Below are 144179 nucleotides of genomic sequence, written 5' to 3'. Positions count from 1 at the left end.
ATGTTTCTCTTCTCTCGGTATTGGTGAAAACTCTGACTTCAATCTGCCTTTTGCCCTTCGAGTCCTAGGAATCTTAATTGCAGTGTTTCTTTGGGTTCTGTTTTATGGGTCCCTTCCCAAACCCCTTCATCTCTTTTCCCAAGGGATCTTCTTTCCTTCAGATCCTCCCCCTGGCTTATTGCAACAGCCTTTTTTATTCCACTGTTATCTCTAGACCATTCTGTCTGTAACAGCTTAAGTGTTCTACCATTGTCTATGCAAATGGAGCCAGGCTAGTCCCTCCTGAAAATCGTCTTAAATAATGTCCCAATACACCTAAGGGAATGCATGTGCCCTTGCTAATGTTGGGGGGGCACATTTTCAGCAACAAGTATCAAGAACGGTGTGCCCACCTTTCCAAGACAGAGCAAATAGGGTTTGAGGAACTACATCTCATCTCAAAAATTTGCAGCGGGACCCAAGTTATTAATACCCATTAATACTCATTATCTTCTGTTCTTCCCTGTAGCCCCACCCCCTCACCAAGGGGTACATACACATTCAGTGTCTACAGGGACTTCCTGACGAAAAACAGGCCCTTCCGTACGTACCTCTGTGCTGCAGTTCTCGAAGGTCATTCTGTTCTGTGGGAACAGCCTGTGGGGCTCTGTGGTCGATGGCATGAGGTACAATCTGCCTACTGTCCCCAGACAGGTGCTTGTTGTCACAGCCTTCCTGTCCAGTTCTCTGTGGGATTTACTTAGCCACTGGGTTCTGACAGATTTCAGGTTCTAGGGACAGTGGGGGGAGGGAGGTGGTGGCTTGCCGCTAAATGGGGCTTTGCAGGAATAGCAACTCGGGTTTGTGGCTGGAAATCTTTCCTACAGAGACTTCTTTAAGGTCAACAGATGGAGTTGGAAGATTTATTCTGGGATCTGGCTAGGGTGTCGGTGAGCTAACTGAGGGCTGCCAGGGAAAGAAGGACATATAGGTTTTATTTGGAAATTGTGCTTTTTATACCAACTTGCCATTAAAATAAAGGATTTAAAAATAAGATAAAATACTAAAATGAAAAATGAAAGAAAAATAAATGTAGCAAAAGGATAAAGAAGATAAAATAGTTTATACATAAAATGAAATAATTTATATATAAGTCTACACATAAGAGATCATGTCAAGGGGCACCTGGGTGGCTCAGGTCATGATCTCAGGGTCCTGGGATCAAGGCCTGCATCAGGCTCTCTGCTCAGTGGGGAGCCTGCTTCCACCTCTCTCTCTGCCTGCCTCTCTGCCTACTTGTGATCTCTGACTGTCAAATAAATGAATAAAAATATTTTTAAAAAAGAGAGAGATCATGTCAAGCAATATCCTTGAGCTGATTTAAATAGATTAAAGTTACCAACAAGCAGGGATGTGTGGCAGGCTCAGTCAGTAGAGCCTGTGACTCTTGATCTCGGGGTTGTAAATTCAAGCCACACACTGGTTGTAGAAATTACTTAAAAATAAAATCTTTAAAAAAAAAGTTACGACCCATTGCTCTGAGGAACAGAGATTATGGAGTTGAGTAGGTATTCTCAAGAGAGAGGTGGTTTTAGTACGGAAAGTGTGTGCTCCTTATTTCTTTGGGTTCAATATTTGGTGTTGCTGTTTGGCTTCTGCATTTAAACAGTACAGGCAGCCAGACCTGGCTCCTTCTATGTTGGAAGGAAAACACATGACTGTGCTAGGGTCATTGTGGCCTCTTCTTTCCAGTTCACCCGGACACCACATTTAGAAAGGACAGAATCCCTTGAGAAGAATGGATACAGGATGGCAGCAGGTAGTGAAGAGCCATTAATTTATTGAATTAAATGAGAGTAACTGAATCCAAACATCAGCCTCAAACTCTGAGCTAATGGGGCACCTTGAAAGTTGATGTCAATCATCCCTATTCTTTGCATCTACAAACTGAGAGCCTTTACTTGTATATTGAAGCCCAAAGCACAAAACACAGAACCCCAAGTAGATACATGCTGTGATCCTAATGGCTGCAAAGCCACCTGACTATTAAAATCCAGACCACAGACTCAAAATGGACTCACTGATGCTCAGCCCTCTGTCGCCAAAACAAGACGTTAATACATATTCATCTCTCCCCCAAATGGAATCTTATACCAGTCACTCAGGAATCACCCAATCAGCATTAGTTAGGTAATCCGCTAGACAGATTTCTGCCATCCCCTAAAGGAAAGTAACCTTGCAATAACCAGCCCACTTTTTGGCCTAGTTCAACTTCCTTGTTCCTTCTCTCTTCTGCCTATAAAGTCTTTCATTTTGTACAGTTGCTCAGAGCTCCTTTCTATCTGCTAGACTGAATGCTGCCCAATTCATTAATTGTTGAATGGAGCCAAGAATATCTTTAAAATCTACCGAGTTGAATTTTGTTTTTTAACAGTAGGTTTTCTCATTCAGGAATAATGAACTCAATGAAAGTATTTTTCATCAATACAACCAGCATCAAACAAGCAGAGAAACATGGCAAGGGCATCCTGGCTTCCATCCCCAAATCAACATTAAGCAGTTCCACACTGTAAATCTGAGCACTCTTCAGTTGCTAGATACATTGTAGCATTACCCTGTTTGTGGAGCTTGTGACAATATGCCCCAATGACACATCTGCCAGAAGCAGATTTAACTTCTTAAGTCCAGAAATGATTCTATCCATTGAGACTTCCTTCCGTAAAGTCTTAAAAATCATAACTACATTTTTAAAAATAAATTCTTTCCCATAATGCTGAAAACATTCACCATTGAGACAGCAGAACCAAAAAAAAGGTGAATGAGGTCTTGTGAAAGATTCCCCTCTAGACAAGACCACCTCATTCCCATTATATTTGAAATACAAGTGCAGGTTGACCTTTAGCAGAACTTTTTTAAGGGATTGGTGGTTGTTCAGAATTTCATGACACTTGTTAAGTTCAGAAAGAAAGACTTTCTTTAAGAAAGGGCTACTGCAATGGAGTCTTGCACAAGGGAGAGATTGGGCAAGGTAGGGCTCAACTCTGAATACAACAGGGACTAGTGGGGATCAGCCAAGGGGCAGGGAGGGGGTGGTCAGTGGATGGAAAATTACTAAGAGGAAACATCAAGGATAGGGGAATTTTTTTTCCTTCTTTTCTTTCTTTCTTTCTTTCTTTCTTTCTTTCTTTCTTTCTTTCTTTCTTTCTCTCTAAGACTTATTTATTACTTTAGAGAGAGAACACATGAGCAGGAGGGGCAGAAGGAGAAGGAGAGAGCTCTAAAGCAGACTCTGAGCTGAGTGTGGAGCTCAATGCAGGGATTGATCTCATGACACTGAGATAACAACCTGAACTGAAACCAAGAGTCGGATGCTTAACTGCATCCGATACTTCTGGGAAGGCCAAGGTGGTAAGACATGGAAGTTGGGGGATTTTCACTAAACCAGCCCAGCAGGGTTCCTGCTAAGACTGGACTGAGCGACCCAAGGACAGAGCCTGAGGTCAGGGCTTAGTTGAGAAGGCTCAGGGGAACCTGACTCATGTTTGGTCAAGGAGAAGGTGTCTTGTTTACTAGTTACTTACGCATAAAACAGTTCCTGGTGGGTTTGCTCTCAGTGAGAACAGACACATGCATGGCAAGTCTCATAAAAGGGAAGGCTCTATGGCTGTCCTCTCTCTTCCTCCCTGGGGAAGCCTGAGGGAGCAGGATGTGCACAGGGCCACATTGGGGCTGCTTCTGGGAGCCCATGGAGGGAATGTGATTTAGACCAGATTCACAAAGACTCAACTTCTTGGATTCCACAGGCTTCTGGCAGGACCCCTATGTCACCTCTCTCAGTGTGTGCCCTGCTGGCCTGAGTGGTGAGAAATGAAGCCTCTGCTCCCCACCGCACCCACCCCAGGCCTAAGGAGGATGGAAGGCGGCCTCTGGCATCACTTGAGTTTTGCACATGCCCTGTGAGTCAACATTCTCATTGTAAAGGCTCATTGTTCATGATTTTAAAAAGGAAGAAGTCTGTGCTTAGTTCCACTTTTGGAAGTAGAAAGTGTATCTTTAATCAGGCTAAAAATAAATGTGTAGGTCTGATCTGCTTGCTAACAGTAGTCATGAGGAGGCCACATTTTCACACGGGCTTGAATGAAATAGACCAAAGGGTTAAAAAAAAAAATCAGAATCATCTGGAATCTGACAATATTCTTCAAGGCCTTTTTTAGGTCTTATTTATATTTGTTTGGCTTTTTTCTAGTTCCAGTTTCCCCCAACTAATAGCTTTAGAACACCACTTTTATTTTGTCCTTTTTAATTTCTTGAAGCTTCATAGGGCTCAGTTCTTTGATATGTAAAATGGGATCCTAAAGGCAGGAGGTGGGAAGTGAAACCTGGCCTTGATCAGTGTTCAAGGACCAAGAGTCTGCAGGAAAAGACTCCCTAAATACCTGGAGTTTTCCCTTTAGACCTTTCTGGGGAGGAGTCGGGCGGCAGTGGGGATGGGGAGTTTGGAAGGAAATGGAACACTTAACTTCTCTCTATGTAAATGTTCTGCTCCTCCTCAAACTTCCCCTTGCCACTTTATTTTATTTTTAAGATTTTGTTTATTTGAGAGAGAGAGAGAGTACAAGAAGGGGGATTAGCAGAAGGAGAGGGAGAAGCCGACTCCCCGCTGAGCAGGGAGTCCGAGGTGGGACTCCATCCCAAAACCCTGGGTTCATGACCTGAGCCAAAGGCAGATGCTTAACCAACTTAGCCACCCAGGCATCTAGGACACAAACTGAGGGTTGCTGGAGAAGTGAGTGAGGGGATGGGGTAACTGGGCAATGGGTATTAAGGAGAGAAAGTGATGGGATGAGCACTGGGTATTCTATGCAACTAATAAATTACTGAATACAACATCTGAAACTAAAAGTATACAAATAAATACAATAAAAAATAAAAAACTAAAAAAATACAACTTTCACATAGGGTTGGGTGCTCAGAAACTCTTTTTTTAATAAAGATGAGTGATAACAAGGATTAGAACTAAGAACTGGAAAGATGTTCAGATTAATAAGATGTGCTTGCAATTTCAAAAACCTGACCACATTTAATTTACTTATATATTCAACCTACTTATATCAGATTCCCACCCTTTGGGAGTTCCTGGGCTGTCTGTTTCCTTCCACATGAACTTTCAGCACCCCGCACCCCAGATGTACCCAGTGCCTGGGAGATGTGCCCCTGAGGAACAGACACCCGCTCTAGAGTACTGACACAGCCTCCTGGTTTCAGGATCATTAAGAAATCATTAGTGAGGAGGGATTGCCGGTTTAAATTAGAATGACACTGATAGACCTATAATTAGTAGAAATGAAAATTGTTAATTAAACGTGTATCTTATTTCCCCCTGGTGTGATCTCTATTTGCCACTTGGTTTCAACAAAAAATGAAACCATTTGATAGATTTTTCTCAACCCAAAACAAACATTTTAAAAAATAGAAAAAAAAGCGCCTAACTTTCTAAGGCTTAAACTTTGTCCCCTCAGAGCTCATTTTGAAATTAGACTATAATGTGTGGATTCTGAAAAAAATTTTTTTAAACATTTTGCTTCCAGTTGTTATGGGCTGAATTGCATCCACTCAAAATCCATAAAGGGCCAAAAACCAGGGGTGAAAAAAAACCAAAAACACAGTTGGGATAGGCTCAGCCAATTGCATTTATCACAGCAGACAGAGGAAACTCACAATTTCAACTTGATCTATCCGTAAAGTGACCCATAATTTTTTGCATAATTGCTTCTGATATTGAAAGGGGTTCCATTACTAATTACTCCAGGAAAGAGGTACAACAAGTGGGTATTCTATCCATTACCATGCCTGGCCCCAGCACACCCTTGTCTATACCCTCCTACGCCCCCACGATTGTTCTTGAATCCCTTGATCTTTTCACTGGATCTGAACCTTTGCATCCTCGGACTTCAGTATTGAGATCGGGCTCTGCAGCACCACAATGCTTACATGTAGTTTTTGTAGTTAATTCTACGCTGAATTGTCAAGAGTTGTCTGAATGAATCATAGACCAGAAGCTTTTCTCTCAATAATAAAAATGCTGGTCAGACACTATATTCAGTGATAGCTATAAAAAGCTTCATAAAATAAAGACATCCTGAGGTCAAATAGAAATTGTGTTTTTCAGAATAAGCACTCAGAGATCTCTGCGCTGAGATTCAGGCTTTCTGAGAAAGGTGACTAGGATGTAGGACTGTCCATTAAACTCATTAAATTAAACCCAACCTCTTTGGCACAGTGGGCTCTGAATGGGTAGCTTTGTTTGATTGCTTTCCAGAAACTCTTGGCACTCACTTAGTAATATAATAAGCGTGATTTTTTTTTTTTTGGATGACTTTCATATTGCTTCTAAGAGAAATTTTCAAATATTTTTCCCCAACAACAACAAAAGCCCATTTCTGGAAGATTCCCAGTTTATCTATTCCCTTGTTTGCTGTCTACAGTCTCACATGTACATGGAGCAAAACCAGTCTCCTCATAGGTTCCAGAACTTGGGATTTCTAAGTTTCATATAAGGATATATAATCTGATTATTTCATCTGGGGTCAATGGCAAATTACTTCATATAAATAATGGTTTCCTAATTTTGATAAGCTTTCAACTTCACAATGAGCTTTTGTATGTGTTATCTCACTTAAGTTTTACAACAAACGCACAATGTGAATTGCTTTAACACCATTTCAGGCTGAGGAAAATGGAACTCAGACAGGTTGGGGAATTGCTCCAGACTAGAGTCTGCAAATGTCCAAGTAGACCTACACCCACTGGATTTGTACCCATTTCATCGCCACGACATCACCATTGTCTCCTGACATTTCATCTCAAGAGAAATTACAGCTCCTGAATTTAGAATGAGCTGATCCGCTTCACCTCGCCCAATGGAAATCTCTCTGGTTTCTGGATTAGGCACAAACTATACCTACTATCTTCTTTCTAATTTCTCTGTTTTTTCTTTCCTTTGAATCATATTATTTTTCCCTGGAATTTTCATGCCTACTCCTGCTCTTCAGAAAGTCTCCACAACAACATAAACGAGTCACATCTGGATTTTATCAAACAGAGCAGTGGGCTGAGCCTAAGACACTCAACTTCTGGTTTGGGGACGCCCTTTTTGAAGATTAAAAGGGGAGAGGAGCCTGTATGGCGCAGTGGGTTTAGCTTCAGACTCTTGGTTTAGGCTCAGGTCCTGATCTCAGTGTTAATAGGATCATTAGGAGATGGAGACCCATGAGATTTTCCCTCTCCTTCTGCCCCTCCTGCTCACGCTCAATCTCTCTCTCAAATAAGTAAATAAACCTTTAGAAAGAGAAAAAAAAAAAAAAAAAAAAGGCAGGGGTGCCTGGGTGGCTCAGTGGGTTAAGCCTCTGCCTTCAGCTCAGGTCATGATCTCAGGATCCTGGGAGTGAGTCCCTCATTAGGCTCTCTGCTCAGTGGGGAGCCTGCTTCCCTCTCTCTCTCTCTCTGCCTGCTTGTGATCTCTCTCTCTCTGTCAAATAAATAAAATCTTAAAAAAAAAAAAAAAAAAGCAAGGTAAGGAAAATCTATTTAGAGAAAACAACTTTTCTTTATCTAAACTCTTCCCCTGAAACTCCTTTTCAAAAAAGAATTTAGATTTAAGTTCCTTGCATAGAAGTTTGCTTTGTTTCTTTTTCTCCAAAGGACACAGTGACATGGTCCAGTGACTCATCAGCACTATATTAATACAGTCTGTGTTTTTACTAACCTTGATAGTTTAGTGTATTCCAAACAGATCATCTGCATCAGAATGACCTGGAATGTTTGTTTTAAGTGCAATTCTTGGGCTCAGTTCAAGCCTTACAAAATCAAAATATCTGGCTGAGCAGCTGGGAAATCTGCGTTATAAATACAGACCTGGGGGATCCTCAGGTCTGAGAAGTGTTGTGGAAGGAACCCAGGCCCCCCATACAAGCTGCAGCCACCAGCATTCTCCTCGAACTGGGAAATCACGGCACTGAGATTCCCACCTTCTGAGAAAGGTGCCTGGGATGGTGCACCATCCATTAAACTCATTATAGTTGGGCAGACCTCAGTGGGATTATACAAACCCAAAAGGCAGGTAAGGAAACTGAAGCCCAGGGGGAACAAGTGATTAAGGAAAAGTCCTTCTCAATATTATTCATGGTTCCAAACAAAACAATGAATCAAGGATTTCTGTTGTTTTTAAATCTTTGTGGGCCTGAAGCACTCCTCCAAAGAGGTCTACCCCACCCCCCTCCCAAACTCATCTGCTTCAAAATATGAAGCCTCCCTCTTTTAAAAACAATCATAAATGTTTCGGTATTGAGAAAAGTCCATCAGCCCCAAATACAATGGATTAAAGAGCTCTGATATTCAAGGTGACCTTGGAGGCCAGTGGATTACTCCTTGTAGACTAGTTCTCAAATTTTGGGGACTTAATCTGTTAACCTAGAAGTGTTCAGGTAGCGGTACTGACAAGAAATGGAGCTGTAAAGTGGAAACGTGATGGGATAATTTACAAAATCTCAATAATCAAAAATTCCCAATGTTCTTGTCATCGTTGTAGCACAGAAGCATCTCTGGGAAGAAAATGACTCAATGAGAATGAGTTGCAAAGTCAGCCTGTGGGTTCTTCCTCCACAGTGAGACTGAAGCCTTCTTGGTTACCTGTCCTTATTCGGTAGCATCTGGTGGTTTGATTGCGCATTTGTGTAGGTCTTCTAGAAAGGTGCTTTCCAGCATTTCACTTGGCATTGCTGGGGTGTATAATAAGGGTACGCTGAATGTTTAAAAAAACTACCTACTTGTTTTCCAAAGTGGCTGTGATATTTGGCATTTTTCTCAGAAATGTGGAGAGAGTTCAGCTGGTCCCCATCTTCGTCAGCACTCAGAGCTGTCAGTCATCCGTAATTATAGCCATTCCAGTAGGTGTGTGATGCTACCTCCTTTTTACTTTAATTTGCATGTCCTTAATCACTAATGAGGTTGAATAAGTTTTTATGTGCCAAATTGCCATTTGTATCTCTTCTGTGATGAAGTCATGTTTACCCCATGTTTTGTGGTAATCAGCAAGCAGATTCTGTGTCGGTTTTGCTAGATCTATGGCTAAAGTTTTCTTTTTTGTTTTTTGGAGCTATTGTAAATGGCACTTTATTTACTTATTTTTAAAGATTTTGTTTACTTATTTGTCAGAGAGACAGAAAGAGAGAAAGAAGCACAAGGAGGGGAAGCAGGAGGCAGAGGGAGAAGCAGGCTCCCCGCTGAGCAAGGAGCCAGACATGGGACTGGATCTGAAGACCCTGAGATCATGACCTGAGCTGAAGGCAGATGCTTAACCGACTGAGCCATCCAGGCATGCTGTAAATGACACTCTAAAAAAGTTTTCGACACATTGGGCCCAACAGATTCAAGAGAAATATGATTCAGTTGTATGTGTTGACCTTGTATCCTATCCTGTGACTTGCTGATCTCCCATATTAGTATTAGAAGTGTTTTTGTAGATTCATTGGAATTTTTTTGTATGTAGGTAATCATGCTTTCTGCAGTTAGGGATGGTTTTATTTCTTCATTTCTAATGAGTATTCTGCATATCTATCTATCTATCTGTCTATCTATCTTCTGTCTATCTGTCCATATTTTGTCTCATTGTGCTGGTGGACTTCCAGTACCATGGTCAATATGAATGGCAAGAGTGTACATTTTTGCCTTGCTCTTGATCTTAGTTATGTTTTCATTTTAAAAAGTTCAGCTTGTTTCTTCTTTATATCTTCTGTTTCTTTGCCGAGGCTTTCTATGTTTCCAGAATGTTCATAATTGCTGGCTAGAATATTTGCTTAGTAGCTGCTCAAGTCCTTGTCACATCCTTCCAACATCTGTGTCATCCTAGCATTGGCATCTGTTGATTCTCCTTTCCTATGAAAGCTGAAATTGTCCTGGTTCTTCATATACTGAGCAACTTTAGGTTGTGCCCTGGACATTTTAATATTATCTTACAAGATTTGGGGTCTCATTTAAATCCTATGGAGAGTGTGGCCATTTTTGTGGTAGTAGGCGGTTGATTTGGTTAGGTTCAGGTGACAAGGTCCAATCTGCCTCTAATGGGTGAGATCCAAAGGCAGCTCTATCTTCAAAGCTCTTACAGTTCTATTCACATCCATCTTAGATGTATGCCACCTTACTGTCAGTTTGGGAAGTGAGCATGATTGAATGAAGCGAAGAAAAATAAATGAATATGGCTGCACTCCTTCTGCCCTCTGAGACAGAATTAAAAGGTTTCTCCTGGAGTTTTCCTTCTGAGGCTCAGTTCCCGATTATGGGTTTCATGCTGCATTGCATTCAGGCTGGAAGGTACCAGCAGAAAAAAAGTTATAAACTGTTATATGGTAATACCCTGAATCCTGTGTTTTTCTCCAATCCACCTGGCACCCTTTACTTTTTGGAGTCCTCAAATGGATTCTTTGTGTAGTTGTTTCAGTGGCATTTAGCACAGGACAGAGAGTGGCATGTGCTTCCTTCAGCCCGCCTGGAGCTGGATCTTCTTTGCCTTTCCACATCCACTGGATTTTTTTTTTTTAAAGATTTATTTATTTGATAGACAGAGATCACAAGCAGACAGAAAGGCAGGCAGACAGAGAGAGGAAGCTAAGCAGGCTCCCCGCAGAGCAGAGAGCCGGATGCGGGGCTCGATCCCAAGACCCTGGGATCATGACCTGAGCCAAAGGCAGAGGCTTAACCCACTGAGCCACCCAGGCGCCCCCACATCCACTGGATTTTTAAAACAACTTTATCGATAAATAAGTTGCATACTGTAAAATTCACCTAGTTAGAGTGTACAGTCCAATGGTTTATGTATATTTAGAGTTTGCAACCACCATTGATTTTATAACATTTTTATCATCCCCCCAATGAGCCCATACCCATTAGCAATCATTTCCTATTTCCTTCAATCTCTCCATCCCTAGTCCTATGCAATGACTGATCTACTTTCTGTATCTGTAAGTTTTCCTGTTCTAAATATTTCATAAGAATAGAATCATACAATATGGTCTTCTGTTATTGGCTTCCTTCATTAGAATCTTGTTTTTCAGAAGCCATCCATGTCATAGCACATATCAGTGCATCATCCTATGAGTGCTGTGTAATTTTCCATTGTATGGATATAACCCATTTTATTTATTCACTCATCAGTGATAGACATTTGGGTTTCCACTTATTGGCTTATTGGTTTCCAATTTCTGGACTCTTTAGTCCATTGATCTCTGTGCCCATCCTTATGGTAGTCCCACCATCTTTATTAATATAGCTTTGTAATAAGTTTGAAATCAGAAAATGAAATTTCTCCAATGCTGTTCTTTTTTTTTCCCTGGCCTATTCTAGGTTCCTTGAATTTACCTACCAAATTTAGGATCATCTTATTAATTCCTACGAAGAAGCCAGCCATAATGATAATTGTGTTGAGTCTGTAGATCAGTTTGGGGAATATTGCCATCTTAACAACTTTGTCTTCTGAACCATGTACATGGGACATCTTTCCACTTATTCAGGTCTTCTTTAACTTCTTTAGGCAATCTTTTATAGTTTTCAGAATAAAAATTTTATACTTCTTTCATTAAATTTATTACTAAGTATTTTTCTTTTGCTATTGCAAATATGACCTTTTTTCTTAATTTCATTTTTGCATTGTTTCTTTGAGTCCATTGAATTTTAACTTCAAGCACTATATTTCCATTTCTTAGAAGTCCTGTTTGTATATTTTTTCATATTGGCCTAGTTATTCATGATTTGATATATATACCTTTTAATTTTTTAACCTTAATTCCAGTTAGTTAACATTCAGTGTTATATTAGAGTCAGGTGTACAATATAGTGATTCCACACTTCCATACAGCACCTTGTGCTCATCACAAGTGTGCTCCTTCATCCCCACCACCTATTTCACCCACCCCCCCCCCCCATTTCCCCTCTGGTAACTACCAGTTTTTTCTCTATAGTTAAGAATCAGTTTCTTGATTTCTCTCTCTCTCTCTCTCTCTCTCTCTTTGCCCCTCCCTTTGCCCATTTGCTTTGTTTCTTAAATTCCACAATTGAGTGAAACCATATAATATTTGTCTTTCTATAACTTATTTCACTTAGCATTATACTCTCTAGCTCCACTCATGTTGCAAAAAGCAAGATTTCATTATTTTTTATGGCTGAATCATATTCCATTATATGAAAGCATATTCCATTATAGATATATACCACTTCTTTCTCCATTCATCAATCAGTGGACTCTTGGGCTGCTTCCAAATCTTGGCTATTGTAAATAATGCTGCAATAAACATAGGGGTACATGTATCCTTTGAATTAGGGTTCTTATATTCTTTGAGTAAATACCAAGTAGTGTGATTGCTGGATCATAAGGTAGTTCTATTTTTAACTTTTTGAGGAACTTCCATACTGTCTTCCACAGTGGCTACACCAGTTTGCATTCCCACCAACAGTACACAACTGTTCCTTTTTCTCTATATCTGCGCCAACACCTGTTGTTTCTTGTGCTGTTGTTTTTGCCATTCTGACAGGTGTGTAATATATTTTTTAACACAAAAAATAGTCAGATCCAGAATCATCAGGTACAGAACTTACTCTGTATCTAATAATTTCAATACCTGAAGTCTCCAGGTTGTGTTTTCTCCCCTTGTTCTCTTCTATGTATCTCTCATGAAGATTTCTTTCTTCCTTTGCTTACTTCTTTGATTTCATTTGCAGAAATGGTGTAAGGCTTAGATTGGAGGTGGTTGTGTGTTTGTGCCAGATCCCGTGATCACTTGGAACTGATTTTTCAGATGTACCTTTACCACACTTGAAGTATGCATTCCTGTTCACACCTGTCTGAATGTTAGGGATCTTCTGGGGGACACCTGTGTCACTCAGCCAAATTTGAGATAAATTTGAGATAAATTTGCTAGATATTTGAGATAAATTGCTAACTCTCTCCCTTCACATGGGGATAATTTTTTATTTTCTCTGATTACTGAGATCATCAACCTTTGTAAGCTGCCACTTTATATGTGGGTCAACTGTCCAACTCCCCACTCTACTCAAGATTCAGATTTTGTATTTGGATCTTTAAATCAAAAGTTCTTATGCCCCAGGGATGGCAAATACCATGCACAAACACCATTCCAGAATTTACATGCCTCTTTAAAATGTATACTTTCTTATCATTTTGCCCATACTATTAGTAGTTTTCTTCCCACTCGAACATGTGTTATAAAATATTCAAATAAAATTATTCAGCAATTTTCATTTCTTCCAAACATTTCATCAACAATATTGCTTGCAATGGAACTTAATTAACGTCTTTTTAATTTCACTCCAACTGAAGTTAGAAGGTGTGGAATTTGATCCTGCTTCTAGCAGCATGACCTTTGATAAGTCTTTCATTTTCTCTGTGCTTTAGTGACTCCATTTGTGAAAAATGAGGAGATTGGACTAAATTATTTTTATGGATGCTTTCAGCTATAAAAGTCCATGGCTCTTATGTGCAATAATTCCTAATTGTGCAGGAACTTCGATAGTTATTAATCATATTCAGGGAGTTCTTTCATATCAGTGAGGATGAGATAGTTCTACTCAAAAGTGTAGTTTTTCTCTGACCTGAGTGACTTATTCATTTTCTCTCAGATAGTGGGAGTACTTTTAGTGGGGCCTGTACACCTGATTGATTAGTATCATAATTCTACTTTAAAATTTAAGAGTTAGACAAAATGTACCAAAGTAAAATTTTTGTTATTTTTCTTCACGTGGGTTTTAATAGTAGCCAGAAAAGGTAAAATAACAATATCATACCCTTGGAAGCAAGGTATTTCAAAACTATACTAATTTTGTTGTTGTGTTTTTATTTTATCTTTAAGATATGGTTTGGATTTTCTTTAAAAAATTCTTCTAAAATTTCCGATAAAACTCAGCGATAACTGTATTTTTAGCAGATTCAATATTTTCAAAGTCTTTCAATAAAACAAGCCATAAATTGGGAGCAGGAATCAAAAAGGAAAAGTCCTCTGAAGCAAACATTCTGTTTACTGCTGAGAACCCATGAATCACAGAGAGCAACATAACCTAAAAGTGTGTTTTCTTTCTGCTATTTCAAGTTGCAGGAGCAAATTTGTGGCCTTAAAGTAATGAAATGCACTCAGATAGTACAAAAATACATTATTCAGTTCCTTGCTACATAATGTGATTTAAATTGTTTTTCATTCCATTATCCTCAGCTCTTGGGCACTTAAGTTGAGGCAGATTTATGAGTATTTCATAATTAACAAGTGTTCCTCTCTGACAAAGAAAGTAATTTGGTGGAGGGTGGGAGTCCTTGCTCTCTGTCCCTGCTAAGCTTCGCCTTCAACACCTTTGTTTCCTACCAGTCTAAGACTCCATTAACTTTAAAAGCAAATTAGAATCTAGATTCTTTAACTGTTCCCCCTTTGCTCAAATCAAAAGGCATTTAATTAGTTTGGTTCTAGGATATATTAGTACAATCACAGCATCTAATATAGTTTAACATGATGGTCTAATACTATGAAGCGTCAATGAAAGACTTTGAAGCTGAATTATGGCCAATGCCCAAAGGACATCCTGGACAAAGTCTATGACTCTATTCTAAATTTGTAAGGCTGTCATCCATATATAAAGCCTTAAAAGAGCCATTTCACCATGTTGGGAGGTAGTGAGTCCATTGACAGAAGTAAAAGTTTGAAAGTTCTTTTTTCCAAAATTATTTTGGCAGAGCCTGTCTGTTCTCAACAAGTATGAGGAGCTCTGGAAGGAAAGTAACGGATCTACTTTTCTGGCCCTGCCTCCAACACACCCACCACTGCAAGCCTTGTGGACTCCTTCCTGCTGTTGGCAGGGCCACCCCTATTTCACTGAGCTGCTTAAAAGTTGGCACAATCTTCAAAATTCGAGGATGAGAAATAGAAGGGCTTCTGGCCTTCCTGATGTTGATGTGCTCTGTTCCCACACCCCATGATCACTTGAGGGGAAGTGACATGGACATGTCCTAAATTATATCCCTCTTTGCCCAGATTTGGAAAGCGCAATGTACATTCTACTGTATATTTCCCAGGATGGTTTAGTGAAACCAGAAACCAAGAAAAGAAAGCATAGTTGACCCTTGAACAAAACAAGTTTGAACTCCTGCAGGTCCACTCATATGCAGATATTTTTCAATAAATACAGAACACTACATGTATTTTTTCTTCCTTATGATTTTCTTATTCCTTTGGATTTGACAGTGGAAGTCACTGGTGACCATTCAAAAATGTAAGGAGAAAGATATTTGACTGCAAGGAGCTGAGGAAAGATGAAGAAGTGGAGATCATGTGCAAAGATAATGGGTAAGTTTGCTGTATAGAATAATAGAAAATCGTGAGTTACCTACAGAGGGCCATGGGGTCAAGGAAGTGTTCTTAAGAAGGGAAATAGCAGAGAAGGATGCGTGCAGATGAGAACAATCCCGTGGAGATGAGGAGACTGATAGAGGAGGGAGAATGGACAAAGTGGAGGACAGGGATACCATTGCTCCCGTGGATAAGTGGGTGGAGTGCCAGACATGACTACTTCTCCCACTGAACTAGAGGGGCAGGTAGGTAGTTGGGTACATTTTGTTGTATGAGGAGGTTCTCAGCTAATTGTATTAATTCACAAAGAATTAATGTGAGCAAGGAACACACCTACACTACTCTAACTTTAGTACTTGAGGCTTATAAGAGAAAAAGCAGCCATCACTTAAGAAGGAGAAATTAATTTATAGTATAGATTAATATATATTATAGATTAATATATATTATAGATTAATATACTATTATAATTTAATATGTTATTATAGATTAATATATTATTATAGATTAATATTATATAATATTAACTAAATAATTGGTTACTATAATTAACAAGAGCTCTTTTTCTATATGCAAATGATTAGGGGCAAAGAAATGAATGAATCTGAGATAACATAGTAAAATAAATTAAGTAGTGTTTGAGGTTAATATTTTAGGGAGGTTACTTTTGCTGACCACAGAGAAAAATAGCAAGATGGTAAAATCAATTCAATCCAGAAATTTTAGGGAGCCATATGAAAAAATATATTCAAATGTTACTGAAAGTCACTAAAAGAAAAAGTGAGATAAACATATTCTTTTCCCGAATTACAGGGCTGATTTTAGACAATCATATTCAGAAATCTTACTTTTTAAAGGAATTTAACAAAATGATTATAACATAGATAGGCTTGATTAAAATTTTTATTCAAAAAAAGAGGCCAGATTTTAAGCATCTTGAAAAATTATGAAAATTAAGTTGGTGTTTTAATGGCATAGGAAGAGATAAACTGATGAATGGAACAAAAAAGAATGTAGAAACAGATCCCTAGATTTGAAAGTGTGGCATCACAAACTAGTGGAGAAATTGAATTTGAATTTGGAGAATTTGAAATTCATATTCCCACTTCATAACATACTATAAATAAATTAAAGATGAACTAAAGAATGAGATCTAAAAAAATCAAACCATATAAAAATTAGAAGAGATTCTTTCCCTGATTAACTTATCTTTGATTAGTAAACCACTTCCTAATCTTAAAGCAAAGAAGGAGAATGAAAGATCTGAGAATAAATGAAACAAGATGGGATTGGGAGGGAGACAAACCATAAGTGACTCTTAATCTCACAAAACAAACTGAGGGTTGCTGCGGGGAGGGGGTTTGGGAGAAGGGGGTGGGATTATGGACATTGGGGAGGGTATGTGCTTTGGTGAGTGCTGTGAAGTGTGTAAACCTTGTGATTCACAGACCTGTACCCCTGGGGATAAAAATATATGTTTATAAAAAATTTAAAAAAATAAAAAATAAAAAATAAAAAAAATAAAACCAAAAAAAAAAAAAAAAAAAGATCTGAGAACATAAAATGTTAAATTTTCTGTTTAAAAAAATTAGAAACATAATTAAAAGACAAATGGAGAAACACTATTATAAACAAAGTACTCATTAAAATCAGTAAGAAAATAGTAAGTCCCAATAAGTAAATGAACCAAGTATATGAAAAGAAAGTTTACCATGAAAAAGCACAAATTATTATGAAATAGCTGAAAAATATAACTTTAGTCAAGAAATGAAAATGAAAATAACACTGATAAGCTAATTTCAGTTGTCAAAACAGGGAAAAAAAGCTTTATATGACTGATAACTTGGTAAGACACATAGCTTTGGTGAAAGGGAATTTGGTAGAATCTTCATGGAAAGTAATTACAACAGTATATACCAACCACTTTTGCAATGGATTGCCTCTTCCTGGAACCTGACCTAAGAAAAGGTAAACAAAGAGGAACATATAAAAATGTTCATTGGATGCCTGTTTATACTAGTGAAAAAAATTTTTAGATGTACATATAAATGGGAAGGAAATGTGTCAAAGTGTTAATAGCTGTTATCCACAGTTGATGAGATTATGAATAAGTACTATTTTCTTCTTCATTATCTAATTTTCTAAATTTTCAACATGAATATATATTTCTCTTAAAATAAACTCAAGAAAAAATACTTTTTAGATAGTTGAATGTGTCAAAAGCCCCATCAAACATGTGAAGATATCATTTCTCATGATAATCTTCTAAATACATTTTGATTAAGGAAAAGGATATTCTTATATACGATCGAAAGCACACTATAGCCAAAAAAGACAACTGTCTGTAAGATTTTCTATTTTTTAGATTCACCATTTTAAGATAAGACTATTTATTCTCAGACCTAGTGTATGATTTTTAAAATTTAAAAATAAAATTTAAAGGCCATATTTATTTATTTTTTTTAAAGGAACGGTATACCTCTCTCCTAGACCTGCAAGCATTCCATATGGATCCACAATTCGCTCTGGTGAGTTTATGCACATTTACAAAAGTTGCATTAGATGTATGAACTATGATCAAATAAGATTCCTCATGATAAGTTAAGCGTATAAGCCAAATGTTTAAGAATACTTGTTTTTATATCCTAAGTGTAATAATTCTACCAGATGCAGGTTGTCCAGCTTTAAATTCATAATTAGAATCTAGTCAAGCCGATGACAGAATAGATGTGTAGAATACAAATGTCCAATTTATCCTTGTATATAAATAATTTATGATATTCTCTGCTTTGCAAATTTTGAAAGAAGCCTCTATATATCTCAAAAACTTATTTCTATTATAAACATTTTCACAAAAAACACAATGATTTTATATTTAATTTAATTTTCATTATTATCTCCTAGAACAACTGTTTTTTCCCTGAAATATTAAAGAAGAAAGATGTTATATTGGGAATATAACTTACTACAACAGCAGGACCTGCTACTTTATTTTTTATAAGATATTTATTTTCTTGTATTTTTAAAAATTCACATGACATCAATTCATAGGAGTGAAATATTTTCACATCCTCAAAGCACTGGGTGTAATTTTTAAAGATCTGGTTGTATCCCAATTCATAACATGCATCCATTATTTTTCTGAGCCTTGGTTTCAAGTATGATAACCCAAAACAAAGCAAAATCTTTCTAATGTTAAAAGGTACCTGAAATATTTAACCAGACTGTTATAAAGAAATAGCACAATAGATTTTGACATTATTAAGATTGCTTCACAATCAACCCTGAACTGTAAGCTCTTTCCTCTGCTCTTTGTAGTAACCACAGTCAATTTTTGGGTGATCGGGAAGTTCTTCAGCCCAGCAGCTCTCCTGTTCCCTGTGTCTCCCTGTAAATGCTCATAGTACATGGAAGGGTCATTTTAAGTAGTGCCTTCAGTTTTTACTTTATTTTGACCTTGCCTTGTTTGTTTGTTTGTTTTATTATTTATTTATTTATTTGAGAGAGAGAGAAAGGGACAGAGGGAGAGAGAGAATCTCCAAACAGGCTCCGTGCTAAACATGGGGCTTGATCTCGTGACCCTGATATCACAAGAGTCCAAGGCTGAACCACCTGAGCTACTAAGATGCCCCTTGACCTTTATTTGGATACATACTGACTGCTGGTTTACTTACTGCATCTCAACCTCTTTCTTTAATTAAAAAGGTTATGGAAGATGGACCCTAGGCAAAGTCTTATGCCTGTCTTTGGCATGCCTCAAGGATGTTTTTAAAAATCCATTTATTTTAGGTGCTCTGATAATTTTTGATCAAGGACCAATTAATATGTTCACCTGTTGTGGTGAAAAAAAAAAAAAAACCCATAGAATTTAGAGCTGTGAGACATGGGGTTGATAATCCTTTGTCTGTCACTTAATAGTTAAGTAACTATGAATGACCCACAGCCTCTCCAAGCCCTGGTTTCCACATCCTTAAAGCGATAAAAATAATCATTTCAAGGCTTGTAATGAATGAGGTGCATAAGAGATAAAGTTCTCAATGTGCTTTCTACAATGAAATACTAACGGTAGTACTATTTTAAGACTCTAATGTTTCTGACTTTGTCTTCCTTTTCCTCCCAGTGTCTCTGAGGCTTTCCACATCTATAATTGAATCTGCTATTTTTCTCTTTGTTAATATTCCAAGTTTATGCAAAAACCTAAATGCCACCATGCTCGGGAGCCCACACATTAGTACACCATTCTTTCTCAGTTTATCTATAGGGGACAGGCACTGTTCTAGACAGAGGAGCGTGCAATGTAGCACACGAGACTTCAAACAATGGGTGGACTGAGATAAATTAGCTAAGTGGTCAGAAGAACAAGTAAGGATGAGACCAATTTTCATTTTATTGCAAAGTTCTTTGAGGCATTTATAATCATTCTGCTATAAATCTGCAAACACAGTAGACAGTGAATGTTTCAAAATAAAATAACCCAGAGGAACAGCCCAAGGGAGCCAGGTAACTTAAATAGAGGTCTTTAAAAATCCTAATAAGTGTCTTAGAATTTCTCCACTGTGTATGCATTTCCAAATAACTAGAGTAATGTATGCATTTCTGTTCTGTAGGTTACCCATCACCTATCATTCCAGGGATGCACATAATGAAAAGATGTTCTTTACTAAAATTTGGCAGAAATGATGCTCTTGTAGACAAGCTTGCTAGGTCTAGAAGTGCCTTGTGGATTTTTCCACCTTTACTGTCTTTACTGATCTTTTTAAGAACATCTCCCACTGTGTGTCATTTGTTCATTCATTCCAAAAATACTCATTAAACCCCTCCCTGTGCCAAGCAGTCTAGGCAATGAGCAGTGCGTAAAACACCCCATGCCATCAACGCTCTCGTTGGATCAACATTGACTCTTATGTGTGATGATAGTAAGGAGCAAATACAGGGAGAAGGTTTATTTTCTTGATCAGCAATTAATTTTTTAATTTTCAATAAACCTTGTTACAAACAGTTGTTTAATGAATGAAGAAAAATAGGGGCACCTGGGTGGCTCGGTCATTAAGCTTCTGCCTTTGGCTCAGGTCAGGATCCCAGGACCCTGGGTTCAAACCCTGCTAGGGGCTCCCTGCTTGGTGGGAAGCCTGCTTCACCCTCTTCCACTCGCCCTGCTTGTGTTCCCTCTCTTGCTGTTGTTTTTTTTTTTAAGATTTTATTTACTTATTTGACAGATCGAGATCACAAGTAGGCAGAAAGTCAGGCAGAGAGAGAGGAAGGGAAGCAGGTTCCCTGCCAAGCAGAGAGCCCGATGTGGGGCTCGATCCCAGGACCCTGGGATCATGACCCGAGCGGAAGGCAGAGGCTTTAACCCACGAGCCACCCAGACACCCCACATTTAGGTTTTTTAATCCATTTTGCATTTATTAATGTGTAGAGTATAAGAAAGTGGTCCAGTTTCATTCTTTTGCATGTGGCTGTCTGGTTTTCCCAATACCATTTGTTAAAGAGACTGTCTTTTCCCCACTGGATATTCCTTCCTACTTTGTTGAAGACTAGCTGATCATATAATTGTGGGTTTATTTCTGGGTTTTTTATTCTGTTCCATTGATCTATGTGTCTTTTTTTTTTTTTTTTTTTGCCAGTATCATACTGTTTTGATTGCTACAGCATGTGTTATAACTTAAAGTCCAGAAATTATAAAACTTGCTTTTATTTTTCAAGATTGTTTTGGCTATTTGGGGTCTTTTTGTGGTTCCATACAAATTTCAGGATTGTTTGTTGTAGTTCTGTGAAAGATGCCATTGATATTTTGGTAGGGATCATGTTAAATGTGTAGATAGCTTTGGGGAGTATTGACTTTTTGTTTTGTTTTGTTTTGTTTGTTTTAAAGATTTTATTTTTATTTATTTGACAGACAGATCACAAGTAAGCAGAGAGGCAGGCACAGAGAGAGGAGGAAGCAGGCTCCCCACTGAGCAGAGAGCCTGATGTGGGGCTCAATCCCAGGACCCTGGGATCATGACCTGAGCCGAAGGCAGAGGCTTTAACCCACTGAGCCACCCAGGCGCCCCGGGAGTATTGACATTTTAACAATATTTGTTGTTCTAATCCATGAGCATGGAATGTCTTTCCATTTCTTTGTATCTTCCTCAATTTCTTTAATCAGTGTTTTACAGTTTTCAGAGTACAGGTCTTTCATCTCTTTGGTTGGGTTTATTTCTTGGTATCTTATTAATTTTGGTGCACTTGTAAATGGGATGGTTTTCTTAATTGCTCTTTCTGCTGCTTTTCCTTATTAGTGCATAGAAATGCAATAGATTTCTGTATATTGATTTTGTATCCTGTGACTTGACTGAATTCTTTTATCTGTTTTTTATCAGTTTCACTGTTTTTTTGGTGGCATTCTATATGTAGCATCATGTCATCTACGAGTAGTGAATGTTTTGCTTTTTCCTTACCAATTCATATGGCTTTTTTTTTTCTTTACTGTTATTACTGTCTGATTGCTGTGGCTAGGAATTCCAGTACAAGAGAGTAAACATCCTTGTCTTGTTTCTGACCTTAGGGGAAAAGCTCTCAGTTTGTTGTCATTGAATATGATGTTCGCTGTGGGTTTCTTATATGTGGCCTTTATTACGTTATCTCTAAATCTACTTTGTCAAGTGTTTATTTTTTTAATATTATTTATTTATTTATTTATTTGAGAGAAAGCTTGTGCATGCAAAAGCAAGGGGAGTAGCAGAGGGAGAGGGAGAAGCAGGATCCCTGCTGCTGACACTGATGCTGATGCAGGACTCGATCCCAGGACCCTGGTATCATGAACTGAGCTAAAGGCAGATGCTTAACCAACTGAGCCACCCATGCACCCCTTGAGGGTTTTTGTCATGAATGGATTTTGTACTTTGTCAAATGTTTTTCCTGAGGTTATTGAAATGACCATAGAGTTCTTATCCTTTCCCTTATTGATGTGATGCATCATGTTGATTGATTTGCCCTATTAAGCTACCCTTGCAACCCAGGAATAAATCCCACTTGATCATGGTGAATATTGGTTTGCTAGTATTTTGCTGAGGATTTTAGAATCTGTGTTCATCAGGGATATTGACCTGTAGCTCTCTCTCTCTCTCTCTCTCGTGTGTGTGTGTGTGTGTGTGTGTGTGTGCGTGTGTGTGTGTGTGTGTGTGATCTATACTGATTTTGGTATCAGGGTACTACTGGCCTGATAGAATGAATTTGCAGTTTTCCTTCCTTTTCTATTTCTGGAATAGTTTGAGAAAAATGAGTATTAATTCTTCTTTAAATGTTTAGTAGAATTCACCTATGAAGCCATCTGGTCCTGGATTTTGTTTGTTGGAAGTTTTTTGATTATTGATTCAGTTTCTTTTTTGGATATTGGTCTGCTCAAATTTTCTATTTATTTCTGCTTCTGTTTTGGTGGTTTGTATGTTTCTTGGAATTTATCCATTTCTTCTAGGTTGTCCACCTTGTTCACATATAGTTTTCATAATCTTCTCATATAATTGTTTGTATTTCTGTGGTATTGGTTGTTGTTTCCCTTCTCTCATTTGTGATTTTATTTATTTGAATCTTTTATCTTTTCTTCTTGATAATTCTGGCTAGAAGTTTACAATTTTTTGATTTTTTTCAAAGAAGCAGCCCCTGGTTTCATTGACCCATTTTTTTTTTGGTTTCTATATCTTTTTTTTTTCTCTCTAATCTTTATTCTTTCATTTCTCTTGCTGGTTTTAGGTTTTGTTTGTTTGTTTGTTTGTTTGTTTTCTACATCCTTTAGGTGTAAGATTAGATTGTTTTTGAGATATTTCTTACTTCTTGTATAGGCCTGTGTTGCTATAAACTTTGCCTTTAGAACCACTTTTACAGTATTCCAAAGGTTTTGGACTGTTTTGTGTTCCTTGTCATTTGTTTCCATGTACTTTTTAATTTCTTCTTTGATTTCCTGGTTGACTCATTCATTGTTCAGCAGTGTGTTATTTAACCTCTAGGCATCTATGATTTTTCTGGACTTTTTTTGTCATGGCCGGCATGACAAATCAACCAGGAACATGAGGGTAAGAGGATGGTGAAAAGAAATTAAGAGACAAAGAGATGGGGGCAGGAGGAGCACTGAGGAGGATGTCCAACAGTGCCGATTTTATTCCACATCTTACAAGCATTTATAAGGCAGACCACAATAGAAGGAGTAATACATCAGTATCTAGTCATATGACCGCAAGTTCCTATAACAAGTTTACATTAACTACAAATAAATCTCGTGATGCCAGGTAGTCATGGCTAATGCCATTAGCTACTATTGATGCAAGACAATCAACCAGGGAGTGGGTTATGGGCAATACAGGAACAACAAGGACCAACTAAGAATTCATGACCCTGACCACATTGTTCCCTTCTGTAGGGGGAGCATGTGGGAAGTCACGTAGGCGAGCGCACGACACGTGGCACAGACCCTTCCTCAGTGTTACTCAACTTTCCTGTCCTTAAATCCTTATCAAGGCGTCTGGACTTTAAAGGAGACACAAGGCAGGGCATGGTTTGATCCACGACTCCAACCATGCCGTGGCCTCCAACATTTTCTTGTGGTTGCTTTCTAGTTTCATAGCTTCATGGTCTGCAAAGATGTATAGTGTGACTTCATTTTTTTTTTTTTTAATTTGTTGAACCTTGCTTTGTGGCCTAACATGTGATCTATTCTCGAGAATATTGCACGTGCACTTGAGAAGAATGTCATTTTAGGATGGAATGTTCTGACTATATCTGTCAAGTCCATCGGGTTCAGTGTGGCATTCAAAGCCATCGTTTCCTTGTTGATTTTCTGTTTAGATGATCTGTCCATTGATATAAGTTGGATGTTATAGTCCCCTACTATTATTGTATTATTATTGGTTAGCTCCTTTATGTTTTTTATTAACTAATTTCGTATTTGGTTAATGACTTAAATTTTTTACCCAATCTAAGTTTCTGCTGTTAGTACTGCCATAATAGAGAGAAAAGTTAGGATCAATTTATTGCGATAAGTAGTATCATTTAGGCCAATGTTTGCTATTTTGCTTTATATATTGGAAAAATTTTCTTTCTGTTCAAATTTTTAAACTTAGCTTTATTCAGGTGTAATTTATAACGAATGACATTCACTCACCAGAATTGTCTAGTTCTACAGATTTCATTATACATGCACCATCCTTAAACCTGCACCATGATTGAGATATAGAACATTTCTCTCACCACAAAAGTGCCTCCTTCTTCCTTTGCAGTCAAGTTTTGCTCCTGTCTCAGGCCAAGCCCGCCACTGATATGCCCTGCATCATGATTTTTGCCTTTTGTACAATTTCATATAAATGGCTCAAAAGAGCAAGGGAAAGAGGCTGGATCTGGGCTTTTATTGTGGTTGTTGGGTGGGGGGCTGTTGTGAGAATTCTTGCTGGAGGACAGAGGTTTGTGTGGTTTAAATCTCATACTGGATCCAAAGGAGGGAGCATCTGCTGTTACTGACCAGCTTGCCAGGATGTGGCTCACCAAGGAAAGAAAGGTGAGGCCTAAAAGCTGTGGGCAAACATCAAAACTGGAGCCTGACTATTTTTAGAGTTACAAATTCAGTTTTAGAGGAGTAGGGCCTTCTAGAGGTTTGGAAGCTTTCCTATTGAAGGTAATATCAAAGATAATATGATTATTAAGAAAGGAGAATTTCTTTTTCATTTAGTATTTATTGTTTGTGTCTGCTCATAAATACACTGTAATTATAAAAATGGAAAAAATATAGGAAAGTATAAAACAGAAATTAAAGTTCACTTACAACCTCATCATCCTAAAATAGTCTCAGTTAATAGGTTAATGCCTTTGCTGTCCCTTCTTCTATGGATTACTTTGATAACTAGAAAAATAAATTATCAAACAAATGAAAACACAAATTTTTTTCTGGTGTACCTTTCAGTACACTTACCCTTCTCTCATCAAAGTCTTGGTATAGTCATTATTTTCAAACTTTTTAATAGAAAAGTTAACATTGTTTTTTTAAAGATATATTTATTTATTTTAGAGGGAGAGAGTGTGCATCTGCATGTGAGCAGGGGGGGGGCAGAAGGAGAGGAAGAGAGAGAGGGAGAGAAGCAGACTCCCCACTGAGCACAGAGCCTGGCACAGGACTCCATCTCATGACCCTGTGATCATGATCTGAGCTGAAGTCAAGAGTTGGTTGTTGAATGACCTGAGCCACTCAGGTGCCTCAAAAAGTTAGCATTTCTATTCAATTTTGCTTATTGTCTCTGATGAGGCTTTTATCCTATTTTCTTGTTTTTATAAACATGGCAAATCTGAACCTACTATATGTTTTATAAGTTTACAAATTCAGAAGTCTGTTTCTTTGTTAGAAAAGTGTTCATTTTACCACATCTCTTCATTTTGCTGTCAAGAAACTGCTGGGATTCCAATTTGACCTTTCCCATTTGGTGCTCAGAATCAGCAAAGGACCAAAAAGTTCTACACAGTGCCCCAAAGAATACACTGTGCATTTGGATATCCACAGTCTCTCACCACTTTCATCTTTCAGGTGCATCAAGAACTTGTCAGATTTGAAGGGAAACCACAAATTTTCACGCTTCAAAGATTTCAAACAGGCTTAGTGATGATGCTTCCAGCGGCTGACAGAGTAGCCTCTATTTATCCCTGTTAATTCTACCCTTTTCAAATTCCTTCCTGGTATCCCTCAAAGTATTTTCATTGCCATCACTCAGGGGCAAATAGGAAAAAAGAATTCTATCACATCTTGTCTGTCACCTATCCTTCCTTCATACTATTTTGCTGTATTCTACTTAGTGAATATCAAGCCACACAGTTCAACTGTAAAATGAATGAAGTTAATTCTATCATAAGATAAAAGCTGGCATGGTCTTGGGTATAGCAAAGAGAAATGTCAAATATGCAAGGACTCTGGTTCTCAGGGTGGTTCCCTTAAATCCCCATGTGGTTTTTCAGATGCAGACTGATGGTGGTCATGGAAACTCTGTGACATGTTGCCCCTTCATAAACATCAGACACATCTGTCCCAAGTACACAGTATAAATGTATGCAGACTGATGGGTTTTTTTAAAGGGGGAAATTATGGACTCTGTGGAATCATCAGGGTGAGAATTTTTGGATATTTATGTAGCACACAAAGCCTAAAACTTTTATTATTGGCCCTATACAGAAAAATTTGTTAATTCCTGACCTAGTCATCCATGTTCACATAGAGAGAACTGATGATGTCAATATTTTTTTCTAAATATTTTATTTATTCATTGGACAGAGATCACAAGTAGGCAGAGAGGCAGGCAGAGAGAGAGAGGGGAAATCAGGATCCCTGCTGAGCAGGGCTCGATCCCAGGACCCTGGGATCATGACTTGAGCCAAAGGCAGAGGATTTAACCTACTGAGCCACCCGGGTGCCCCATGTTGATGTCAATATTTGTTAAAAATTAATGGTTAATATGACATTACAAGTAAATTTTTGATTGTTATGGACTCATAAAATAGTAAGATCATACCCACTGCAAAAATGTCTAGGAACAGGGAATATCATTCCAGGGCAGGACATTGAAATTACATGATACAAAAAATGAAGCAGGTGACTTTGGAAGAAGGCACATAGGCTTGATGTTTAACTTATTCTTAAGGCCTCCTGTACCTAGACTGTATTGTGAGAAAAATAAGCATAAATTCTATATACCATTGGGGTAATATACAAACAGGTTTAAAGTCATCACTAGATGTTGATGCTTGACTTTGTGCTCTGTATACAAATATATACATAAAATAATATTCACCTGCATTTATGGAACTCTTACTATGTGCCAAATGCTATTCTAAGCACTTTGTCTGATTTATCTAATTTAATTCCAGAGCAACCCTATGAAATAGGTACTATAAGCATTATCTTATTTTACTTTTTAAAAGATTTTATTTATTTATTTGACACACAGAGAGAGATCACAAGTAGGCAGAGAGGCAGGTGTGGGGGTGGGAAAGCAGGCTTCCTGCTGAGCAGAGAGCCTCATGAGGGACTCAATCCCAGGACCCTGAGATCATGAACTGAGCCGAAGGCAGAGGCTTAACCCACCGAGCCACCCAGGCACCCCACATTATCTCATTTTAAAAATGAAATCAAGAATGAATGAATCAAGAGGTTCAATAACTTGCCTAAGGCCATGCAACCGTAGAGATACATGGAAACCAGGCAGTGTAACTAAAAGCTCAGAGCCTTAACCATTCTGTGTACCACTTCCTGGGAGATTCTAGTCCTGTGGGATAAGGGCTCTGATCTGGGCCCCATAGCAAAACACCGTGGTATGGTGATATCTCAATGTGGTTTTAATTTGAATCTCCCTGAGGGTTAGTGATGATGAACATTTTTTCATGTGTCTGATAGCCATTTGTATATCTTCATTGGAGAAGTCTCTGTTCATATCTTCTGCCAAATTAAAACCACATTGAGATATCACCTAACACCAGTTAGAATGGCTAAAATTAACAAGACAGGAAACAACATGTGTTGGAGGGGATGTGGAGAAAGGGGAACCCTCTTCCACTGTTGGTGGGAATGCAGGTTGGTGCAGCCTCTTTGGAGAACAGTGTGGAGATTCCTCAAGAAATTAAAAATAGAACTTCCCTATGACCCTGCAATTGCACTCCTGGGTATTTACCCCAAAGATACAGATGTAGTGGAAAGAAGGGCCATCTGTACCCCAATGTTTATAGCAGCAATGGCCACGGTCGCCAAACTATGGAAAGAACCAAGATGCCCTTCAATGGACGAATGGATAAGGAAGATGTGGTCCATATACACTATGGAGTATTATGCCTCCATCAGAAAGGATGAATACCTAAGTTTTGTAGCAACATGGATGGGACTGGAAGAGATTATGCTGAGTGAAATAAGTCAAGCAGAGAGAGTCAATTATCATATGGTTTCACTTATTTTTGGAGCATAACAATGGGGGACATTGGGAGTTAGAGAGGAGAAGGGAGTTGGGAGAAATTGGAAGGGGAGGTGAATCATGAGAGACAATGGACTCTGAAAAACAATATGAGGGGTTTGAAGTGGCAGGAGGGTGGGAGGTTGGGGGAACCAGGTGGTGGGTATTATAGAGGGCACGGATTGCATGGAGCACTGGGTGTGGTGAAAAAATAATGAATACTGTTATGCTGAAAAGAAATAAATTTAATAATAATAAAAAAACAAACCAAACCAAAACAAACAAACAAACAAAAAGCCACCGTGGTATGGGCAAGGGTTTGCTAGAGAGCTGAGTCTGGAAAGACAAGATTTGATGGTAACAGAAAGACGCATTTCAACCTTCTCAAGTAACCCCCAGCTTCAGCCCTGAAGATTTGGGGGCCACAGACTTATCTCTACCAAGCCTCTGAGCAAATCCTGTTCAAATTGGAAGGTACCTTGGGCTATAGTAGGCTCCCTCTCTCTACTCTCTCTGTGCTGAGCCTGTGTTAAAGATGCCTCTTCCTCCTCCCACTTCTCTGGTACACCTTCCATTCTGGAGAGCACTGCATCCCTACTTCCTTGCTTTGTGTCTCCATTATATGCTGTTGGACCCCGCAGCTTCTTAGCTTCCTCCCCTCCCAATATGAATAACAGGTTGCTCCCAAGGCCCTATCATCATAAATAACATGACAAGGGACATCCTTTCAGACCTCTGTGAGAGTTTTTTGGGGATACACACAATGGTGTAGAAATGCCGAATGTTTAAACCAGTCTGTGCCCTGCCTCCCAGCAAGGCATGAAGGCTTCTATATACCAATTAATAGCAATATATAGCATAGGTTTCATACTTGGCGTTTTATTTACTAGGCAAGGGAATACTTGGCATTTTTAGCTGATTCCTCGCTTTGTCTTCAATGTATCCAAGCCTCAAACCACGAATCAGAGAGCTCATCCTCACCTGTGGCTGCAGGCCCAGCTGCTCAGCTTAGAGCTGGCTACGCCCCTGTAGCTCTTCATTCTTATAATCAGATGAGCACTTATTTATTATATTAATGTCAGCATTTAAGCCTCTGTGCTCACCATAGTGCAACAAGGCCTCCACGGTAGTGAGTGAGTGTCTTTTATGCCCCTAGGGCTTTTCATCACCCCTGGCATAGGTATAATTAGTACAAGGTTGTTGACTCAAATAACAGAAGAGAGGACGAAGAACTAACTTGCAGGAGCACCTGGGTGGTTCAGTGGGTTAAGCCTCTGCCTTCCTCTTCAGTCATGATCTCAGGGTCCTGGGATCAAGCCCCCGCCCGCCTTTGCCTGCCTGTCTGCCTACTTGTGATCTCTCTCTGTGTCAAATAAATAAATAAAACCTTAAAAAAAAAAAAAAACTAACTTGCAAAGATGATTCTATTTATAGCAGATGGAATTAAAGATCAATTTAGCTGGTACTGAGAGGTAGGTACTCTTGTTCTTCAGGGGAATCTAGAACTTTGGATTTGAAGCAAAAGAGATAGGGACACCTGGGTGGCTCAGTTGGTTAAGTGTCTACCTTTGGCTCAGGTCATGATCTCAGGGTCCTGGGATTGAGCTCCGCATGGTCCTCCCTCTCACTTGTGCTCTCTCGCTCTCAAATAAAAAAATAAGATCTTAAGAAAAAAAAAATAAAACAAAAAAGATAGTTTGGGGATGGAGGTGAGGATCAGTGAATTGCATGGGATAGAAATATATTGAGTGGGCGATGGACCACAGGTTTATTTGGGAATCAGGGAAGGATGGTGGTTGCCAAATGGGGGCCAGAGGGGAGGCTCAGTGAGACAGTGGAAGGGAATCAGTACAGTGTTATCAAAACCAGAGGAGGGATGGACGAGAGGAGGGAGTGGTGTCCTATAGGGCAAGCAATGGGCTCAAAATGAGATTAAGCAGGGGCTGCTGGGTCTAAAAATTCATATTTCACCAATATCTTTGATAAAGCTCATTAATTTGTACTAATATTAAGAAACATATGACTTGTTCCCCTACTTATCTACAGAGAATATTCTGAACTTCCTTTTGTCTTAACTATTGTATGACACTTGAGATAGCTATATAAAGGGGAAATTTGGAATGCAATATTATTACAGGGAAAATGGAATTTTACTAAAAGCAGTCATGTTAAAATAATTGGCTTATGGAATACTCTGTATTTTGTGAGGCCCTTAAAAAAAAAAAACCATTAACTAGTTCCCTGTTTCATAATAGCACATAAGAGTTTCTTTGAAAATATAGGAGCTCTGTGTTTTTTTATTTAATTTACTTTTATTTTTTTCAATGTTCTAGAATTCATTGTTTATGCACCACACCCAGGGTTTTAAAGAAAGACACTGTGCCATCTTTCTAGCACAGGCTACTATTGACACCACTGGCCTCACAGAAATCTGCCCTTACCTGAAATTCTAGGAAGTAGAAGATAATTTATTGTTGTATACTTATCATCTAGTATTCTCCTCATAGACTTTCCAGGTTTTAAGGGACACGCTGAGATTTTTGTCAAAAAAATTTAAACACTTTCTCCGTTAATCTCATAGAACTTGTTGGAGAACATAGTTTTTTCAAAGATCCTAAATTTCAGTGTCTTTGGAAAAAGCCTACTTTATAGCTTTATATTTTATAAATCTTTCATGGTATTTTTTGTAAGTTATTCCCCTTCTACCTTTCAAAAGCATAATCTTTCAGACTTTTCTGGAAAGAAAAAAAATGCCTTAAGTCATTTTCACTATTTCTAGGTATAGAATTAAATTAATGCAGTAAAATTCAAAGAAGAAACTCTTCTTTTCATGCGGTTTGGTGCTCACTTCTTTTATTTCCTTTGTGTCTGAAATTTATGTCCCTTGTACTCACAGTGACTTATAAATCGTCTTTACTCATCTACCCCCACTAATCTCAGGCCTTGGAAAAAGGATTTTGAGTCCCGTGATTTCTTTTCCTGCAGTACTTTCAGGATGGGAGGTTATATTAAGGAATTCAGTGAGAATGTGAGTTGGGTTATCTGGAATTCTATCAAGTATATCATCTTTTCCTCGTCTCTCTAACATCAAGGCTAGTACTTCTTTAACTGATACAGTAACTGATGCTCATAGTTATAACCCCAAGGTACTACATTGGCTTCTGAATCTGGAAGATTGCCGGGATGGTTGTAGTAGGTATTTTATTTATAATAATCCACTAAAAATTTATAATCCTACACCACAAAGTTTTTTATTAGATCATTTGATTAATCTGTTATCTTTATACCAGATAACAGAAAGACGGTCAAACTTCTAAATTTGATTGCCCCAGTTTCTCTTTCTTATATGTAAAGCCCATCTTGCATTTTACTCTGTGTTTTTCTCTAAGTCTGGGTTTGGGCAAAGCAAACCCCCAGCAGCTCCACACCTGCACCTGAGCATCTCTATCCAGCTGAAGGAGAAGACACACTCCTGCTGACTGGTCTCGTTACATTTATGACTATCAGGCTCCAATAGGACCCCAGGATGGCTGGCCTCCCTGTGATATTTCTCTAGTCATTTCATGCTCCTGAGCTCTAGCCTGAGTCTATAGCATTTCTTAGCTCCCATACCTTCCTCCTCTTTTTCATCAGATGACCTTGCTTTCTGTCATCAGAGTAGAACTTTCACCTCCCCTCATCACCAATTCTACTCCCCTCCCTGCCTCTGTTCCTACAGATGCTGCTTTCACACCTGTAACAAATAAAGTGAACCAGCTGGGCTCCTGCCTGAGGTCAGACTCTTCGCTCATGGATCCCTTCCCCTCTCCCTCAGCCACCCAGGGCTCTGTTCCAGCATCACCTGCTTCCCCTCTTGCTAGACCATTTTCTCCATAGCCCCGCATGTAGCAATGTCTTCCGTCACGGAGCAAGACCGACCTTTACCAGGTATCCCGCTCTAGCCCTAGCCCCATTTGTCAGCTTCCTTACAGTTATACTCCTGAAGCCACTGTTCACCTTGCCACCTCCACTTTCTTCCCTCAGTCTCTCCAGAGCCCACTCTGGCTGACACTATTCCCAACAAGCCAGAAACCAGCCTCCCAGCCTGCAGTTGGTTTTGGTGCCCACCTCTCTGGATCCCTTAGCAGCAGAGGACACTGTCACTCAGACTCTTCTTTCAGTGGCTTTAGTCACAGCTCCCAGAGCCCCACCTAATGCTTCTCTCCTGTGGCCCCTCAGAGTCCCTTCCAGATTCTCCAGGTTGGGGTGCCCTCAATGTTCATCCTTGGCTTCCCTTAATCCAGTCTCATTTCTTCTTATGACTTTAAATAACTACTACATGCCGAAATATCCTGTTTGCTTTGCTTCCCTGCTGTTCTCCCCTAACTACAGACCCCCCTTGACAACTCCACTCAGATGTGTTAGGCCTCTGAAACTCCATGTGTCCAGATGAAGAGTCTTGCTTCCTCTCCACCACCATGCCCAGACTCACGGCTCTCTCTGTCTTCTCCATTTCAGAATGTGGCAACTCATTCTCTTAGTTGCTCATGTCAAAAATTTAGGAGTCAATCTTGGTTCCTCTCTTTTGTGTCCACATCCACCAGGTGCTACTAGTTTATCACAGAGTCTAAACACTTCTGACCATGTTTGCCCTGGTGGTGGCCAAACCCAAGATCTTCCTGGACCCCTTGAAGTAGCTTTCTGCATGGCCTCACCTCCTCTGCTCTTGGTCCCTGTGGTCTCTACTCCACGGAGCAGCCGGAGTAGTCTTATGAAACCACTAATCAACTCAAAGTCCCCTTGTCAGAACCCTCCAGTGGCTCTCCATCACATTTGGAACAAGCTCCGATATCCTTGTTGTGATTTGGTCTTATCCCCCTTTCTATTCCAATGGCCACCACTCTCTCCTACTTTCACTTTGCTCTAGTATGCAGACCTACTTAATTCTCCCTAAACGCAGTATGCTTGACTGCCTCAGTACCTTTGCATTTGTGGTGCCCTCAACCCTGAACACTCATGCTTCCAGGTATTTCAAGGTATTTTTTTCTTCCTTTCCATATTTTTCTTCTTATTATTTATCTTCATCTGAAATATAGAGCTACCGATTTAAGCTTCGCAAGGACAGACACTCTGTTTCTCTTGGGTACTGCTGTATCTCCAAGCTTAGAACAGTGCTTGATTAATAAATATTAAATGACAAAGCAGTGTCATAAGGTATTTTTCTAATTTTTAAACTCTAGTTCTTCCCTGCTGATACACCCAACATGGACTGTATATAAAACTCCTTTCAACAGTTCTGGTTGTGGGCCTCGACACTTCTAGCATCTACATAGTATCTCTGATCTCTGTCATTGTCAACCTTACCCTCTGAGAGGGTAAGTGTGTTTTAACTACAATAGCCATTTTTTGTCTGTTTTCAGGGTTGCAGTTCTTCCCATAGGACAGTATGGATTGCATCACCTATATGATTTTGTTTTTGTTTTTTGTTTAATTTGTTATTATGGACATTTGAAAAAATGTAAAATAGAAAATAGAATAATATAATGAGCAAAATTTACTATCAACCCAGCATCAACAATGAACTCACGGCTAGTCTTGTTTCATGTATTATCACCTCTTACCTCTCCAGATTATTCCGAAGCCAGTTCCAGGCTTAATATCATTTCATCTCTAAAATTTTCATCTCTATAGGATGTCTACATTTAAAAACAAAAGGGAAACACACGTAAGTACAATACTGTTTTCATACTTAAAATTATCAATAATTTCTTAATATCAACACATTCTTAGTCCGTGTTCATATTTTTCTCATTTTCATGTAACAATTCTTAACTGTGTTTATTTGAATCAGGTTCCAGAAAAAAGAAAATCCGTGTTTTAAAATTGGTTGGTCTGTTTCTTATTTCTCATGGCAAATCCTCTCTTTCTCGTTATGTCTTTCTCTCTCTCTCAATTCTTCTCCCTGCCTCAACTCTACCCCACCATTTTTGTTCAAGGAAACTTGTCATTTTTTTTCCTGTAGAGTCTCCCTCAGCCTGAATTTTGCTGATTGCATCTCCCACATTTTCGTCTGGTACATTTCTGATAAATTGGTAGATGTAGAGGCTCTGATCAGAATCAGGCTCCATATCACTTTTGGTAAGACTACTTTATAGATAGTGCCTATTTCCAATAAGAAGTGATAAAATAATGTCTGAATGTCACTCTTTCAGTGATGCTGTCAGCCTTGGGATTACAGATCTTCTGTTTATGTGGATTTTATCTACTGATACTTCACATTAGAAATTAAAACTAAGAAAACTTTGAAACAGTTATTTGTTTAAAGTAACAATAATTAACCTTTACATGCTAGCATAAATAACATAATTTCAAAGGAAATAACTATATTTTCCAAAATAAAAATTTCATAAGAATGAGTGTTGTTTTACATTTTTGCAGATCTCTTTAATGTCTAGTTTAATAAAATAGAAGACAATATTCTATCTGCTTCTGTATTCAATCTGTTACAATATGTTCCTTTAGTTGAAGCACATAAAAAACTAACATCACAAAGATGTGTTGTTGCAAGTCAACGGATTATTTCAATACCCTTTAACATCACAAAGATGTGTTGTTGCAAATCAAAGGATTATTTCAATACCCTTTTTAGATAATTGCAGATATTCTTCTTAGATACTATACCAAAACTTGACAAATGGCCAATTTCAAAGTGTTAGTTACAGTGTGAAATCCAAAACCATGTCAATGAGATTTTCATATTGTTATATTAAAATTCATTGGTTTATCTTGTTCTTGTCATAGATCTCTTATCATACATGATTTTGTGATAATATTTGGAAAATATTGAGTCACTGATATGTGTAGATCTTCTAAATGTGGACATATTTCATTATTCAATATAAAAATTTATTAATAATCATTGATGTTGGTTTTTAAAAGCCTTTTAAAAGTGTTGGGAAGCTGTCAAGCTTATGGTGGCCAACTAAAGTTTCTCAAATTTAAATTTTTATTGAAAAGCTTGAATCTTACCACTGGCAACAGAGTCATTGTCTTGACAACCACCTATCTTTCCTTAAAGTGAAAATTGTGTTCCATGAAGCAAGTGGCTAGTTCAGCTGGCAACTCAAACTATCACACAAGTGGTTTTTAAGGCAATGACTGTCAGAGATAGTATTGAGCCCAAGTGCTTTAAGTATATTTCCCATTTATTACATGGAATACTTCTTTTAAATACTCAAAGTCAAGATTTAACACAATTAATTTTTGTGCTTCATTAGGACATTCTGAAATGAAACTGGCTTATTTTCTTCTTGTAGTATGTGGTCATAGAGAATGCAATGACTATTAGTAGTAGAGTTGGTGCCACTTCCTTGATAGGTGGGTGCTGAGACACCAATAGTTTTGTCCACTGCTACATTTGGTACCAGCTGTGTAAATATGAAGTTAGTGAAAAAGGCCAATAATGTTTTTACATTACCATGAAAATAATTGTGAATTTTTGGTGCCCCTAAAAGAGTCTCAGGGAATCTTTGAGATTTACTGGTAAATATATTACTGTATTTATAGTTACATTAGTGATATTCTAAATTTTCAAGCAGGACACTAGATTCATTCCCTTTTTGTACCAGTTTTTAAAGTAATGACATGCTTTTCTAATATCCTCTAAAAGCTACCAATTGGGGTTTTATTAAAATATCATTGGAACTTGTGGATTTAAACATATTTGATCAGTTTCAATTCATTACATTTATGATCATGATTGATAATGCTGAAAGTATCTGGTACGAGCTTATTGAGTTAGTTGCTGAGTCCTTTTGGCATGTCTAGCATTCTTTGATAAATACTTTGCCTTCTGATATGACAAAACTCTCCAAAATAATTTTGATCATTTCCTTCCAAATCTGGAGTCAGGTTTTTGTTGTTGCTTTGTCTTATTTTGATTTTCAGGCATTTCTTTAAAGAACCATTGTTCTTTTTAGTGAGAAACAGTATTAGAAAATACAGCTTAGGTTCTAGAGGTCTCATTACTATAGGGTCAGGTTTTTTCTAAACCGTTTTGTATACAGAGCTAAGAAATTTTTTTTTTTAAGATAAAATACACCATGAGTTCATATTGACATTGTAGATTAAAATTTAGGACCACAGAGTTCTTTGATTTCTTTTTAATTTATTGATCTTATAACTTGTTCTTCTTTCAGTTGTGCCAAAAATATTGGATCTCAACACCAGAAATTACTCATTTGATTTATGCCACATTATATACATAATAATCTCTGCATAATAATTCATATACTACAAACAACAGTCTCCTAACGGAAAACAATTTTTATCTGTCTCTGTTCTTTTTTCCAAGGTAATCCCATCAGATGTGTATGGTCAAATTACTACTTTTAAAAGACTCCCAGATAGCTCCTGTCTATGTAGTTATGCCAATTTATATATAAAACAAACAATTTCATTTATTTTGTTTATTTCTAATTTGGGGAAGTTACCTTTCAAAATTTAATTTTATGATTATGTTTCATGGTTTCACAGTCAAATCTATGAAACAAAATTATTTACAGTCTAAGTCCTGTCCCCATCCCTTCCACATTTTCCATCCATCTATCTCTAACTGGGTAACCGTTTCTGAAATTATAGAGCATATATTCATACCACCTCTTCCTTAAATAAAGAGTAGCATGCTATACGAACTTTCCTCCAGCTTGCTTTTTTTTTTTTTTTTCTTTCTTCCCCAAATAGTGATATATCCTGGAGATCACTCCATGCTAATGCATGGAGATAAACTTCATTCCTTTCCACAGTTGCCAACTATTTCATTGTGTTAGCTTATTCCATAGCTTATTCTGTCAGTCCCTTATTGATGGACATTTGGGCTGGTTCTAACATTTAGCTAATAAAAGGAGTGCAGGAATGAATTGTCACTAATATTATTTTTGGGACAGATGCATAAATGTAGGATTGCTAAATTGAAGGGTAAAAAGAACATGAGATTTGCTGGATATTGCCAAATCCCCCTCTATCGTTTTTTGTTTTGTTCTGTTTTGTTTTCTCATCTCTCCGCCCAGCATTATATCCTCCACTTTGAGATGCTGACACTGGGACTCAGCTTGCCACATTTCTGCTGTCCCAGGAAGCACCCTGTTCAGTTTTGGTAACAGTGTGGTAGAAACAAACTACATGGCAGGAAAAAGGAGATCCTCTTCCTGTCAGGTCACCCCCAAACAGTTTTTCATCCAGTAAGGGTAGGATACACCTTCTAACTTTCTATATGCCTAGAAACCTCTCTGAGTTTTCCACTCCAACCAGTCTCCAACCAATCCTCGGCTCTGTGAGGCATCCTTTGAACTGCTGCGGTCCCTACACCAACCAAAAAGTGCTCTTTCCTCAAATGTCTGATCCTAGCTCACGGGGTCCTTTCTCCTAACAAATCAGGTAACACACTTTCACACCTTTTTCCTAAGCAATCAGGCAGCATAACTTTTTCAGGATTCTGGATCCCGGCTCAGCAAGGCTCCCCTTCCAAGTTTCTGCATTCCATCAATCCCAACCTGTTTCCTCGGTTCCTCAACTTTTAGGGATAATAGCTACTTCCCGGAATTACTACATTATGATATTTCAGGATATACTTTTTGTCTTTTAGATTCAATACTTGGTTAACCGTTCTCTTTTAATTAGATAATGTGAACTTTATTTTTCTGAATCTGACTAGCATAGAAGCCTTATCATCTTGCCTTTTTACTCTCAATCTGTGAGAATGTTTCTTTCTCTACAGCTTGGCAACAGAGTGTGCTGCTAAACGTTCAGATTTTTGCTCATCTGCTAGGTAAGCCATGGTTTCTCAGTATAGTTTGAATGTGCTTTTCTTTTATTTGGGGAAGGTGGAGAATAGGTCAAATGGATTTCCATCCCCATTATTACTCAGAACTGTCTGTCCCACTTTCTCATAGGTCTTTTGACTTTCCCTTTTCTATCTTTAGAGTTTTTTTTGATATTAACTCTATCAGTTCTTGATTGTCATACATGTTATAAATATTTTCCTACAGGGTGTCATTTTTTTTACTTTGTTAATTTGATTTTTACATTTTTATTTTATTTGTTTGCCATGCATTTTTTATAATTATATAATCAAAGCTATCAATTTTTTCCCTGTCACTTCTGAAAATTGAAGCAAAATTAAGAGTCTTTCCTATGCCTGGGTTATAGAGGAATATACTTATGTTTTCTTTTAATAAGTATATTGTTTCATTTTTAAGTTTCTGATCCATTTGGTATTTATCCTGGTGTACAATATAAAGAATGTTTCATTTATATTTTTTTCTGGGCAGATCCCTGAAGACCCCTTCTCTTTGCCCATGATTCTAGCAAGTTCTTCGAGGTCAGAAGATCCTAAAAGCATGCTGCCAAGACCATGACCCTCCAAGGGGTCTGGGCTCACTCAGACAAGATAGCTGAACAACCCCAAGGGAGAGTCTGAAATTTGACTTTGGTGAAACTGATACAATTTAAAGTTTTAAACTTGGAGTCAGAACATGTACTATTACCAGATTTGTCAACCATCCTTTTAGGAATGGGGCTTTGTTATTCCAAGGATCTGATCTGCCACTCAGCATTCATAAATAAAAGTCTAAGATTCCTACATATATCACAAATGATCTCAAAAGTCAGAATTTCAAAACTGCAATGCACACTACCTACCTCCAAATCTGGAAGTGACAAGAAGTTCTAACTGTATGCCAATGTCTTCTAAGTAAAGGATTGAGAGTTTTAGAGTATATATTCCAAAAGCAAAAATTTTAAAAAATATTTTATTTTTCAGTGATCTCTACACTCAAACTCACAACCCCCAGATCAAGAGTTACATGCTCTACCAACAGAGCCAGCTAGGTGTCCCCTCCCATGGCAAATTTAAACAAAATAAGAATTTTAAAAAACCACACGGAATTCTTTTGCCTCAGAAGAGATAAAATACAACCTCTCAGTCATCGGGAGCCAAGTAGATCTCCGGAAGTAGTCTCCATCAAATCGTTTGCCCCAGCTCCTGAATGGAAGACAACTGCTAGATGGGAACAGCTAATAGTTATTCAGTTTGTACACTGGATCATACATTCATTGTTGTGATTACATAAAGAAGTTGCATTTGTCTGAAATAGCTTTTATTAATATCATTTCACTTGTATGAGATTCTCCAACCTAACTTTAAGGTAATTTTGCTAAGTTGGATTTAAAAAAAAGAAGAAGAAGAAAGAAAGTCCTAAGAGCTGTATACTGCTACTTAACAAAATACTCCACCTATCATTTTTACCTTAGGAGACACTGGACTAATGCTTTCCCCCTCTTTGTGGGTATAAAAAAGAAAAAAAATAGACCATTTGGGGATTACCAGAGATTAGAGGATAAGAATTTTTAAAAATGAATCTTGTTTTATTGTCTATCGCTATTAGCTTCTTGCTTGGCTCTCTTTCAGTGAGTGACCTCCTGGTCTCTGACTTCTTGAACACTTTTTTCTTTTTTTATCCTTTGTTCCTTCCTTAGAGAAAGAAAGGCCAGTTATAATAGAAATGAGTCATCCAGTGGTATCCCGCCGCTACTCCCTACTGCTCCTTGTCTCTCCTTCTTGCATATACGTGTTGTCACACACAAGTATAATGTATACAGCTCAGACATTTTAACAGACGCCTCCACCCAGCCTGCCCCTAATGTAGTTGCCAACCCAACGCCTCACTTCCAGCCCCTGGAGAACAGATTGCCCGTTACATCACTCGAGCGTATTGTTCTCATTTCTCCCTATAGCATATGTTCCTTCTAGATGCTTTTTAGCTCATAGTTGGGGAGAGGCAAAACATATTCTGCATTTTAAGATTAGTATTATATATCCTTGACTTTTACAAGGATAGACACCCTAGGAACTGACGTTTAATAGATGTTAATGGAATTTATTTTTTACACACCCCACGTAAGAACATTTATCTTTTGAAATAAAATGCTATGAAACATTCCGTGGTACTAAGAAAATTTCAAAACACATTATTTTTCACTCTATATCCTTAAATCAAGCTACAGAGTTTGAGCAAAGTGGAAAAGCTGTTTCTTGATATTTAGAATTTAAAACATGAATATAATTATCATTAATTTATTACACTGAGAGTATCAATGGGCATTTTGCCAGTGTTATTACCAGCACAAAACAATTCTAAAGTGGTGCCTAAAAAGAAACTTTTTCCACAACCTACTTTTCCTTTGATTTTCATTAGGCAAGAAGTTCTTTCTGCAGTAAATAAATGAATAAATAAATAAATCTGGCTCCAAACATATTAAATAATAAACAGCATGATAAATGTTGCATAAATTTTTATGTAAGAAAAAAAAACCTCTAATAAAGCAATACCACTCAGAAGTACTTGTAAAATTATAGGTACTTGACAGTGCGTGTTGAGTAAATTAATTTGTTCTAAGGCTATGCCTAGGAGCATAATAGCCACTTGTTTTTATATGTACATTTTTGTCTGGATATGAAATATAGTTCAATTTTAGATTTTGGTTAATGTTATGATTCATAGAATTTAGATAATTAAAGATATTAGAAAATATCACCTTTGTAATCTTTCTAATTCATGAATGAATATATAAAAAACTATCTATTTATCCTTTACATATTTAAAATGCTGAAACCTCTCCAGTTCCAATTAATGAAGAAACCCCTTCTCTTTTTCCTTCAGTGACTGGCACTGGAATGCCAACCTAATAAACATTTGATGAGTAAATGGATGGTTTTGACAGAAGCCAGGCACTTACAGAAAAAAATGAGGTAATAGGGCAACCTTGCGGGGAACATATGAGGAAACAGATCCTGCTCTTGTCCTGGTTCTGTCATGGGCTAGCTGTGTGATCTTAGGTAAACAACTTGACCCTCTTGAGCCCTGATCTCTTCCGTGTAAATGTGTATGTCTGAGATAATCTTGAAGGGCCTCCTACTTTTCAAACCCTAGTTCAAAATCTTAAAATTAGCCAATCATTCTTGCCAGTTTGACCTTTGACTTTAGCCATAGGTAGAGACACATTTAGGCTATAAAACCTCAGCATTTGAAATCACATTAGTAGCCTCTAGAACTAACTCTGTTTAGGTTCACTGGGCTACGGCAAGCAGTAGAAAGACAGGAGCCTGGGTGGCTCTGTAGGTTAAGGGTTTGCCTTCAGCTCAGGTCATGATCTCGGGGTCTTGGGATCCAGTCCCACACTGGGCTTTCTACTCAGCAGGGAGTCTGCTTCTTTTTTTTTTCTGTGAGCTCCCTCTCTTTCTCAATAAACAAATAAAGTCTTGGGGAAAGAAAAAAGACAGAAGCCTGAGGGTTCACACATAAAAGATGTGAGCAAGTGTAGGAGACAATAGAAGTAGAAGGATATCTACAGAAAGCATCATAGTTCACAAGTCTCCAGATAGCAGGTTTTCTCTAGAGGTAACAGTAAGTTTTATTTATGTCTGATTAGCAACTGATTAATTTATAAAAGGTTTCCCTTCCGAAGAGAGCACTAGAATGCTTTATTTCCTAATTGGATGGTGACTTTACCTATAAATAAAAGAGAATCACTGCTGCTTATTGGGGAGATAGTTTGACATGGCAAGTTTGTTCTTGTCTCCGTCCTGATTTACTGTATGACCTTGGGCCAGTCATTTATCTTCCTCCAAACCAGTTTCACTAATTATAAAATGGAAATAAAAATACTTGCTGCCTTCACAGAGGATTAATGAGACAAGGTGAATGTCTAAGCTCCCTGGGGGAAAGGCTGTATATAAGTAAGCAGATAACGGCTAAGCAGAAGTGCAGGGCTTTCCACAAAACTTGGGAAAGGAAAAAGTCCACAATGATAAAACCCCGGAGCTTTAAGTTTCCTAGTCTACAAGAAAGGGGGCTCTCCTCTTAGAAATGGTCCAATTTTTCCTCCAGCATACCCTGGAGCCTGGGAAGGTCAGTTGCCAGGAGACAGGGGCTGAGTTTATTCCTCCAGAGTTCTAACCCTTTCTCCTTCGTGAACAGTGACCTCCTGGGAGGCAAATTAGTGTTATTCTTTCTCAATTTCTTCTTCTGTAAAATACCCGTTATAATACTTAGTCACAGACAAGGAGACGCAAGCATGGATGCCTGACATACAGTGAGTTCTAAATAATTATCTCCTAGGTCTTCAGCAGCATAAATTCAAACTGCTAAAATATTTTCCTCCTAAAAATCAAAGTCTCTGATGAAAGAGAGTTGGGGAATAAAGGTAGACGTGATGTAACATTTGTGATTTGAAAGGGGCTCAGGGAACTAATATAAAGCTTTGATTCAGTTCATTTATGCTGAATAAAACGTGTTTGGACAACGCCTTAAAATTCGCGTGTGCGACCGCAAGGGGGCACTGTGAGTCTGCTTTGGCGTTGGAGAGGCCACAGCAGCGCGGGGCCGAAAGGGCTGGACGCTTCTAGCATCCCAGCACCCTGGAGAAACACACCCCCTAGTTCGGGCTCCGGAAGGCGTGGCCTTGATGACCCAGCGCGGGGTGGGGGCTGACAGTTCTACGCTCGGGTCCCCCTCTGACTCCGCAACAGGTTTCTTCCTGGCAGGTTCTTCGTGGCGGTTAGCGTTCCTAATGTGGGATCCGCTAGTGCCTGAGCTTGGGAACCCAGACACCCTTCCTCTACCACCCCCAAACTGTGGGGAACATCTGGGGTGTGCCTCTGCGTCGGGTGTAGGCAAAAGAGTCAAAGCTGTCTTTTGGTTTTTTAAGAGATCTGTGTCCGTAAAGGGGTTAAGCTCTTCTGATTCAGGAAAAGAGGACCTCCTCTCCCTAAAACAAAACAAATCAAACAAACAAACAAAAAGCCAAAGCGCGGTTTTGGAAAGGACTCTGAAATCACCAGTTGTCCGTCTCCAAGGTCCGGGCCCCCGAATGGCACTCCCCACCGGGATTCCTTCAGGGACAGCGCCCAGTTTAGGTCCTGAAACACCTCAGGTGCGAAGTCGAATCGCCCTTCTGCGAAAAGAAGACAGTGAACTTGCCCCACCGAGTACCTGGACCAAAATGATCTTAGCCCCAGAGGTCAGATGATTAAGGAAATTAAGGCGATGCACTCTATCTGTTCCACCTGCCGCTCGGGTCCCCACGCCCAGGCGTTTGCCCAGGCAGCAGCAAGACAGGCGAATTGGGTTGATTCTGTTCCCTAGAGAGAAAGTGCCGCGGGCGGAGATGTCCGAGCGTCTCTAAAGCGAGGGGATGGTAGCGTGTCAATGTCCCCGCGATCCCGGGCAGGAGGAATGAGCTCTTCCCCCCAAGCTCCAGGACCGAGCGCCTGGAAGCGACCCTGGGGACAGCTGCCCGGGGAGCTCGGGCAGAATTCACTGTGGGCGGACCGGACTGGAAGCACAGTGGAAACTAGGGTCAAAGAACCTGGCAGATAGTACGGGGGTGGGGGAGCGGAATGCGCCTGCCTAGGGGAAAGTACGACCCATCCCAAACTTTCGCAGACTCGGGGGGCCGAGGAAGTGCGAGCCAGGTAGAAGCACCAGCTTCTTCCGCCGCCCCGCGCTCCCAGCTGCAGTGAGAAGGGGCGGCACGCAGCGCGGGCTGGACGCGGGCGGCCCCCTGGTCGCGCCCACCCGCCGGGCTAACGTGCCACCGCGCGGGGCTCTGGGCTGGCGTCCACGGAAGAAACCAGACCGCTCCCGCCTGCGCGCCGGCTCCGAGGAAGGGGCGTGTAGCTCGGCTTGGGCGAGGAGGAGGGAAACTTGGCCTCGCAGCCTCGCCCGACGAGGTCGGGCGGCGGGGACCTGCCCTTGGGCGGCGGGCTAGCCCGCCGGCTGAAGTCGGGGAGGCTCGAGAAGAAGTGAGCGCAGAGCCGTCCACGAGCTAGAGAAATCGGCTTAAAAAGAAATGTACAAAGCGATCCAAGGCCGCTGCGGGAGTCCGGCAGCTTAGAAGCCACCCCCCGCGCACCAGGAGGACTGCAGCGACTCGCCCTCCCGAAGACGAGGCGCTCCTGGGCGGCCGCGGGTCTGCGCGGAGGAGCCGCCTCCCCAGCGTGGGGCGCGCATTCAGACGCCGGCGGCGGCCAGAAGCCGAGATGCGGCGCGGGGCTCCCGGCCGGTCCCGGGCCAGCAAAGTCGGGGGCGGCCCCGCGCGCCGCTGACCCCGCGCGAGTCCGAGGGCTGTGCCGGCCCCGCCCGCCTCCGCCCCCTCCCGCGCCCGCCGCGCGCCCCTCCCCGCGGCGGCAGCGGCGGCGGCGGCGCATCCAGGGGCGGCGCGGAGCGGCTCGCCCAGCCGCCAGAGCCTGCGAGCTCCAGGCTGCTTGGGGAATTCACTTTGCCGCTTGGACGCTTCTCCATCCTAGGGCTTCTCCTGGTGGCTCTCCGGTTTCGACGCTCCCCTTTTCCTTTGGACGGAAAACTTCGCTGCTGTTTCTTTTTCCCCTTGGAGGACAGGATTAAAAGTTCCCAGAACTGGTGCCGCCCGTGCCGCTCGGGCGCTGGAACAGCTCTTGTCCGTGGGGTTCCAGGGCCACCATGTGCACCAACATAGTTTACGAGTGGCTGAAAGCACTGCAGCTCCCGCAGTACGCCGAGTCCTTCGTGGATAACGGCTACGATGATCTGGAGGTGTGCAAGCAGATCGGGGACCCGGACCTGGACGCCATCGGGGTGCTGGCGCCCGCGCACCGCCGCCGCATCCTGGAGGCCGTGCGCCGGCTGCGGGAGCAGGACGCCGCCGCCGCCGGCCTCTACTTCACGCTGGAGCCGCAGCCGCCGCCCGCTGTCGCCGTCCCCACCGGCCGCCGGGGGGAGCCGTGCGGCGGCCCGACCCCGGGCCCCCGCGGGGACCCCCGCGGCCAGACGGCCGCCCCCCGCAGCAGGGAGCTGGTGAGCTACCCCAAACTGAAGCTGAAGATCATGATCAGGGATAAGCTCGTCCGCGACGGCATCCACCTGAGCAAGCCCCCGTACTCCCGCAAGGTAAGGAGGCGCCGCCCGGACTGCGCGGGGCGCGCGGCGGGAGGGGACACGGCCCAGCCGCTGCAGCCCATTCCAGGTGACGACGGGGAGGCAAGGATGCTTGGGGTACTTGGGATCTTGTCTCTTTCTGTGTTCGCTCTTTATGCTTTCTTTCCTGGTGTCACCAGCGGCTGGTAAGGCAAGATCCCAGGAGTCAGTTCTAAACTAGGACCAAGACTCCGGTTCATGTCTGGTGCTCTACTGTGGAGAACTGGACGAGCGGCCCTACTCCAGGAGCAAAGGGCAACTCCGGATCCCGCCCCCCACCCCCCGCCTCCCCCGTAGTAGTGCTTAGGTCTGAAGAGTACTGGAACGGTTAGCACTACAGGCGTTCCCTTTTTGAGAAACTTCCAAAGGGAAATTGGCCAAGTCTTAAAAGTGGGAAATCAGACCCTGTCGTTATCAGTTCCATACAGTCGAATGCCTAAACTGCTGCAAATTTGAAAAGTGAACCACTGACATGGACATTCTGGGGGAAGAGTTAAGTGTCAGTCCACTTGGGGTAGTTTCTTCAACTTAAGTACAGGGAGGGAATCCGTGCTAAGGACATTGGACATAATGGGGCCAGTGAGGAGGTACTGCTGAGCTCTTTGCTGGGTCACCAGTTTAATTTACTATTAATCTAGATGAGCTGAAGAAGGCACAACTCTTAGTTCTAGAAAGTCTGAGTGGACTTCCCTTTGGGAGGAGAGAGCACAGCCCAAGGAAGTGAGATTTTTCTGTGGCCAGTGAGGAATCCCTGGGGAGGAATCACAGGGAAAGAACTGGGAGTTTATGGAAGCTACTGAAATATGGACTTAGGCGTAGAATAATTAAGTAACAGAAAGTCTTATTTTCATACAAGAGCTGTCCCTCCAGATAAGTGTGTAGGCTTCTGGAGTCATCCAAGTAGAGGGTCCTGCCTTGAAAGGGAGAACTAGGTAGCACAGGTAATCCCCAAGCCTGCTTGGGGTTTCCCAGGCAAAGCTGCCCCTCAGCTGGAAATCATATAGAGAAGCCCAGAGGGAAAAGGTGGGGAAGAAGCTACAGCTGGGGGCGGGGGAGGGGGAAGAACAGCTGTGAACACAGCACCTGAACAGGAAAATTCGGATTATCGAAATGTTTTGTGTTCATCTTAGTCCTCTGAGTTGCTTTATATTCTTAATTCATGGTCAGAACGTCTGGATTTAAGGAAGGGCAAGTGGAAACTTTCTAAAAAGTGGTTAAGGTAGATATGAATGAAGGGTTTAATATTGTCCATACGTTATCTTGCAAGAAAGGTAAGCACTTCAGATACCATGCTCGGGAGTATAAATTTGTTTTTATAAAAATAAATAGGGCAGGTCTGAAGGACAGTTTGCCTCAAGTTAAACACATATTTCAGTTACCCACTCTGTGTTACTGATGTGTGGCCCAAACGGGAAGACAGAGGAAAGCACACTTTTCCCAAGCAGGCAGCGTTAGTTACGTCTGGTGTGGATAGGCGGGCTGGATCATTCGTATAAGGCTCATTCCTGGAGATAGCAGGTCAGAGGAGTTCAGCCCAGTCACAGTCTTGTGATTTGCTTCCCAGGAAGTGAATTGGGTGTGAGCTGAGAAAATGTGAGCACGTGGGCACACAGCAAGGGCGCAGGTCGATGTCTGGACAGAAGGGGCTATAGAGAGTAAGGTGTGTCCCTAGGGCTTGCTTATTTTTCAGGACCAGAGCTGTGATCGGGCAAGGAGGCAGAGCAGAGGGTAGGCTGGGAGCGGAGAGTGGTGTTCAGGAAGTATCACCTTTTGGTTCTGATACTTAAAAACACAGGCATGGATAGCAAACTTCAGAAGCTGAGAAAGATTCTTGTACGGACATGAAATGTGTGGGTGTAGGCTTCGGACTGTACCCGACTGCCTAGATCAGTGTGTGATATGGTAGTGCGTTTGAGCAAGTGTGATTTACACAAGAAGATTTCACCTTGTGTCGTAATACTGTTTTCTTTCTGTGTAAATGATTACTTCAGTCAACTTCTATATGAATCCTAGAACAATATTCGATAATAAAGATACACCTAATTCACTTCCTGTACACACTTAATTCTGGGTCTTGAACAGATGAAAGAATAGAGTGAGGGCAGAAGTAGTTTCATACCTCCATTGGTATTCTGCCCGTGAATAAAAAAAAAAAAAAAAAAGATGGCAAATTAAATTGTAAAAAAAAGAAAAACAAAGTTCTATTCCTGTAGTTTTCTATACCTGCTATAAGAAAAACCCAATATGTTTCAAGAAAAACAGAGAATAGGAACTGAAATACAAGTACTGTATCCCAAACTGAGGGTTCGGTTGTACAGCGCCAGACCACATTGGTCATTCTGAATTTGTTGCTTATGTGTGCATTGCCTCTAAAGTTTCAGGTTTTAAATTATTTGAGAATTGTCTTCTGATGCAGCTTGTTTCTGTGTAGATAGTGCCAGGACTTTTCTTTAAAATGTGATCCACATTATATATCTCTGGGTTGCTTGGCTCTGTCATGATCGGAATGTGTAGCTGTTCATTATGTGCATTTAGGATTCTGCTTACTTGAGCGAGCCTCACTTCGCCTTTATATTCATTTGAATCATCAGTCCCTGTGGTGTGTGTGGCTATTGGATGGCTTGAAAGTGGGTTTATACCCTGGATGGTCAAGGCAGGAATAGCAAATCTTTATAGAGGAGAGTAAATTGAGGAGTTTTCCTAAGAATGACCAGAAAGGGCTTTAGGACTATAGAATTTGCTTCAGGAAGAGTTAAGGTTTGGGCTGTTGTGCTGCTGGCCTGACCTCATGTTACCAGGTGCCGCCACTGTCCCCTCTTAGGTGAGTTGCAATGTAAGTAAAAGGTAAGTTTCTCTTTGTTTTCCAAAGACAGTAATTAAAATCTAAGTTCAAAGTAAGTACTCCTTTGTTTTTCCAAAGAAAGTAATTAAAATGTAAGTTCAAAGTAAGTTCCCCTTTGTTTTCCAAAGCAAGTCTGCAGCTTTGGAAAAGCAGGAGCCTGGAAAGAACTCTGCTTGAAATAAAAAAGCAGTAGACAAGTCCCTTTTCTATCCTGTGTATAGCTTCTGTGACTGCTGTGATTGCTGCCTTAGTAGGATGGGGATATGTTTTCATAGGGTAGGAATTAGATAGAGCTCTGTGCATATGATCTCAGTTCTTCACCAGGCTTCCCTCAAGGCTCTAGGATGCAGTGCTTGGCAGGATGCAGAAGCCCCGCCCTCACAGAACTTGGGGTGTAGCAGGGAAGACCTACAGTGGAATGAGCAGTCATGCTAAAGTGTGATGATTACTTCTGTGGGGAGTGCATGATGCTGTGGGCAGGTGCATCTAACTTCATTTACAGTGAGGTGGGTCGGAGCAGGCTTTCCAGAACTGGCATTTAGTCAGAGAACCGAAGGTTAGTAAAGTGTGGCCCTAGAAAGAGCAGGGTTCTAAGACAGAACAGTATGTGCAAAGGCCAGGAAGGCAGGGAATTGAGTGGGCAACAGGAATTGAAGGGAACTCAGTCTGCCTGGACCAAGAATGCTTGGAGGGAAAGGCAAGAGTTGGAAAGACACTCAGTGGCTGGTCCTGGATGGCCTTGACCTCCTGTTTAGGAATTTGGAGTGTATCTTGAGAGGGAGCTGTTGGTGGATCCTAAGCAGAGGCAGGGTGAACAGTTAGGTTTTGGAGAGTCCAGGGAGATTTACAGGTGGCCTGGACTGGGGGAGTGAGTCGGGGAGGAGCAGTGGAGGTAATTGAGAGGTGGAATGGACAGAACTTGATGACGGTTTGGATGCTAGGGCTGTGAGGGGAAAGCTTGGGGGTGACATGCAGATTTCTGCCTTAGGATTGCAATGCTATTCCCTGACGAGGTAGAGGACCCGAAAGAAGATCACATTTGGGGAGAAAGATGTTGCCTCCGGACTATGTTCACTCTCTTAGAAATCCACTTATGTTCCACCTGTTTGTCCTCCCCGGAACGCCTAGCAACCACTGATCTTTCTCCTGTTCTGACAGTTTTGTCTTTCCTGGAACATCCACGGTTGGAAGCATACAGTATGTAGTTCTTTCCCCTGGTAATATGCACTTACTGGTCCTGCGTGTCTCCTTCTGGCTCAGCGGCTCATTTCTCTGAGTCTGAATAGCCTCCCATTCTCTGGATGTACCATGACAACCTTCTAATGAAGTCTGGCTGAGAATACGGACCTAAGACTAAGACTAAGTCAAGAGAAGGGTTTTGCGGAGTTACTTTTTTGAAGGATGAGAGGAGCTCAACACTCCTCTTTGAGTGTTGGTGACAGAGAGCCAGAGACAGGGAGATGTCCCACAGGCCAAGGTCTTAGAGGAGGTGGGAGGGAGTCGCGCCCAAAGCACTAGAAGGAGGTGGATTTGCTTCTAGGCAAGGCGGATTTGCTTATATTAGGAAGGAGCAGAGGAAGGATGGCTGAGGTGGGGTGACATTGAGGAGCACTGGTGTGTCTCTCTGACTTTCTGATACCAGTGAGGGGGGAGGTGGAGGGATTAGAGGTGTATGGAGAAGGTTGTGTTCATATACAAATATTGGCTGCTATGATCTGGTACGTGTGGCTATGTTTAAGCATAAACATGGAGCAGTAGTGCTTCTAGGATATACGTAAGCCCATGTATATAGACGGTGTCCTTGTCGTTCTGGTGTACAGGGTGCAGGCGGCAGGCTACGTGTGAGGCTGTATCAAGCCCTGGGCCGTGTGGCAGTGCCGGGCAACGCGGTGAGGTAGGTGGGAATACTGCGGGGCTCTAAAGGCGTTCTGTTTACTAGCAGACTTGGAAAAGCAGAAAGCAGGTCTTCGGGCAGATAGCGGATGGGGCAGGCTTCTCCACTTCTTCACATGAAACGTATCTCTTTGGCATGCCTTACCCGTTAACACTGTTTGAGTTAGTATAACCTTATTTAATAATGCCGTAAGAGCGTTAGGCTTCATTCCCACCTCCGCATGAATCTAACTACATAACAGGACTCCCGTGGTAATAGGTCTGTTAATGGGTGTTTGGGGAACAGGACCCAGGATGAAGGAATATGGAGACAGAGGTGGCACGAGGGCTTCTGTGTCTGTGCCAAGGTGAGGATATAGAAATGTGTAGAAAGACAGAAGCTGGGGAAGAAAACTTTGGAGTTTTGCCTTGGGTCCTAGCAGAGCTGAAATGACAAAAAATATTCCTCCCCCAGAATTCCTCTGCCTTCATGATGTTGTCGGGGACAGATGGGAAGCTGGAAAAATTCAGTTCTCCCAACTCAAATCAATATCCTCAAGTATCCTCAGCCTGGGCAAATGAAGATCCTTCTAGGCTTTTGTGGTTCTTAGTCCCTCATTGGAACATGGTGAAAAGGAAGGGCCCGGAAGGAGGCGGCTTTCCTCACGCTGTTTGTAGTTGACTTTTTGGAGAGTTTCTAACATTCGGACTCTAAGCCATCCGTCTGCCTGTCTGCAACCCTCAGGAATGCCGAGCACCCTGTTCCCATGTTGGTTCAAGGTCCCCAGAGTCCCCAGGTGAAATTGGAAACCAGCCCCTGTCCACAGAGAGAGACCAGAGAGAAAGGCAGACCAGGCCGGGTCGGCAGCTGGCAGGTTTGATAAACAAGGAACTGACGTGAGAGGCTTGTCTGGGGCAGATGCACCGTGAGGAGCTCTCTGGAGGTCCTGGACCTGCCAGCCAGAATCTTATTTATTTATTTATTTATTTATTTTTGATCTTGCTGATCTTTTTTTTTTTTTTTAATTGTGTTATGTTAGTCATTGTACAGTACATCATTAATTTTTGATGTAGTGTTTCACAATTCAGTGTTTGCCTGTAACACCCAGTGCTCCGTGCAATCCATGCCCTCCTTAATACCCATCACTGGGCTCACCTGTACCCCCACACTCCTCCCCTCTAAAACCCACAGTTTGTTTCCTGGAGTCCACAGTCTCATGGTTCATCTCCCACTCTGATGTCCACCCCCTTCATTTTTCCCTTCCTTCTACTAATGTCCTCCATGCTATTCCTTATGTTCCACAAATAAATGAAACCATGTGGTAACTGACTTTCTCTGCTTGACTTATTTCACTCAGCATAATCTCCTCCAGTCCCATCCATGTTGATGCAAAAGTTGGGTATTCATCCTTTTTGATGGCTGAGTAATATTCCATTACATATAGGGACCACATCTTCTTTATCCATTCATCTGTTGAAAGGCATCTCAACTTTTTCCACAGTTTGGCCATTGTGGATATTGCCTCTATGAACATTGGGGTACATATGGCCCTTCTTTTCTTTGGGGTAAATACCCAGTAGTGCAATTACCAGCTCATAGGGCAGCTCTATTTTTAACTATTTGAGGAACCTCCACATTGTTTTCCAAAGTGACTGCACCAACTTGCATTCCCACCAACAGTGTAAGAGGGTTCCCCTTTCTCCACAACTTCTCCTAACATTTGTTGTTTCTTGCCTTGTCAATTTTTTGCCATTCTAACTGGTGAAAGTGGTATCTCAGTGTGGTTTTGGTTTGTATTTCCCTGATGACTAGTGAAGTTGAACATTTTTTTGTATGTCTGTTAGCCATTTGTATGTCTCCTTTGGAGAAGTGTCTGTTCATGTCTTTGGCCCATTTTTTGACGTGATTTTCTGTTTTGTGTGTGTTGGGTTTGAGGAGTTTTTTTTATAGACCTTGGATATCAGCCCTTTGTCTGTGGTGTCATTTTTGAATATCTTCTCCTTCTGTGGGTTGCCTCTTTGTTTGGTTGACTATTTCCTTTGCTGTGCAGAAGCTTTTGATCTTAATGAAGTCCCAAAAGTTCATTTTCACTTATGCTTCCCCTGCTCTCGAGCCGTATCTTGAAAGTAGTTGCTGTGGCCTCCAGAATCTTAAAGGTCTCTAGAGAGGGTTTAACCGGGTATAGTCCCGTATGTCATTCAGATGATCTCAGTACCGCATTATGCTCTCAAAGCTGTGTTCTTGAAGTGCCTCTCAGCATGGGAACAGTGGGAGTAATACTCATTCTAAAGATGAGGAGGAGGTGAGGAGACTCCGATGGCTGGGGTCCAGCTCTTGGGTCCACTTGTGGTCATGTTCCCTCACTGACCTTCCTCAACAGGTAGGCCCTGGGTTATCACAGTGAACTGGGCCAACAAATGAGACAGATGAACTGGACAGACATGGTTCTTTCTTATAGCTATGGATGTACTTGTGGGGGGCCTAACCCAGTATCTGATGTGTGGGAAGAGTGCCATATAAAAGTTGAATGTGGGACATGAAGGCGATCTGGCTGCAACATGTCACCCCATTGATCTCCAGGGTTGGTTTGACTGCTCTGGATGGCTGGATGGGTGTCCTCTTTCCCCTCACTGCTCTGCAGGCCTCCCTCCTAAAGCCGCCAGCACTTGGCCAAGAGAACTATCTTCCTTGATATAGGGGGACCGTTCTTTGATCAAGGGTATACAAAATGTTGCGTTCCCCTGATACAACCTCCAAACAAGCTCTCAAGGTCCATTTGTAGGTGAACATAGGGTAGTTCAAGCTCCTAAGATGCCAAACGCATCCAGATGAGGCCCTGTGCAAGGCAGACTGCCCTTGGAAACAAACAAAATGGTTGAATGTTGTTTCTATAAATGCCGAGGGTGGTGAATTTTGCATTTGTGTTTGTTGTAAGTGTTTAAAAAAAAGACCAACTTCCATCAAAACTTGAAGATTATCAGTGATGAAATTTAAAATCAAAGTATGTTTATTCATTAAGTATTTTCGAAGAACTGGGAATGAAAATGCTAGTTGGGCAGGTTATTTAAAAAGCAAACTTCTGAGGGCACATGGATGGCTCAATCAGTTAAGCGGCTGCTTTCAGTCCAGGTCATGGTCCCACAGTCCTGGGATGGAGGCCCGAGTAGGGTTCTCTGCTCAGCAGGGAATCTGTTCCTCCCTCCTGCTCAAGTTTGCTCTCTCTCCCTCCCCCTTTCTCTCTGTCAAATAAATAACTAAGTAAAATCTTAAAGGGGGCGGGGGGAAGCAGACTTCTGAAGCAGGGCCATGACTGCAGAATTTAAGAAGGTGCTCATCATCAGGGCGTGCAAGTCTGGACCCTGCTTGTGGGCCTGCTGCCCTTAAGGAAATAAATCTGTCATTGTGAAATACCAGGTATTTGCGGGCATTGCCGGCAGCCCTCCAATCACATGCGGGCAGTCACCTCCCATGCTTCAGACCCCTCTGCAGCAGCAGTGGGCTGTGGGCCCAAACGTGCCAAGCTCCCCCACGGGCCCGCATGCTTTCGGTGCATTATGGCCGCTCGGGGAGCTCCTCCAGGTGGGAGAGCTCTGTACATCGGACAGGTCCTCTCTGCCGACACTGTGCTGCGGTGGTGAAGAGCCCAGGCTCCAGAACAGACTGTGGGGTCCGGTCCCAGCTCTGCTTCGTGCTCGGGCACTTGAGCCCCTCTGCAGAAAGCGGACAATGCTAGGGACTGCTTTAGTAGGGCCTTATGGGAGTGAGATGAACTGAGGACTTGCCAGGCTATAATTTGTATCAGATCCCGGGGGTTGCTGTCATCAAGTACCACAAAGTAGGTCTATAGAACAACAGAAACATATTCTCTCACAGTTCTGGAGGCTACAAATTCAAAGCCAAGGTTTGGTAGAATCTTGCTCCAAAATCCCAAGGGTCTGTGCTGCGATTTACTTATAGGGGCCACCAAAACCTGCAAAGGCCATCTCTGTATCTGCAACTGCCACTTCAAGCACCCCGGGGTCTGCTGGGGCAGATGGTCCAGGATGTGGCAGCACGGCTGTTACTAGAGCCTTCTCTGGTTCCAGCCGCACTCAAAGCCAGCAGCTTTCCTAGTGTCTCAGTCAGTGGGCTGCAGTAGTGCATCCCAATGAGGGATAGGGTGCCTACAAAGTCCAAAGAGGCGCGTTTAGGCCTTGTGCCTCATTTTTGGTTTTGGGGGTTGGGCAGATGCAACAACTTATCCTCACTTAAGAAAGGATATCTCAGTATGCCCCCCGCCAAGGGCCTCTGAAAGTTTCATCCAGGTAGGAGGCCCCTCAATTTGTGTCAGACGTCTCAACTTCTGACATGCAAATCTTACAATTAATTCTAGAGTAGTGGCGACTTCTTGTTGCCAGGTCAAAGCAGCATACTGTCGTCAATGTAATGGACCAGTGGAAGGGAAAGGTGACCAAGAACCCTGCGAACTAAATTGTGGCATAGGCTGGAGACTTTATACACCCGCTGGAGGTAGGACAGAGAAGGTAGACTGCTGGCCTTGCTTGGTACGTACTGAGATACTGAGAAAGTAGCAGGTTACTGGCCGGATGCGTAACCTGGCTCATGGTAAGTGCTCACCCGAGTTAGCTTCTGTACACCAGATGTAACCTTGCTCAGGTGGTTTAGCTTCCATCCTAGTGGTCTTACATCAGCTGTGTATAGAAAATCCATTGGCTCAGGTTTCATTCCTGATGATAGGTGTGTTTGATAATTAATCAGGACAGATTTTTTTTTTAAGATTTTACTTATTTATTTGACAGAGAGAGAGAGAGCACACAAGCAGGGGGAGTGGCAGAGGGAGAGGGAGAAGCAGGCCCCTTGCTGAGCAGGGAACCCGATGCGGAGCTCAATCCCAGGGTCCTGGGATCATGACTGAGCCGAAAGCAGATGCTTAACCGACTGAGTCTAAACCCAGGTACCCTAGTCAGTGGCAGATTTTTTTTTTCCAGTGGCAGATTTTTATTACAAATGATGCCTAGTCATTTATTGCCTGAGGATACAATAATAAAAATAATTTTTTTTAAATAAAAAATAAATAAAAATATACACATTTCAGAATTTAGACATTCAAAATTAGATTATAATCTCCAAATCAGTCACCTGGTAGAACACAAGATTTCCGTTACTCAAAACCTTTCTGAAGGTCTAGTGCCTGTAGAGCACTTTTTAGAACATGGTTGGTGGGTGCAAGCCTTCATTCTTCTGAGGAGGATCTGGTTTGGGGTACACACCTAAAGTGCTTTGGAATCAAATCTGAGAGTTGTGTCAATAAAATATGGAATGGAAGACAGAATCTGAAAAAAATGAATTTTTTTTTTGGTATGACTTCTAAAGTGGTTTTAAATTTTCTGATATTTATAATTCTTTTCCTACTTTTGAATTCTTAAAAATATGCTCTTACTGTGTATCCATGTCATAAGTACGGAATACCTCAACAAAATACAAGTCAATTCCCTACATATCTGCGAAGAGCAAGACATTAGTTATGGACTCTCCCAACAGATAATTAGTGTAAAGATGATTATGGTCCTATAGGGGAGAAGTTAAGTAAACTGTGCATAGACATGAGTAAACTGCAGCACTCTCTCAGTTAATCTCCATTTGGGTAGTCTCTTGGTGTTCTTACAGCTTTTCCTTTGCTTGTCCTGCTGCTTTTTATTTATTTATTTATTTATTTATTTAAGTTTTTTTGTTTTTTAAAGATTTTATTTATTTATTTGACAGAGATCACAGTAGGCAGAGAGGCAGGCAGAGAGAGAGGGGGAAGCAGGCTCCCTGCTGAGCAGAGAGCCGGATGCGGGGCTGGATCCCGGGACGCTGGGATCATGACCTGAGCTGAAGGCAGAGGCTTTAGCCCACTGAGCCACCCAGGTGCGCCAGTCCTGCTGTTTTTAGAAAGCTTTTCTGTACCCTGTCATCTCAAGTCTTAACAGAAGTCAGAGTTCTCATTTCCCCTCTCACTCTTGCATGCAAAAAAAGATGCTTAAGGCAGGGATACCAGGGTTAAGAATGTCCTCCTGGGCACGCCTGGGTGTCTCTGTCGGTTAAGCATCTGCCTTCGGCTCAGGTCATGATCCCGGGGTCCTGGAATGGAGTCGCACATCGGGTTCCAAGCTCAGGAGGAGTTTGCTTCTCCCTCTGCCTTCCGTACCCCCTGCTTATGCTCTCTCTCTCTGACAAATAAATAAATAAAATCATTAAAAAAAAAAAAGAAAGAAAGAAAGCCCTCATGAACCTTATATGTGATCTTAGGCTGTCGCCTAAGGTATACTATGACAAAGAAAGAAGAGTTAAGTTTTAAAAATGTCATTCTTTTTAGATTTTTTAGAATGCTCAGATTTCAGTTCACTAGAAGTTTGTTCTGAAATGAATTTTCTTGAAAGTAAGGTAAGTCAAATGATGTAGACTTGACCCGGGCTGGTCGTCGAAATAGAGAAGGGTATCCTAAGGTATGTGGAAGAACATTGCCTATAGTAAGGGAAAATTCCCCAAGAACCGTGATAGGAATAGCCCCTCGAGGTTATGGCCTGTTAGAGTTAGAGGCAGCATTGAGCCCTTGGCTTATTATTGCTACTCTCTGAATTTGAGTTGATGGTTTTTTAACAGTTATTTTCTAAGTTTTATGAAAAAAATGGTATTTCAGATCAACTGCCGATTCAGACTTGGGAGGCCTGAGAAGAGTAAGGAGGAAATTCTCCTTTTCAGTCAATGCAAAAACTATTAAGGGTAAATAATTGTGGATCATGCCAAAAGGCATTAAGGATACAATCTGTCTTACATAGAGACTAAGTGACATCTAATAGTTTAAAGAGATTTCATTACTGCTGCTAATTGAAATAAATGGTCTGATGAGTTCCAAAAACCTTACTGTTAGGTTTCCATAAAGTTATAAATGCAAACAGAATAAGACCTACTTCATTTGAAACATGTCTGAAAGACAAGGAAAACAACTGATATGCATTTTTTGTTTACCCAAATCATAACAAACAGTAATTCCAAGTTTTAAGATGTTTTCCCTAGAACTCCCAGAACTCTATAATAAGACTAGAAGGATACCTACTGTATTTGACACAGAGTGTATAATTTTAATACCCACCCCTAGAGACAAAATTATTTTAAGTAGTGGCCATGAGATAAAATAAAACAAATACTTTATTTCTTCTTTAGTTTTAAAGCAATTGACAATTAAAATAAGGAGTACATTTTGATTTTAAAGTATTCGAACCTTACAGTAAACGTATTATCTATGACATAACATTTGCACTTAACCAAACTAAAGTATTATACTTGATAGTTCATGCTGTCTCACTGTTTTTGAATTTTCAACACAAATTAAAAACTCGAATGGCCGCAAAAGAATAATAAAATTGAAGTCCTTCAAATTTTGTTTCTTTGTTTTTTGCAAAGCATGGTTCTTTTCATTGTTGATTTCAAACTTACCATTTACTTTGGGGATATATAATTGTACTATAAGAAAGATTTGACAATTTTCACAAACATATTCTAGGAAAGGACTCTTGTAAACCAAGTCTGTGGGTTGGTGCCAACTGTGTAACCAAGAGTTCTCTGAACTAACTCTCATGCAAAACATAGCGCTTATTAAAAGGACAGGTAAGGGGTGCCTGGGTGGCTCAGTTGGTTAATTGTCTGCCTTTGGCTCAGGTCATGATCCCAGGGTCCTGGGATCGAGCCCCGCATCGAGCTCTCTGCTCGGCAGGGAGCCTGCTCCCCCACCACCACCCTGCCTGAGCCTGTCTCTCTGCCTACTAGTGATCTCTGTCAAATAAATAAATAAAATCTTTAAAAAAAAGTAAAAATAAAAATAAAAGGACAGGTAATAACAAGATGCTAATTAGAAGTGAATGCACATACCATTAAAACTCAGCAGTAAGGAACTGCAGCATTTACAGTTTTGACCAAAGATTTTTTAGGGAGCAGTGTTTACCACTCATATTGTTTAGAATTGTCTGGAGGGCATGTTTATAATTAAAAGATTTATTTTGTTTTGGGGGACCTCCTTACTGTCTGCAACTGGGGTGAGCTCTTTCCTCTGCCCTGCCCTGGAAGACGTAAGGAAATATGATCATTTTATTTTAATAGAAGCTATTTCTTCTGTAAAGTGGTGCTGGTGTCTCTCTCACAGGGTTGTAGAATAAATGAAATGGGATAATTTCTATCAAGTTATTTTGTAAGTTTTAAAACAACTTCTATAGATTTAGGGTGTTCTTATTGATAGGGGATATGTCTTTATGTTATCAAAACTTTGAAAATATTTCTTTTTTTTTCCTTTGAAGATTTTATTTATTTAATTGACAGAGATCACAAATAGGCAGAGAGGCAGGCAGAGAGAGAAGAGGAAGGAGGCTCCCTGCTGAGCAGAGAGCCCGATGCAGGACTCAATCCCAGGACCCTGAGATCATGACCTGGACTGAAGGCAGAAGCTTTAACCCACTGAGTCACCCAGGTGCCCCTTGAAAACATTTCTGACTGAAAATCAATCATACTGAATTGAGACTACTTGGAGAACACTGAAGCAGATCTAGAAGAAACTGAAAATGGTCTACATTACAATGTCTAATGCTACAATGTATTTTTTAAAAAATAATTTAGATATAAGAATATTTATTTTGTACATGGGCACAAATCTCATAGTACTCTGTTAGTGAATGAGGGGAAGGCTGTTCCTATGTTTCAGGTATCATTTGAAAAATGGTTTTAGTACAAGAAATAGTCTGTCTTAGTTTAGCACCATAATTTAATCATTTCTTATTGGGTTGAAACCTTACCCATATTATTATTGATTATTATAATTTTTTATCATTTGAAAATTTCATTTTTGAGAAATAATATTTCATCATTCTTTGAATTAGATTTCTTAGATTACCAGGTTACAAAATTTCATATTTGTGGCTTTTAATATTTATAATTATGTGTTGCCTGTTCATGGTGCTTACCTGTTTTCTTCTGTTGTCTCAGACTACTCCCAGTTGCTTTGCAAGAGCTCTTTATATATTAAAGAAAATAATCATGATTACATAGAGGTTGCAGAGACTTTTCCCAGAATGTGGTTTACCTTATAATTTTATGGGTTTTTTTTTTGTATGCACCAAATTTAAAAACTCATATATAGTCTACCTTATCAATAATTTTAGCAATTTCTTTCAGACTGGAGGAATAAAAAAGTGTGAACTCAGAACTGAGTTTGAATTATTTTTTACCATTTACTTGGACAACTTATTTAATCTTTCTAAACCTGAGTTGTCTCATCTATAAAATGAGTATAATATTACCTACTTCTTAATCTTATGGTATTATGTTCTTCTCAGGATGAAGACCTTATCCTAAATTGTTAGTTCACATCCTTACCAATCTGTCGAGGCTAAATATTCTTTTTTAATTTCAAAAAGTTCTTTAAATCCTCATAACAGATATAATTTGTTTGCCTGCTATCACCATCAAGAATATTTGGTCAATTTATCATTAGCTTTTTAGGTTTTCCTTTTTTTAAAATAGAGAAATATAGTTAATTCTATTTTTATGATCATTTTTATCCTTATAAATCCCTTTCTTGAGTACAAAATCAGTTCATAATTGCCTTTTTCTCCCATTATTCTTTTGTTGTTTATTTCATTTCTGCACTGAGCTCTCTCACCCACCTGAAATTTATTTTGGCACATGACATAGGGCAGAGAGCTCTAATGTTCTACATAATCATTCTTAGATGACTGTTATATCTTGTGCTTTTCAGGAATTCCAGCTTTCTGCGTTCTTGCCATACTCCAAAATTTAACGGAGATGCTGCAAGTATTTTGCTATTATTCTGCCCCAGGTTATCAGTCTAAGATACTCCTTATGGTGTTAAAAATTCATCTTCATTTTTTCTAATTGGGTGGAAATTTTTACTGGGAATGGATATCTGATTCTAGTAAATATCTTTTCAACAACTTAAAGTAATGGAGAACGCTTTTCTTACTGGGCTTAATGTCGCCATGCAGTATTGCCTTAAGAGATTTCCTGTTGGGGTGCCTGGGTGGCTCAGTGGGTTGAGCCTCTGCTTTAGGCTCAGGTCATGATCTCAGGCCTGGGATTGAGCCCTGCGTCGAATGGGGCTCTCTGTTCAGCAGGGAGCCTGCTTCCCCCTCTCTCTGCCTGCCTCTCTGCCTGCTTGTGATCTCTTTTTGTCAAATCAATCAATCAATCAATCAATCTATCTTAAAAAAACAAAACCACACACCAAAAAATAAGAGAGAGACAGTGATTCCCTATGAGTATACCATCCTTCCATTGCTAGGAAGATGAAGCAAATCAGGAAGCGATGTCTCCTGTAGCATCCAGAGTTTGAGAGGAGGGACATATCCTCTTATCCCAGTTTATTCTGACATTGTTTTACATTTTATATCTTTTCTCTCACGCACAGTGGTTGACATTTACCTTCAGTTTGGTAACCCCTCTGACAGTAATTGTCAGGACATTATTACAGTTGACTCTGTGCCCGGAGCTTTGTGGGAGCTGTGGTCCCCCGCTACATAAGCACAGGAGGCGGCCGCAGTGGGGAGACGTGGTGGGATGAGCACTGCAGCCTTGTGGTTCAGAAGGTCACAGCCCTGTAGTTGTGGGTAGCTACTTTGTCTTCTGGTTTGGGCAGGCATTTTGTATTTGAACCACAGGGTAGAGACTTTGAGGAGGGTGGGGGGTGGGGTTTAACTCAAATCCCTATTGATTTTACTGTTTCTGAAGAGTTCTCCTTCTTGTCTACTCACTGGCGCCCCCACCCTGCCCAAGGCACCTGCTCCCTTCCCCCCGACCTGCCCACCCCCACCGCACCAGGCCTTTTAGCGGAAAATACAAACGAAGGCTGCTTGCCAGATGCCATGTGAAATTGAAAACCTTATAAAAGAAATTGATGCGGCATTCGTTTTAATTTGAGTCTTTGACTTTACGTAGGAACAACAGCTCCGTGTGGAAAAAAAAAATACAATGGAAAGATGCAATAGGAAATACTGTCCTTGATTTCATTTAAACATTCCTTGACAGGTCAAATAGAAAGGTTTTTTTAAAAGGTCATTGAAGCAAGAATTAACAGTGGGGTACAGACAGGACCTCTATCAGGTGCTGAATTCAGCTGGGTTTGCAGAAGTGGCTGCACCCAGCGCTTCCCAAGCTAGCCATCAATCTCGAAATAAAGATAGAGCCACTTTAAAGTAACCATGTATCAACACAGAATGGAACACTGCTACGTTATGAACCGCTCCTCTGGGAAATTCTTGATTGACAAAAGTAGCGCTGCATTAAGTAGTAGCAATATTTTCATGGCCAGAAAGTAATAAAGCTATAGATAATCTTTATGAAGAAAAAATATTTTCCATAAAGAACTGCCACACAATCTCAAGACTTGCCTCCTACGGTACCCTGCTCAGGTGAAAAGTAGCTCTAGCTAAATGTGAAAGAAAAAAAACCTGATAATTTGAGAAGTTGTTAATTGCATGCAAGGTTGGTGTTCTAGTCAGTGTCATATATAAGGCAGCTCAAGAAAAGATGATATTGGGTGCTATCTAGGATCGCACAAATCCACTGTCTCTCTGGCTTGATTAGGCTTATATAGTGGGAGAAAATTCAAGATATGCATGATGCTTCCATTAGAGATTAAAGTTGTGCCAGAGGGTCTGCAAAGCAATTTTACTCTTTTGAGATCTACTTCATTACAGAGAGGTTTGGAGAGTTGGAGGTAGGTCGGGGGCATTAACTTGGAGTTTTATTGCGGTGTCATTTTAAATCAGAGTTTTACTGCCACTTCTTGGCACAGCAGTTTGGACCAGTGTATAATATGACCCCTTGTATTGATATACTTATCTTGAAAATGGTGGCGAACCAAATATTCTGATCTTTTTCTGATCATTTATTAAAACATTGGGATAGTAACATGCTTGGACTCTTGAGCCATATTAGTCCCTCTCTCTGACAGGAAGTACAACATTCTTTTTCACCCCCAGTATTGCTCTTTTGGGATGAACATGCTAAACTATATTAAAAATGTTTTGTGAGGAAAGAGGGAGAGCAATGTTCTTTTGGAAGCAGGCAGACTGAAAATGCAAGAGCTCCTGCGGCAGTGAACTCAGTCATACTCTAAAAACCTTGTCATTGTGCTTTGAGTTCATTAATTACAAAAATTAGATTTATTCTTAATCTAGCCATATAGTCATTAGTTATGGATATTTTGATTCTACTCTTCACATCTGGAGGGGACCTCTCTTCTTACTTGACCCTCCTCCCTCATTCTCCCCGTGGAGTTTAGAAAGCTAAAATATAATCTTCCATGCTAACTTACTTGTTCGGTCAGACTTCCCCAAGTTAGGATAAGCTTCTTGCTGTTGGTAACTTTTTCAGATAGAACATAAGGAAACAGCTTTGAAATACTCAGATAATAATAATAACTGATCATGGTCAGTATTTATGATTTTTTGAGTGCTTTACCATAGCATTTCATTCAGTCCCTCATTACAGCCCCCTATAGTCATGTTTTCGTCATCCCTGATTTATAGGTGGGAAAATGAGGCCTAAAGAGCTTATGTAACTTGTCCAAACTCACACGGTTAGCGCATCTTATCTGGGAACCAGGTGTACTGACCTAGAGCCCATGCTCATTATCACTGGACCATTCTGACTCCAACCTTGCTTTGGGGATTTGGCAGCTGTTTTTCAGTTGCTAAAAAACAGCTGTGGGGTAAGGAGTGGGTATATCTTGAGATTTTTCAATTACTTTTTATTTTTTGTAAAAATTTTATTTATGTACTTGAGAGAGAGTGAGAAGGAGAGCATGAGAGGGGAGAAGGTCAGAGAGAGAAACAGACTCCCCACTGAGCAGGGAACCCAATGTGGGACTCGATCCCGGGACTCCAGCATCATGACCCGAGGTGAAGGCAGTAGCTTAACCAACTGAGCCACCCAGGTGTCCAAGATTTTTTATTTTTTTAAAACTTAATAACACTGTATTTAGTGTAGATCTCAAAGACATTATGCTAGAATGAATCCATGTTTTATATACCACTTAAAGAGAATTCCTTCATTCTTTCAACAAGTATTACAAATAATCATCAACAGAAGGAAACTGGAAAGGTCGTATGTAGATTAAATCACACCAATTTGGGGGAAGAAAGTTCCTGTTAAGCTTGAGCATTGAGTGTCTTGTCCTGTCTTCTGTTACACGATGACCGAGTGATCGGCAACCATCAGCTGTGTGTGATTGCTGCTGTGTATGAACAAATATTGGTTCTCTTTGGTTCAGCTCTTCAGGAGTTTTTGCCATTTTAATGTCTCTGCTAAATCTGTACCTTGGAATTTTAGTTTAAATAACTTCTTAATATCTAAGGCTTGCTTTCTTTTAGATAGAGGGGAGAATAATATAGGAATCAGGCATTTAACTGAGCTGTTCTTTTCTTACACAGAATGCTTCTAGAAGCTAATTGGAGTTGCTTCCTTAGCATCCAGCAGTTTTTCAGTACTCATAATGGCATATTTGGAGTTTGAGGTAAGATTTAGAAACAGTTGAAAGTCATTTTGGTAGATGAGATAGCTCGTGTGTAGTCCTGTTTTTAGTACTACATTGCAAACAATCAAATAAAAATAAAACAAAAATGTGGTTACAAAGTGATAAGGCTGCTTTTCTTAGAAATGGGCATTCCCAGGGGGAAATGGTTCATTAATATTTTGATCATGTAGGTGGTTTCACTGTTGTAATAAGCATAGTCTCCCAAAAAAAGTACTTTCAGAGATACTTTTTTGGGCAAATAAGTCTCGATTTGTTTGCTTAAAAAAAACAACTTAACCCTCTGTAATAAATATCCCCTTTGAATAATGGTCTTATTTTGCTATTAAAATTAAGAATAAATATTTGAAATTCAGTGGCTAGCAGTTACAAACCCAGGAAACACATTCCCTTCTAGGCCTTAATTGTGAGAGGGGGAGTAAGCCTGTTCTGAAGAATTAATTGCCATGTTGTACAGTTTCAGTAAGGTGGAGGCCCATGTTACATCTATGAGCATACTGTGGGTTTTAGTGGAACTGTGTCTACAATATCTTCAGATCATCTGAGAAAATTCACATGCTGAATAGTGGCTTTATTATGTTGGGAAGAAAGGAAAGGGGAGTTTCAACATAATGAGAAAGTACTTGGTTATCCTGTTATGTTCTATAGAATCAGTAATTACTACAGGATCATTGTTTTAAATGATCTTGAACTCTATAATTCTCCTTTAACACAGGGTGTAGAAAGCCTTAAGAAGACATTTTTCCCACTTTAATCTTGAGAAAAGGATGGATGACCTATAATATCTTGCGTTTTTTCATCCCATCAAAGACCTGAGGTCTAAAAGGATGCAGGTGACCTAAATTCCAAGGAGAGGAGGAACACATCATTGTTTTGTCTTTGGCAGAGCCCAGGAGAGGGAGGGTTAGTTAACAAAAATAAGGAAAACAACTAAAATTTTTGTGAATTTTTAAAGGCCAAGTATGGGTTGGCATGATCATTTCAAATTTTCAGGAACCCCAGACGTAGAAGGTCTGTATCCACTTGTTGGCTCTTGACCACAGGCCTCCATTAGATGCTTATGAGAGAGATTAGAAGTGCAGTAGGAAACCAGAGAGCGCCCCTCAGTGTCACAGACTGACTCATGATGACAACTACTTTGAGAGGTGGGTAGAGTCTGCTAGTGTCCTGGAACAGTTATCATAGGACATAGAGGTGGTCACACACAGGGGCAGGCAAGAAATCTGCCCAAACACCTAGACTGAGGCAAAGATCAACAGTTATTAGGATAGCTATAGAAAAACATGCTCTTGCTCCCTGCATTGACACTAGATAGATCCCATCTGTACCAGGGGAGGGGTAGGAAATCACTCGTGCCTGAGATCCGAACTGATATACACAGTGATCAGCCATAACTGGGCGGGTTGGGGGGCGTGTTTGAACCCAACACCCACCAACAATGCTGGGTAGAGACTGGCTGTCATTCATGCTTGAATGAGGTAAGAATGCTGAGGTAATCTTACTGCTGAAGCTCAGGTCCATGGGGTCTATCAAAGACAGAGGCTGCAGCAGAATAAAGAAAACCTCTGACAGGACTATGAGACTTCCATGGAGTAACAATCCAAAGCTGGGGGAAGGACAAGACCCCTGGGAGAGACCCCCCTCTGTGCTAGAAGCATGGAGGGGGAACACTAAAGAAAAACCGTCTGTCACTCCAGGCTTCACACAAAACACGAGGTGGCTGGTAACCCCTGCTTGAGGAATTCATGGCCTTTGCTGAACTGAAGGTTACTATAGCAACTGCAAAATCCAAAGCTCCTCAACTACTTTAATTTTGACACAACCACTCACAAAGACAGCCTGACAGTGCAAGAGATATGTTCATTCCAGAAGTAAATTCAGTTTACCTCAGTCTTGGCTGTTCATTGACCATTATGATCTTTTGCATTTAATTAAAAAATTACAAGACATGCAAAAGAAAAAGGAAAAAAAAAATGACCTACCAAGAGAAAAAGTAGCCTATAGAACAAGACCCAGAAATGGCTAGGATTTAGAAACTACCAGATAGAAACTTAAACAATGGCTATGAATTATAAAGTATATCGGCTTATGTGAGATGTTAATAATAGGGGAACTGGGTGAGGGATTATAAGGGAATCCTCTGTACTGTTTTTTTCAATTAAATCTAAAACTTTTGAAAAATAAAGTCAATTTAAAAATTATATTGTTAAAGGATACATTGAAAATATATTGTTAAGGAAATAAAAGGTCAAGCCAGAGACAGGGAGAAAAACTTTGCTAAAGCACCTATCTGATATGAGACTGATAATTAAAATACATAAAGAGCTTTTACAATTTAATAGTAAGAAAAAAAAAAAAAAACAGGTCCACAGGAAAATGGACAAACATTTGGACCTTCAAAGAAGAGTCATGGATTTCAGTTGTGCACATGACACCCACTATCATTAGTCATTAGAAAAAGTAAATTAAAACCATAATGAGATATCATTAGAATCACTAGATTTAAAAAGCCTGTTAAAACCAAGTACTGTTAAGTATATAAAGCAAGTGGAACTCTCACACATTTCTGGTATGGTTGCAGATGATCCAACAACTTTGGGAAACAGTTTGGGACCTTCTCATAAAGGTGAACATAAATTTACCAGGCAATCGCTCATAGCCGTCTACCCAAGAGATACTAAAACAGATGTCGCTACAAAGTCTTGATGTGTATATCCATAGCAGTTTTGCTTAAAACAGCCCCAAACCAGAAACAACTCAAACCTCCATCTACTTGTGAATGGAAATCATTGTCATATATCCCTCCTATGAAACACTATTGAGCAAAGAAAAGAGGAACAAATCACTGCTACTTACCTAATGTGGATAAACCTCAAAAGCATTTTGCAAAATGAATGAAGCCAAACACAAAAGAGTACATGGGGTATGAGTCCAGTTGTATGATATTCTTGACTGAAGAATGGGACTGCATAGGGGCAGGTAGAAAATTTTTGAGATGAAAATATTAATATATCCTAATTGTGGTTATGGTTACATGAATCTATACATTTGTCAAAACTCATTGAGCTGTATAGATAAAACCAACAAATTATCATGTACAAATTATATCAACAAACCCATTCAAAATATGGTATGAAACTCTAGAAGAAAATGATTCAGAAAATGATTGAATCGGAATTTTAAAAACTTTGACCATCTTGGATAATGCTGTCATCTTTGAGTGATCTCGAATGAGTTACTTCACGTATTAGTGCTTTATTTTCCTTATCTATAATATGAGATACCAGTCCCACATCTTGGTTTAATTTTTTTGAGAAGATGAATTAAACACAACACATAAAGGGCTTTGAAAAATTTCCAGAATTTGCAAAGTACTCAAATGATGCTCTCCGTGATGATGTTGATGTTGCTTTATCTTCTGTGTGTATGAGCAGGCTGAGATGCTTGAGTTCCGTGAGTTGCAGAAGAACTGAACTAAAAACTTCGATGATTGTTAGTATTTTAGTTTAAAATTGATGTTTGCTTGTACCATTGCATAGAATCACTTTCGCAATCCATTCAAAGTTCAAATTAAAACAAGTGTTTTGTTTTTAATTTTTTATTGAACACTCTCTGTATGTCAGACAGTGTGTTAGGTGGTGAAATTAGCTTAAATAAGACTCAGTCTGGGCCCTCAGGAACTTTTTGTGAAAACAGAGCGATCAGTAGGGGATTATAATGTGTTGACTGTGATAATCTCCATGAGGAGGTGTGGGAGCCTGTTCTGGGTCTGGAGAGGGGAAAGATTTTATGGGGGAGGTGATGATGTGGTTGAACCCTAGGGAGTGTGTGTTGGAGGCAAGTTGGCTATCACTTTGGCCTGTGTGGGAGTGGGAATACATTTTTTAAAGTCCAACACTAAAACAGAAGGAAAAAAAAAAAAACCCTCAGGAAGCCCACTGAAGCTATGTAAATAGTGTTTGATCTCTTAACAATTGATACACAAAGTACAGGTAGCTAGAGGTTCCAAGGGATATGGCTCTAACTTTTTCTCATTTGTGACTTGGCGTTGTTGTTAGTCACAGTGGAAAGGTCAAACTTAAACCATGGCCATCAACCTCCTACAGAGAGCTGTTAAGATTTTAATTGAGGTATGAGTCCTGGTGGTTGGTTCCTATGGAGGCAAAATCAGTCAATGTCTGTGTCAGTCTGATGAAGACAGAAAACATCCGCCAGCCTGTGTGAGAGAGGACTGGTGATTCTTAGAATGTGTGCTGCACAAATTGTGCTTCTTGGCAGGATCTGTCTGTTGATATGATTATCTACAGGTGGAAGAAGACAGGTTGGAGAAAGCCAGCATGCCTTCAGGAGAGCTGGGTGGTTTTATGATGGCGATAAGGCATCAGTCTCTAAACCAATCTTCTAAGTTTCTAACAAGCATATACAGGTCCAGCCTTCTGGCTGTTATCCTTGGATATGCCACAGAGACTGCACCTGGCTGCTTTTTGACATTTCGCTTGTGTCACCTACACACCACGCTCTTCAGATGGCCTGTTAGAAATGAATTCCTGGGGTAGAGCTCAAGCATGATGATATAGGCTTGTTGGAATTCAGCTGAAAAGCATGAACAATTGCAGAGGGAATGGGGGACAGTGTTTTGCAGAGAAAACATTGTAAACTTAGAAATGCTTAGGCTCAGGGGCACCTGGGTGGCTCAGTTGGTTAAGCATCTACCTTCAGCTCCGGTCATGATCCTGGGGTCCAGGGATCGAGCCCTGAGTCTGACTCCCTGCTCAGTGGGGAGCCTGCTTCTCCCTGTCCCTCTGCCCCTACCTTCCACTCGTGTTCTCTTTCTCTTTCTCTCAAATAAATAAAAATCTTTAAAAAATATATTTAGGCTGGGGCACCTGGGTGGCTCAGTGGGTTGAGCCTCTGTCTTTGGCTCAGGTCATGGTCTCAGGGTCCTGGGATCGAGCTCCACATTGGGCTCTCTGCCCAGCAGAGCCTGCTTCCTCCTCTCTCTCTGCCTGCCTCTGTGCCTACTTGTGATCTCTGTCTGTCAAATACATAAATAAAATCTTAAATATATATATATATTTAGGCTTTGATTTGGAGAATTTCATATTTTTGTTTAGTTCTACAGCTTAGCATATTACTAATCACATTAAGCAAATACTTATTAACCACAAATGTTAGGTATTACATAGGGAGTTCAAAGATAACTGAAGTTTAATTGTGTCCTGATGGAATTTATAATCTGAAGGGAGATCTTTATCAGTTTCAGTATCTGTATCTAGCCACATGGGTGCGCATACACATACGTTCAGAGATCCATACATAATAAATATGTAATTAAGTATACAGAACATTTTAATATGATGTGAATGCCAGAGTGAGATATAGACAGAATTTTATGGGAACACCAATGAGAAAACTGCTCGTTTTGATTGGGGCTTTCGAGGAAATTTGGAGAACAGCTGGAATTAAAGGGATCAGTAGGGTTTCACTAGGCAGAGGTACAGTGCAGACTAGGAACTGGAAACTGAGGAACTTGAGTTCTATAAGGATCTTGTCTATTTTTTTTTTTTTAATCTTGTCTACTTTTATAAACTTTCATATATTTGGTACCTTGCTTCAAGAATTTGTTGATTGAATGAATGCAGGACGCAGCATAAGCAAGTCTCAGAGTCAAGAGAGTACATGCTATAGCTTGGTGAGTGGCCCATCGTGGGTGGTGGTAGGTTGGGGGCCAGTGGTTATATGGTATAGGGTGAAGCATTGTGTGGGTCTGAACTGTTGAGGAAAAATCCCTGTAGTGCTAGAGGTTTAGAATTTTATTCCCCTTCGTGGGACCTGTTAGACATGCTTGACCTGGAGAGTTACATAAACCTACTCATTGTACCAAGCTCCTTCATACTTTTACTCTTCTTTGAATTCTTTCTGGTTCTCTCCTCATGAGTTTGTAATCTCTTTTTCCATAGATAACCCCACTGATTGTGTCCTACCCAACTCACCATCTTCTGGCTTTGGTTTATAAAACTTTGGTGTGTGGCTCCAGTGGTAATCAGTTTTCCAGATCAAGAGCATGTACTCAGGAACAGGGTATCCTGCAAAAGGGTGGATGTGGATTTGCTTGCTGACCGTACTAGTTTGCTATGGTGGCTGTAACAAAATTCCATAGTCTAGGTGGAGCAAGCAACAGAAATTTATTTTCTCATAGTTCTGGAGGCTGGAAGTCTGAGATCAAACTATCAGCAGATTTGGTTTCTTGAGGTCCCTCTTCTCAGTTATGGATGACCATTTTCTTGCTGTGTGCTCACATGGTTGCCCCTCAGTCTGTTCAGTCTGTGTCCTAATCTAATTTCTTCTTATAAGGATGCTAGACCTATTGTTTTTGGACCTACCCATTTGGCTTTATTTTACAGTAAGTACTATTTAAAGGCCTTATCTCCAATATAGTCATGTTCTGAGGACACTGGGTCTTAGGATCTCAACCTATTAACTTTGGCGGGGACACAATTCAGCCCATTACAGTGACCTAAGGAGTTAATTTCATGATATATCACTTGGCAGGAAATCAAGATGTTGGGTTTTAAGCCAATGGGAGTTACATATGGTTGGAATCTGAGCTTGAATCTAAGACATAAGGAGGCTAATTGCTCCGAAGTTGATGAAACTAGATTGTTGCCTAGTGAAGGTGGTCCCTTCTGAAGACCCCAGGCCCTACCAAATCCAGAAGCAGTCTATGTTATACTAGTATGAGGTAAGTTTGGAAATGATGAACACAAAGCCATAGCATAATTGCATGACATCTGCTAGAGAATAACTAACTAAACAAGTATGGTTGATGGGATCTCCTGCTCTCCAGTCAGATGCCCCCAGCTCTGTCACTTTCGGTGTGTATGACCTCAGGCAGGTCTTAACCTTCTCTGCCACTCTCTGCTTACCCATAAATCAAAGATAATAATGTGTTCTACCTCATGGGTTGTTCTGAGGATTAAGGAAGAAAATCCACAGTACACAATATATAGTAAACAGTAAGTTAATGAATCTAATATGTATTCAGTGTTGTCTATTAAAGACAAAATGGTAGATCGGCTCACAGTCATGTTAGCTATAGAACTGTAGCAAAGTATTAGTCTTTGATAGTTATGCTGATGCAAATTGAAGAAATATTTTTCGTCAGGTTGTCAATCCTGTATTCCAGGTGTTTTAAAAATGTCATAACGATTCTTATAGTTTATTTGATAAGCTCTTCTATAGCCTTGTCAATTCAAGTGTACTTTTTATTCTTGCTTATACCCCAGTAATATTCAAGAATACTTTCCTCAGCCTTAATCCAACAATTTGGTGAATACCAATTTAATTTAATAATTAGCAGAACAACTAGTGAGATGCAGACCTTGCAGACAAGGGCCTTGCTGTGAATGCTGAGAGTGACCAAGGAGATGCAGACAGTAGGCGAACCAAGTGTTTGGGTGGAGGTGAGGTCTTAGTGAGGTACAGGCCAGCCCTGTGGCTCCCCAAAACTGAAAGAAGCGGCAGCTTCTGGGTTTGGAGCCTGGGAGTTTTGCATAATCAGCCTTCTTCGCAGTTTCTGCTATGTGATGTCTTAATCTGTTATTCTGAGAACTACAAAGTCATGGTGCACAGATCCAAGTTAATCCAAGTTAACCTCTGAACTTGGCCTACTTTCATCCAGAATTAGTCTTACTTAAAATTGTAAACTGTCTTGACTACAGCACATTAAATAGTGCTCTGTTTATAAAACATAGGCCTTTTTTCTTTTCCTGCTGTAGATCATTTCTGGCTTGAGAAATCTATACAAGACAACCGGAATATATATTTCAATTATCCCAGACATTTAAACTTTGGAGGATTTAAAAAGAATTTTCCTTCTTTCTTTCCTTCTTTCCTTTGCTTTTCCTTTTCTTCTCTTCCTTCCTCCCCACTCCCTCCCTTTCTTTCTTCTTTCTTCCTCTCTCTCTCTTTTTTCTTTCCTTCCTTCCCTTCCTTCCTTCCTTCAATTGTAGAGCTCAAAGAGGATCTTGAGGCTCTAAAATGCTCAATTCATTTTGTTCTAATGTCTTAGAAAAACACTTTCATACTTGTTTATATGAATAAAGTTCAGTCCACATGTGAGATCCACACTAAAGTCATGATAGTATAATATAATTTATATAGATCATATAAATTATAAAATATATAAGGATCAAATAATTATAGAAGTGAATTTGGCCGAGGATTTATAATATTCTGCCTGTAATTGCAGGTAATTATAATCTTGAACTATTAGCAGGATAATTGCTGTTTTAAGTCTTTGTTCCTTAAGACGGGAGGGCAGGTCCATGTCTTCTTCATCTCTTCAGTCCCAAGGCCAGACACCATGCCTGATACTTAACAGACACCCCGTGAGCATTGCACTAAGTAGAATGTATACAAAGAGGACACTCATGTCCATTTTCTTCTTGCTTATTAGTGTGAACGAATGTATTAACCAACATTCATGTCACAACTGTTCTCATTGTCATAGAGGTTGGATTCTAATACAAGAGTTCAACCCAAATCAATAAAAGCACTCTGTGGGAATCAGGTGGAGATACAGAATTCACAATAAGGGGTATTCTATATTTTATTATATATTTTTTGTCAATTGTGTGTTACACACCCTTTATATCAGTAAAATTTATAAATATATGAATATGTATATGTGCATATACCACCACCCCCGTCCCCGCAGTGAGTCAGCTTTCAAATATTTAGGACTGCCCCACTTTTAGGATTTGGGTTGTAAAGGTTAACTTTCATTCTTCTGAGCTGCAATTCTTATTTTACTCTCCTTGCTGTATGCATCTGCAGTAGAGCCTGGCCCCCAGGACTGGTCAGGCCTCAGACAGGGAAGGAGGCTAGCAGCCCTGCCAGAGGTAAGTCGGTCACATTCTTGGCTCAGATGCCAGTGTGGGAGCCCACATCAAGCCACGGAGTCCAGCAGTGGAGCCAGGTCTTCCGGAGATGAGGGTTATAAAATTGAGGGAGTCCTGTTTGAGGAATAGAGTATGCAGTGAGGTGAAGGGCCTGGGAAAAACCCAGGTAAGCCCTGAGGCTTCAAGTTCATGGCAGACCTGCCTTTGATCAAGGAAACAGAGCATTTAAGAGATCAAACAAGCTTGCAGACTGAGATGGGAAGACAGACCAGCAGGATTCTCAAGAAGGATGGAGCTTGAGGGAGTCACAGTGAACCCAGCAGGAAGAATGGCCCTGTATTACAGAAACAGAACCAGTAGGGTGGGGGTGGCAGTGGGTGGGGTGTGCCTGGAAAGAAAAAGGAAGAAGGAGAGAGATTGGTTGATTTTCAGAAATAGGTTTACACAACTGGCAAGTCTGAAATCAGCAGGGCAGGCCAGTAGGCTGGAGGCCCAGGGAAGAGGGGATATTGAAGTTTTGACTCTGAAGGCTCTCCAGAGGTAGAGCCCTCTTCAATTTGTGCTCTTCAGGACTTCAACTGATGGGATAAGGCCCACCCACAGGATGCAGGATAATCTGCTTTATTGAAAATCTGATTTAAATTTTAATCACATGTAAAAAAGTACCTTCCACAGCAATATCTCCACTGTTTTTGACCAATAACCTGGGCACTATAGTCAAGCCAAGTTAATATATAGAATGAACCATCAGAAGCCCAAGGACAAGTTCTTGGCCTAGCCTAGGAAAAAGAGTGCTCCGAGAATGGAGGAAAAGGACTGCCGTCAGGTCCCTGCTCTGCTATTGGTACTTTAATTTTGGGTCCTGAGGGAGATGAGCCCCTTTAGTTTTCCAGCCTGTGTTTTCTCTTGTGCAAAATGAGAGGCTTTGCAGAGACATGCATGTCAGAGGTGAAAAGACTGGAGTCTTCAGTTGTTGTTTTCTGTAGATATGTTTTTTGAGGCAGAATCTCACAAAGAATCCCAAACTTGAAAACAGAGTTAGCAAGAACTTGTCTGAGTGACTGGTGAGGATAAGCGACAGGAACGACCCTCTCCCCCTACCTACGCTACCCCCAGCAGGTGTAAGAATGTCTGATTTTGATTCTAACCCTGTTCTCCCATCTGGGATTTCTTTAAGCCTATGAACCAGTGTCCCAAGATCATAGAATGACAAAAGCAAGATTTGAAGTCACATTCCTTCTGGCTGAAAATTCTTTTTATTTATTGAAAGGTATAGTTTGCTCTTGTTTACATTGCTTTGCTTCAACACATGCATTTTAACATCTAGAAACATTTTAACATCTAGTTTCAAATGAGAGCTCATGGCAGACAAGCCTGCTCCGGAGAAAGTACTCATGCAGTAAAATTTGAATTAAAGACATTAATTGAACTGATATGAAAGTGAGAAAATTTTAATTTTTAAAAGTTGCTCTTTGAATCTTTGTATTAGTGTTTGTGTGTTTGATTTCTTTTGAGCCAAATTGGATCTAACTGCCAGAATACACAATAGTTAGGTCTACATAACTTGAGAAAGCACACTTAGTTCTGAAATTATGCAAGTTTTAAGTAGTTAGAATTATGGACAGGTTTTTTTTTTTTTTTAAATACTTTGACACAGAGGTATGGTCTCTGTTGATAAACTTATAATTGACAAGGAAAGACAGAAATTTGTGAAATATTAAATGCATAAATTAAAAGAGCTTAAGGCAGCAAAGATGAGGGATTGGATGGTTATTAAATGAACTAAGCTTAGAATAAGGAGAATGGGGAGCGTCTGACTGTTAATTGATAGAGCATGTGACTCTTGATCTCGGGTCATGAGTTCAAGCCCCGTGTTGGGTGTGGAGATAACTTAAAAAAATTTTTTTTTTAAAAAATCTGTAGAATAAGGAGAATGAATTCATTAGGAGGGGGTGATTTAGGTACTTCTAACAGAAAGGATGGAGTCAGGTGTAGATATGAGTGGGGAGGAGCAGCAGAGACAGCCTGCAGAGTATAGAATATAAGCACACATGCAGAGTGGGATAGGACTGTTCAAAGGAACAAAATCCTCTCTTTTTAAAAGGAATAGAAATAGTATTTAAAATTCAGATGCTTAAAGGAGATTAAGGCCCTTAAGGTGCCAGCATACTGTGAATAGAAAATTATAAGACATATCATTTACAAAAAGACTCCCTATGGTGGCACAACCTTATTGAAAGAAAATTGTTGGTTTTGTGGGGCTGTAAGATCTATGGTGGACATCAGGCAAATTAGTAAGAGGCAAAATATAGAAAATTTGCTTTTAATAGGATGATTACATTGCGTGCTTAGCCAGGTGAGATAGACAGTAAATACCTACATACCTACATTCACGTGAATACAAGTACATAGGGAATATAGAAGAAGCAGTTATTACATCGTTAGCCATTAACCTTACAAGGTAAGTTATGTGCATAATATTTTCACCCCTCACGATGGTTTCTGGTACATCCTGTGTTCATTTATCATAGGCACACAGATAATGTTGCCATTATTACTCTTTCATGAATTTAGTGACATACCTTTGTCATTTTTAGTAAGGAGATTAATGCTGGGGTATGTTATAGTCCCTGTTGTCCCATCGGGGGAGACTTTCATTGGCTGGAGGTGGGTGTGGCACGAATTAATATTTTTTGTGCATGGTTTATTTTATTTTCCTTTTTTTTGTTTGTTTTGCGTATTACGGTTTACTTGAGAAATGTAAAATCCTGAATGAATAAGAAACTATCCACAAGAGTTTTGCTTCAGAACCAACTTCCCGGATTTGGCAGGATAAAATGTTCTTACTTACAGCTCTAGATAAAGCAAATGCTTTCAAAGTTAATTCTGAATAGCTGAAATTCTTTGGCAACAAAATAATCCTGAATAGTAGTAGAAAATTTATGGATTTCAATTAGAGTTTGTAGGGTATCATAATTTCAGTTTTATATTCCATGCAGTTCAGTGTTTTGGATTTTTAATGGGGCCAGTGCAGTAATAATAAAAGTGATTCAAAATGCACCCAGTAATTACAGAGATTTGCCGTTGCCTTTGCATTAGAAATGATGATGATTTATGCTCAGTGAAATTGTGGTCTGTGGTTCTGTTTAGGATATTCTTGCTATTAAGCCACTTATTAGTTATGGTCAGTGATTTAAACTTCAGAACTATATTAGAGGGTTGTAAAATTATTTATTCTTTAATAGTTAATAGTAAATTTGAAACAGACGTTAGGTTAATTATAATCTTGTACATTAAAGAATATGTATTAGCCCTTTGTCACTTCCTAGGTCTTTGGAACATTCATTTCAAGTAAGTGGAGAAATGGGTGATTGGGTTGGACAGCCTGGCGTATTCACTTCTGCTTCCTGGTTTATAAATAGTTAACACTTTCCTGAGTGTTCAGGAAGGTAGTTTTTACTTCTCATTGTGTTGCTTTTGTTCATTTTAAACTCATCCTTGTTCCTGGTTCACATTGCAAAAATCAGGCTGAAAAGATCAAAGAGGTAGACCCCCTCTCCTGATTTGGAGGGTGGAAGCCATGGGAAACCAGGAGGGAGTTAAGCAGGAGCTGTTTCACTTGGCATTGCAAGGAGTTCCTCATTGTTTCTATTGCTACTCCGTTATTCCTATCCTTAATAATTCTTCTATATGTGTACATTTACATTTGGATATTCACACATGTCTATACACACACATATACATATATACAAAAGATCAGGATTTATATGCTTCACATTATAGTTTTCTGTAAGACAGAAATCATCCAGTGTAAATATCAGATGTGTCAGAATTCCTTGGTACAGTGATTAAATACGATATTCAAATTCCTGTGTTAACATTCTTGTGTAATGCTTGAGTGTTATACCAAATCAGGAAAAACTGTAAGATAAAGAGACTCTGTCTAGACCTGTTAAATCGAATCAAATGAGAAAATACACGTGTACTCTTCAGGCTAAGTTAAGACAGTAGGCCTCTCTTTATCTGGGGCTTTGGTCTCTGCGGCTTCGGTTAGCCATGGTTAACCGCGGTCTAGGGGTGGATGACCCACTTTCTGTGGTAGCTTCATGAGGTTAGTAGCAACTTAACGCCTCACTTGGCCTCATCATGCTTTAGCCTCTCACTTCACCACAAGAAGGTGAGCACAGCAGAATAAGGTACTAAGAGGGGTCGGGGGAGACCACATTCACATAATGGATAGAGGGACTGGGGTGTTACGAAGCTATGGCGTGATAAGAAAAATCCCTTCCCTCCAAATCTCAAAACCTGAATAGAACCAATACTTACTCTTGGCTCCTGCAAAGTGCAGTGTATGTTGGTGGAGGCTTTTCTCCATCCAGTGATTCCGAGACCCAGGCTCCCTCCATCCACTGACCTGTCACCTCAACATAGGGCCTCTTCAGGGACAAGAGAACTGGATGTTGACTCACGATATCTTTTTTTAAAGTGCGGCCTGGAGATGACTTCTGTCATCTCTACTTCCATCCTACTGTCAGCAATGCCATCAAATGCCCCCCTCCTATTTGTAGGGGAGGCTGAGCACCATGGGAAACAAGAGGGTATTAGATGAACACTCAGCATTTCCCTGGCTGCAGCGTGTAAATGCTTTTGAACTGTTTGCATGGGATCGTGTGAATTTATAATTGGAAGAATGCCATAAAGTCATGGCAAGGATGTCATAGGAAAGACGTGCTAAGAATTAGAAAGAAGGTCAGTTGGTTGTGTCCAGATCCCTGTCACCTGTGGCTTGGTGCTTTCTAGATTCTCCTAGGTGCTCTACCGCTTTCCGTCCTTGAGGGTAGTTGGTGGCCCAGCACTAGTCTAACATGGCAACTGGGCAGGTAAATGATCCAGTGTTTCCCATTGGTCTGCTCTGCTTTGGGTTCTGGTTTTCCATCACTCACCCTTCTCTCTTCTCCCCGAGAATCCCCTTCCTTTCAGTAGAATGAACTGTACCCATCCCGAAGGCTGGACGACGGGTCATGCAGTGTTCATCAGTAGAACACTTCAGCTGATAAATCTGGAAATTACTGTATTATTGCTACGTGACAAATTACCACAAACTTAAAGGCTAAAAATAACACTCCTTTATTATCCCAGAGTTCTGTATGGCGGCCTTCTGGGCAAGCTGTACTGGATTCTCTGCTCAGGATCTTGTAAGTCCGGTCAAGGGAGCAGCAAGTCTGGGTTCTTCTCTGGAACATTTGGGGAAGAATCTAAGTTTAATTAAGTTGTTGAGAGAATCCAGTTCCTTGCAGTGGTAGAGCCAAGGTCCCCAGTTGTTTTATTGTCCATTAAGCGTGGACCACTTGGCATCAAGAGGCTATGTGCATTTACTCTTAGGTCGCCTCTCCATCTTCCAAGCCAGCAGTAGTGGCTTGGGGCCTTCTTGTGCTCTCAATCTCTCTGACTTCCTGTCTTCCAGCCAGAAAAACACTATGCTTTGGTGAAAACACTATGATTAGATTAGGCCAACCAGAAGCATCTGCCTCTTGTCTTGCAATGTAACCTAGTCATGGGAGCGACCTCTCATGTTTGCACAGGGGCCACCCATACTTGGAGGGGAAAGCCTTGGACAAAGGCAAGGGCCATCGAAGTCATGTTTAGAATTCTGTGTCCTCTATGTGTTTAGGCCAGGAGAGGTTAGAAAGGACGTTTTCGTTTAGCAGAACCTGTATTTTTGCCCACCTGCTGTTTTGAAAGGTAAGAAATCTTTCTGCAACAAAAGCTAGCTGTGGGTAGGGGAGGGGGTGACTGGGATTTGTGAAAAGAGTGGGTAAATTTTCTTTCAAAGGCTTTGTGATATACAGAAAATACTTAAAAGGGAACTTAATTTAGATAACGAGCATATAAAAAGGGCACTTGGTTGATTTTTTAAAATTAAGAACTATAATCGTAAAATTGCATTTAATAAATACAACAAGAAAAAAATGGAGTAATGGCCAATTAAGTGAGAACTTTGGTGGGGAATGGGAAGTGGAGAGAAAGCACAGAAGGTAAAATTCATTCAAGGATCTTAATAGAGTAACAATAGCCCTTATGGGATAATGCTGCTAACTACTTCTGAAAACCATGTTGCGATTTGCCATAAATGATTTCATAATTTTCTTACATATTGCCTGCTCCAAGAGAGCATCATTTAAGAGCTTGGCACCCCACCCCTCACTACCATGTCACTGCTTTACTCTGTTTACAGACATGTAGCAATTTGTAATTATTTTGGTTATTTGCATGTCTGATTGTCTATCCCCTGCACTCTCTACCCCCTCCCTAAAGGGCATACTTCGCGAGGGGCAGGGGCGGGGACATTGGCTGCTTCAGATTTCCCAGCCCAGTGGCTAGAACTGTACCATGCCCATCGTGGGCACTCAGTGAGCGTGGACTGAATAAATATAGGAATGCAATGGTTTGCCACCCTTTCCTCATTGGTCTATGAGGTGGATGGAGTTAGGTGAAGGCATGGAGGGTTACATTTTTCATTCCCAAATGAAAATTTTTCATTCTCCTTACTTCACTGAGGCCTGTCTAAACTTCTCCCTCTTGGTCATTTCATCGGATACAGTTCTGATGCTTCCTAAGTGTCTGCCAAGAACTTGATGTCTCTGGTCAGCAGGCTGGTAGAAAAGCACTCTGTAGGATGGGTAGGCCAGTAATACTTATCCATAAAGTAAGCTGGACTTTGTCTTGTCAGTGTAGTGCTAACCTAGCTATTTAAAATTGTCTCATTCAGGCTAGGTTGTTTAATTTGTGGGGGGGGGGGGAGGTATTCTGTGAAATACATATACTCTTCAGGTAACTTGAATATAAAGTTATAATCATAATGTTTTCTACCAACTTTGCCCTAAAAAGGGAATATGCGGGATTGAAGCCTGGTCTCAGCTCTGTCATTAATCTGCTCGGAAGTTACTTCATTGGTGATTTCTGAGAGCTGACCCATCTCAGCATCTATAAAATGAAAAACAAAATATGGCATAAGAAGTTGAGGATCTCTAATGTTTCCCTGTGAGGAATCACCCATCCTCCCCCCCCCCCCTCATTGTAAAAGATCTGCTTCATTTGATTGGGACTTAGTATTCCTAAATACTGGCTGGCCATATGCTCAAAGGAAAGATGGACCTGTAAGAGAATTTGTACAGGACTCTCTGAAGTGATTTCCTCCTCCCTCCCCTGGCTTTTCTCCCTGAAAATGAAGGCAGAGTATGAGAGATTGTATCCCTCTCCGCTAAGTCATCCCTTCAGCATTGCTGCCCTCCACCTGCTGCTGCCCAGGAGTATCCCGTATTCTGCCCTCTGAATGAGCACAGGCACATGGCCCGTTTGGGTCAATGACGGGTGAGTAGAAGGTCTCTTCCAGGCAGAACTTTACAGAAATGTGCATGGTTCACACATTTAATCTTCCCTCCCAAGTCACCGTGACTGGCCGTGTTCCTGACTGAGACTGTTGGGTCGGCTCTGGTCCTGGCGTGAAGAACATGGCACAGAACCACAGCAACCCCACACTGGATTTGTGGCATGACTGAAAAGCAAATGTTTGTTGTTGTAAGCCATGGACATTGTGGGATCGTTTGTTACGGTAGGCACAACGGCCCCACCGGACTAGTACACATGCCTGATACTTGTGTACAGCCGGTTCTCACCATCTCCGCCTGAGTTCATGGTCCAGCCACTGCTAAGCAAGCAGTTCTGTCCAGGCTTCCACTAGCAGCATGTAGGTGAAGCCTGAGTATCTTTCCTTACGTCCACGGCCTCCTCTGGTTTTGTCGTGCTCTGCTGTGGGAGCGAACTTAGGACTCATGTGTGGAAACAGGAATTGCAGGGAAATGAACACCCACGAGGCAAACCTTGACAGATGGCCAATAAACTCTGAGGGATGAACGTTTCCCTCTTTCTTCTCAATATGCATGGCTCTGGGAGGCTTTCCATTGCAGGACTGAACCTAAGTGGCCAGCCCCATGGTGAATCCTCCTGTCGGCTTTCCTTCCTTCATTTCTCTTTCCCTGACCCTTACTTCGACTCTCGGGAATCACATTCCCAAATAAACTGCCTGCTCACAAACCTTTGTCTCACGCTCTGTTTGGTGGGGGAGGAGGGCTTCTCACCCATCAACCTTCATTTAATCAAACCAATCAGAACACTGTCCACCATTGAGGTGAATTACTTAAGTAATTCAGCGGTATAAAGGATTATACAGTGTATTTCTAGAAACTTACAAGGCATAAACACTTTGTTACCCAGCCTAGAAGTAATTGTTAGATTTGCTGACCCAAAAATAAGACCTTCCCCTCCAAGATTAACCTCTTTTTATTAGTTCTCGGTCTGCCCCAGTGCCATAACACACAGGTCTTGGCTGGGAAGAGTCCATGGTTTTTGAGGTTCCTTGATTTTGTGGAATAGAGTGTTGGGCAGCGAATGTTTACGTGTTAAAGCAGAACTAAGGTTTGGGTTTCTCTGTTGTTCTCTGGTGCCTTGTTGCCATTCAGCCTGGATTCAGTCCCCTGGCAGGGCTCTGTGGGACGTTTGCCTGGCATCACGGGAAATATCACCTTGCTTAGGAATCAAACAAGCCAGTTTCCCATAGCACGTCGGCTCTGTTCCTCCTTTGCCTCCTCATCAGTCTGTTCCTTAGAAATCTTAAAATCGCAGCATGATAGAACCAGAGGCTATCTTAAGATCATCTAACCAAACACCTATTTCATAGGTCAGAAAGCAAGTCCATAGAGGTTAAGGAAAATGATCCATTTTGGTGGGGCGGGGTGGGGGGAGGGAGGATATAATCTTGCCTGTTAAGAAGATACTATTCTTTTTTTGACATAATTAAATTCTTGATTGTGTTGCTCTTAAATGAACCATGAAAATCTAAGCACTTACAATGCAAGTGTGATTTTTAACTAAGGCTTTTTTTCCCCTCTCTGATCCGAATGTTAAGATGGCAGATGCATAACTAATCTTAGCTGAATCTATATTAAGGAATCAGCAAGGTGTCTTTATTTAACTTTCATGATCTGTGAATATAATGTAGTGTTAAATAGCATGATTTTGCACATTATGGCCTAAAATAAAAACAATTCCTCCTTTTAAGTGATAGTAAAATGCAGCAATGTGAAAGGTTATTTTCCATTTGGCCTCAAAGAGAATGAGAGGTACACAAGAAAAGAAGGTGTTTCAGCAGACTTGTATGTCTATTTTAAACACTGTTTTATCTAGGGGACAAAATTCAGCACTTGGACTTGCATTGTGGGTCATGCAGGGGAAACTCCTATCAGCAGAAGGGGAGGGGAAGTACTAAAATCCCTTGTTATCCTAGTTTTGCATTTTCTGAGAAATACCCAATGCATTGAGCCTCTGTGTTTTTGCTTGGGGATGTTTCCATGGAACTGTATTAGTATGGAGAGTAAAGCTAGCTATTCTGATTTCAGACATAAAAAATGTTGCCCTTTTCCCTTCTTGAAATACTGCTCTATAGTCTTGCCTGGCATATGGTAACCAAGACAAGAAAGTTGCGACCACCAGTGTTACGCTAAAGTTGGTTTTCTGGGGTTTGACTTTTTTTGGTTAAACAATTTTCATTCTAACATAGCTGAATGTTTTCAAGAATGCAATTTTGATGATTTTAAATGGGGCGTGATCCAAAGAACGCAGACCCTTGAGGAATTAATACAAGAGTCTTGGGACCTCTTTGGGTATCAGACATTCCAGGGGATCTCTATATAAATAGTATGTTCTGTTCAAATGGGTTTGAAGGTGTTGTTAAATTCTTGGTCACTTTTAAAGCAATATTTTTTTTCAATCAAAGGGCAGTAGGAAAATAAAAGTATAACAGTAAGATTATTTATTTTTTATTCACATGCTCTTTTTTATTCACATGCTGTATGTGTGGGGGGGATTATGTTTTTAAAATAATTAAAGATGTCTTTATGCTTGAACAAGCCAAGAACTACTACTCTGGTAGTTATGTTCTATAGGACATGCTTCACAAAGCTAAATGAAATATTTAAAAGTTAATGGCTAGACAGTGCTTAAAGCATACACATTATTCATGATTTATTCTAATAACGTTTGTGGATGACTAACTTAATGCCGCCACACATCCATTTTGGTTTTTTCCCTGAAGATGTGCCTCAGTGTCTGTGCCTCCTTGGGGGTGGGTTTATAGAACTCAGTGATTGAAAGATGAAATCAAGTTCCATGCCTTTTATGGAGTGGGTGTTACAAAAAACACCCAGACACTTATATGGGCTTACAGCATGCCAGATACTGTTCTGAAGTCGTCTTAAAATATTAGTTTGCGTATAAGCTTACTCTGAGATGGTGGGACTACTGTTGTTCCCATTTTATAGATGGGAAACTGAAGGACAGAATGGTTAGGTTCTGTACCCAAGGCCACCCATACAGGAAGTAGTTAACCTGGGGTTTCATTTCAGGTTCAGACTCTGGTCCTGCACTATTTCCCACCCCCTCCCCCCCACTACCGCAGAGGATGTCCCTTCTTTTCTGGAAGAAAGGGATAGGTGGCTCCTGAGGAATAGCTGAAGGGCAGGCTGGTTTGGTTTGAGGTAGGATACTCTATGTGTTGTCCATTCCCCATCCCTAACCCTCAGCATCACACACGTGCACACACACACACACACACACACACAGCCCCCTGGGCTTTCTGGACACAGTGATCTTAGGGCTACCTTGTACTGTAACTGTGAGGTCCTTTGATCTGGGCTTTGTTCCCAAACCTTCTGGAACCATCACTTCAAAGAACAAGTATGTTGTAGTAAAAGAACTCCAGGGTATGACGGAACTCAGTCCTTTTGCTGTGTTTTGCTGCGTCAGAGAACCCATGGATTTGTGTCTTCAGAGTTCATCTGGATAAGGCCAGCATCTTGAGGATTATTCCGATGACGTTCTAAGTCCTGGTCCTTTAAAGTGATCAGTGGAGGGTCACAGAGACTCTGTCTGATGGCATCAGCACGTGTGGCCTTTGTGAGACATTGGAAAGTGCCCTTCCTTTCCCTTGTCCAAACCAGAGGGGAGGTGGAACAGTAGCAGACAGCACAGATGCCCCGGACAGCCCTTCATGCCAGAGGCCACTGAACATGCAAATATGCTTTGCGAGGAATTGCTAAAGAGGATGATGTCTGTTGTCTTGCTTCCCTGCCTGTTCCAATTTGGCAGGTAAGGCCAAGGCTGAGTGGAGCACGCTTCAGCGTTCGGGAAGCCGGGATGGGGTGCCAGGAGACCACAGTAATTTCGATGCAGCAGGCTGGCTGTGTTCACGATTGCCCGAGTCACTTCAAAAGCTCTTGTGGTGAAAGCTGGCGGGCACAGTCCCTTAGAGATGCCCTCCCCCACCCCCCCCTCCCCACCCCGCACCGCCTCGGACCAGCTATCTTGGCAATCTCTCTTGCCAGACAGGAGAGGAAAGTCAACTTGCTTTCATGGCAGGAAGGCTCCAGTCTTTCCAGTTTCATGAGGCCAAGGCTGATGCAGAGCCAGGAGGGTAAATACAGCTCAATTATTAGGAAGGAGCTTTTATTTCAAAGGGTGGAATTCTGTTCTGGACTGCTGAGCTGGTCAGAGATTTGCTGGTGCTGATTTTGTGACATCTACCTTGCCTCTTGTATCTGCAGGTAGTATGGAGTATTGGTTCCCAAAGTGTGCCCACAGGCCCCAGGGGTTCTCCAAGATCCTTTTAGGGGTCTGAGAGGTCATAATTATCTCATAGCAACACTGTGACCATCGTTGTCCTTTTTCACCTTGTACCAGGAGCACAAATAGCAAGAGTGAATAAAAATGCTGGCTCATTAGTGCCAATCAAGGCAGGGACACCAAACCGTGTTATTAGGGTTTATTGTGTTCCTTGCCTATACATGCCCAGAAAAGCCCTTTTCCTTAAAATATCTTTGAGGAAGCCATAGAAATTAGCAAGTTTATTAAATCACAATCTCTGAGTACATTTTTTGAAAAAAATATTCTGTGTTACAAAAGGAGAATTGTTTGATGGCAGGGTGCCCCCAAATAGCAGCGTGTTGGCATATTGATTACTTTGAATTAAAGTTCCATGAGAAACAGCTGATGCAAGAAGGATGCTCTCTGAGTGTCCTTTGTCTCTCTGAAAGCAGAAAATAAATCTCCATGTGAATGGTCCCCTCTGTGTGCCAGGAGGAAAGGAGCCATCCTTATCACCAGAGATTGGGAGTTCAAGGCCAAGAGGGTCTATAAACAAACCTTGTTACTTCTATCCTAAGTTTCTGCCGTAAGCCTGAACTTTTTTGTCTTGTCAGTTCTTTACACATTTATTGTTTCTTTGTCTAAAAGGTATAAAAGCTGCCTGCTTTTGTCACTTCTTTGGGTCTCATATCTTTGGGGCCTTCATACAAAATTAAGTTGAATTAGTTTTTCTCTTGTTAGTCTCATCCTTTATTACAGGGGTTTTCTTGGCCAAGTACCTAGAGGGTAGGAGGAAATTTATTTTCTTTCTCCTCCATACCCGTAAAGGCTTCTTCTGCAAATGGAAGTCTGTGTGAACCTTGTCTCTTTGCAAACCACGTCTACTGTGGTTGGATTTGCTAGCCTAACCTGCTGCTTTATTCATTGGACATCATTTTCAGTTGAAAGAGTAACTAAGAAACAAACCATGGTTATTTAGACTTTGGTAAATAGCAGATATATTCACACAGTGAGTGAAGAGTATTTGTTGTTACTGGTAAAATTTGAATATTCAAGTAAGAGTTCCATTTTGGAAAACTTGTTTCTGTCACTATGAGGTTGACAGTTTTCCAGTACTTGAAAGCTTTTTTTTTTTTTTTTTAAAGATTTTATTTATTTATTTGACAGACAGAGATCACAAGTAGGCAGAGAGGCAGGCAGAGAGGGAGGAAAGGAAGCAGGCTCCCTGCCGAGCAGAGAGCCCCATGCAGGCTCAATCCCAGGACCCTGGGATCATGACCTGAGCTGAAGGCAGAGGCTTTAACCTACTCAGCCACCCAGGCGCCCCCACTTGAAAGCTTTTTTGATGAAATGGGCAATCACATTAACAAATTTACTTTTTTGATATCAAATAATGCTATGTGTTAAGGTTTAGAAGATCAGCATAACCCAGGAACCTGCCATTTTCCAAATGACCGGTACATGATGTGGGAAAATTGTATTTAAGAAGAGGTCCATTAACAATAACTAGACTAGGGATGTTAACATAGTAGACAGAGTATGAAAAGTTCGTTGATGTGGTTTCAGGTTTCACGATGCAACCGACTTTTAAGAAGTTGCTTGACAACTATCTGTTGTCGAGTCTTGGCATGTTATCAAAAATGATACAATTATCTATCTAAAACTATGAAAATAATCTTCCTTTTTCTGATGACACATCTGTGTGAGGCTAGACTTTGTTCAGACACTTCACCTATAAAAACATTGCCGCAGATCAAATGTGGAAAAAGTGAGAATCCAGTAGTTTGTTCCACCACCTATTAAAGAAATATGCCAGAATGCAAAATAATGCCATGCTTCTTATTAATTTGGAGGGAGAGGAATGTATTTTTGTAAAAATCTTACTTAGGTTAACATGTAATGCATTTTCTATTTTTATTTTTAAATGAATTAAATATTTTAAACATGTCTCAGTTGTTATCTCAAATACAATAAACATCAGTAGTTATAACCCACAGAAACAAAAGCTCTTTGGAATCCTCAGTGGTTTTTAAAAATGCAAATGGATCCCAGAACCAAATGTTTTGAGAACTGCTAATATAGAGTATTATAGGGTTTTCCAGCTAGAGAGATCTTGTCAGACAAGTCAAAAAAAGTCTTCTAGATTAGGAATAGTGATTGTTTCATTATATGTCTTTAAATGTATTGATGAAAACTATTTACATATTTTCCTCTTTAAAATGAAAACCTCGTAGCAATCAAATATGCTTACCTTGCACATTAAACTCTCATTCGTCAATAACTTATATCAAAACAGAAAAATATGGGCAATTATATTCAATTTGAACTTATTAGAAATACAAATATCCACATACATAGTGTGTTATTAGTAGAGAAATGGTTGCAAATAGCCACTGAAACCTTCTCTTGTCCTGTAATTTAAAACAAATCATAAATAGTCAAATAAATAATAAATAAGCCTTGGACATTAAGCAAAAGAAAAGCAAGCATTTCAGATTCTGATTATTTTCTATTTTTGATGCTGTAGCAAGTCATGGTTAAATCTGTCTGATTTTTTATATACATGGAGTCCATGTATAAACATAGTGTATAGTTTTTAATGTATTTTTTATAAGTCCTGTTTTTCTTACATAATTAATTTAAATACTTTGCATCATTTATTTAATATGAAGAGGCAAAGTTTTCCTTGTATATTATGAATGACATTAAATATAATATCTAAGTAAGCATTCTGCACAGATTTTGATGTTCTGAATAAAAATACTTTTTGCCTAACGTCACATTTGCATGTAATGCCAAAAACAATGAAGTGATTAAAAATATTCCTGAGAGCATTTGAGAAATTATATATTTCTGTGAAAGGGTTCCCTATTAGTTTCTGAGGGCTCTGTGACAAAGTGCCACAGATGGAGTGGCTAAAATCAACAGTAGTTTATTCTCACCTTGTTCTGCAGTCCAGAGATCTGCCATCAAGGTCTTGCTGGAGCCATGCTCCCCACAGAGCCTCGAGGAGAGAATCCTTCCTCGCCCCTTCCAGCTTTGGGTGGCTCAAGGCTTTTTGTGACTTGGTTTATGGCTGCGTGTATCTGTGTTCTCTGCCTCTGTCTTCATACGAGCTTCTCAGAGGGGTTTCCGTAGTGTAGTGGTCATCACGTTCGCCTCACACACGAGCTTCTCCTCTGTGATGTCTCTCTGCTTACTGTTCTCATCTTATAAGGACACAGTGACAGGATGTAGGGCCCACCCTAAATCCAGGATGATTTTATCTTCAGAGCCTGAACATCCTATAGAAGCTCTATTTCTCAGTTCACTTTCTGAGTGATGTGAACTTTGGGGAACACTATTCATTTATTACACATTCCCAATCAAAAGTGCTGGGGAGTTCAGACATGCTTTGGTAAGGGTAGGCTTTGCTGCTGGACAGACCCTGTCTGCCACCGATGAGCCCTTTGACCCAATCAGGTTATCTACACTGTGGAGCCTCAGATCCCTCATCTGTAAAGCTGGGTCTATGCCAGGCATCACACAGGCTTATGGTGAGAAGTAATGGAGATCATGCATAGATACACGGTATTCTCAGCACAGTGCCTGGCACAGAGGAAGGTCACTAAATAAATAGAAGTATTTGCTCACTGTTGTTAGGCCAGGAAGATAATAATAATAATCATAGTATTTACTACAAACTTACTGTTAAGGGCAACTATATTGGTGATAATTATAGTAAGATTAGCGGCTTAGTGCTAATGGTGTCTTCAAAGACCATCAGTACCTAATCATGGATGATTTTATGGTGACACTGTAGAGAGAAAGAGAGATGGAGAGATGAAAACCGTTAAGTGAGCAGCCCGTGAGTTTGGTTAGAAACAGATATTACTGTAGAACAAATGTGTTCTCCAAAATTGCTATGTTGAAATCTAATACCCAGTATGATGGTATTTGGATGTGGGGCTTTGGGAGGTGGCCGGGTGATGAAGGTAAAGCTCCAAGATGGGATGGGTGCCTTTATAAAAGGTCCCCCAGAAAGCTCCCTCACCCCTTCTGCCATGGGAGGCCATGGCGAGAAGATGGTGTCTCTGAACCAAGAAGAGGGCATTCACTAGACACTGAATCTGTGGGTGCCTTGACCTTGGACTTCCCAGCCTCCAGAAATGTGAGACATTTCTTTTGTTTATGAACCACCCAGTCTCTGGTATTTTGTTCTATCGGTCCACGTGGACGGAGACAGTCACCAATAGGACTTTCATCAAGAGATGCACCAAAGGGGTGCCTGGGTGGCTTAGTTGATTAAGCGTCTGCTTTCAGCTCAGGTCATGATCGCAGGGTCCTGGGTTCCAGCCCCACATCAGGCTCTCTGCTCCGCGAGGAGTCTGCTTCCCCCCCTCTCTCGCTGCCTGCAGCTCCCCCTGCTTGTGCTCTCCCCCCACCCCCATCAGATGAATAAATAAATCTAAAATAAAACAAAGCAAAACAAAAGGAAAAAACCCACCAAATGTGTTAGGAAGACCCGCATTAGAGGACAGAACATCGACACGCAGCACATTCTAGCATTTATCCTTATTTCTGTTCTGGATTTGTATCAGTTATTTCTAGGCCTGTGTCCTGATCACTATTTGGGGTGGTATTTGGAGACTTTGAAGCGTAAGCAGAACTCTAAAGGCCCATTTTACTCTAATTCCATGTAGAGTCAAATGCAGTGCAGCTGTCATGGTGACCTCGTGTCACAGTGCCCCTGGTGGCTGTCTCAGACTTCTTCCCTCTCCTGAAAGCCCTACCCTGCCCCTTTTACCCCTCGCTGTGCAGATAGCCTCAGTGATGCTTCCTGAGAACTAGCAGTTCTTGCGCAGGAGCTCCTTCCCTTTCCGGCCTTCCCATCTGAATGTCCTGGCATCTTTGCCATCTGATCTTTCCCTCTATTTATGATGAGGAATGACCCTTCTCCCCTCTAAGAATAATCCCTCCCCCTGGGTAGCTACTCTTATCCCAAGTAATTATTTTGATCCCATAATTACCCTTTTGTTTTCCGGCATTTGGTCTCTCTCCGTGGAAACCTTGCACTCAGTCTGTAAATATACCTTAGCTCCCTCTTTGTTCTTAAAAACACTGTCCCCCCCAGCTACCAGTTCTCCTTCTTTAACTGTACTGTTCCGCTTCTTCAAAGTGCGGTGACCTAGCCTCAGCTGTGTGTTGTGACAGCTGTTAATTCTTATAAAATTATTATTGAAAGAACAATACAGAACCCCCAATAGTTAAATCTTGAAAATTTCTTCCTGGTAGAGATAAAATGTGGCTCTAACTCTAGGCAGTGAGGAGGTCTAGGGCCTCTGAGCCTTGTTTCCTGGAGCTTGGTACCACTCAGACCACAACCCTGTGTGGTGTTCTCAGTGTGGGGGAATTTCGCATATGCAGAATATCCAATGATGAGTCCCACGGAGTGATTTTTAGAAATCGGGAATTTACATAGCTGTGCTGTTGGGAAAATTATAAAATCGGTTAATGCCCTGAGGCTAGTATAAACAAAGACACTTTTGTGTTTTAACCTCTGAATTTGTTCCTGAGAGTTTGCTGAATAATAAGTGGGAGGAAATTTTCCAGCCTCCCCAGTATACTTTCCATTTGCTGAAAACCTGCAGATAAGTCCTGAGTGAAGTTTAGAACCCATGTGGGTCGAGAGGAGGGAGTGAGAAGCGTGCTTGTGCAGTTTATTTTAGCCTACTGAATTTTTTTTTTCAGGAACTGGATAGTAAATCGGTACTTCGCAAGGACACACCACAGATGAAGACAGATAGGAGAACTGCACAGAAGAGTTTATATAGCATCGGGGGTTTGTGTTAAAAGTAAAAAAGCAAAAAAACAACAACAAAACAAACAAAACACCAAAACAGACCAAAAAAACTCCCAATATACGTAGATCATTCTGGATTAGGTCAAACATTTTTTAGTCTTGAACAAAAAGTCCCTGGGAAATCTTCCCTGTACGATTCCTCTAGCAGAAAAAGGACATGGAAGCCAGCTAATTTTATAACATAAGAGGGCATCCTCCAGCTTAGTGGGGTCTGGGAGGTGGCTTTGGCCTTCCCTAGGGGACTCTCAGAAGCCTTTTGAGGAACTGAAAGGTGACCATTACTGGTAGAGTGGACATATATCGGAAAGTTTTTCTCTGTTGTATAGACAAAGGAAAATATGCTCCCAGCTGACTTGCTAGTATTTTCTATAGAAACTTAGTTTACTGAGAAATTACACATAAAAATTATGCTGTAGATGATTCAATCAATCAGCAGTAGTATATATATTCCCACTGGAGATACAAAGAAGTATGCAATGTGTTTCTGCGCCTGGAGAAGTTTAGAGTTAAAATGAAGCTGGATTTAAGCCCTCCTCTTCTAAGCCAATTCTAACCATCCTGGGTTCCATAACGAGAGGCAATGTGTTGTGGCTGCATGTTGGTAAACTTAGCTTGAGAAAGTCATGACATAAAAAATATCTTTCTGGGGTGCCTGGGTGGCTCAGTGGGTTAAAGCCTCGGCCTTCAGCTCAGGTCATGATCCCAGGGTTCTGGGATCAAGCCCCACATCAGGCTCTCTGCTCAGCAGGGAGCCTGCTTCCTCCTCTCTCTCTGCCTGCTTCTCTGTCTACTTGTGATCTCTGTCTCTCTAGTAAATAAATAAAATCTTAAAAACAAAACAAAACAAAAAAACCTTTTTGTCTTGTCACCGGACCACCCACAGATTCAACTTTGTCCCCCTTGTGTCATCCAGAAGGAGAGAAGGTAGTATTTGTACCATGAATCTTAAGTTTTCCTTATGAGATGGTTGTCCCCCACCCTTGTAAGGAATTATATGGGATATTAATGTACACTCACTAGTCGTGGGTGTTTATCACAGCAAACAAATGCAGAGATTTTCTGTCTCTTGATTGTACGCCTACAATGGAGCTCTATCCTTTAGAATAATAACACAACAGAGAAATAATTTTTACACGGGATAGCCTTCATAGAACTCTGACTGTCTTTAGTTAGTGGGGAAAAATCCCAAGCTAAAAAGAGTAACAGACTTGAAATCAGTTAAAATTCAGAATAATCACCTGAGGAAAAAAAAATGTAATCTCATAAATCTTCATTTTTAACCACAGGAATGTCTCTTTATTCATTCAATAAATTTTGCTGCCCCTCTCTGTTTCTCAGATTGGAACTCTAACATAGATTAGAATTGGCAAATATCTGTGAAATGAAAGGATTCCCCCACTTCCCCTCCCCTTTCCCATAATAGAACGAATATAACTGAGAAAGTCACAGTTCAGTTCAAGAATTAGGTTTGTGTAGCCCTAATAATACAAGAACTCTGCTTGACACTGCTTTTATTTTATTTTGCTCCTTTTCAGTTTTCCAAAATTCATTGTTTATGCACAGCACCCAGTGTCTTGTTCAAAGACAGGTAGGGGGAAAAAGAGGCCACAGAGCTAAGAAACTTTAAAAAACAAAACAAAACAAAACAAAAAAAGTATTTCCCTAGAAATAGGGAGATATAATTTGGAACATTACAAAAAAACAAAATAAACAAACAAACAAAAAACCCCACAAACTACTGGCCTTCATTATTCACAGGAGCAAGACTCCAGGAGCACCGATAGAACCAAAAATATAACCTGCTATTTATTGTACCCAAGGTTGGGTTTCATGATTTCGAGAAAGGACCAGAGTTGAGATAATGCCGTGCATGATTTTTTTTGTCAACCCAGTACTGTATCCAAAGAAGCCTTTTGATAGATAAGCAGATTATTAGAGAGCTTCTCTCTTGGTAGGCTTATCTCAGATAATTTAGAGGAGGAAAGGAAGTATGAAAAAAAGCATGGTGAGGTGAGAGCAGCTCTGTGGAATGAGGCCAGCCTGGCGGTACCTGTCTGCCCCTAAGACTTAAACTTACAGCTGTTTCTCCCTACAGCCAGCCAGAACTTTAAAAACCTGTTCATTTCTGTTCCACACGAAGAGTGGGATTGATCAGGCGACGTTTCCTTGCAATCATGTGGCCTCGTGCACTGGGCTCATTACTGCTCTCCGAGACTGTTCTCGCATCGTGAAAACTCCCCGTGACCCAACTGTGGAGAGCCTGTTTGTCTGCCTCCCACCTTCTCCCCGAAAGAACGGAAAATAGCCAAATGCAAGGCTGGGCTTGTTTAATGAACGTGATTTGTTTTTGTTGAACGAGAGGCACAGGAGGTTTCGCAGGCCGTCAGCTTGATGCTAGATTTGTGAATGATTCGCGATCCACATCTTTAGAGGGGTTTAATACGGAGGTGTCTGTGCTTGCTCGTGATAACCTGTCCAAAGGCATTTTCTTTACTTTCAGAGATTCCTAGAATAAGAATGACCTTTTAAAGGTAGATGGGACCATCTTTCTGACGTCCAGAGCTCTGTCTAGCATGGGCAGGCATCTGAGAATCTTCCGTTTTAGTAAGTTTGTCCTTACTATGTGACCTCTTCCTTCTCTCTGTGACTCTTCCTTGATCCTGGCTCTGGTCCTCCTCTGCCATCTCAGAAACCTGTAATACTGTGACCTGAGGCGCTTTTTGCTTTCTCTCTCTCTCTGTCTCTCTCTCTCTCTCTCTTTTTTTTTTTTTTTTTTTTTCATTGCCTTCTCTTGCACTGTATTGACTAATACAGATTTTGGTGGAATGCCTTTTCATTCATTCACCTGTTTCAGCATTAGAAACTGGACTGACTTGAGGTGCCTGGGTGGCTCAGTCGGTGAAGTGTCTGACTCTTGATTTTGGCTCAGGTCATGATCCCAGGGTCATGGGATGAAGCCTTGCATCAGGCTCTGCGCTCAGCATAGAGTCTGCTTGGGATTCTCTCTCTCTCTCTCTTCCCCCCACCCCTCTCCTTGCTCGTATGCCCTTTCTGTTTCTCTCAAATAAATAAATAAATCTTAAAAAAAAAAAAGAGTCTTGCCTTCTTTATATTAGGGAGACTTCCCTCTTGTACAAACTTCCCCTTGTTCCCTGCCGAAAAGTTAGTCAAAACAGATTGAGCATTACTTTTCCACAGTTTGTAACTGAAGGTGATTTTAATAGAGGCACTGCCTTAGATATGAGTTTATTTGAGTGATTATTTGAATTTAGTAATTAGTGGTATGATATTATTACTTAATAATATAGAAAAAAATGACTCATAAAGATCTTGATTCCCTGGAGAATAGATAGTAACACTTTTTCTGAGCATAGATATTAACACTTTTTCTCCATTTAGATGTAATTGTTGGATGATACTACCCAAACTAATTAATAATGACATATTAGTTAACATATTGCCATCAGCAGGTGGCTATTTGAACAGGGGTGAAAATGGCATGTGCTAAAACAAATTGTTGTACCCTAGAGAAATGTGCAGAATTATTTTTTAAGAAGATTGTCTTTTAATGGTGTCTGCAATGTGTTTTGTTTTGTTTTGTTTTTTTTCACTTAACACAGCTTTAAGAGATGAAACTGGGGGTAAGACTGGAGAGATAGCGACTAGAAACCCAAAACAAAAGACAACAAAATTGATTCAACCTTTACCAAAAGCTTTTCGAATTGGAAAACAAAGTGAAACAAGTCAACAGTGGAGTCCGAATGACACAGTCCGCCTGTCAGATCAGAAATCACACAGACGACTCAGGGCTCCTCCTGCTACCATCGCTCTCTCTTGCTTTCTTCCTCCCCTCTGTCTATTCTCGATCTGTCAGGGGATTGGGGGCAAACGGCAACATATGGGCAAGAAACTGTAATCTGTGGTTGGCTTTCAGTTTCAGGCATCACCGTGACAGCGAAGGGGTTAAAACTGTCAACACCTATCAGAGCTCGGCGATAATTAGTGTAATAGCAGGCCCAGAACATTGGCACAGATGACCACACCACAACAGATGAATTCTACCAGGGTCCTGCTTTGCGGGGAGTCATTCTTCCTTTCTTCCAGCTCGTGCGCAACTATGCTTTTTAAATGCCTATGTGAAGAAAGTTGCTATTTGTGCATACAGATGATTCTAGTTAAAGATATGGTGAATCTTTTTTATTTCAGAAAGTGCTCTTTGAATTAGTGCTTACAGATAGATCTGTAGCCTCTGAGCACCAAGATAAAATGTCTCCAAGTGTGTCGATGCTTGCTCTGTTAACCAAGGATGCTCGGATGTCATAGGGAGGTGTGTCATTTAGGGAGAAAAACTGTTTCAAGATATACTTTTCATTAATATTCTTTTTTTACTTTCTTGTTCTTACAAGAACTGTAAAAGGAAAAACAGAACCTTTTTAAGCAAGACAGGTTGGAAAAGAATAAAATACATTTTTCATTTAGTAACTTCAAGGAGAAAATGGATAGATAAAAAACAGAGACTTAAAGCTATTTTTTCAGGGATGCCTGGGTGGCTCAGTTGGTTAAATGTCTGCCTTCAGCTAAGAGCATGACCCCAGGGTCCTGGGATCGAGTCCTAAATCGGCCTCCTTCCTCAGCTGGAGCTTGCCTCTCCTTCTGCCTGCCACTCCTCCTACTTGTGCGCGCGCTCTCTGTCTCTGTCTCTCTCTCTCTCTCTCTCTCTCTCTGACAAATAGAGTCTTTAAAAATGCCGTTTTTTCCAGAAGTCCATGTGGTAACCAGAAAGGGACAATTGTGACTTAAAAATAGGAGCAGCAGTTGGTAGAGCATATGACTCTTGATCTCGGGGTTGTGAGTTCAAGCCCCTGGGGGGTCAAGTTTATTTAAAAAAAAAAAATAGGAGCAGGAGCCCATGATAGACTAGGGGAAGAATGGGTAAAGGAGAAACCTCAATAACCCCGATATGTTCAAATCCACAGGTCCCAATGGCTGGCATCCTAGAGTACTTAATGAATTGGCCGAAGTCATCACAGAACCGCTAGATATCATTTTTGAGAACTCGTGGAGGACTCATGAGGTGCCTGAAGACTGGAAATGGGCATATTTAGAAACTTCTTTCAAAAAGGGAAATGGATGATGACCCTGGAAATACTCAACAGCTTAACTTTTTGCTTGGAAAAATTCTGGAATAACCAACTTAGTACACTGGGTAACTAACTTATAATAGCTAGAAACAAGGCATATTTCATACATGAAGAGGTATTGGGTTTGGTTTTGAGATCAGGTCTTGTGCCTGTTTTGGGGATCCTCCCCTCCATTCTCTGAATTCTTGATGGCTAAGGAGTTTGGGTGATAACTAATTTTAAGTGTAATTCAAGACAAAAGTAGGTTTCTGGCATTGGCTCATTATGTCATTTCCATATGAGCCTTTAACTTGAGAATTAGGGCCTTTACTTTATATTTTAGCATACATCTTTTTTTTTTTTTTTTTTTCCACTCCATATATGACTGTGTTTTCATGGGTTGAGATATTTTATATGATTCTCTATAGAATAGTTTGGTGACAGAACTCTTATTTTAAGGTGCTTTACATAGTTATTTCGTATATAGGTAGGATCATAGAGCTGATGAATTGAGGAACATTGGCAAGGGGAAAGAGTTTGTTCTGATTTCTAGCATTTAATTTAGCCTGAAGTGTAGTGTTAAGACCAGGAATGGTATCTTGCTCTCACAGACAGCTGAGCAAGATCAGCTGTGTAACTTGATCTCTCTAGTTTTCCTCACTCCTTGGGGACTGTCATGGCCATTGCTGTTCTCCATCCCCCCTCCCCCCACCCCAATCAGGTTTCTGATGTCAGGCCCATGGGGGCAGGGAGGTCGGCAGTGGCAGCCATTAAGAGCCCTGCATAACACAGCCCAAAAGGAGAGTAGAATAGAGTGGGGGAAGGACATCAAGACACATCTGGAGTCTTTCTAATTCTTACTGTGCCTGCCTTTGGCTGTGGGTAGTTTTATTTCCTGCTTAGGAAATGTAGCCATGTTGATGGGACCAAAAAAGTAATTGAAAGGAAATTATCAAAGAAGGTCCAGGTATTCCACAGGCTGTGGGGGATGGGGGCAGGGGAGCACGGCTAGGCAGCTTCAGAGAGCCCATGAGCCATTGGTCCTGTTACAGAATCTTTCCTGCACTACTTGGAAGTACACGCGATCTGCTAAAGTTTACCTCAGTATTGCGAAGCTCAAGACTAGGAAGCTCCCAAAGGAGAAGTATCTTACGTGCATTTTCTTCCTGGTGCGTGCTAGTCTCTAGGTGAGCAGTTTAGGTCTCCAAGGTCTTTAAAAATGTAAGATTTACCTAGTTTATCTACTTCTAGAGATTAATTTTGATACCATAAAATCTCATTCTTAAATGCAAATACAAGGAAATGAAGCTTGCAAGAATGTGTAAATGGTCCTTTAAACTGTATGTAGCTTGCAGATAAGTAAGGATTAGACTCCAATCAACTTTTCTTTTTTTTTTTTTAATTTTTAAATTTTTTTCAAGTGAACCAGAGTCTTTCAGATTTCCAGGCTGGATTTTTCTCTCTCTCTTTCTTTCTTCTTCTTCTTCTTCTTCTTCTTTTTTTTTTTTTTTAAGATTTTATTTATTTATTTGACAGAGATCACAAGCAGGCAGAGAGGCAGGCAGAGAGAGGGGGGAGGCAGGCTCCCCGCTGAGCAGAGAGCCTGATGCAGGGCTCGATCCCAGGACCTTGGGATCATGACCTGAGCCAAAAACAGAGGCTTTAACCCACTGAGCCACCCAGGAGCCCCTGGGCTGGACTTTTCTTAAGGAGTAGGGGGGTCTAGATAGATTATGGATATAATTTATTGTGATAATAAATCGCTTCCTGTTCAAGACCCCATTTCCAGGTGCAGCATCTGTGGCAGATTTATTTCACAGATGCGCATTTACATGCATTTGTTGAACTGTTGCTAGAAAGAACCCAATATCTGAAAAATCTCTTATTTTCACCATTGGCATTATAATGCAATCTACTGTAACCAAGAAAAGGGACTCTGGTTATTTCAAGTTTTATTTTCTATTTGTGTAATATCTAAGTGCAGTTAGCTTGCTGAATTTTGGATCTCTTGGTGTCTGCTATTGGAATTTGAAAATAATGACCTCTTAACTAAAGAGTGACAATCTAGAATGCTGAGTCAGCCAATGGACATGAAAGACTTACCTAAAGCCAGACAGAGAAAGCTTTAAGCAGAGAAGTATTAAAGGAACCACTCAGTTCCTTTAGCATCAAATCAAGGTCAGGCAAGAGTTAGAAAATTAGAGAAAGGTAGTAGTCTTACCACGAATTGTATCTGAAGACAATTACTGTTAGGATGAGTAATTTTTTTTAAAGGATTTTAAATTTTATCTAACATTCATGATATCCTTAATAGGGAAAGGTAAATGAAGTTTCTGAGGGACATATATGTTATCAGAACTAGAGGAGCATCTTGATTTGTATTTCCTAGAACATCAAGAGACATTAAATAGAGACTTTTACTTCATAACACTGAGGAATTTGGAGGAGTATAGTAAAATTTTTGTTCAGTTCATCTTTTAACAAAATTTTGGGGGTGAGGAAAGAAAGATTTTATTTACATAAGATATCTCTTGGTTCAGGAAATGCAAGCCTCCTTCCCACCAAAGGAATTGAAGCAAACTAGAATAGCTGTGGTTTCTTTGTCCCGAGAAACTTATAGCATCTTGGTGGTGTAAAATCAACAAAAACAGTAAGCCTTGAGTTTTGACTTTGGAGCTTCTCGGATCTTAGTTCAGATTTTGGAATCATGCCGATTGCCTCTTCAGGTGGTGAATCTGTTTGGAAGATAAACTACTGTGTAGCATGGGGAGTGGTCTTGAATAGTTGTTGAGCTCGTCAAAAGCTTGTTATCCTTGTCCATAAAACAGGGGAAATAAATACCTCCTCTAGTTCTACATCAAGCTACATCAAACAGCCGCAGAGTTCTTGGCCTGGTGCTTAGTAGGTGCTGAGCACCTTCCGCCTTTCCCTTCTTTATCGTGACCTTCCTTCTTTCCTCCTATATGAAAGAGATTACCTTGAAACTGACATCAACACTCAAGCATAAATTGACGTGTGCTTATTGCTGCCTTCAACCCACTAAATAAAGTCCCATTGCTTTCTTTTAGAAGTAGAGAAAGGTTACAGTGGCCACTCACAGCAGGAGTTCACTGAATGTTTATTGATTGAATGAAAGGAATGTGATTTTTTAAAAAAATGAGCAAATGTGTAAGGCCAGCACTTTTCAAGGCTGGGGAAATAATCACATAGACATATATGAAGGTATTTCTTCAACTTTCTTCTTTTTTAGTTTTGGGTTTATATCTTTGGTGTACTGATAGTGAGAAGCATATGTGTATTTTCATCCGATTTTATGACTGTGATTTACAAATTCGGAGTGCAAGTCAGCATTCCCCTGTAGGTTCTTCTGGGAAAAATCCAGCCAAGATACCAAGCAGATGCTGCACAGTCTTCTATGTGAAGAGAAACCAGATGTACCAGAGTCTAGGAAGCACCTACCAGAAAACTGAGATGAGCATATCTGGATTGTTCTCTGTGAAGAGTCTGAGCACCATAAACAGGTTCCTTGCAAGGGCATTGATGAATAACAAAAAGAAAAGTTAAAGAAAATGACATTTTTAGACAAAATATTAGATTTATGTAACTTTTTACATGTAATATTAAATTAGGTATCAAAGCATCATGTTCAGGCAGATAGGAGATTTCTGAATCTTAAAAATAAATAAAAGATGAAGAGTAAACTAATATGTCCAGAGACATATACAAGACATGAGCCAGAGTCTAACCTGAAATTGTTACTTCTCTATTCAGACCAAGGGCCAAGAACAGGGAGGGCTTAGAATTCAGTCAGCTCACAACTTGTGCTTTGAGTAAAGCTGTATTAAACATAGTAAGTGGTGTGGAGCAGAGCAAATCAGCAAGGTTTACTGGTTTAGAATTTTCTCATTTTACTCTTAGTAATCTCAGTGGTCGTCGGTTAGATATTCCTACATCAGATATTTTATACTACCAGATTCTTTTGAAAATACTCTTTAGCTTCATATTATTATCTCTAAGGATATAAAATAAAATTTCTACTCCATGATCACTGTTTTAGATATGTCCGTGAAAGGCAAAACAAACAAAAAAACAAAAAAACCCACACACACAAAAAAACAAAAAAACCCACAGTCGTTCAGAAAAATGAATAACTTTTCTTTTTCCTACCAACATAGATATCTTCCTTTAAATTGTTTAAATGCCTGCAATGAAGTTTTGTTTTTTTATTACTGCTGTTAAAAGATAACTTTTAGAAGAAAATGAGAGGTTAAATTCCACATTAAGAGCTGGGTGGCGGTTTTTTGTTCTGTTTTGTTTTTGACAATTTGGCCAACATTTCTTCCATTGGAACAAAAGAAAGTAAGTCCGCTTTTCAACATTAAGATGAAAAGTGTCTTTTATAGATGCATTCTGCGTCATGCTCTTTGTCAGATGAATTTTCCTTTATTACTCCAAAAATAAGATGCTGAATTGAGTATCTTGAGGGCAAAGTGGTATAGTAATTGGGGCAAATGGTATAAATTCTATTGTAGTTGTTGCCTGTTCTCTAAGCTTGACAATTTTCTGAGATACTCTTTGGGTTCCTAGAGCTATTATTCATGGAAAACTTCTGCCTTACAGAAATGTGTGCATAGGTCCAAATAATCGTGTGTACCTCCAAGTAGCCGAGCAGAGATTCATTCTAAATAAAAGCTGCACTTTGGTTTTTGTAAATGAAATTGCAACTGACACTTTTTTCTCCCCCTTTTGTTAATTGTTTTTAAAAGGGACTATATGAGAGGGCTTTATTAAAAGCTTACTTGGAACACCATTCTGAACCACGGATTGTATGCCCATGCAGCGCCGTGATTTGCAAACATATGTCCGCCCTTCAATAAATGTTATGGTTTTCACAGCGGTTCCGCCTTGGCCTCTTTTGTGATGTTTTCCATTCCGATGAATGGCATAGAGTATGTGTGTTGTTGAAATTGACGATGTATAAATGTTCGCAGTAAAGGAGCATTATGGTTAGCATGGGAAATCAGAGTTCCAACTTGAAAGAAAGCAAGGCTCCTCACACTCCGTGCAAAATGCAAATAAATCATTATGATGTGTGCTTGGATGCTTTTGTGTGATTGTTACATGTGTCTATGCTGTGGCTTTCTACCCCCATCCCCTCTGCTGACTAAAAAGTACCCCCGAGGGTGATAGGCTGTAATTTTGTGCCAGTAATTTCTGCTCACCAGAGCGGAAGGTGGGGTGGCGGGACATATTAGCTGATAGGCGGGGTCACATGTGGAGTTTTTGCGGTGGGTCCTGCAGCTTTTAATATCTATCACCCAAAAGTGGTTGTGATTTGTCCACAGATAAGCGACATCTCAGGGGGTCACTGGATCTGGAGGCTATTCGACTCGAATCCCGGCCTCACCGCTTGCCAGCTTCAGGACCTTGAGCAAATGGAATAAATAGAGACCTTAGCACAATCATTAGCCCAGAATAAGCAACCTCAAAACCTTAGTTCAAAACGTTTTGTCGTCGTGTTATGGGTTCTGCGTACATGACATCACGGATGACATGTGTGGTGATGACGAACGGCTGTTTTTATTCCCCCCAAATGCAAGGGGGGCAGAAAGTAAATTTAAAGCAACAGAGATGTAGAGTAAATATTAGGAAGAAATATGTAAAAATGAGGATTTTAGAAGTGAAAAGTTACCCAGGGAGAGCATAATCTGATTCAGAAATTGTGTAGTGAGGACACGGAGCAGGCAAGAGTTCGTGTCGTGCCCACAGTCACACACTGGATTGTGACCAACCCTCTAAATCCCGGTTTTTTGTCTCAGATTACAGGAAGTATACCTAACGGGATCTGTGGCATCTTCGAAAGAGACCTGTCTTTCTAGTGTGGACTTAATTTCAACTTAGATCCATGGTTTTCGAGTCACAGCCTCAGAACACTGATTCACACCCTCAAACTCCGCACAGCCCAGAGGGCTCTGCGTGAGCCCCAGCGCAGTATGAAAACCTCATCCTTCAGCTCGGAAATCTGATGCTTCAAGTCTTCCTTGATCTGTCAGGCATATTTAGAAAAGTCAAAGATATTGGCAGGAAGCACCAAAAATGTTTTTTTTTTTTTTTTTAAATGGGTAGTTGCACGCATGAAGTAGACATCTCAAGAAAGGAGTGTTTGATAAGGAACGGGATGGTTTATATCATTAATAAAATCACTTCACATAAGGCAGCTTTGAAAGTCTTTCATCTGAATCTGGAAAATGAATACCTTCTAGTCTCATTCCAGGCCATATGCTGCTCCACTGAGGATTCTGTAATTTAAAAGAGGACTCTTGAACAATTTTAAATGAAAAACTAACCTTTTTCCCCTCCTCGAGTTACCCCGAGGACAGAGTGTATTCGTGTAATTATGAACACTTTTTTGGCCAAGCTCCTCCACTTTAAAATATATCCATGTACCATTAACAGGATGTCTGTGCAATGTCATCTGTTTCTCAGTTGAATAACGAGCACCAGTTGCGAACTGTATACACTCAGGGCACATTCTTTTATGTCTGTTGAACCTTATCAATTGAACTTCAACTTCATTTTGTAAATTAATCAATGCACATAACCACATTGACAAAAATAGCCATTTTAAAAAAGATTTTATTTATTAACTTGAAAGAGAGAGACAGAGTGAGAGCATGAGAGGGAAGGTCAGAGGGAGAAGCAGACTCCCCCATGGAGCTGGGAGCCTGATGCGGGACTCGATACCAGCACTCTGGGATTATGACTTGAACTGAAGACAGTTGCTTAACCGACTGAGCCACCCTGGTGTCCCAGAAAATAGCCATTTTGAGTGAAGAATACACACTGAATTTTTTCGAATTCTGGCTACACCTCAGAAGCCCTCACGGCACACGTGGCTTTCTTGGTGAGCGTCTGTCCAGTCATGCACTTCCACACCTTCGCTGTTGTCCTGTCTGTGACAGTGGCCAGTGAGCAGCGTTGCCTAGACACACCTGCGAAGTGCCTGGGCAACCGCATCTGAGTAATATCACCTTCTCCGGGAGAAAGTTCCAGAGTGCTGTGGTCTGGTTTTTACTGTGCTTCGCACACGGCTGTGAGCCCATGTGGTCTGCCTCCACTCAGGGGGCAGTGACTGTCCTTCCCTAGTCGCTGGTACATTTTCTGGCGTTCCGTGGTTGCAGGTGCTCTGTAATATAGTTGAATGAGTGAAGGACTTAATGAACTTTCTCGCAAGCCTGAAGAAACCGAACCCTGAAGCTGTGTGAGTTGGCCGTAGCAGGGCATTTCCTGGTTTTAGAGAACTCCGAGGAACACTGTGGGCTTTGTGTGGGGAGGCAAGCATGCCTTTCACCTCAAAGCCCTGCCAACCAGGTTTCTTTTGATCAGAAGTTCACCTTGGACATGGTTGTGTTGTGAGTCAGATCCTATGACTTCCCTGTAGTCTTTCGTGTAAAACGATAAATGCGAATATTTTTAAAAATAAAAGTATACATACTCATGTAGGTTTTCCAGGAATATATTGAATGTTGTCATTTGTGAAGGCACGTGAAAATACTAAAATCACACACTTATTTGAATTACAGTTTTCTTTTGGCCATATTTTCCTCATCTGAATTGTGAGAGAGGGATATCATCTATTCCTGCAATTAAGGCTAATAAAATAGCAATCAATTTCTGCAATTAAAACTAATCAAACAATGATTAATGTATTTATGGCATACGTGCTAGCGGATGGAAATGCTGCCAGACAAGATACAAACATATTTGGATACCCTCCCTACGCAAACATTAACTTATCTTTTGGATTACACTTTAGACCCGCTCCCTTTTAGATATTTTTAATATAAATATGTGAACCCATGATTTTGTCCCTGGAAATACTTACACTTTCTAATCAATGCAATCACCGGAAAAAAAAAAAAAAAAAAAGAGAGTGGAGAAATGAAGAAGTGTCTGTCCAAGGCATTCAGACCTGGGTTGGAATCCCACAGGGCTGCTGAGTGTTGTTGTGATGGCTTGACCTAAGAGGAGACTGGCAAGCATGTGATGATTACATGCCTTGTCTTTCTTTGGTTCTGCTGATATGCATGCTTATGTGGAAGGGAGAGAAGAACATGAATGGTCTGGACTCACTCCCAAAATCTAGGATGCAAATCCCAAGGCCCAGCAGCTGGCTGAGTGACCTTAGACAGTTTATGAAATCCTTTCCAGTCTGTTTCACCACCAGAAAAGTGATATTGATAATGCCCCCTCGAAGAAGTCTTATGGAACTTGAACGTGCTAACAAGTAAGATAACCCACAGAGGGTCTTGTGTTGGAGCAATGGGAGTTCTTCCCACATTATCAGCTAGGCAGTGTGGGCAGGGTAAAAGGGGAGAGCTGGGACAGAGGGGACAGGTTAGGACTCATGAACTTGAATTGTTTTCAAGATATGTTAGGAAAAAAGCCAACACTCCTGAATGGATTACAAAACAACAACATTAAAATGTAGAGTTGCCAGCACTTAAAAGGACATTTAATGTGTGCCCAGGATATTTCAAGGCACTTTACCTGTATTTTTCTCATTTAATCTTCAAAATAACTCTTCAAAGAAGAGGGCATCTTTCTTCCCATTCTACAGATGAAGAAGCTGAGGTGAATATAGGTTTTGTTGATTGGCCCAAGGCCACACAGTCGTTAATTCCAGCCATTAAGTTGGAATTTGAATTTCAGCAGTGTAACTTTAAGCCTGTCCTCTTTCTTTTTTTTAAGATTCTATTTACTTTAGAGAGAAAGAACAGGAAAGGCGTAGGTAGGAGGGTGGGTAGTGAGAGGAGCAGACTGTCCACGGAGCAGGAGCCTATTTCAGGTACCCTCCCAGAAACATAAGGTCACAACCTGAGGCTAAAGGCAGATGCTTAACCTACTGAGCCACCCTGGTTCCCCAAGCCTGTTTTCTTAACTTGTATTTATGTTTTGTGAGGCCAAATTCAATATGGTACTAAACATAAGGACCACAAATTAAGAAGTAGGAGAGGGCAGATTGACAAGAGTAGCATTTGTCCTAAAACAGGGTGTTTGAGAGGTCAGCAGACCAGGTGAAGAAGGTCTGAAATACATTGCCTTCCATCAAGTCTAAGAGACCCTAGGGAGCAAGCCCACCAGTGAACAAGAAGAATGCTTCCAGTTCGGCTCTTATGCAATATGCTTTTCAATTAGGATTCTTGTTTTCAACATCTCAAGAGAATGATCTTCGACATATTTATACACAGGTGTTTATGATTTATCACTCAGACATGCATAAAAGTAAAAGAACACTAAGTAAACATGAGGTAATCCTCCTGCCTTGTTTCAGGCAGAGTCTTCTGGATCACTTTCCACTCAGGTCTTCCCTGCTTCCATGGTCCCTAAGATGTCACCCTCTGGCCAGCAGGAGTCCTGCCAATGCAGCGGTCACATCCGGACCATTCTACGGGTTTGGATGCTTGCATTTTCTGGGTCTTACCTGAAGTCGTCTGTAGGTTTTCAGGCAGGAACTCATTCTTTTTCCAAACGGTCGTGATGTGGTTTGTTCCTTGTGAAGCTGTGGGCTTGGCCGTCCTGCCACCAGGAATGGCAACCGCATGGGCACCTGCGCACACGTGGCAACCATATTGCTAGCTGTCAGTCAAAATCAACTATAATTCTCCACCCTGGTTTCATGTGTGTTTAAATGTAAAAATGTGTGCAATCAAATACACTTGCCTGTCCAGTTACAAGGGAGTTGGGAACCCCATCTCATCTTACCTTCTGTTCTTCTACGTTGTTGATAATTTTGTGGTAATGATTTTGTCTCTAACAACCTTGGATTCAGAATAAAAATTTCTTTTGTTTCTTTTTGTGAGTCCGTGCTAGCATTTTTCTCCAGTGGGTCTCTGACATGATTTATTCTTTAGACACATATTACATATCAGTAGTACTTGGCTCACTGTGTTCTGTATTTCATGGAGGTCCCTGGCTTGTGGATTTAAACAATGATTTAAATATTATTTTATAGAATTTAACACCTTGCCCCAGAAAACAATAATAATTTATTTTGGTATTTTAGTTAAAAAAATTTATATTTGAGTATAGTTGACTCACGGTGTTATATTAGTTTCAGGTGATTCAACATAGTGATTCACTTTCTCTATATGTGTGCAATGCTCACCTCAAATGTAGCTGCCATCTGTCACCATATAATGGTATTATAATACCATTAACTATATTCCTTATTCTGTGCCTTTATTCCTGTGACTTACTCATATCTCTCACTCTCCTCCAACCGTTTTCCTCATTCCCCTACCCGCTTCCTTCTGACAGTCATCAGTTTGTTCTCTGTATTGATAGGCCTGATTCTGCTTTTTATTTGTTTATTCATTTGTTTTGTTGTTTAGATTCTACATATGGCTGAAATCATATGGTATTTATCTTTCTCAGTATGACTTGTTTCCTTTAGCATAATACTCTCCAAGTCTGTCCATATTGCTGTGAATGGCAAGATCTCATTTTTATTCTAGTGTAATATTCCTGTGTGTATGTGTGTATGCACACGTGCTTGCACAGGTGTGTACGTGTTAGGTATTTTAGTTTTTAATAATGATGCCTGATTGTAGAGCACGGGTATACCCACCCACAGCTGGAAGCAAGAGGTAATTGTCACCAGTGCTTTAGGGTAATAGAAACTCTATACTGTAATTAGAATTCCAAGTGGCAGTTCAAAATTTATTATTTGGCCTCTAAGCATTGGAATCCTTTTTAAGGTATCTGAAGTTTCTAAATGTCTTCAGGAGTTGAGGCTCCCATTCCTTATGCTTAGAGTATGTGTGGGATAGCAGAAAAAGTGTGGGGCCTTCAGACCAGGAAGAGGGAAACTCAACTCCTCACTGCTAAGATGGCCTTGGTAAAAACAAACAAACAAACAAACAAGAAAAACAACAAAAAAACCCAACAACCCTACATTCACAAGTTAGAGCAAGCTTTATAGATATTTCTTGTAGGCTTCATAACAACCCAGTGAAATAATTATTGTTACTACTGCATTTTACAAGTAAGGAACTAAGGCTTAAAGTATAAAGACCTTATAAGTTCACTTCACCTCTGTTATCCTAGGGGTCTTTATAATTGTAAGAGGTAGACTTGCTCTGGGTATCAGTGATCTAGATATAGCATATTGGATAGATCAGGTGCTGGAAATGGAAACTAATTTTTATCACTGATCTTAAATTGCTTTCTCCTTTCATTCTCTAAAGAATATTAAATTGCCAGTGGAAATTGCCTTATAAATTCCAAGAAGAAATTTGGAATTTTTGAAGCCCTCCTACCCCCACTCAATATCTGTTACACAAATTGATTCTCTCTATTTTGTCTTAAGCAATTGATAATCTTTAAAAGTTTTTTTTTTTTTTTTTAATTAGAAAAACCAGTAGGCAGCTTTATACCAATGCCAAATATCTCCTACCGCAGGAATATTCTCCATGATGACTTAACTGAAGGAATTTAGTGGCCCAATTTTTTTTTAGTGGGCCTCTGGGTGAGACAACCTAATATCTTCTGTACTTTTAAGAATCATAAACATCCAGTTGGATGCATACCAAGCCATAACTTCTAATAGTCTGATATGAATAAAATCCCAGTGTCCAAATTAGAAATATATCCTTTGGAAGAGTATTTCATTGCTTTTACCAAATATAAAAAAAAGGGTAATACATATATACATGTTAAGACAAAGAAGTTCATTCAATAATTTGATGGATATAATTGATCACGGTATAGCTTTGAGACACATTAGAACTGCCGTCTCAGATCGTCGAGTCCTTCCTGCTTCCCTCCTCTCCTTCCTTCCTTCCTTTTTTCCCTCTTTCTTTCTGGGAAATGACAACAAAATGAATTGACTCTATCTCTTTTAGCCCACAAGTCCTATTCATCTGCTTTTATTTTTCCATGCTTTAATCTCCTTCCAAGTACATTGCATGAATAAGCAAATATATTTTCTGAAAATCTTGGCAATTTCCTGGATTCGGGAGGTGTGAGTAAAGGGTTGGCACAAAAGTGACTTTTGAATGAAAAATCCATACTTACACTTAAAATCCCCAGAGACATCATTGATATAAACTAAAGTAGCTATTTTCAGTAAAGAAAATAGCCAGGTTGTATGTAATTTTGATGGATGAGTTAAAAAACAAGCATATAATAACTGAATATATATATAAAAATCAAGTAGTTAGTGTTTTTATATCATAAACCATAGTGTAACCTCCACTAATAATTAGAAAAAAATAAACCCATGGAGGCTATATTCTAGCATTAAGTACACTATTACAGAAGTCCAATTGACCAGAATAATAGCTCTGTTAAATGCAGTGTTAGGAATAAGGCAAAGCCTTTAACTGTGTCATACAATTGGGAGAAGTGGAAACACTGGTACAAAGCCTGCTCTATGGAGTAAATTTATGTACAAACAAGAGAATAAGACAAGAAAGAGCTGTGTGATGTCAGACATTGCTTATAAGATTTTATTTTTAAGTAGTCTTTATACCCAGTGTGCGGTTCAAACTTAACAAACCCTGAGATTGAGAGTTTCATGCTCTACTGACAGCCAGTCAGGCACCCCAAGTTTTTAAAATCTTTTTTTTTTTTTGGATCCTTCAAGATTTTATTTATTTATTTGGCAGAGTGGGAGAGAGAGAGATAATGAAGGGGGAGGGGAGACTCCCCCACTAGCAGGGAGTTTGATGTGGGGTTCAATCCCAGGATCCCGAGACCTTTGGATCTTTTGACTATAGTTGCTTAAGGTTTATTTTATTTTATTTTTTTAAGAGAAAGAGAGTGTGAGTGGGGTGGGGGAGGGACAGAGAGAGACAGAGAATCCCAAGCAGCCTTCACACTCATATGGAATCAGACACGGGTCTTGATCCCAGCACCTTGAGATCATTACCTGAGTGGAAATCAACAGTCAGACGCTTAACCAGCAGAGCCACCCAGGTACCCCACAGTTTAATTATTTTGATACTATGCTGCTTAGTTGTGCTGTTAGCATAATTTTTGGGGTGTTTTTAATACATAATTCATGTAGCTCCATAAATAGTAAATAATACTGAATGATAACTATACTGTACACATATCCATTCTCAGTTTCCCAAAGAATGCTTTTAAATTAGGAGGGTAACTTGCTCTGGGCAATATTCCTCTTTTCTCACCTTGGAGATGCTGAGGGATCTTTTAAACCATATCAGTTATAAAAAATTATGTGAGAACAAATGTATAATAAAGGATGAGTTTATTCTTTGCATGATTCAAAAGTAATTCTGAGGAATTATCTATTAAAAAATATCTAGTCTAATCTTCCCCTTGATGGTGAAGTTGGTTATAGTACACGTGGCAAATGATAGAATATTAATGGTTTGTAGCCTACATTTTATAGTAAAAGTGCTACCAAAAGTTGGGGAGTTAATAATCATAGGAAAACAGATAGCAGAGATTAAAAATTATTTGTGGGTAATAATCATTCATATCTTATATATAGCATCAAGAATAATGTTTGCAAAATGAAAACAAACCAGTCCATACTTAAACAGATGATAGCACAGTGCATCACTGGAAAGGAAGGAGTTGGATATGGTTTTGAATTGCTTTCTAGCACCTCAATCAGGTGGTCTTGGGCAATTTATCTCACCTATCTGAGGCTTACATGAACTATTTGTGTAGTGCTTTGCATACTGTAACTGCCCAATAAATGGGCATTTGTCATCAATTCATTTTCATGTTTCATGCTATTAAGACTGTGTGATGGGCCAAGGCCCAATGAAATTCTACATGATCCAGTTTGAGAAGAAATTATTGGGCAGTGTGCCTTGCAGGTACCGTACTGGGCTCCAAGGGCACCCAAGGAGGAATGAACAAAAGAACAAAAGATTTACCATGTGGGGGAGGAGAAGGATGTGCAGAGAACCCAAGCTCTATCAAAACGCAGTGACACTACTGCCAACCCAATCCCTAGTACTCACAGCAGAAGTATGGAGAAGACGCATAGAATATTGGTGAACGATCTTCCAAGATGGGTGGATTGTGATTATGGGGTGCTGGGAGTGGACTGAAGGAGGGAGGGATTCCCAGAGAGGGATCCACATGAACAAAGGCCTCAAGGGATAGAATTGTGTGATATTTTGTGGCAGAAGAACATTGGCCAATGACTCTGGAATCTAGGATGAGTAGGTGGGTAAGAGGGAAGATAAATCTCTTATAGCCTGGAAACAGACCTCTGATTCTTAAATTATACGAAGAGGACATACTTAATTTTATAGGCTGGGCATTATTAAACTTTTCCTTTTCTCATGGTATATGAGTAATGGCATTCTCATGCCCAGAGTATTTTCAGGTGACAGATGCATATAGAATCCTTACTTATGCCTGATACCATTCTAAGTGCTGGGAAAAACTAGACCTCAATCCTGCCATTGTGGGGATGGCATTTCTAATGAAATATAGATGTGGGCTGCTTAGTTCTGGCTGCTACTTTCTCTTTCATTCAAGAAGACCCATCAGGACGCGAATCCATGATAGTCTGGTTATGATAGAAGAGCCGAATGCATAAAATTGCCAGTCACACACACACTGCCTCCTTAGGTACACTTGTCAGCAGATGATCTGTACGCTCAAAATCACTATGTATGTGACTACTAGGCATTTGGAATGTGGCTAGTGCGACTGAAGAATGCAATTTTAAATTGCATTTAATTAAATTAATTTCAATTTAAGTATATTTGTTTTTAAAGATTTTATTTATTTATTTGAGAGAGAGAGAGAGAGAGACAGAGATAGTGACAGAACATGAGTGGAGAGGAGATGGAGAAGCTAGCTCACTACTGAGCAGGGAGCCCAAGATGGGGCTCAATCCCAGGACCCTGTGATCATGACCTGAGCTGAAGGGAGATGCTTAACCAACTGAGCCACCCAGGCACCACAATTTAAATAGATTTTTTAGCTAGTATTAATATATTAGCACAAATTTAGATGTTCACAAAAATATCCAATTTTGTATTCTTTTTTCTTCATAACATGTACCTGGCAAATTCTTACATTCAATTTTTCTACTTTTTGAAGTATCTTTTTTTGGCAGCAAATCTATGGTTTTTATTTTTTGGGGTTTTTTTTGTTTTGTTTTTGTTCTTTTTCGATTCTCACCTAAATCTAGGAGCAAGAAAGTGGCAAACTGATCATGCTTGGTCTCCATATGGCTCTCTAGTTACAGCAGGTGGGCAGGAAAGAGATGCCATCTCAGCGGTAAAGCTCCTCTGAGCTTTTTATTTAATCTACCTCTTGCCATTGCCTAGTCAAGGAAAAGAACAGTTTCTTCTCCCTCTCTCTCCAAACAGGCTGCCTGAGGATAAGAACTGCAAGAGAGAAGAGGTAGCTCTGTTTAGATAGAAGTGTACCCTGAAACGTATGACCTGACAGTCAGCCCCAGGAATGGTGCGCTCATTCATGAGTGGTACACAAGAGAAGGGATCTGTTTGCTGGGAAAGGGAGGAGATAAACTCCATTTTGGCCACTTTGAGTGTGAGGTCTTCATGGTGAATGTGTGGTTAGAAGTGGGCTATGTGTCTGCACCATTGGAGAACGATCTGTTCCAGAGATAAATATTTGGGGGTAATTGGCATGTGCATCTTAAAGTCACAGGAATGGATAAGATGGTTCTTATCTCATCAGAAAGAGAGAAAAGAGGAAAGGATGAATGATAGAACATAGCCATCGCATCAACATTTATGTGATGGGTGAGGAATAAGAGCTTTGAGCAAGGTAGAAGGAAAAATCCAAGAGAAGACATTCACCAAAAACAGAAGAAGAGATAATTCTATGAAAAAGAATATTTGATAGTGTCCTGTGCTGCAGAAAGTTGAAGAAAAGGTAAGAAATGAAGACTATCCAGTAGATTAAGCCCCATGACATGAAAGGCACAGACTCTGGGGAGAAGAGGTGACATGATTTTGATGGCCTGGTGGAAGGTGAGGAAAAGAGACTGTTGGGTGAGGAAAAGAGACTGAAGGTGAGGAAAAGAGACTGTCGGCCTCTTAGAAAAGGGTAGCTGTGGAGGGGAGGGAGCTGGAGTAGCTACAGCTAGAGAAGGGGAGAGACGGGTGTAGAGGTTTGTGGATTTTGTTTTGAAGGTTAGGTTGGATTTGGATCAAGCTAAGTGTGCTGGAAGACCGGTTGCAAGAAACAGAGTGAGGAGATCATCCAGAGACGGTGTGGTGGGCGTCCAAAAAGGTGGAGCGGAGACATTGACCTTGGGCAGAGAGAGGGATGCCTTTCAGTTTAAGATGGAATAGACTAGTGTGCCCAAAGTTGAAGTTAATGGACTCAGCAGATGGTGGCTAGGACAGGTCCTCATTGCCAGCTTTGCCAAACCTACTTTTATCTCAAAAGTTCTATATTTTTCTCTAGCGACCTTTATGTGAGGATAGAGCTGATATAAATATGCTCCTAAAAAGAGTCACAGTGCAAATCAGCTGTGCTTCCGAAATTGACACCACGCTTTGGGAAAGTTGCCCCGTCCCTGGCTCCTGGCAGGACTTCAGCGGCAAAGCAGCTTTGAAGCCCTTGAACTGAGAGGAACTTGAGGTGTCCCTCTTGGGGAAATTAAATGCAGGAAGCAAGAGCAGTCATCGTTTTGGCTTTTCCTTTCTGCATTTTGCATTGCAAGTGTGTGGTTTTAATTTTTAAAAATCTACGAAAACACCTCTTTGCGTTTCTAAGGTGCAGAAGCCCTACCCTGAGAGTGAGGCTGCAGTCTGGGTCAGCATTGCGTCCAGAGGCGAAGTGTTAGGAGCACCTGTTTGGGGTGGAAAGGGTCCAGAGAGCTTGCCTGCCTGCCTTGGTTTACAAATGAAACCCAGTCTTTGCAGGTCCTGAAAAACACACTTTTTTCAGGCCTTTGAGGCTTGTTGGGATCTGGGTGGCATCGGCCTCTGAAAAGATCTTGTTATGTAAAAGGAACACAGGACTAAACAATGAAATACCTAATGATTTCTTAAAGTCACATAGCCTTTCATTAAATAGGAACAGGATGTATAAAATCCATATCTAGTTTTAAACATAAACATTTCATTTCATGGCTGTTCCCCCAATATGAAACTGAGCAGCTGTTTCTCCAGATGCCACATCAGGGCTCTGAGGGAATAGTTGCTAAATCCAATACCATAGTTAGCTAGATATTGAAAGAAATAACTACAAGATGTCTCTAGTCTAATCAGCAAGGCTCAGTGAACTAAAATTTAAACACACGGCACGGAATTAATGTGAGAATTTGGATTATAATCTCAACAAGGGAAATGTAATTGCTATGATTTTGAGCTTACCACGTTCTAATTTTTATTATTTAAAATCTATTAAGGATCCAGTACAAGAAACTCTCTTTGTTTTTCCTACAATCAGTTGTCATTGTGACAGCCAATTGTTTTGAGAAAGAAAGTACAACATTATTATTTATGAGAAAGAGCTGACACACGCAAACCATATATTTAGATGACTCTAATATGCCTGGGCCAGCATATTAAATCATATGCATAACTACTTGAAAGATAGATCCAGAAGGTTATAGGTAATTTTATGCAGGAACCATTAGCCCTATACTGAAATGAAAAAGTGCTCAAAAGCTAGTTCATAACCTATTGCTATTCTGCACCATAGAGTGGTAAAATGAAGAGCAGGAGAGATTTATGGAAGGTTCTCCTGCTCTTGAATGAATTCCCTGATAATCGTGTTAAAAAATGGAATTAAAACACACACACACACACACACACACACACGCACACATGCAAACAGTCATTTACCTGGAAAAAATATATTTGGGGGGAAAAAGCCTATTGATTCTTTTGACAAATGAAAAATAAGACTCTGGAATATTCTAAAAGTCTTTAAAATACTCTAAAATACTTCAGAGAGTATGTAAAAATATATATGCAGTCTGTACATGTAGAAACATCCTGGAAGGTCAGATGGCCATATGTTAGCATTTCGAATCTCTGATTGGTATGGTTATGGGCATTTTTATTATTTTTCTTTTGTTGATGACTATCAGCACTGAAGACATATTGCTTCCATGATTATTAAAACACAACCCACCTAAAAAACCCCTAAGTGTTTGATGCCCATTTATGGAGTGTTCAAAACCATCATTCAGACATTTGTAAAGAAGGATTTCTTTTTGTTTCTCAAAGAACTGTAATTTGTCTTTACATTATATTTATAAAGGAATTATTTAATCTCTCTAATTGGATTCTCTGTTTCTTTCATTCTCTGCTGCTCATATTCCTTGTGTTAGGATGCCTAAGACCTTAGTGCTAGTCCTGGACAGTGCTCACTTAGACTGAACTGCCCTGAGCCCCTGTCCTCCTCCTGCATTTCCAGCAGCCAAGGCTGCTCCTCAGAGTGGTGGCTCTGGGCGTTCCTGGCCAAATCCTTTCTCCTTATTGTTGGATAATGAAACATAGGAATCAGGCCAGGCAGTGTAGGAACATGGTTTGGGTGCCATTCATCCCCCTGATTCTACATAGCATCTCATCATTGATGAATTAATATATGCATTACAGCTATATACATATTCTGTGAGTGTTAAATATCCCCTCTTGGAACAAGTGAAAGAAGACACATAATTTGCTTTAAAGTGTTTCATGCCGTAATTAGTTTAGCTCTGTGAGTGCCTAGCAAAGTGTAACTTGTTTATTTTCCTTTCCTTATAGCAGACTTGATAGCAGCTATAAAACCTTTATTAGAAAATGTGACCCAGGGCCACCTGGGTGGCTCAGTCGGTTAAGTGACCGACTGTGAGTTTCAGCTCAGGTCATGGGATCAGGCCACCATGGGCTTGACGGCAGCGTTAAGTCTGAGACTATCTCTTTTCCTCTCCCTCTGCTGTTCCCACCCCCTCATGCCCTCTCTCTTTCTCGCTCTCTAAAATAAATAAATCTTTAAAAAACGAAAAGAAATAAAACGTGACGGAAAGCAGGAGCTTGAGACTCCTTGGACTCTCAAGGAACTTGAGACAAAACTGTTGTTGATTTCACAAAAGTGGCTGTTGGTAGAAGTAAATATAGCCAATCAGTGGTTTTTATATATCAAAGTTCCATAAATGTAGGATTCTATTACAAGTATTTGGGGCTTCTCAAAATTGCTCCCACCTGTGTTTGCTCTACATGGTTTCTCCCCAGCCTCTGATGCCCCAGCCACTTGAAAGAGCCACACTTATTTATGGGAGGTGTACGAAAGGTTGAGGACCATTGATGGTGATATAAGAATCTGGAGAATGTCATGGCAACTAGATGGAGGACCTATTAATGGAGAGGGATGGAGGCCAGTAGAGGCTTTTTAACCATTGACGGTTTCAAATGAAAAGCTATAGAGATAACTCCAAAGGCCACTGTAAATATTATCAGAGGGAATGGAGGAGGGAGGGATAGGGCTGATGGAGTTATAGCATGAACGTTTTCCCAGTGATTGTTAAGTCAGAAAACAGGCCCCCAAAGTCAATAATTAATCTCACCAAAGAGAATAAGATTTTGCTCTTAAGGGCTGTGATGGGCTCACTACTGCCTCTTAGAAACTTTCTGTAACAGGCAAGAACTCCTGCTAATGAGGGGGCAATGAGGTACTCCTGTTTAGTGCGAGCATTAAGTCTCTCAGGCCACTAGGAATTCATTTAATAAATTACTACTCTAGCGTAAGAAATCGCTCTCTAATGGCCTGAAAAAAATGTTCCAGAAGAGTAGCAATTTACTCCCGTCTTTGCAGGGAGAACCAGCCCCATATACAGGCTTAAGAACATGCCATTTCTTTGTCATTTAAAGAATTCTTATTTTGGGGCTTTACGATTTTCTGAAGAGTTTTGATTTTCTTAAATCCTAGTGCCATCTCAGGTTGAGAGAGAAAATATATACATATGTTCACACCACGAGGGCTAAAAACAGCTAGGGAAAAAGTAAAAATTCAGTGTTGACATAAATCCTGTTGGAAAGACGGCAAAAAGATAAGGGTTGTAATTTAAATCAAATTTTCTTGGTGTCTCAGTTCAGAAAGATGTGATCATGACAAAAAGGAATGGGTCACATCAAAGAATGGGGTAGCTTGGAGCTGAAACGGCAGTCGTCCTTATGGATGGCCATCACATGGTGCCATGATTAATTAAGGTATCTGCCAATCATATGGGCTTGAGTCATTGCTTCAGAAAGGGCAGAAAGCCTCTATATTTACATAGGGATCATCCGCTCATATTCAGAGTGCTGTCACTGCTTCTCTTGGCAGCCTCTGACTTGTTGGCAAAATGTCTTCAATTATGGGCAAACTGCCTAGTCTCATATCATCACAAACCAATTTGTCAGGATGTGTGTATTTGGAAGGCTTTGGAAACAAATATTTTACTTATTTTTAAAGGGTGGGGGGAACCCTGAGTACATACATTCAAAAATATGAAATTTTATGAAATTTCACTCTTCGATATTTAGTAAAAATGCTTATGCCTTCCACAAGGCAAAGAAACTAGAGAAGAAATATCTGCATTAATGTTGATGTTCAATAGCTCTGTGGATGTTTACAGAGGGATTGTAGAATAGAGAGACTAAAATATTTCTGCCTGAACCCCACATTGAAACTCACCCGCGTTACCAGGGTCTTTCTTCAAGCATTACCTCAGTGTCTTTTTAAAAAATCACTGTTTCCTCTCTACTGTGTGATAATAAGGGGGGTTAAATGGTTAGCTATGATAATTTCTATTACGATAATATAAAGGTATAAATGATGTAAAATAAATATAACCATACAAGGAGTACGGAAAAGATCCTATGGCAGCAAAAATAAAACAAAGGCCAATGAATGAAATAAAAGCTGAAATGAAGAAAAACATTAACATTCTTCCGTTTTTCTTGCTCCTTGCCTTTCTCTTTCCCTGATATGCTGTAGGAAAAATTCTAGAATTATGGGAACCAGTAAACAATTATTAGTACATAAATTATGCTGACGTTAATTCCATTGCTCCTCATCTATGATTTTATGTTATTTTAAGCTTTGAAGAAAACAGCTGCTTTCCTGTAAAGTTGATTGTAAAGTGAATGCCAGTAAAACAAATGTGATTTTCCTATTAGATTTGCTTACAGAGTTTTAGAGTATTTGTTTATTTGTGTGTTTACTTGTTTAATTCTTGTCTTCCCTGCTAGATTGTGAACTTCAGAAGGGTAAGGCCCATGACTTTTCCACCACTATATTCCCAGCACTTGCAACAACAGTAGAATTCTTTTTTTTTTTTTAAGATTTATTTATTTGAGAGAGAGCACGCAGGAAGAGAGAATCTCAAGCAGACCCCGTGCTGAGTGTGGAGCCCGACACAGGGCTTGGTCCCATGGCCCTGAGACAATGACTTGTGCCGAAACCGAGAGTCAGCTGCTTGCCAGTTGAGCCACTGAGGCACCCCAACAACTGTAAAATTCTTAAAATATTCTAAAAGTATTTTCTCAGTGATTCTTTAAGACCTGCTGTTCAGAAAAATTATCGTCCAGTATAATATGTCTAATGGTTCATAAAATAATTATTTCTATAAGAGATCTCTACTCACGTCCCAATGAATGTATTAGCATACCAACAGGGATCTACCTGCAGACCATTGAATTTGCCATCAAATTATATTTTTCTTTTTGCAGCATTTCAGGAGTTGGTAGGACTTCTCTTCCACTGTCTGACAGTCTGCCCTTGCCAGTCTGCTAGAGGGATTACTTTTTATGTTCTTTAAGCTCCTAGAACTTATCCCCCACTCCTCCGTTTCATCTCTAAGTTTTTAGTAACAAATAGAGCTGGACTGTGAGGATTCATTTCCTTGAAGGATGCTCTACAACCTGCAAACCTCCCATGTTTGAAGCTTTGCATTTTTCTAAGTGAATGTGGATCTGCTGTTCCTACTCTTTAAATTTAAACCTCCTAGATAGACTTCTTACAATGAGAGATACTTACTTTTAAATGAGTTTACAAAATGGAAGCAAAGAAATTAAGATAAAATAAGCAATAGTGTGGGGCATTACAGGTAGAATGATGAGAAGCAAAGAGTAGGATAGAGTTGCTTTAAATTTCCCGCATTTTTTATTCTTTTTTTTTTTTAATTATGTTCAGTTAGCCAACATATAGTACATCATTAGTTTTTGAAAAGGAATCACTGTATACTAATTAACAAATCTTGGTAGGAGCCCAAAACATAGATATGTCTCTTAATTTGTTTTCAAGCATTTTAGATAAATGTACAATATGAGTAATATTGGCTGGTTTCACACAATCATTTAAGTTCCCTGAAAAAAAAAAAAGATTCTTGCTCTGTGATGTGAATTTGAGTAGATTTTGGAGGATTCCTAAAACCTAGTTTTTTCAAGATAATAATGATCACTTAAATTAAATAAAATGGTGTATATTTTTCCCCCATGTGTCTTTTTTTTTTTTTCATTTCAACTATTAAGTCAATGCGCAGAAATGTAGGCATGATTTTATCAGAGCCCTATTGCATGACGGTACCTTACATGCTGTGCCTGCTATCCTGGCATTAATGGCACCCATTTCACTTTCAAAAGTTTGGACGGTAACTTACATGGTCTAGAAGGACTTTCAGAACACCCGCCTCATACTTTGTACACTTCCCACTTCTCCCCGCCTCGACTTCTCAAACAACAAGCTGTCCTTCCTCCTATATGCCACGGATACCAATATAGCATGGCCATTATATCACGAGACATAAAGGATTGGTAGCTGGAACCAGGTGTCCTGGGTCCACACCCACTTTGGCTCCTTGCTGGCTCTGTGAGCCTCTCTGCTGACTATCTCAGTGTCCCCATCTCTACATGGGCTATCAATAACTCTTCTTAAAAAGGCAGTAAAGTGTAGCAGTTGCAAGTCTGGACTTCGAGGCCCAGCCGCTGGGAGTGAGTTCCAGCTCTGTGACAACTTAGGGCCGTTGGCGCTTTAAACAAGCTGATGCATGAAAAAGTTCTTCAAATAAAAGTCTAGCACATGGAGAATGGGAAGGGAATTTTGGAGGTGATGATAATGTATGTCTTTCTAATAACGTTTATTATGGAAGTGCAGTTGACATGCAATGTTGTATTAGTTTCAGACACACAACATAGTGACTCAACAATCCCGTACAAAATAAACAAATAAAAGTTTGGTGCATGGAAAGTGCTCAGTACGTGTTAGTAACTGTTTATGATCACTCTGGAAATTAAACATGGTATCAGTGCAAGCATCTGACTTCACACACAGTCGGCGCTCAATAAATGAGATCTCGTAATATTACTTGATACTGGTCTGGCACATCTCTAGTTTCTGTCCGTGCCTAATGCCAGCACTAATATATGCATCCTAGATATTTTAAATATGTGCATACATATGTATGTGTATATGGGCCCAGAATTAGACACTCTGAGCAGATATTGCTTTATATCTGCAAATAGATAGTTCAGAGCTGCCAAACTGCAGTTAAAACATCTAGCAAAATGCCAGCACATTTCGAATAAGATGCAAATATGAAATTCACTTGCTCTTAGGGGTGTGTAAAGGCTTTGCTAAATTAGAAATGCAGAGAAGGGAGGGTTTATTTATCCTGTTTATTTGAAGTCAGAGCCAGAATCATGATGGTTTAATGGTCCTAAATATTTTGCTGGGTTTTTCCAAGAGAGAGCAATTGTATTTATCTCTTAAACAGCCTATGGCTGTTTCCACGTATGAACTGGGAGAAATATTATTTCCTTAGCATTCCTTGAAATGGTGTAACTCCAGTGGAATATAAGCTCATTTGGGGAATGAGGTACCTGACTGTCCTGTGACCCTCCCATGCTGGGCGTGGGCCTTGCATCTGTCCGTGCTAGTGAGTGTTTGCTGAATTGAGGAGGGTCACACCCTGCTGGAGGGGGTCAGTCACTGGTGGATTTCAATTCCCTCTCTTTCTTTCCACTTCTTGTTCATTAGGGACAAAGATTAATAAGAAGTTTTCTTGGGGCACCTGGGTGGCTCAGCTAGTTGAACAGCCAACTCATGGTTTTGGCTTAGGTCGTGATCTGAGTCCTGGGATGGAGCCCCATTTCAGGCTCCGTGCTCAGTAGGGTGTCTGCTTGAGGATTCTCTCTTTCCTCCCCCTCTGCCCCTACCTCATATAAATAAAAAAATAAATATTTTTTTTAAAAATGATGTTTTCTCGACCTCACTGACACTTTAGGCAACATGTTCAACTTTTCTTTGTGCCAGCTTACATTTTATGGCTTTTAACATAAGGATCAACATTCTAGCACACATTAACTTCAGTTATATGCCATGTGCGGCTCAGTTTTCCTTTGAAATGGGGATTTTTATTAACTTAGAAATAGGAGATTCTCACTAATTTGGCATACTGTACTTAGAATAAGGATATAAAGATTACTGTGACATTTTTGGAAAATGACAAGCTGTGGCAAGCATGAGCACCCACATTTATAGGTTCCCTCTTCTTCCTGAGGCAACACATGCTCCAGACCTCAGAGAAGGGGTCTTCTGTCTAAAAAGTCTCTTTGAGGGGTGCCTGGGTGGCTCAGTGAGTTAAGCCTCTGCCTTTGGCTCAGGTCATAATCTCAGGGTCCTGGGATCTAACCCCGCCTTGGGGGAGGGTCTCTGCTCAGCGGGGAGCCTGCTTCCCTTCCTCTCTCTCTGCCTGCCTCTCTGTCTACTTGTGATCTCTCTCTCTCTTTCTCTCTCTCTGTCAAATAAATAAATAAATAAGATCTTCAAAAAGTCTCTTTGATTTCTTCCTGTCCTATGGAGGTCAGCCATAGAGCCATTGGAAAAAGCGGGTTGGAAGTAGAACTGGAAAGTAGTAGAGGTTTCCTTTCTCTTTAGGTCCCGGAGAGCCTTGCCTGTTTATTCAAGGAGATGTCCAAGATGTCCAGATATTTCCCAAACAAAGACCAACCTCGGCTGGTACAAATATGTCCTCTCCTCCAGTTGCTTGTTTCACTCTTGTTTAAAGGGAGAATACTCCCCTGCCTCTCCCCCATACAAATGCAGAGGCATTGACCATAGGGTAGGGGAGGGATAGGAAGGAGTGGGCCCAGGCTACATGGGAAATGGAAGAGAGGCACCTGACATGGTCTCAGGCATTCAAGGAAGGCTCCTAGAGGAGGCAGCATGCCGGTTAAACTACCAGCCCCTCCAGAATCAGGAGATTGGTTCTTGATGATTTAAAGAATGGAGTCCAGATACTTTAAGGTATACTCAATCATTCCCCATCCATATTTCTAGACCTTTTTCTTATTCTGCCCCTATCCAACCTTCCATGCCTATTACTATTCCCCTTGGTCTCCAAACACTTGGGGTCCCATCGACGTCTGCCTTCCTCTTCTCTGACTCATAGAGTCTTCGCCTTCGCTCAGGTCTAAGATTGCCCATCTATAATGTGTAGAGCAAATGAGGTTATCACTCCCATTTTCTTTTCTCAGATAGACTGGAAGCTCCTAGAGGACTGGATACATGTGTTAATAATACCCAGTACTATGGGCACAAAGTGACGTTGATGATGATGAACTTGAGTTAGTTGCAAGGCCCTGAGCAAAATGCTTAACTTTTCTGCACATCAGAGTGCTCTTCTGGAAAGCAGAGATAATAATGTCCATACTGGAAGGGTCCTTGCAGAACAAGAGAGAGAGAATGTGTGGCACATATCCACCTGGTGTCTGTCATCGAGTGGGCACTCAGGGGTGGCTGTGATAGCCATTGGCAGGATTTGTTGTTTCGCACACTGTATTCAGGATCTGTGATACCGAGCCAGTGCTGACATGTTGAACCTCCTTCAGGCAGAGGTAGAACCAAAGCCTCCTGAAGTCAGAGGAGACCTTCAATATCATGTGGTCTGGACAGTTGATTTTTTTAAAAAATTACATAGTGGAGTCTTGGGATTCTATATGGAGAGTAAGGGTCCGGGATGTTTTGTGTTGGTGTCCACGTGCCGGGTTGAGGAGAGCGACTTTGCTGGGTCATGCCAGACATTAGTGGCCAAGACTGAATTTAGCTGGACTGAACCTCCTTTTGATTGAGGGAACAAAAAAAGCCTTGTATACAAAAAATAATTATTTAATGGTGCCTATGTTGGTACTATAAAATGTTTGGTCAGTTCCTGTGTTCTATTCTTCATAGTTAATATGTTTGACATTAGCTAATGGCTAATTCCCAGCTTTGCACAGAGGTGCTGGGTACCAGGTGTTCGCAGTGGGCTAAATGCAGCGCTTTGCAGGCCACTTGTATCTGAAGGTTTTTCACAGACACTGACATGACTTGAACAGGGATTTCAAAATAATTGCAAAATCACAATAGACATTGGACCCCACTGTTCTCTCTTCTCTGTAAGCATCTCTCAGGTTTACTTTCCTTCTCCAAGACTCAAGTCCGAGAGAACGCATCCATTGTAGGCAGTCTACTTAGTCCTTATGCACACTGGTTCCCAGGAAAGGAGAGTAAAAAGCAACAGGAGCAAAAGAATAAAGTGCAAACATGAGAGCTTCCATTTCCGATCCTTAATTAGTCCGTTCGTGCGTTGTCTCAGCACTTTGATCTTTTATTCTTCCCTTTCTTGCTCATTTTTGCTCATTTCTTTGCTTGTTAAGACTCCATCGGAGGTTAGGCAAGAGCAGAAAGAGGGGAATGCAATAGTCGCTTTTCCTCTTTATTAACAGCTCCTATAAAAAATTTGGTGGCTGAGAAGATTGAAGATAAAATGAGATTATAATGACATTTATAGCTAATGCCACTGTCTTTAATTATGCCACGTTCTGAGCAGCAGAGATCATGAGACTGAGTTTATTTGACAAGTTTTCATCTAATCTAATATGTTACAAAAGCAGGTATTGACAAATAGCCATTTCCCTTTTAAGGTATATAATTAAATACATTTTGTAATACTATGATGATGGCCAGTTCGTTTTTAATAGTGAAAGCAGAAAAGATACTAGGTGGGAGGAGGGGCAGGGGGAATTCTGAGCCCATCCAAACTACAGCCTTGTCTCCGGACACGTAACTGTAAACACTGTCCATGAACAACTGGTGAACTAGAGGTGGTCACCACCTGATGCATCTCCCAACTTTGGCCATGCAAGGGGTTCAGTCCGATGGTGTTCAGGTAATTCACGAGCTTCAAACACCGTCTGAAGCCTCAGAGGAAAATGGAAGTAACTTCAGTGTCCTTTTGTCAAGTATCAGGCTATGCTTTCCTTGGAGTTGGTGATGTGTGCTCCTCAAATGTGACAATTCCGTTTACTGGAATGTCTACTCAGCTGGTCCGTCTGTCCTCCACCCCCGGTGGGGAAACAGAACTTACTCTGCTGGCCAAAAGCTCCAGAAGAAAAGCTTAGTGAAGCTATTAATTTTATATAGTAGAGGGGCGCCTGGGTAGTTCAGTGGGTTAAAGCCTCTGCCTTTGGCTCAGGTCAGATCGAGCCCCGCATCGGGCTCTCTGCTCGGCAGGGAGCCTGCTTCCCTTTCTCTCTCTCTCTGCCTGCCTCTCTGCCTACTTGTGATATCTAGCAAATAAATTTTTAAAAAGTCTTAAAAAAATGTTTTTTATATGGTAGAATAATTTCCATTAACTGCCTCAGAACTTGCTCCACCTCGGAAGACCACTGCGTAATGTCATCTTGAGAGTCAGTCTAGCTCTGAGACTCACTCCATCTTGAGCAGCCCCTTAAAATATTCCCAATAAGTCTGGAATGCTTACATACACTGTGAAACCTACTTTTCATACTATGACAATAATAAGTATTACAATTATTAGCACAGTGCAAACAAAAAGCTTTATGGGCAAGAAATAATTTAATGTTCACATGAAGTAGGTACTATTATTTCCCTCATTTAACTGTTTGCAGCTTGGAATAACTTTCCCGAGAGTCATAGAGTGGGGTCCAGACTCCAAAGCAGGTCTCCAGTATAGCCTTTATCCCCTTGCTGTTCTGCTTCCTGGGCCAGGTGCCCGCCCACTTCCCACCCATCTTTAGTAGCAGGGGGCTTCACTACTGAGTCTTATTTTGTAAGCAATTCATCCATACTCTCCATGCCCCTGTTTTCTTATCCAGAAAGTGACAGCCGCCTTTCAGATAGTTCGGTATTATTTTTTATTATCATGACGCGGGTGAACGTGATACAGACTTCTGGCTGTATGGCTTTTACTGACCAGGAATATTGAATGCAAGCATATCTGGGCTATATCTGGATTACACTGTGTGTGCTGCTGTGACCCCTTCCTTCTGTGTTTGCCAGAATCCCAGTTACATAAGATACTTGAGGCCATGTAAAAATAACTCAAATTATTCTAAAGAACCAGATTACTTTAGTATATCTTATATCTTCATTAACCTTTTCCTTCTTGTTAGGATCATGTATTTGATTTTTTTCTCGGTATGGTTTCTTTGAAGCAGCCCCTCTGCTTTGTCAAACAACATATCATTGTGTGGTCGGATTTTATTGGTTCATGACTGTGTCAGTACGTTTAGTACTGTGTTCTAATGTACATAATGTACATTAATGTCTTATGTCATAAGTACATAATGTCTTATGTACTTTCTTCTAAAATATTTTCAAGTTTTTAAACCTAATATGCTTTGAAAAAATTGATTAAAAGGCATATTTTCTGGTTGGCTATTATTTTAAATTACTGGCATTTAATTGTGGCAATAATGGCGACACTGGCAACATTTTGGCTTGTGTGTGTATTCAAATGGTAATTGGGGACTAATGTCCATTTTCTAAATGCAAATTTTCCAGAAAAATGGAATTATTATTTGCTGCTAAGAATGTCACCTGAAAATTCTATTTGAATATTGAGTTATCAAATACTCCAATGTTTCTCTTTCCCCAATTATTAATGAGCTGCTACTCAAAACTCCTTAAATTTACAAAAATGATTTATAAACATCATTTAGATTTACTATGGTCACTTATATGTCATTAAAATAACATTTCTTTACAAGTATGATTTTTTTTGCTTACTTACCAGACATGCCATTTACTAATATTGGTACATTTCTGCTTTATCTGTTAGGTCCTGTGGCAGAAGGACCATGCCTTTATTTCATTTTGAAAAATGTCATGTGGACCAGTCATATCAGCTAGTGGTGATCTTTCTTTAATTTATTAAGAGCCTTATTTCTGGGAAATAACTTATTTTTTGTTTCCATATCCTTCAAGTTTCAAGTAAATAGCATGTGAAGCCTTTCCTCTTCATGCTATAAAGACTGGCGGGGCTGGTTTTAGATGGTGGTGGTGAGGGGTGGAGGTGAGGGGGGTGACAGGGGTGACCCAACCAAAAATCACCTGGATTCCTGATGTCACTTAGCGTCCTGGGTGCCCCTGTCTAGTTAGCTGGTTAAGTATTGGACAAGGACATTTGTCATACAGATGGTTCTTTACAAAATCAGCATTCTCTCAACTGTAAGGTTGTTGATTTTTAGGATTAATTAGTAGGGTTATTAATCCAAACAATTAAATTCTCTCCTAGGAGTACAGCCGTCTGATTAATTAATCTATTAATTAATCAGTGGCTTCTCCAGATGTCTGTTGAGATACTGTCCCTTGAGCACTGCTGAGATGTGTTTTCAGACCATGAATTAATCCCTTTCACTTATTCAACTTTACAGTAAAAGGAGACTATTTATTAAGAGAGCTTGTTGTGGGTTTGCTGTGAGCAAAAATCTATTTGTAATTATTTTAGTTTATCCTTCTCACTCACGTATGTGACACACTTCTGTGTCATGAATTGATAACGTTTGATAAAATCTTAATAGCTTCTCAGATGCATTTCCTCTCACCGTTCTGGAAAGTGTATTTACAAAATTAAACATTTCAGCTCAAAAGAGAAGAGTCATCACATTCTAAAACATGATTTATTTATTTCAATAAAGCAAGAAAATTATACCAGTATTTCTAGTCATATAAATTTCATGACCTGTTCAAGAGCCACTGTTTTCAAAAGGCAAAACTTTGTGTGGCAAACTCTTTCTTCCTGCATCTTGCTTCAGACTCGTGTGGTACTCTAGGTCCTCTGGACAAGCCCTTTGGTGGTGATATTTGGGAACCCCAAGGAAGTCATTGTCTAGTAGGTTAAGAAGTGATTTCTTCTTCTGGGTATGGCTGAATTATTCTGTCATCTGGTCACCTAAATATTGCCGACATAGAACCACCTTCTCTCTCCCCTACAGGCCACCCAGCACCTCAGCCCTACTCAACCTGTCCTTCTTTTGGTAGCTGTCTCCTTCCTGGAGCCATATTACTTTGGCTGGATTATGCCAAGCTCTTCAACACAGCCTCTCCACTCCACTAATACAATAGAGTCCTTGAGGTGATGAAGCTGCAAGGCATTCTTTTGAAAAGTGAGAAGAATGATTCTCTCTCCCCACTCTTGTGTGTGTGTGCCAATATAATATAGCGGAACACAACATCAGTTTTATAATCAGAAAGACCTGAATTTGAATCATTCATCAAGAGGATGATGATGATGATACTGACTTCACAGAGTAGTTCTGAGCTACTACATTAGAAAGACTGAATGTCATCCAGGCTTCTCCTTCAGAAATCCAGCCCCTGGATCTCCTAGCAGAGCTAAGAACACTTCTGTACATCAGATGTATACATCCATTCATTCACTTTTCAGTTGGTACTTAATATGCATTCATTATGTGCCCAACATTGTGATGACTTATGTCTCCAAGGTGCATTCCAGGCACAATAGGATGGAGAAGAAAATGGGTGAGAAGAAAAAGCTCAGAGCAACAGTTGAGGCTGTGGACCCATTTGAACTCACCAACATGATTATCTGCAAATTAAAAAGACAAGAGTTGAGAATGAGTCTCTGAGGAAGAGAGACCATTAAAGGGAGAGCAAAAGGACACACTTCAGTTGTACTGAACATGGAGGAGGTGTGATCAGTGGAGTGGGAGGAGAATCAGGAGAGGAAGAAGAGCCACAGTGGATGGTATCATAGAAGGCAATGGGGGAGTTCCAAGGAGGACATGGACAATGTGACAAATGAGTCTAAGTATCTCTTGGCTTGGGCAAGGCTAAGACATCGGTGACCTTGTTGGAGTCACGACACAATGCCAAATTGCCATTGCTGGAGAGTGAAGAGGAAGGAGAAAAAATAGATTTCTTGAAAGAAGCATGGGTTTGAAGGGAATAAGGCAGTACATGAGGCAAGAAGGGTTAGGACAAGTTCATTTTTTAAAATAGAGGAGACTGAACATGTTGTGATATGTTCCAGATAGTTTTACTTGCCAAAACAATTTAAAATTTGCAATGAAATGAGGTTTCAAAAACTATAAAAATGGAAGTTAATCTGTCACTTCAATTTTAATTATTAAAGTAAGGCATAAATTCTAGTCTAATATAGCTCTAGTGTTTGTCAGAATTGGAGGAGAGATGCATCATTTTGATTTTTTTTTTTTAATTCTCTTTTTCCAGATTAAACCTGACATTTTGACTAGTGAAATACTTTGGGGGAAAAAGAACAAATCCAGACACTTTCTTGTGAACATCTTTGATGCCTCAACATTCAGTTCAGTGGTTTCCTTCCTGAGCAAGCTTTTGAAGCAATGAGAACCAGACCCACTGTCAGATCACATTTCAGTCAGTTTCTCTCGTCACAGGAAATTTGTAAAAATGAGCACATCTTTGCCTGACTGCTTAGTAAAACTAAAAATCCCACCACATACATCAAGCTGGGCCTGGGCTATTTCTTTCAGTCATTTGTTTAAAGGCCTTATTTCCATGTATTTTTACTGGACTGGCCTGGCCTGTGAGGCAACAGTAGATGCCAAACAATCCTTCCCCCTGCTTGGGTTTTTTTGAAGTCTTCTATTCTTCAGAGAGAGAGCCACTCCTGTTAGCAGAGAGTGTAGGTAAACTGACAAGGGCTTGTGGACTCTTCCTCTCCACAGTGTGGCCAGAAGTGGTGCTACAGAGTCACCTCTGGGGTCCTTGAGCCCATCCCTTATGGTGGGAAGAGCCCAGGGGAATGGCCCCTCTTGGACGTTCCATCTAGCAAGGGACTGTAATGAGTTTTGCAGTGATTCTCCATGATCCTTCCTTTCTAGCTCTCCCTGCTTTCCCTCCAGCCCTGCTTTGCAGAGTTCATGTATGAGTCAGTGTCCTCCTGCATGGGAATGAACTAAGAGTTGGCGATGCCAAACTTTTCTTTCTTTCTTTCTTTCTTTCTTTCTTTCTTTCTTTCTTTCTTTCTTTCTTTCTTTCTTTCTTTCTTTCTTCTTTCTTTCTTTTCTTGGATTCAGACAAATTCTCTATTCCTTAATAGATAAAGGAAGTAACTGAACAGAACTGAGAGATGATTAGCTCCCCATTTCCTTCTTTTTGGTGTGTTGCACTTGGGATTCCTCCACCACCCCATCCCTTCCTCCCCCTACACTTCCATCTAGCTCAAAGCACTCCCTGCCCTCAGGTTTGTCTTTCTCTTTAATTTTAACATTAGGTGAATAAACATATCTATTCTCAGAGTACATTACATTCCCCCACTTCCCCTCTCCTCATTTAGAATCTTATGTTTTGACATGATTTATCATGGGTTGTCACCCCTGATGATTAGAAAAGGCACTAATGAGATGGAGCTTGTCAAGACTTGATCACAGGGTCTCTACATTCTGTGGGATGGTAATAGGACACCTTAGAGAGACTTGGAGAAAGCAGAAAGTGTGAGAACAAGTTATGGATTCTTATGGATGAGGGCAGAGGTGAGGTGAGGCTCCTCCAAATCAAAATTCCTTAAGGAAATAAAATACTACCATAGCAACTCTCTTGTTGACTATGTAAGCAGTGCACCAAGTGATAAAAGTGAAATGCTAAAACTTTGAAGACGCTATTCACATGATCAGAATTTTCAATAATAGAGATGGGTGTTTCTTGCTGTAAAGATTGTTTTATTTGTGTAACAAACGTAATATGAAAAACCAACAGATCGATTAGCTTTCCATGGGTCTTGTGTGGAATGCTTGAGCTGACCCCACGACAGACAAGACTGAATTTATGGGCTCCTCTGATAGGATGTCTTGTTTGAGATCCAGCTGTTATTCTGGATCATCGTAGTGTAGCTAGCGAATTGGCAGCAGTTCATTAGGAAATGAATATCCAAAAATACACTCATCAGGAAATCCATCAGGTTTCTGCCATATGAATTTATAGATTATAGATTTAGAGTATCGTACATCCACTGAATGCCATAAATTAGAAATCTTCTGTTGGTCTGTAGTGCAACTATTTCATTCAGATGTTTAGATAATCAGGTTCTTTTTATATCCAGAGCAACTTCTCTAAGTCAGGTAGGAACTTACTTTAACGTAAGATTTGTATTTAACCATAACTTGTAATTTGTTATTATAAAAACCCCAACAAACCATTGGACACATGTCTGTTTAATACTGTTTTTAGAGAGTTAGATCTTCAGTACATCCAGGGACATACTCCAAACCTTCGCAATTGAACACATGTCCACATTTTATGGACACAAACATACCTTGGATTATAATCCTCAATCCTTGTCATGAATCTGAAAACTCACTAGGAAGGTATACAGTTTTTTTTTTTTTTAAATTAAATAATTAAGCCAAAGCATTACTTTTGTCTTGCATTACTGTTACCCCGGGCTCATATGGTACTAAAGGATTAATCATGGTCTGTTGCTGGTCGACTGGTAGATTTGACACAGCTAACGCCACCATGAATGCGATTATGCATTTCAGAATTTTCATGAAGAAGCAGCTGCCAGAAGGAACATGTGCTGGGGAGTGTTCATATTTTATGAAAACTATCTTGGTCCATTGCCTCCTTCCCTTGAATTAGCACTCAATTATCCTAAAGGAAGAGGCTGAAGACTCAGCAGAGCTGGAAGATAACCTCCAATCTCGTTAGCCCAGCAGCAGCTGCCCGGATTTGTTCGCACCAATTTGCAGCACCTTGTTTCATTTCATTTGCGCTGTCTTACTTTGTAAAAGACACACATGTATTTTACATTTTTAAAATGTCTTAGCACAGATTGAGTGGTACATAACAGCCTGAAAACTGGTAAAAATCTCTCACTTAGGAAACATCTTTCATACCCATTTGAGATTGGACAGGCTAAAGGCTATATGCTCTCTCTCTCTCGTTTTGTCCCTTAACTTCTGGACTGAAAAGGGTGACATTGTTGAGTCAGTACCATTAATTCTGTAGTTTTTTTGTTGTTGTTGTTTTTGATTTTTGTTTTTTGTTTTTTGTTTTTTTTTAATTATACCAACCTAGGGGTGCCTGGGTGGCTCAGTGGGTTAAGCCTCTGCCTTCAGCTCGGGTCATGGTCTCAGGGTCCTGGGATTGAGCCCTCCATTGGGCTCTCTGCTTCCCCCTCTCTCTCTGCCTGCCTCTCTGTCTACTTGTGATTCCTGTCAAATAAATAAATAAGATCTTTAAAAAATAATAATAAATTATACTAACCTATATCTTTAAAAAAATTATGGAGATAGTCAATTGGTCATATTCAGGAGGTATGTCTTTACTATGTTTGAAGGGATTCTTGTGGAAACAAGCATACTCACAAAAAATTGTCATCCAATAGAATAAGAGTAGTTCCAGAATAAGGTAAGTTATTAGATAATTTAAAACAGAGAAAGAGAAGAGAAATATTTTGCCATGGATACAGAAACAAAATGGCATGGCTGGGGCTGTGGGGGGGGGTGGGCTCTGAAATCATGTGATTGAGCAGAACTACTGGAAAAAGGCTACATTATCTGAGGCTGATAAGCATCAACCAGGATGAATGTAATGGAAATACATTTTCTAAGTATGAAAAAAGTTACGGTGCTGTAATTTTAAAGTCACATAAAGGTAAAGATGAAATTGAAAGATAAGACTGCTTAAGTTCAAGATTCAGATTCTTTAAAAAAGAAACTGATCTTATGTTTCTTCCTGGGGATTACATCAGATATGTTAACTGAAGTGATTTCTAGGTGATCATAACAGAAATTAAATTGAGTTTTAGGGAGGAAAAAATCGCAGGTTATTAATAAAACAGAGTCTCTTGTCAGCATAATTTTAGGCCCACTGACACATGACCCAGGCAAGTGTGATATTTTTAGCACCGTATACATTCTTTTGTGCATGGAGATCTATATATAGATGTTAATATAAGTTAGTATTGACAAACAGAGAGATATTGTTCATTTGATTTCTGGTTTTAGCTTGTCTTTTTTAATTAGAGTCACAAATTCCCCGAAGGCAATCCTGACTTTAAAGCTACAGCAATTGAGGGGCGCCTGGGTGGTTCAGTCAGTTCAGTGTCTGCCTGCAGCTCAGGTCATGATCTCCAGGTCCTGGAATTGAGTTCCCCATCAGGCTCCCTATTCAGTGGGGAGTCTGCTCTCTCCCTCTGCCTCTCCCCAGGCTTCTGTTCTCTCTCTCTCTCAAATAAAATCTTTAAAAAAAAATTAAAAATCCTACAGGAATCCAAATCAAGACCCCAAAGATCTGCACTCCCTTGTTCATTGCCACATTATTCACAATAGCCAAGATATGGAAACAATCTCACTGTCCATCAGTGGACGAAGAGGTAAAATGTGGTAGATACACCCAATGAAATATTATTCAGCCTTAAAAAGGGGGTAAATCCTATAGTATGTGACAAAATGGAGGAAGCTGGAGGACATCATGCTAGGTGAACTGGGTTGATCCCAGAAGGTCAAACACTGCATGATTCCACTCATGTGTGGTATCTAAGAGAGTCTTGTACTCATGGAAGCAGAGATTAGAGCAGTGGTTGCTGGAGCTGGACAGAGGGGGAAGTGGTAGCTGCTAAACCATAGGTATAAAATTTCAGTCGTGCAAAATGAAGTTCTAGAGATCTGTTGTTCAACATCATAACTATAGTTAAGAATAGTGTGTTGTAAACTTAAAACTTTGTTAAAAGGATAGGACTCAGATTCAATGTTCTTACTGCAATTAAAAAAAAATCCTGCAGGAGTCAGTGTTTCAGATTTGCTCTATTTAGAAACTGACAATGGGCCTCCATTGCTGTCCTCTTTAGTGCTTTGGGGACCTAGCAAGAGTATGTGACTTGCTGTGTCACAAAACTAGTTATGTGGAAAACCAGGTCTGGGATACAGGTTTGCCAATTCCCTGGCCAATATCTTTGTACTAAGCTGTTATACCAAGATTTCCAGTAAATTGACACTTAGCATATTTATGAATGGAGCAAACCCATTTGATATGATAAACCACCTTGCTGGGAGGTGAAGTTTTCGATTTTTCCATGTTTATGAAGGACTGGAAAGCTGGGTAGTAACTTATGAGGAGATATATATATATATATATATATATCATTAGGCCTTAATTTTCCATAGTAGCTGGATTAAAAGGCACAGGTTTAAATTTAATAAATTTGGTTCTTGATCTAGGGTATACGCTTAATATTAGAGAATAATTTTTGTTTCTAACATGAAGATGGACAACTGGAGAAATTTTGGTGCTTAATGAAACCACCAAAGTGACTTATGCCAGACTGACAGAATTGCTTTTTACATAATATGGACTTGGAACACCTGGGTGGCTCAGTTGGTTGGGCACCTGCCTTCGACTTGGGTCATGATTCCACCATCCTGGGATCGAGTCCTGCGACAAGGAGCCTGCTTCTCTGCCTGCCTGTGCTCTCTCTCCTTCTCTGACAAATAAATAAACTAAAAAAATTAAAAAAAAATAATATGGACTCACTGTTTTTTTTTTTTTTTTAACTACATGATGTTTCAATCTCTGTATCTCAGTTTAGGGCTTGTGATAGTGCTTAGATCATTTTAAATATTGCCTTTAGTTCTTCACACTATAAAGACCTAGCAGTTTCTGGTGAATATAGTTTAAAAAGATGGGGCACCTGGGAGGCTCAGTGGATTAAAGCCTCTGCCTTCAGCTCAGGTCATGATCCCAGGGTCCTGGGATCAAGGCCCGCATTGGGCTCTCTGCTTAGTGGGGAGCCTCCTTTCCCCTCTCTCTCTCTGCCTGCCTCTCTGCCTGCTTGTGGTTTCTGTCTGTCAAATAAATAAATAAAATCTTGAAAAAAAAAAAAGACAACTGAAGAGTTCAGCAGTTGGTATGAGATTGTGAGGAAATTATGCCCCCCCCCCCAAGTAAATCTGAGCCAGGAGATAGTTTCCCTGTTAGGTTAAGTGCTATGTAATTACAAAATTATTTTTAAGAAGAGGGGAGAGACAGTTGGCAGATTTGGCGAGTTTGGAAACACAGGAGTCTGTGCCAGCAGTATTAGATGGGGACCCAATTTCAATTCTGGTTTTCAAGAAGGAAACTAGTTTTGACTCATCTTGCCTTGAAGTGCCAAGGATCCTTTACTCAGCTTGTTTGGAAGAATTCTTTTGATCCTCTGACATGCTGACTTAATTAAGCCTCAGCATCATGGAATTTGTGAACCAAGGTTGCCAAATTAACCAAATGAATTCACCTAGTATGTAATTGGCTTAAGGATAGCTTCTCATGTAGGTCTAGAATAACTTTTGTCCACATCTGCCTATACCTTATTGGAAGACTAGAGCATAGAGAGTAGAATAGTCATTTAAATAAGCAAACAAACAAATAAATAAATAGTGGAGAACTTAACATGTTTTGCTGGAAGACCTTCTGAAGCTCTAAAATGTAGTCCATGATTTATATCTTAGTGTGGGATAAAATCAGAGCCTTGACTGCCAAACTATGGTCTGGTTGTGTTTCTGCATCTAAGATTTCTCTGACACTATCTTGCTATCACTCTCAGTACTAGGTCGATGTTCTGCTCTTATTGCTGTTTTTAGCACCATTTTTAATTTTATAAAATGTATTGGTAAGAATGGATGGTGAAGAATCTGTAAGTAATCTTCTGCTTTTAATCCTACTCTGGAAACCAAAGAATCATGTAAGGTACTTAAACTAGAAATATTGTCAGATTTTTTCTTTAAAAAAATTTTTTTAATTAACATATAACATATAACAAATTTTTAAAATTAACATATAATGCAATGTTTGTTTTCAGGTGTATGGGTCTGTGACTCATCAGTCTTACACAATTCACAGCGCTCACCATAGCACATACCCTCCCCAGTGTCCATCACCCAGACACACCATTCCTGTTTCTTGAGATTAAGAGTCTCTTATGGGGGAGAAGGGGGTGGGATTATGGACATTGGGGAGGGTATGTGCTTTGGTGAGTGCTGTGAAGTGTGTAAACCTGGTGATTCACAGACCTGTACCCCTGGGGATAAAAATATATGTTTATAAAAAATAAAAATTTAAAAAAAAAGAGTCTCTTATGGTTTGTCTCCCTCTCTGGTTTCATCTTGTTTCATTTTTTTCCTCCCTTTCCCAATGATCTTCTATCTTGCTTCTCAAATTCCTCATATCAGTGAGATCATATTATAATTATCTTTGTCTGATTGACTTATTTCACTCAGCATAATACTCTCTAGTTCCATCCACATTGTTGCAAATGGCAAGATTTTATTTTTTGATGGCTGCATAATATTCCTTTATATATGTATATATATATACACACACACCACCTCTTCTTTATCCATTCATCTGTTGATGGAAATCTAGGCTCTTGCCATAGTTTGGCTATTGTGGACATTGCTGCTCTAAACATTAGGGTGCATATAACTCTTCGGATCACTACATTTGTATCTTTAGGGTAAATATCCACTACTATAATTGCTGGGTCATAGGGTAGCTCTATTTTCAACTTTTTGAGGAACCTCCATACTGTTTTCCAGAGTGGCTGCACCAGCTTGCATTCCCACCAACAGTGTAGGAAGGTTTCCTTTTCTCCACATCCTCACCATCACCTGTCATTTCTTGACTTGGTAATTTTAGCCTTTCTGACTGGTGTGAGGTGGCATCTCACTGTGGTTTTGACTTGTATCTCCCTGATGCTGAGTGATGTTGAGAGCTTTTTCATGTGTCTGTTGACTATTTGGATGTCTTCTTTGCATCTGTTCATGTCTTCTGCCCATTTCTTGATTGGATTATTTGTTCTTTGGTTGTTGAATTTGGTAAGGTCTCTATAGATTTTGGATACTAGCCCTTTATCTGATATATCATTTGCAAGTATCTTCTCCCATTCTGTCAGTTGTCTTGGTTTTGTTGACTCATCAGATTTTTTCTTAACAAAACAACTTATAGAAAGCAGGGTGAACATGAAGGATATTTTTATAAAATATTAACTCATTTTTAAAAATCTGTTAAATTTTCATTAAAATCAACCAGGTGCCCCTTTATGTTTTCTTAAATTCAAGAGAATTTATAGTAATTAGATTGCAATATTTTGCAAATTTATCAAGCAATAATCTAAGATAGAACGATGAGTTGAACCCCCAAAGTAAAAAAAAAGTAAGCATTAAGATTGTATCTGGTTCTGGGCAAACATAATTTAAAAGGGAAAAAAAAATTCTCTTTTGAACAGAGAAACCAAAATGGTAAAGAGAAGAACATTTTTTTACCATATGAAATGTTTGAGGCACAAGAATGTTTATCATGGAGAAGCCTCAAGTCTAAGGCTTGAGGCTGTGTCTTCCACATAGTGCATACACAGCTCATACTTATTGAATGTCTGAATGAATCACAGGTCTCAAATACTAGGGGTATTTTTCTGTGAAAGAGAAATTAGATTCTGTTTGGTCTCACAGATGGAATTATGACCCACTTTGCTGAATATAAGAAAGAACTTTCTACCTCCCAGCTATTTAAATGAGGATGGACAGCCTCTAGGATGGGTCTGCTGCCTGGCACAAACTGGATGAGTCTTTCGTGTGGGTGCTTTGGGGGGACTCAAGAAATGTATGGAAGGTTGAGTCAGGTGACTTTAGTGGCTCCTTTTGATTCTGACATGCTGTAAAATAATATTTTTTGTTTTCTGTTTTTTCTTGATCTATACTCCATATCCTCATTCTGTTATGGCAAATGTTGAGGATTTAATAGTGCCCCTAAATTTATTAAATCAAGACCAAAGCCTTGGGTCAGAGAAGGCAGGCTTGAGGTCCAAGGTGGGTCTTCCATCACAAAACTGTGTATTTGTGGCATGAGGGGAATATGTTGACATTGTGGTAGTTTTTAGAATTATTAACTCTAATGGAATTTTGAAATTTCTTTTGAAAATAGAAACCAGGGGCACCTGGGTAGCTCGGTGGGTTAAAGCCTCTGCCTTCGGCTCAGGTCATGATCCCAGGGTCCTCGGATTGAGCCCTACATCAGGCTCTCTGCTCAGCAGGGAAGCTGCTTCCTCCTCTCTCTCTCTCTCTGCCTGCCTCTCTGCCTACTTATGATCTCTGGCTGTCAAATAAATAAATAAAATCTTAAAAAAAAGAAAATAGCAATTACTTCTTAAAGAAAGCTTGTTTTCCTATATCAAATGGGTGAGAGCTATCTTTAACAGCTATTGATTTTTAAACCTCTCATTATGAGTTTCACAATGTTTCCCTAAAATTCATATGCTGAAGTCCCAATCCCCTTCTGAATGTGACCTTATTTGGAAATAGGGGTTTACAGAATGAGGGGTCCTTTGGGTAGGTTCAGTCCAATATGACTGGCATCCTTATAAAAAGGGGAGATTTGGAGACAGACACACATTCGGGGGAATGTTGCATGAACATGAAGATGGCCATCTACAAGCCAAGGAGAGAGGCCAGAAACAGATCCCTCCCTCACAGTTTGCAGAAGGAACCTATGATGTCAACACCTCGATCTTGACTTCTAGCCTCCTTAACTGTGAGACAATAAATCTCAGGCCACTCAGTTTGTGTTACTTTGTTATGGCAGCCCTAGAAAATCAATACACTCTTTAAAAGACTTTACATATCTATCAGGTTTGCTAAAAGGAGAATATATTTAGAAGATTATAGGAAATATTTACCTCATATAAAACATTTATTTTCTTTTGTGCACCTGGGCTTGATTTTCCTAACAGTCCAGTTCAAGTCCACACACCTCGTGGCTTTTGTCACTTTCATTAAACAGTTGGGAAACAAGCCATCAACAAAGCATGAAGATCCCACGTTATGTTGTCTGCTGTGCTCTGTAAACGGTGAACATAATTTTCTCACTTATGAGATACTTTCCATGCTGGGCACATACCTCTTGTTACACATTTTACATAGCACGTGTTCCGGATTTCCATTTCCATTTATATGTGAAAAATATTTGGGCTGGCTGATAAACACACAGGGAAAGGAAGGAAATGGATAATTTACCTGAAGCATTTAGCCCCATCTCAACTTTTATTATTCTGAGTTACCTCATTGGAGTAAAAAGAGGAGAAAAATGTCCCCTTTAAACAGAGACTTTATTCAAGACATGACTGGCTTTGGTGCAGTGACTACACTCCTGGGAGCAGTTGGCGGGCCGGGCAATGTTGTGTGTAAGCAGACCTCCAGGGATATGATTCCTAGCCGCCTCTCTCCCCACCACCATCTGTTGTGTAATATATTTCCTGCAAAATCGTATTCAAGCGTGGAATTGAAATTTGTATCATTACCAGTAGTTTACTATGAGTAAGACACTTGCTGGACATGTCAAAGAATATCAGAATAGCTATGAAATTCAAATCACCTGCTAGTCCTTTCGATCAGACCTGTACATACTCTCTTAGGGAATCAAGGTCAGCCTCCGTCTTAAAAGATTGACCAATGTTCTTGAACCAGTGGTCCCACTGAGGGTTTGGCCTTCGTTTCCCTCACTGTTGCAGGTTGGACCAGGGTTTTGGATTGGGGCCAGAAGGACGGTCTGAGATGGGTGACCCACTGGAGAGGGACTGAGTTAGGAAGAGCAAGTGGTGGTCAATAAAAGCCAGAGTTCTTTGTAAGAAGGCAAGCCTAGCTCTGGGAGGGGCTGGATACATTCTCCTGGATGGGAAGTGAGAGAAGAGGGAGAGAATGGATTAGAGTGGAAGCTGGTCAGAAATAACCAGGGTGAGGGCCGGGCAACTGTTGTGACCTCCCGTGGGGTTTTCTGTAATGCAAAATAGGAAGGGTGCTTTGGACAACTCTGAAGATTTGGAATTGAGCCAGATAGTTCTCAGCTTGCCTGCTGGTTGAAATCTTCAGTTAATTTATTAGACTCCCAGAAGTCACCTGAAGTAGTACAGTCTTATTATAAGGACTTATGGCAGGAAACTCACCTGGGTCACCTAGAGCTCTGGGAAGAGTCAGACAGTTGAGCCCCATGGAGCTGAAAACGTCACCTGGGGAAGAGATACTTACCATCAGGCCCTGAGACAGCTGGAACTTCTGTCTTCCCATAGCCTCAGCACAACAGGTACCTCTGATCCCGTTTTCATATGTCTACCTTTTGGTTTTTACTCCCACCACCAATTGCATATCTATCACCATTTGTCCCAAGTTCAAACTCTCACAAAGCAAGGGTAGTATTGGTTTAGCTGGCTGGACAATGGGCTAAGTGCTATAGGGCCGAGCCAGTGACAGGACCCAGTGCTCTTTCCTCTTTTCCGAAGACATTGCGTTTAAAGTCTCAGCTTTTCTTGAAAGTTCATTATGCCCTGTAATCTTCTCCCCATCTCCCTGCATGCCCTAAAGTGGCCAGGAAGTGCACAGAGAGGATGTCTAGTTAATGGTTTCTGTTCTGTGAATCTACAGCTTTCGTTCCTTACTGAGCTCCAATTTTCCTATATGCCTTCTTATAAGGAATATGTGGGGAGAACAGTATCACTCCTGGTTCAAGCCCTTGGGCACTTACCTTGTTTCCCAACAGCAATTATTCCTGACACCTAACAGCCCTCTTGGACTGACACACTTGAGTCACTGATCTTCTCTTCCTGATTCCCTATTCAAGAACCCCATTAGCCATTGTCTTGGCAGAAGGATAATTAAATTTATGGGAACTCAGTAGCCTGATACTCCATTAAATGTGTTTTACACGGATTAATTTACATAAGAATAGAACAACTGAACATACAAGGTCCAGAAAGCAAGGAGAAGGAGATTAAGAGAAACAGTGAGGGAGCTGGAAGGAATAAGGAAGCGGGAAGAAGAAGAGCTAGAGGAGGAGGGAGAAGGATGGAGATAGCAGAGGAAAAGAGGTGGCAGAAGAGGAAAAAGGGAAAGAACATCTTGAGAACAGCTCTTTGCCAAATAAACATTTTTCTCAATCGGCCATTCCGGGCTATACCCATTTACACTCATCCACTGAGTGACGGCCCATCTTGTCTCCTTTCCTTCTTCTGGCAATCGCTCTGTGGAATGGGGGCACCATGCCAAAGGAAGCAGACTGGGAAATGCTTGAAGGAAACCATGAACAGGAGAGGGACTGCTGGGAAGATCAAGAAACGGGAGTTGGAGAAGATGGCGCTGACCGAGCTCCACTGGGATGGGAGGGTTGGCCAAGCAAATGGGGGGCGTCTGAGACTAACAAGACAGCCTGTAAAACGATATGCAGATCAAATAAGAAACTATTGATTCAGGCAACAATGCAGAAGAATTAAAGCAACATCGTGCTGAGTTCAAGAAGCCAGACAGGAGGAGCAGGAGACATGCTTATAACCCTGTTTCTAGGGAGACAAAGAGGAAGTAAATAAGAATGTATGGTTTTAGAAGCTGGAAAGTGATCACCTAGGATTAGAAGGTAGTTTTATGTGGGAAGGGGCACAAGAGAATTTTCTAGAATTGTGTGTTTGCTCTGTGCCAGTTTGGAGAGTGAGTAAATGAAGTGTACCCAAGTCAAGATTCATCAAGGTGCACACTCCTGATTATAAAAAACATACTGCAATTGGGGGGAAAAAAAGCTTGGATGCTTGGGTGTCTCAGTCAGCTAAGCGGCTGACTCTTGATTTGGACTCGGGTCTTGATCTCAGTGTCCTGGGATTGAGCCCTGCCCCTCCCCTCAATCAGGCTCCGTGCTCAGTGGTGAGTCTGCTTGGGAATTTCTCCCTCTCTCTCCCTTTGCTCCTCCCCCCAATTCCTGCTCTCTCTCAAATAGATAAATAAAAGCTATATATATTTTAAAAAGTAAAAAGCTAAGCAGAAGAAAGTATACATGCAGAACAGTATATTTAAAATACCAACACAGGCAAACAAAGCCTCCTAGACACTAACCATGATTTTACAATTTATATTTCTGTTTTTTTAAAGCTTGTTGAAATTTAAAATTAGGCTCTATTAACACCATGTGAATACATTATAGGTTTGATTTTAAGATGAGATTTAATAAATGTGTACCTTTAAATATGTATTAACTTAAAAATAGATCACAGGTACCTCTTGTTTTGTGTCTTTTTGGCATCTGTTTTCTATGATGGGAAAAAGCATTGATTTTTATTTATATTAAAAATGAGTAAAATTAAGAAAAACTGAGATTTTATTTATTTGAGGGGAAAAGTACCCACTATTTTATTCATGACTACGAACTTGTTTCTAAAAGCCCTCAAGAAATAGCTGAAGAATTTGCTGTGCATACTCTACTAGCAAAATAAATGTTTAGATCTTTGAAATATGCTTGAAGTGAGTGTTCATATAAACATACCTTCCTTAACTGAGTGATATGAAAATATTGGCTGAAACGATTCATATTTTTTTGTGAGCCAGAATGCATGCATGAGTATTGTTTGAGTAAATAAATTATGTTAACTACCGTTTGAAATATACCAAAAGACATCAACAGTTTCTTTACAGTAACTTTTCTATTCTGGACCAGAGGTCAGGACTTTCATCTTGGCTTTTATGTTGTTAAGAGAAAATGCTGCAGGGCGCCCAGGAAGTTGGTCACAAGGTGGAGTTAAGTTCAGACACTACAAACTAGGAGGCTGGATGGCCTCAGGCTTTTGCAGAACCTTTCTGGGGCTCAGTACCCTCATCTGTAGAAGCCTATCTAGTCTCATCTGCTTCTATGTGTAGCCGTGAGAAGAGTGAATGATCGGACACTGAAAGCCCAAGGTCTGGCGTATAATAGTTGCTCAGTTAATGCTTTCCTCCTCCTCCCTCCTCTCCTAGGGATTCTCTGGTCACTGCGATCCTTCTGTTAGGTGGTAGCACCTTTACATAGTTCTGTTCACTTGCTAGGTGGTAATTTCACAAGAAGAAGAGAGGGAGTGATCTTTAGTTCAGATCCTTTCCCCCTTGTTCTCGGTCTTAGGAAATACATACCAGTTGGACAGAGCAGGTTGAAATTAGGGGATAAAAGTGACTGGCCTGTGGATTTGAACTATTGGGACCTGCCTGGTTGAGGCTCTTTTCTATGTGTGGATCTCTCTGTTTTCTGATAGTCCTTCTCTAGGTGAATCTTACACCTGTTGCAAAAAGATGCGATCCTCAGGATGGGAGATTTGCACAGGCTTGTGGAAACTTGAAGGAGTATTAAGAAGAATTAATGGGGTGTCTTGAGGAGCACGTGGGAAATAGGAGTTCAGGAAGAGCAGGATCTCTTGGGAAAGTTGAGTGCTCTGTCCTGGTCGCCGTGCCACCAGGCCCCACGGGACTGCAGAGATGCCTGGGAAAAGCAACTTTTCTGATTCATTGGCCTTTGCAATTGGTTTGTGGCTTATCAACTCAACTTAGAACATAATTATGTCATTTTCCTCTGCGCAAATGTGGCATCCTCTTGAATCTAAGCTGCAGGGATAGCTTTATGAAATGAAATTGCTCCGTAGTGCTTTAAATGGAAATTGCCACATCAGCTACATGGCCGTGTCTATTCTGGAAGCTAATTGAAATTGCTCTGGCAGATGCCGGAAACAAATGCTGGGTTACATTAGCTTATGGGGGTCACTTTCTCCGTTGTGTCACATGTTAAACTGGTCACACGGGCCTGGATTCTAAGAAAGAGCACAGGGCTGAGAGAAAGGGGATTTGGCCCCTGCCTTCCATCCGGTCCACACTTCCGGGGGCGTTCCAGTCCTGTGGTGGGCATCTGCCCATTGTATAACAATACGGTACCCGTGACCCCTCACCCACCACCCAGGTTTGATGACGTGAGTTCAGTGAGAGAGTATTTAAAAGACAAAACTTACTAGGCACATGAATCATTCAACTTTGAATATTGATTTTGTCATTATATCCATATTTATTTAGTCTTTTACTCAACAAACATGTAGCGAGGGCCTGATAATGGTTAAATTTTATTAAATGCTTAGAATAGGCCAGAACTCTCTTTTTATGTTTTAACTGCTTTAATCCTTACAGTAGCCCTAAAATCTCGTTTTATGGGTAAGAAGATGGATATAACAGAGGCATCTGAGCGCTTTGAATGTGCTGGGCACGGCTGGACGTCAGGAGCACATAGATTGGTAAGATAGAGCAGAAATGCAATGACTTCAAAGTCTAGTTGAAGGGGGAATGAGAACAGAGATCAGAGACTCTGGCCTCTGTTAAGCCTGAAGGTGGACAAATGGCTGGGTGCTGGGGCAGCCCTGTGGAGGGACCCTTGGTAGCACTTCAGTGTGGTGGGAGGTGGGACAGATTCCAAGATGATGGGAGGGGGGTGGGATTAACTGGAGCTTGGGGCATAGACTGGGAAGCCGGCTGGGAAGCAAGCTCGACCTACGAGAGTTTCGGTTAAGATATCAGAAGTCAATGTAAAGCAAGTTATCAGGAACTGAACACACAGCGCAAGGTGAGGTCAGAGACTTGGGGAAACAGTCCACCTTAAACAGCCAGCTGTGAGGAGACAAAGCACTAACGCTCATTCCTCAATAGAAGCCCATGATCTAGTCATCTTTAGGTTCTGCAGAAGCTCGGAACCAATTACCCACTCGGCCAGTGTAGGGCGTCTCCTGAGTACAGAAAGGATATTTAAAGAGAACATCCAAGCTTGTTCTTGGGAACATTGCATTTTTCACTAGGTCCTTTGAACAATACATGTCTACCTATGGGATTCATGTCTTTGTAGGATTGTGTTCCTTTGGTACATTTGGATGGTTCACTGATGTTTTTAAGTCACTTCATCTTTTGGGGAGAGTGTTTCTACCTAGGAAGTTGAAACTCCTAGCAAAACAAACAAACAAACAAAAAAACCCCAATTCCACCCCCCCAAAAAAACACAATAAAATGTGAGAAAGGCTTTTAAACCATTCAGAAATAATATTGTCTCCATCCTTATTCAAAAGAAATAGGAAATAAAAACTCTAAAGTGAAAAAAAACAGAAAAACACCATGTACTTGAAATGAAGTACTTAAGTAGAACACTGAGTTTATACTGAATTTGGCCAAGCTAAAGAAGGAATTGCATTGGTTATTTAGTTCGGATATCCTGACAGAAAGAAGCCCACACTTTGATATGGAGAGAAACTTTCCTGACCTCTACACGTGACAGATGTGTTACTCCTAAGGAAATAGTTAAGATGTTCCTTGCTACTCCTAAAGTCACAAATTAATACAAGAAGAGATCCTTCACTTGTCTCTAAAGAAATGCATTGGAGGGGGAATTTGTACCATTTATGCTTAACTGTGATTTCTAAGAGTGAGAAGAATTGCCCTTTTCGAAGTTCTTGAGAAATACAGCCAACAGCTGGGAGAAACCTGTCGGCAGCATCAGGAGATAGAGGTGGTCTCAGAAGTGTTTGGAACAGACATTATGATCCAGTGTCTAGAGAGGCCTGCCTCCTTCAGCGGAGCTAGGCTGCCTGGCAATGGAAGGTGCCTTCTAGTGGTGATTACCCCTAAATGACTGACACCCAGGTCCTTAGGATGTCATGAACCCTTGCAACTGTGTGCCCGGTTGGATCTATTACAGAAGTTCTCATCGAGTCTGAGTAGGCTGAGGGAAGCTTCAGCTGCGTTCTTTGCTGGTTAATGGTCTAGGGATACATCGGTACCATTTGAGTTGTTATGGAGTCTATATGAAGTATAAGGTATGTAATCAAAATCAGAGGAATCTTGGTGTTTCGTACTTAGAACCACGTATAATCCTTACCACAAAGAGCAAGGATCTTAAAAAAAAAAAAAAAAAAGAACGAGGACCCTGGTCTTCCTCTTTGCCAGGCAGCCCTGTGGATTTCATTCCTTCCTTCTTCAACTTCAGCAACTCAGAACACTATCCTGCATAGTTCACTTGTTCCTTTCCTTCTCTGTGCCTTTAATGGCCCTTCTCTTGCCTGTAATGCCCACAAATTCCAGCCTGGGCCCTACCCCTGGAGCACACCTTCACGGCCAACTTTGACCACATCTCCACTTAGCTCTGCTCTCAGAACGAAGGTCACAGTTCACAGCATTTGCTATGCAGCAATTATGGGCAGAGCTTGGGCAGGAATTCCACCTGCAAGGAATTCACAGTATGGGGGAAATGAGACACAGGCATAATTAACTTAGCTTCAAGGCAGAAGTATTAAGCATTGTAAGAGCCATAAGATCATTCCAGTCGGACCCAGAGAGACTCCATGAAGGAGACTGTGTTCCTGCAGTGGGACTCCCTTACGAGTGTGTTAGGATAGGAGGCTGCTGAACGAAGCCACTATCCCTTAGCAATCAGTCAGCTGGAGGATGTGGCCAGCCAGAGGTCACCAGCAGCTCTGTTCACCTCGCAGGCCATGCAAATAGCATCGTTTCCCATGTGTGTCCTTATGTGAAGATGGTGGGTACACTTTCTTAAAGAGGTTTTGATTTGAAAAAAAAAAAAAAAAAAAGAGGGTTGGATTTGGACGCTGAGATTGTCTGTGTTTGGGGGTGGGTATTCAAGGGGAGACACGGTTGGAAGAAGGAACCATGTATATTTCTGTGTTTGTATGTATTTGTGGATGTGTGTGTATTGGGGCCAGCCCTTTGGCAATAAGGCTGAAAAGATGGATCGGAAAGCTGTCACACAAGGTCTTATATGCCTGGCTACTGAGTTTGAATTTTATTCTGGAATCTGGGTAGTCGGTGAAGGTTTATGTATCAGAGTAATACAATGTGAGTGAGGTTCTTATGTACTTATCTTTACTTCTTGGGTTAAAAACGGGGAGAGACGCTGGAGATAAAGAGTCCTAGG

The 144179-nt window shown here is 40.5% G+C and overlaps 1 protein-coding gene across 1 annotated transcript; it reads left to right on the top strand.

Annotated features, from left to right (window-relative positions):
* Positions 1-43878: 43878 nt before the first annotated feature.
* SAMD5 (sterile alpha motif domain containing 5) lies at positions 43879-96653 on the top strand. The gene is made up of 2 exons (XM_059177305.1): positions 43879-45291; positions 95034-96653. The coding sequence occupies exons 1-2, from the start codon at positions 44845-44847 to the stop codon at positions 95094-95096; spliced, it is 510 nt and encodes a 169-aa protein (XP_059033288.1). The 5' UTR covers positions 43879-44844; the 3' UTR covers positions 95097-96653.
* Positions 96654-144179: the final 47526 nt, after the last annotated feature.

Source organism: Mustela lutreola, chromosome 6 (assembly GCF_030435805.1).
Source record: "Mustela lutreola isolate mMusLut2 chromosome 6, mMusLut2.pri, whole genome shotgun sequence".
In the NCBI taxonomy this organism is placed as follows: Eukaryota; Metazoa; Chordata; class Mammalia; order Carnivora; family Mustelidae; genus Mustela; species Mustela lutreola.
This window is presented reverse-complemented; position numbering and strand designations above follow the sequence as displayed.

Coding starts and splice junctions, on each gene's coding strand:
- SAMD5 (XM_059177305.1), top strand. CDS start 44,845: ATGTGCACCAACATAGTTTACGAGTGGCTGAAAGCACTGCAGCTCCCG. Junction 45,292..95,033: donor AGCCCCCGTACTCCCGCAAG/GTAAGGAGGCGC, acceptor TCAAATCCACAG/GTCCCAATGGCTGGCATCCT.